Source organism: Lonchura striata, chromosome 10 (genome assembly GCF_050655825.1).
Source record: "Lonchura striata isolate lonStrDom1 chromosome 10, ASM5065582v1, whole genome shotgun sequence".
Classification (NCBI taxonomy): domain Eukaryota; kingdom Metazoa; phylum Chordata; class Aves; order Passeriformes; family Estrildidae; genus Lonchura; species Lonchura striata.
In genome coordinates, this window is record NC_140712.1 from 24,503,055 (window position 1) to 24,627,595 (window position 124,541).

General features: G+C 56.6%; 3 protein-coding genes and 1 non-coding gene across 10 annotated transcripts; 1 reads left to right on the plus strand and 3 right to left on the minus strand.

The window, feature by feature from the left end:
• Positions 1-24,758: 24,758 nt before the first annotated feature.
• On the minus strand, positions 24,759-53,669 carry UACA (uveal autoantigen with coiled-coil domains and ankyrin repeats). 2 transcript variants are annotated; one of them, XM_021543432.4, is made up of 19 exons: positions 53,538-53,669; positions 41,639-41,772; positions 40,676-40,764; positions 39,820-39,884; positions 39,075-39,132; positions 38,104-38,174; positions 37,862-37,968; positions 36,853-37,034; positions 36,382-36,419; positions 36,169-36,252; positions 35,522-35,629; positions 34,555-34,587; positions 33,958-34,056; positions 33,722-33,758; positions 32,827-32,879; positions 28,531-31,191; positions 27,809-27,961; positions 26,534-26,599; positions 24,759-26,456 (listed from the first exon to the last, which is right to left on the minus strand). In XM_021543432.4, the coding sequence occupies exons 1-19, from the start codon at positions 53,592-53,594 to the stop codon at positions 26,385-26,387; spliced, it is 4,167 nt and encodes a 1,388-aa protein (XP_021399107.2). In that variant the 5' UTR covers positions 53,595-53,669; the 3' UTR covers positions 24,759-26,384. The 2 variants fall into 2 exon arrangements, with proteins under 2 accessions (XP_021399107.2, XP_021399108.2); XM_021543433.4 differs by lacking the exon at positions 34,555-34,587.
• A 14,543-nt stretch (positions 53,670-68,212) lies between these two features.
• MORF4L1 (mortality factor 4 like 1) lies at positions 68,213-84,161 on the minus strand. Of its 3 annotated transcripts, none has more exons than XM_021543434.4 (13): positions 84,080-84,161; positions 81,681-81,727; positions 79,639-79,706; positions 77,479-77,565; positions 77,246-77,326; positions 75,503-75,565; positions 72,803-72,828; positions 72,179-72,267; positions 71,973-72,074; positions 71,647-71,735; positions 70,396-70,568; positions 70,025-70,109; positions 68,213-68,874 (listed from the first exon to the last, which is right to left on the minus strand). In XM_021543434.4, the coding sequence occupies exons 1-13, from the start codon at positions 84,117-84,119 to the stop codon at positions 68,790-68,792; spliced, it is 1,035 nt and encodes a 344-aa protein (XP_021399109.1). In that variant the 5' UTR covers positions 84,120-84,161; the 3' UTR covers positions 68,213-68,789. The 3 variants fall into 3 exon arrangements, with proteins under 3 accessions (XP_021399109.1, XP_085445193.1, XP_031361581.2); XM_085589067.1 differs by having other exon boundaries at positions 83,945-84,161; XM_031505721.3 differs by having other exon boundaries at positions 83,780-84,161.
• Positions 84,162-84,369: 208 nt separating this feature from the next.
• Positions 84,370-84,442, minus strand: TRNAK-CUU (transfer RNA lysine (anticodon CUU)). The gene has a single exon. It is a non-coding gene; the product is annotated as a tRNA-Lys (tRNA).
• Positions 84,443-85,205: 763 nt separating this feature from the next.
• Positions 85,206-121,624, plus strand: ADAMTS7 (ADAM metallopeptidase with thrombospondin type 1 motif 7). Of its 4 annotated transcripts, XM_085589069.1 has the most exons (25): positions 85,206-85,940; positions 87,397-87,740; positions 88,549-88,720; positions 90,665-90,864; positions 92,481-92,564; positions 93,276-93,400; positions 94,381-94,530; positions 95,105-95,248; positions 98,458-98,602; positions 99,273-99,365; positions 99,883-100,028; positions 101,336-101,505; positions 101,694-101,827; positions 102,233-102,353; positions 102,633-102,877; positions 104,055-104,196; positions 105,867-105,993; positions 106,394-106,607; positions 108,540-108,698; positions 108,952-111,315; positions 112,647-112,799; positions 113,959-114,132; positions 114,881-115,027; positions 115,104-115,263; positions 121,326-121,624. In XM_085589069.1, exons 1-25 carry the CDS (start codon positions 85,847-85,849, stop codon positions 121,496-121,498), a joined length of 6,180 nt encoding a protein of 2,059 aa, XP_085445195.1. In that variant the 5' UTR covers positions 85,206-85,846; the 3' UTR covers positions 121,499-121,624. The 4 variants fall into 4 exon arrangements, with proteins under 4 accessions (XP_085445195.1, XP_085445196.1, XP_085445197.1 ...); XM_085589070.1 differs by lacking the exon at positions 121,326-121,624 and having other exon boundaries at positions 115,104-119,825; XM_085589071.1 differs by lacking the exon at positions 108,540-108,698 and having other exon boundaries at positions 85,207-85,940.
• The last annotated feature ends 2,917 nt before the right edge of the window (positions 121,625-124,541 follow it).

The window sequence follows — 124,541 nt, forward strand, 5'->3', positions numbered from 1 at the left end:
ACGTGACCCAGAGCCCCCCGTGGGGCACAGACAAACCCTGGCTCGTCCTCCCTGCCAGGACTGTGGGAATCCAGGGAATCCCTCTGGCAGGTCTGGGACCCTGGCAGGAGTCAGGAACCAATGGACAGAGCCCCCAGAGACACTGGCTGTGATCTCTGTCCATGGAAAAGAGTTTTCAATCTTACAGGGTGAATTACCAGCTCTGAGGGTTTGATATCAGTAATAATTAAGTGTGGCACGGGTGCAAAAGTAAAATTTTAGGATTCTAGATGAGGGGTCCAAAGGGGACAAGCTGGAGGAAATTGGGTGTGCCTTGTCCTTTTTCTCCTTCTTCATGCCCTCCATGTCTCACTGTGGTGTTGGCATTTTTCTGTTGGTTCAGGCTGGGGACACACTGTCCAACGTAGGTGACAGATATTGGCACGTTCTTGTAAATGCAGCCCAGGGAGTTTCTGGTATTGAATGTTTGTCACATCCCACTGAGGGCAGAGCCCCACACGCTGCCCTGCAGGACAGAGCTGGGCAGGGCAGCAGAACATGTGAGAGATAAACAGAATAAACAACCTCAAAACCAGCACAGGGGAATTATGATTTCTTCTTTGGCAGCGGGGCTGGCAGACAGAGACTTTTACAATCTCAGGATCATCAACACCTCAGATTCTGACACGGGAGTGCTGAGGGCGATGCCACACCTGGCTGGGGATGCCCAGCTCGGATCCGTCCTGCCCCAGGAGCAGCAAACACGGGCTGGAGGGTTGGAGCTCTGGGATGCCAGCCCCAGCCGTGCTGCCCGGCGTGCCAGGGGGCTCTTGCGTGCCTTTTATTTGGCTTTTCCAGCATGTCAAAGCAGACTGCTTCCCTCCCAGCGCTCTCAGATGTGGTCGGATTGTTTGCGCCAAAACTTCCCAAATACAAAGTTCCAACCTAAAGCAGACGCTGCCCACAGAAAGCTTTTCCCCCCCGAGCTAACTGTAAAGTTATAAGCAAATAAAACTGGATTTAATAATGGGAAATATTCCTCATTCTTGTGCGTACGCCTCTGAAGTCAAACCACCCTCGTCGAAGACGTCCTTCTCCAGCAAAGGGGGCCTGTGCTGGATGCTCGCTGCTCTTTGGACCAAAGCACATGGAAAACTGGGTTTGTTTCCCTTCATGTGGGCACAGCCTCCTGGCAGTATTTAAATCCTTCCCTCAGAGTCTCAAAATTACCGAGGAGCTGCTTTGTTGCAGCCTTTTTCCATGAGCTGCCCGAGCCAGTCTCTCCCAGCAGCTTCCTAGCACAGCCCAGCCCTGGGCTCTGCCAGCATCCCCCACCCCACCGGGCAGCCCGTGGGCACAGCAGGATCCTACCCCGGTTTTCAGTCAAAAACCAGCACTGAGGGGCCTGGGGGCACCTGGCAGCCGTGGCAGGAGGGGGTGGCAGGAAGGCAAATGCCCAGCAGAGCAGGCAAAGAGCACCCGGGCACGTCCCACCCCGCCACCGCTGCCGCAGCCAGCAGGGCTTGGGTCTGCCACAGCCCTCGGCACCTCCAAGCTCTTTGTTCTGCTAATCTAGAACCCAATGAAACCCGGCCGAGGCTGGGCTCCACATCCTCTGCCTCGTTCTTCACGCTGTAAAGCAGGAGAGAAAGGGCCCCGAGTGCAGCAGCGGGAGGCAGAGCCCCAGCAGCCACGCGAGCATCCACGGGCAGCTCCTCACGCCCGCCAGCGGAAGGGCTGGCATGGCAGAGCTGGGGCGTGCCAGGCTCCCAGGAGCGGGCAGGAGCCGGGTTTGGATGTGTTTGGGGCGGGAGGCTCGGGAGCTGCTGCGCTTTGGGACGGGGCTCTGTCCGGAGGGGCACCCGCACCCCCCGTGTGGGGCTGGGGAAAGGGAGGCCCGAGGTGCCCCGGGCACCCACGGAGGGGCTGCCAGGCTGCTGCTGTTATAAATGAAAATTTGTCCAGCCAAATTAAAATGAAAAAATAAAATATTTATTTTGCAATCCAATTCTATCCGGCCAGCCACAAGGAAAGAACAGAGCCGAGCCCAGGATCAGCCCTGGGTGTGCAACAAGGAGTCAGCCTCAGCAGAGGTTTCCTCTGTGCCCACACACTTCCATCCTGGCACAAGCAGATTTTATAGGGAAAATTCTGCCTGAGGCCAAGATTTCAGCAATCAGTCTTTTTTTCTATTCAAAGTCCATAGGTTAATAAGATTTTCTTTTTTGGTGATGAGGAAGAACAATTCAGTGTCAGGAGTTGTTGAATCCCATGATGAAATTTATGGGAACGCTGCATTCACATGGATCTGCCCGAGGATTTCCATGATATCCATCTCAGATCCATGATATCCATCCCAGGTCCATGAGATCCATCCCAGGTCCATGATATCCATCCCGGGTCCATGAGATCCATCTCAGGATCTGCCCGAGGATTTCCATGAGATCCATCTCAGGATCTGCCTGAGGATTTCCATGATATCCATCTCAGATCCATGATATCCATCCCGGGTCCATGAGATCCATCTCAGGTCCATGAGATCCATCTCAGGTCCATGATATCCATCCCGGGTCCATGAGATCCATCTCAGATCCATGATATCCATCCCGGGTCCATGAGATCCATCTCAGGTCCATGATATACATGTCACATCCATGATATCCATCTCAGATCCATGATATCCATCCTGGGTCCATGATACCCATCTCAGGTCCATGATATCCATCTGAGGTCCATGATATCCATCTCAGATCCATGATACCCATCTCAGGTCCATGATACCCATCTCGGGTCCATGATATCCATCCCAGGTCCATGATATCCATCTCGGATCATTGACACAACAATCAGCGCTTGGGGTCCCCCCCATCTCTTGGCCGAGCCACATCCTTTTACTTGTAAATCAGATTTTAACATACAACACACACCAGGGTTCGCCTGCGAGGGTGGGGGAGTCCTAATACAAACGTGTATACGCCAACAGATATTCAATATCACATCTATCATCCTAGAAATGGCACGAGTTATATCTCCTACACATAACCCTGCCAACCCCAGGCATCCCTGTGCCCCTCCAGTGCCACCCAGGCGCCGGGGCAGGGCTCCCTTTGGGGCTTCACAGCTCGAGGTTTTCACCGGAGCGTGAGGTTTACCGAGGGGCTGGAGACAGGAAAATAAGCAGGAAGATAAAAGTGCGCTTCAATCAAGCGCGGTGTGCAGACAAATCTCCCCCAGGATGTGAGAAGGGAGGAAAACCAGCAGCGCTCTGGGTGTTTTTCTCTCCCAGCAGCAGGAGCAGTGGAGAGGACCAGGCCAGCCGGAGCAGCGCCGCACTCACCGGGTGCCTCAGGAATTTGGGATGGGAACAGCACAACCAATAAAGCCTCCAGCTCCTCACCTGCACCCCTGGGCTGGAGGGACCGAGCTGAGCCCGACCTGCTGGAGGTGGCACCGGTGCAGGTCCCCGTGCCCCCAGACCCAGGTGAGAGGCTCGGTGCGGTGGCACATCCCGGCTGATTGTCCCAAACAGAGCCCTTAGAGACAGCCAGGTGACAGCCCCGGGCTCCTTTCAGCCCACAGGTAACACCAGAGGCGAGAAAACCTCTCCTGACACGGGGCAAGGTCACACCTTGATCCGGGAGGCCACACGTGCCTGGAGCATGTCCAGCAGCACACACATCCCAGCCCTGGTGAGGAGGAGGAGGAGGACGAGGGTGGGTGAGGAAGGACATGGAACACTCAGCAGCACACACATCCCAGCCCTGGTGAGGAGGAGGAGGAGGGTGGCTGAGGAAGGACACGGAACACTGCCAGCAGCACACACATCCCAGCCCTGGTGAGGAGGAGGAGGAGGAGGAGGAGGAGGGGGGTGGCTGAGGAAGGACACGGAACACTCAGCAGCACACACATCCCAGCCCTGGTGAGGAGGAGGAGGAGGGTGGATGAAGAAGGACACAGAACACTGCCAGCAGCACACACATCCCAGCCCTGGTGAGGAGGAGGAGGAGGGTGGCTGAGGAAGGACACGGAACACTCAGCAGCACACACATCCCAGCCCTGGCGAGGAGGAGGAGGAGGGTGGCTGAGGAAGGACACGGAACACTCAGCAGCACACACATCCCAGCTCTGGTGAGGAGGAGGAGGAGGAGGGTGGCTGAGGAAGGACACGGAACACTCAGCAGCACACACATCCCAGCTCTGGTGAGGAGGAGGAGGAGGAGGAGGATGGTGGCTGAGGAAGGACACTGCCAGCTCCTCCTCTCTGACACTCTTTGTCTCGCTCCTTCCCGATCCCACCCAGCTCTGCCAGGGCCCGGGGGAAGGTCGTGCTCCGTGACCCCGCATCAAGGCACCTCCACGCCCGCAGTCTGCGGCTCTCCCTGCTCAGCTGTGAGCACTGAAGACGTTCCCTGTATCCTTCCATCCCCACAGCCCTTCCCTGCCAGCCCGGGAGGTGTTGGAGCCGCTGCCTCTGGTTTCGGTGGAGGATCAGAGGCGCGGGAGGAGAGGCAGAGGGGGATCTCACAAAGCTCTGGATTCCCCAGGAGCACCCGCACAGCACCGGCTCCCAGCAAAGCTCCTCTTCCCTGAAAGGGAAGGAAAAGAGCAACGCTTCAACAATCAGAGCTTCCTCCCCAGGCATTTAAAAGGGAAAAGATGCAAAGCACGCCGTGAATTCACTCCCCTCTGTGCAGGCAGCGCTGTGGAGGTGAGAGCACAGCCACCTGACAAGGCAGCACAGCACAGTCCCTGCTCGGAACAGCTCCATCGGCCTGGAGAGCCAAACATTCCCAGTGCAGTCCCTGCTCTGAACAGCTCCCTCAGCCTGGAGATCCATCAATTCCCAGCACAGTCCCTGCTCGGAACAGCTCCATCGGCCTGGAGAGCCAAACATTCCCAGCACAGCACAGTCCCTGCTCGGAACAGCTCCGTCGGCCTGGAGAGCCAAACATTCCCAGCACAGCACAGTCCCTGCTCTGGAACATCTCCCTGGAGCCTGGAGAGCCAAACATTCCCAGCACAGCACAGTCCCTGCTCAGAACAGCTCCATCAGCCTGGAGATCCATCAATTCCCAGCACAGTCCCTGCTCGGAACAGCTCCATCGGCCTGGAGATCCCAACATTCCCATACTGGAGACAGGGATCAGGGGTTCTTGGAGAGCCTTAGGAGGGACTACACCAGCCTCATCCCAAATTCCCAGATCACTCTGGAGGTGCCAAGGGTGCTCACCACGTCCACCCCGCAGCCCTGCCCGGGCACCGAGGGCATGAGGAGCCCCTCGGGATCAGGGGACCAGGCTGGGATGAGCTCTGCTCCTGTCCCAGCCGAGGGTGACACCCACGGGCAGCCCAGGGATGTGGGACATGGGGAAGGGTCCCCAGGACACCTCAGAAGCCCCCCTGGTGCTGGGGGTCGGAAGGGACCCCTCTGCCCTCACTGATTTTGCATCCTCCAAAACAAACCGTGGTCCCAGCAGGAGTGAGCTGCCCGTATCGCCCTCACGGCCCCGCAGGGAGGAAGGGATTTACAGAAATCAAGAATTCAAGCCTGGGAATAATGTATCAATCAACAAGCTCTTCTTTTGGGCTCGCCGAGTGCCATTCAAAGCAGTCAGGAAAATGCAGCGACTCATCTGTGGCGTTATTGTTAAAATCCACACCGAGGTGCTTCTGACAAATACCAAGCGCTCTGAGGAAGAGCATCAGGAATAAAGACCTTTAAAAAAATTAGTACTTCTTTCAAAGGAGAGCTGATTTCTTGCATTTTAATCCTCACAGTCCATAGGCAGAGCGTCCAGAGGAGGCCGTGGGCAGCCAGCTGGGGCTGCCCTGCATCCCTGGCAGTGCCAGGGCCAGGATGGACAAGGTTGGGAGCACCTGGGACATGGGAAGTGTCCCTGGCATGGCCCTGGGTGGGATTTAAGGATCCCATCCCATTCCAGGATTGGCAGCCAGCAGCGTGGGGGCTCCTGGGAGTGATGCCCGGCTGGCGGGGCGGGATGCAGGGATTGTTCCTGCACCTCTGGAGCTCCCCACGTGCTGCTGAGCCCTTGGCACAACCAGGAACACCCGGGATTTGGGATCAGGCCCAGAAGCAGGGCTGCACAAGCCCTCATCACCCTGTCTGGGCTCCTGGAGGGTTCTCCCAGAGCTGAGACTCCAGAGGGCCCCAGGATCCCTCCCCAGCACGGGCAGCCCCAAATGCTAATGCAGATGCCAAACCCTTGTAAAATGCCTGCTGAATTCTGGGGAATTAGGAAATTTCCATTTCAATTCAAATACAAATTAAACTCCAAGTTGTCATCAAAGAAAAGAAGAAGATGAGGATCAAAGTGATGCAACACTCTGGGAAAGGAAAAGATTAAAGAAAGTAAATTGAACAAGATTTTAAAGAGATATTAAAAGGTGTTAATGCAAGCTAATGCGGCTAATGAAGAGAAAGGGAGGCTATTCAATTAACATTTGCAGCGAGGAGAGGAGAGCTTTCTACACCTCCGCTACAACATCAAAGGCTGGATGCTACCTCTTATTAAAAGGGAACATAGAATATTTAAAAGGCAGAATAGATTAAAATAGATTTCAGATAATTACGTCTACCTCCATAATGGCAACAGTTTATCATTATATTCCAAAAACAAATCTAATAATACGTGCCACATTCTGCGGTCGGGAGCGCTCTTTGAAGCGCTGCAGAAGAGCAGCAATTAACGCCGGGCGCAGACGGGTCTGCGGTTCCCGGGGCACTGGGAACCCCGGCGTGCCCGGCTGGAGCACTAGGAACCCCGGCGTGCCCAGCTGGGGCACTGGGAACCCCGGCATTCCCAGCTGGGGCACTGGGAACCCCGGCGTGCCCGGCTGGGGCACTGGGAACCCCGGCATTCCCAGCTGGAGCAGTGGGAGCCCCGGCATTCCCAGCTGGGGCACTGGGAACCCCGGCGTGCCCAGCTGGAGCACTGGGAACCCCGGCGTGCCCGGCTGGGGCACTGGGAGCCCCGGCGTGCCCGGCTGGGGCACTGGGAGCCCCGGCGTGTCCGGCTGGGGCACTGGGAACCCCGGCGTGCCCGGCAGGGGCACTGGGAGCCCCGGCGTGCCCGGCTGGGGCACTGGGAACCCCGGCGTGCCCAGCTGGGGCACTGGGAGCCCCGGTGTGCCCGGCTGGAGCACTGGGAGCCCCGGCGTGCCCGGCTGGGGCACTGGGAACCCCGGCGTGCCCGGCTGGAGCACTGGGAGCCCCGGCGTGCCCGGCTGGGGCACTGGGAACCCCGGCGTGCCCAGCTGGAGCAGTGGGAACCCCGGCGTGCCCGGCTGGAGCACTGGGAACCCCGGCGTGCCCGGCTGGAGCTGGGAACGGGGAACGGGCAGGGCAGGGTGCTCCGGGGGAGAGCCAAGGGTCGCGCTGGCACTGCCCGGCCCGGGCACGCCGCTGGCATCAGGGCTGCCTGCTCCCAAAATCCTGCTGCGCCCCCTGACCCGCACACCCCACTCCCACCCGCTCCGGCACGGGAAAACCCCGGACAACTGATGGGGTCACCTGTCAGGACCCCAGCAGAGTGAAAGTCCATTTTTCCCCAGCCCAGCCACTGAAGGAAAGGTCCGGAATGCGTGAAGCCAAGTTTGCAAGGTTGTTTATTTTTTCTTATCTACAATATTTTCTCTCTGACCTGCCGAGCTCCAGCTAGCACAGAAGACATGGCAGTGTCCTTCCAGCCCCGGGTGTCTCCCACATTATATACCCAAAATTCCGTGTACCATGTTTACAGTTCCCATACCAATACCTAAAATCCGCGTTGGACAGTGTGACCCTATCCTAGACCAGCAGAAAAGTGTCACCATCACACCGAGATACGGAGGGCAAGGAGGACAAGAAGCAGGTTAGGACACGCCCAAATCCCTCCATCTTGTCCCCTGAATTACATCCCACCCCATCCCATGGATCCCATCCCATGGATCCCATCCCACCCCATCCCATGGATCCCATCCCATGGATCCCATCCCACCCCATCCCATAGATCCCACCCCATCCTATCCCATGGATCCCATCCCATAGATTGCATCCCACCCCATCCCATGGATCCCATCCCATAGATCCCACCCCATCCTATCCCATGGATTCCATTCCATGGATCCCATCCCATGGATCCCAACCCATGGATCCCATCCCACCCCACCCCACCTCATCCCATGGATCCCATTATCCCATGGATCCCAGCCCATCCCATTGCATGGATCCCATTATCCAATGGATCCCATTATCCCATGGATCCCATCCCATAGATCGCATCCCATCCCATGGATCCCAACCCATGGATCCCATCCCATAGATCCCACCCCATCCTATCCCATGGATCCCAACCCATGGATCCTATTATCCCATGGATCCCATTATCCCACGGATCCCATTATCCCACGGATCCCATTATCCCACGGATCCCATTATCCCATGGATCCCAGCCCAGGCCTGCAGGACAGGCAGGAGCTCCCATCCCAGCCAGGCCGTGTGAAACACCCGGAATCAGCAGAGCTCCAGTTTCCCACGCCCGATTTGGGGATGCAGCAGCTCAGTGGCTCAGCAGCACCCTGGGACCGGCTCAGCTCCACCGGGAGCCTCATCCCGGGGCAGCTGGAGGGGGCTGGCCATGACACCCCAGGGGTGTCCCCAAACACCCCCGGGGCAGCTGGAGGGGGCTGGCCATGACACCCCAGGGATGTCCCAAAACACCCCTGGGGCAGCTGGAGGGGGCTGGCCATGACACCCCAGGGGTGTCCCCAAACACCCCCCAGCACCTGCAGGGCCTGTCCACACCCACCCTGGAAACCCTCCTCACTCCTGCTTGGAGAAACCCCCAGTTTTGGGAATCTTTGACAGGAAATGTCAGCTCTGCTGAAACATTTAAATTTTCCCATGGGAGACGTCTAAACAAAACATTAACATTTTGACTTAAAATGTCATTTCGTTCTGGTTCTTCAATTAAAAACAAAATGACATTTCAAGTCAAAACGTTGATTTGAAACGGATTTTTCCTTGTTGTTTTACTTCAGAAACCAACATTCTGTTTCAAGTACGAGAGACAAGAAAGGCTTGTTCAGAGCTGGTTCCTCCCAGGTTTGCTGAACAAGTGCCCCAGGAAACCCAAATTCTGGGAAGAACCTGTTTTAAGGGTTTTTTTTTTTTTCATTTAAAGAAGACCTGACAGGAAGGTGTCGTTCCTGGGAGGATTCATCCCATGAGGAAAGCTCAGGAGGGGGGCTGGGATTGTCCCCTTGTCCCCAGGGCTCTGCAGGGATTGAGGCATCACCTGAGCCCTGCCTGGAGAGTCCCTCCCCTCCCCTCCGTGCCACTTGTCACCCCGGGAGCACCACGGGCAGCCTTGGCTCCTTTCCTTAGGACTCAACGTCACCACCACAGCAGGATTTTCCCTCTGGTAAAATCCGAGTCCAGCAAAAACTCCCTGAGCAATTTAACATCATTGCCCTGCCTGTTTTCTTCTCTCTGCACATGAAATGTTCTTTTCTGCGCTACAAAACCGCTCGGAAACCGCTTTAACCTGAAGTGCTGCAGGGAGGAGCAGGCTGGGCTGTGCCCCCGGCGCCGTGGCCTCGCTCCGTGCCACCCCCTGGCACCTCTGGAAAGCCAAGGGAAGGATGTGGAGCCCGTGGCAGCGTGCCAGGGAGCACCAGCGCTGCAAGTTAAACGTGTTCCAGCCTGGTGGGATGCTCCAAGCCTCCCAAAGCCCCTCCAAAAGGTTTTGGGTGCAGCTGCCAGCTCAGGCTGGGTCTGAGAGTTCAGCCAGGGAAGGTTTCACTGCTGGGGAGAGGGGAGGAATTGTGCTGTGCAGTTTTCAGCTGGAATTCACCTCTGGTGGGGCTCTGGGGCTGTGGGAAGGGGCAGAGCCAGAGTTGTCACCCCAGTGCCACCTGTCCCCAGCTCAGCGAGCCCTGGCAGGGACACGGGGGTGCCTGTGGGAAGGGACGGGGTGGAGGATGGGCTTTGGGAACGCCTCTGCCTCCTGCTGGGCCAGATTTTGGTTTGTGTGGAGCTCCACGGTGAGAAACCCGTGGGGTGGCACCCCACAGCGTGACCGTGCTGTGTGGGGTCACCGCAAAGGGAAACTGAGGCACCTCCGGCTGGCCCGGCGAGCCCTGGGGGTCCGTCCCAGCTCAGGATGGCACATCCAGGCTCCAGCTGCTCCAGGGCTGCGTTCCAGCCCCTGTTTGGTCAGAAGGGACCTTCAGCTGCCCTGGGAGCTGCTCCAGAGGCGGCTCTGGCCCCCATGGGTGCGGGGCTGGCACCGAGGGACCCGCAGCGCCGCAGGCACCCCGAGGTGCAGGCAGGGTCCAGCGGCTGGGCACGTGGAGGGTGAGACCCAGTGCTGAGGACTGGCATTTCCCATGCGGGCGCCCACAGGACAGCAGGGCCGGATTCAGGCGCCCCAGCGGTTTTGGGCTGCAGCCCACGCGGCTCCCAGCGGGACCCAGGCCTGCCACGGACACACAGCCGTGGCCCCGCTCCCAGGAGGTCACTTACAAGGCAAGGCTGGCAGAGAAGAGGAAAAGCAGCCCAGGGTTGAGGAGAAATTTGCTCGAGGCCGCCCCAAAGCAGTGCCAGAGCGGGGAGCAGCATCCAGGGCTGAGCTCCCAGCCCGGCCCTGACACGCAAACCACATCCAAGGCTCCCGGAGAGGAGCCAAACCCAGCCGGGCAGCACTCGGCTCCCTTTGTGTGCCACAAACAAAGGCACGGGGAAAGTAAAACCCCTCCTCTGCCTCTGAGCCGCCCAAACCTCTCTCCCAACAAGACACTCCAGCAGAGCCAAGCCCAGAGGAAAGGGAGGATGAGGTTTTGTGGATTCACCACCCCTGCAAGTGCCCAAGGCCAGGCTGGATGGAGCTTGGAGCAGCCTGGGACAGCGGCAGTGTCCCTGCCCATGGCAGGGGTGGTGCTGGGTGGGATTTGAGGTCCCTTCCCACCTGAACCACTCCACGACTCCCTGGGCTCCATCCCTGGGCTCCATCCCTGGGCTGTGCTGCAGGCGCTGCCCCCAGGAGCCTTTGGAGGCTGTTGGCACCGATCTCCTGCTGCCCACGAGGCTTCCAGCACGGACCCAGCCTTCGGCCCGTGCCCACTGCCTGTGCCCACTGCCCGTGCCCACTGCCCGTGCTGGCAGGCAGCCCCTGCAGAGGCTGAGGAGGGGCAGAGCTGGCCCTGCCACCCCCTGTGCCCGGCACCCGGAGCTCTGCAGTCACACCGTGTTCCTTCTCCGTGCAGGGGAGAAACTGTCACTTGGCTCTAATTAGCCAATTAGGTCCCTAATTAGCTGATGTAATTACTGCGAGGAAGTGATTTCATTGAAGAAAACCTTATTCCCAAAAGCAGAGAGAGAGAGACAGCCCAGCACCAGCAGGAACGGCCGGTGGTGGCTGTCACTGGGGTGGGGACAGGACGGGCATGGGGACAAGATGGGGATGGGGATAAGATGGGGATGGGGACAGGACAGGATGGGTTTGGGGATGGGGATAGGACAGGGATGGGGATGGGGGTCAGAGAGACAGGACAAGGATGGGGATAGGATGGGGATGGGGGTGGGAGTGGGACCAGGATGGGGATGTTGGACAAAGGGACAGGACAGTGAGGACGGTCGGAGGAAAGGAAAGGCATGGGGACAGGATGGGGATGGCAACAGGGATGGGGACGGCAACAGGGATGGGGACAGGATGGGGATGGGGATAGGATGGGGATAGGGACGGGCACAGGACCGGGATGGGACGGTGACAAAGGGACAGGACAGTGGGAACAGGGGAAAGGAAAGGGATGGGGATGGGGACAGGATGGGGACGGGGACAGGGATGGGGATGGGGATAGGATGGGGATAGGGACAGGGATGGGGACGGGGACAGGGATGGGGACAGGGACAGGGATGGGGATGGGATGGTGGCCAGGGGGACAGGACGAGGATGCGGACAGGACGGGGATGGGGATAGGATGGGGATAAGGACGGGCACAGGAGCGGGATGGGATGGTGGACAAAGGCACAGGACAGTGGGAACAGGGGAAAGGAAAGGGATGGGGATGGGGACAGGATGCGGACAGGACGGGGATGGGGATAGGATGGGGATAGGGACGGGCACAGGACTGGGATGGGACGGTGACAAAGGGACAGCACACGGGGACACGGCCAGGCTGCCCGCGGGCCCGGAGGAAGCGGCTCAGCGTGCGGGAACAAACCCGGCGTCATCCCCCAGCCCGAGCGGAGTCGGAACCCACAAAGCGCTTCCCACCAACAATTTGTTCTCTCACCAGAGATCAGATAAGCTAATCAGCGCGGCTCCATCTGTCGAAAGGATGGGGGTGGGGGGGGAAATAATACTGCTTATTTACATTTTTTCCCTTTTCTTGATGTTACTTCTAGATCTAATCAGCACCAAGCTGTGCTTTAATTGGAATTATGGAGCAGACGTGCATTTCTCTACAGCTCCTCAGCGCAAAAAATCCTCAGCCCGGTGCCCGAGGCGGCTCTCGGCATCCTCCTGCCCGGCCTGGGACAGCTGCGATGGGGCTGAGGACGGGTGGGAGATGCCGGGGGGGACTCGGTCAGCTGGACAAGCCCTCCCCGAACGGGAAGAGCTATTTCGGTGTGAGTCCGCCGACAGCTCGGCTCTGCTCTCCCAACGAGACCCGACAGGCGAGGGACCCCCCGGCCCCGCGGCGCCCGAGCTGCGCCACCCGCCGCGGATGCTGCGACCTTTGCAGAGGCAGAGAAGGCGCAGGTTGGCACTCCCGGGCACCAGCTCCGGCCTTTCCAGCTCAGCGGAGCCGGGGCAGCTCCGCGATGCCCCCGCGGATGCCCGGGCACGCCGTGCTGCGGGAGCCAGCCCCGGGCACGGCCCCGGCACGGATTTGGCACCGCCCGGGTTCGCCGCCGGTTTCGAGCTGCAGATCAGCGCTCTGAGAGCGCTGAGTGCTTCAGCTGAAGCGGGTTCATCGGACAGGGATGGGGACGGGGATGAGACGCCCGTCTGCTCCCCAGAGCGCCCCGTTAAGGCAGAATTGCTGCTGTGTGCCAGGCGGGTCAGCGGAGGACAGCGATGTTTGCACTCCTCCTTTCCCACAGCCCGGCTGGTGGCTAAGCCGGAAAAATCCCCGAGATGGGCACATGCCAGCGCGCTAAACTGCGGTTTATGTCACCTAGAGCACTCTGCAAAGTCTCAGTGATCCGCAAATAATTAAAGGAGAAAGCAATCCATCTTGCTGCTGGAAACAGCGATCAGGCGGGAGGAGCCGGCGCTGTAACTCCACCGGCGGCCGGGGGAAGATGCCGCGGGCACAACGCGGGCCCAGGAGCTCGGGGAGCGCTGCTCAGTGCCCAGGGCATGGGCATCCAGCCCTGCCCTGGCAGCCTGCTCCGCTGTTCCTTCCTCCTTTCACTCAGGGAATTCCCGGCAGCTTTTCCGAGCCCCGTGTGCCCCCAGGAGCAGCACTGGGTGCAAAACGTGGAATTGCCGCGGGCCTGGAGCAGACCTGGGCTCCCACGGCCCCGTGGGGACTTTCCTCACAGAACTGCAGCTCTGGGCCGTCCCTGCCAGGGCAGGAAATGGAGGCACAGAGTGCTGAGCCTGGGAAAACCCCTCGGATCACCCAGTCAGCCACAAAGACAGACCCAGCCCAGGCAGGGCTGCCTGTGGCACGGGGGTCTCCCCACAAAGGGCTCCTTCCTTCTGCCGCACGAGGAGCACGGAGCCGAGAGAGATCCAGGCCCAGAATTCATCCTGAACATCCAGACCCAGACCAAATAAAGGTTTGGACAGGCTGACGCTCAGCTCCACCCCTCTGGAAACACCTGCAGGTTGTTTCCAGCCAGCTCTGGAGGTGACACAAGCGGGAGATGGGAAAAGCTCCCCGGGCAACAAAGCCAGAGCACGAATTTGGGCTGGAGCTCGGTGGCTGAGGGCCCTGAGCCCATCGTGTGCCCGGGGCTGCTCACACGGAGCCAGGGCCAGCACCCAGCACGGGACACAGCCCCGAGGCAGCAGAGGTCCCACCCGGGGCAGATCTGAGCCAGCTCCAGCCCCACCACGAGCTGAGGGCAACCCCAGAGCTCTGAACAACCCCAGAGCTCTGAACAATCCCAGAGCTCTGAACAACCCCAGAGCTCTGAACAACCCCAGAGATCTCAGCAACCCCAGAGATCTCAGCAGCCCCAGAGATCTCAGCAGCCCCAGAGATCTCAGCAAGCCCAAACCCTGACCCTGACCCCGACCCTGCTCTGGGCAGGGTGGGCCCGGCCCCGCAGGAGAACCAGGAGGGATTTTTGGGAGAACCGGGAGGGATTTTTGGGAGAACCGGGAGGGATGTGAGGGGAACCAGGAGGGACTTGAGGAGGAACCAGGAGGGATTTGGTGGAAGAAGCAGGAGGGATTTGGGGAAGAACCGGGAGGGATTTGAGGGAGAACCGGGAGGGATGTGAGGGAGAACCAGGAGAGATTTGGGGAAGAACCGGGAGGGATTTGAAGCAGAACCGGGAGGGATTTTGGGAAGAACCGGGAGGGATTTGCATCTGCGGCTGCAAGCTGTGGGAGCGGCGCTGGAATTTCGCGGCAGGCGATGAGAGGGGCCGTCCCAGCGAGAGAGGCTCGGCTGCAATTAGGAAGCCAATTTGGGCAATGTTTTGATTGGGAGGGGTTTACATGCCGGTGGTCTCCGGAGGCAGAGCTCCTGCCCGGGGGGGTTTTCCTCTCCGCCCATCCCACGCCGCAGCTGAAAGAATCGGCCTCGCTTATTATCAAAGCCACAAAACATCTGCTTCCACTTTGCCGGGGAAAGGAAACGAGTGGAAATCTGGTTTCACTTGGGTTTTCCTTGCCTGGGTTATGGTTTGCTCCATGTTTTATGTTGTTACTGCAATTCGATCGTTGGGCAGTGGGTGGCCCGGTTCCCCCATTTGAAACTAATTTACAGCTTTGTCTGGCAAAATTGTTGCTTCCAATCAATTAGCACTGACACCGAAATTAAACCATCCTGGGGTCTCGACACATAAGGAAGCAGGTCCTCATCTTTTGGAAGAAATTTGCTCTTCAGAGGGGAATCTGGTGGCTCACCCTTCTCCCGTGCCAAGTGGGATTTTTATTTCCAAAGATCCAGCCAGTGTTTCTTTTCAGGAGGTTTAACAGGGAAGGCCGAGATCCCTCGTGGATGCTATTTTTGTTTTACAGCCGTGACCTTGTTAAGGAGATGGACAAACAAGCCAGAAATGGAACATGAATAAATAAAGCCCGAATCCATCAAAGCATCCCCGGCGCCTCCATCGGCCCCGCAGAAGCACTCGGTGTTCCCCAGCACCTTCCCCTGAAATGCCAGCCCGCAGTCCCCCAGCTCTCCCCAGAGCCCCCCGGGGTTTTTGTCAGCCAAAGCTCGGCCGGAGCCCGCCAGGCTCGCCCAGCTCCCTGCCCAGGCAGCGATCCCAGCCGGGGAGCTCGGCCGGGATTTCAGAGCCCCTGCAGGACGAGCAGTGCCCAGACAGGCAGGGCACCGGGGCTGGCAGCTGGGAAGGAGCAGGACTCGCTCCACCCTCAGCCCTCCCCTCCCTGCCCCCGGGAGCCCGGAGCTCCCCTCGGAGGGGCTCCCCTCGGCCGAGAGCCGGAGCAGGAGCCACCCGGGGCTCAGGGGCTCCGGGGGCCAGACAGGAGCAGGAGCAGCAGCCCTGCAGGGCTGGGACAGCCCTGGGTGTGCCCGTGCCCAGGGCCACGGCGTGGCAGGGACAGGAGAGGTGGCAGGGACAGGAGGGGTGGCAGGGACAGGTGAGGTCGCAGGGACAGGTGGGGTGGCAGGGACAGGAGAGGTGGCAGGGACAGGTGGGGTGGCAGGGACAGGTGGGGTGGCAGGCCGTGGTGGGACAGGTGAGGTGGCAGGAACAGCTGAGGTGGCAGTGACAGGAGAGATGGCAGGGACAGGAGAGGTGGCAGGGACAGGTGAGGTGGCAGGGACAGGTGAGGTGGCAGGCCGTGGTGGGACAGGTGAGGTGGTAGGCCGTGGTGGGACAGGTGAGGTGGCAGGCCGTGGTGGGACAGGTGAGGTGGCAGGAACAGCTGAGGTGGCAGGCCGTGGTGGGACAGGTGAGGTGGCAGGCCGTGGTGGGACAGGTGAGGTGGCAGAAACAGCTGAGGTGGCAGGCCGTGCTGGGACAGGTGAGGTGGTAGGCTGTGCTGGGACAGGTGAGGTGGTAGGCTGTGGTGGGATAGGTGTCCTGGCAGGCTGTGGTGGCCCAGGGTCACAGTGCAGCAGGGACAGGTGACCCTGGGCAGAGCCCCTCTCTCCTCACCTGTGCCAGGGCTGGCAGCTCCCCGCTGTGCCTCCCTTGTGCCAGTGTGAGCCCAGGGCAGCACAGGCTCCTCTGTGCCGCTGGGATGCAGCTCAGGGACAGCATTTTGCTTTGCTGAGCCCCAGCCTTGCCCCGAGCCCTTTGCTCCTCACCCTTGCCCGTGGCACGGGAGCGCCGTGGCTCTGGGACGTGGCACAGCCCCCTCCTGCCAGAGCCCAGCCCAAACCTGCCCTCCCCAGACCTTCCCCTGCGGATGGACCCTCAGCAGAGCCGGGCTCTTTAGAACGAGCAAACACGACAGAAAAATGGAACCTCTCTCCCAACAGGAAGAAAAATATTTTTGAAAGCCTTGAAGTTTTTACAGCTGCTGAGAGGCAGCACCGGGAGGGCTGGAGGGCAGCCCTGGCCAGCGAATTCCAGCCAAAGCAGGAGCATGGGAGAATACCAAAGCAGACAGGAAGAAAGAGATGGCGAAGAAGAAAGGAGATGAAGCAGCTGAGATAAAACGAGATCGCTGACAGGCCGGTGCCCACGGAGCAGGGCACCCGAGCCTCGCGTCTGAAGATGCACCGGCTAGAGCTGGGAAAATTCCCTGGCTTTGAAGAGCAGGTCTTCCTGGAGACAAACAGCTCTAATCCACACTCCTGAGTAATTCTCTCTTTGGCAGCACATCATACCAGCATCGATTTAAACCTCGGGGCAGCTGCACTGGCTTTAATCTGGGTTTTATTTTTGTAAACTCCAGTTTCGAGGAGCTGAGCGGGGCTGGGTGGCAGGAGCCGAGCCAGAATCACTCAGGGCTGCAGTGGAAACGCTCGAGCTTCTTCAGGAACAGCGACCAAATGTGCAAAGCTTTGATCCTAAAAGGTACCAGCCCTGTCGGGGGAAAAGGGGTCAAGCTGCTCCGCTGCTGCTGGGCCAGCTCCCTCTGCTGCCTCTGCTCCCCGGCGGCTCCGAGGAGCCGGGCAGGCCCAGGTGGGCTCCCAGCAGTGGCTCAGCCACATCTGCTCATTGCTCTCCTCTGTAAAGTTCTCACCTCCCAAAACAGAGCCCGAGCTTGGCAAGGGGAGTGCCACCCCTGCCAGCCGCCCGTTTGGGAGGCAGCCCCGGAGGTAAATCCCATCCAGAGCTGCTGCAGGGCACAGCCAGCCCCCCTCCAGCCCCCCACGCCTGGCAGCACCCGGTCCGGGCTCGGGGGGCTCCCCTGGCACCAGGGGGCTCCCCTGGCACTCGGGGCTCGGGGAAGGACAGGACAGCCCCGGGGAAGGACAGCCCCGGTGGCCGTGGCCCGGGGGGCTCCAGGCCGTGCGGAGCCCGGAGACACGAAAGGGAGGATGCGAGGATGCTCCAGGCAGGGGAGACGCTGCCGAGCAGCCGAGCACAGCAGCGCCGCACGGCTCGGCTGGGAACGGGCGGCCCGCGGGGTCCCGGTCCAAGGCACAGAGACGGAACCGGGATGTGGGGCGGACCCCTGGAACACGCTCGGGACACGTTTCCTCCCCTTTTCCCCCCATTTCCAGGCGTTCCCCCGAGCAGCAGCTCCGCAGCTTTGTCCCGTCTCTGGCACCATCTGCAGGCGCGGCGCGGCTCCCTCCGGAGCACGGGAGGCAGCGGGAGCATCCCCGGCCGGCCCGGCCAGCCCGGAATTCCCGCTGGAATTCCTCCCAGGGACCGTTCCCAGCCCAGCCTGCCCCGGGAATGTCCCTGAACGCAGTGCGGACCCCCAGGGCTCCTCCAGGGAAAAGCGCAGCCAAGCCTGGTCCCTGGAAGGGGCAGTGGGGGCTCGGCACCGAGCCGGCCCTCAGCCCGAGCCAGCCCAAATCCCCATCCCGGTCCACATTCCACAATTCCCCATTTCTCCTCCTGCAGAGCCCCAATCCCCACCCCATCCCACGTTCCACAATTCCCCATTTTTCCTCCTGCAGAGCCCCAATCCCCACCCCATCCCACGTTCCACAATTCCCCATTTCTCGTCCTGCAGAGCCCCAGTCCCCATCCCACATTCCACAATTCCCCATTTCTCCTCCTGCAGAGCCCCAATCCCCATCCCATCCCACATTCCACAATTCCCTGTTTGTTGCTCCTCCTGCAGGGCCCAGCTGGGCTCACAGGCACACACCCCGAGCCCAGAGAGCCCTGGGGACCAACCCAAACCTTGCTTTTGGGGACCAGCCCAAACCTTGCTTTTGGGGCCCAACCCAAACCTTGTTTTTGGGGACGAGTCCAAACCTTGCTTTTGGGGACCAACCCAAACCTTGTTTTTGGGGACCAGCCCAAAGCCCAGCTGAAATCTCCCTCGCAGCTGCCGCAAAGAGACCCTTTGTGAGAGAGAAGCAAGAGAGCCCCTGCAGCTCTTTCAGCACGGGGCTGCAGGGCTGGGGAGATGGGAGCAATGCAGGGTTGGGAGGTGGGAGTGATGCAGGGCTGGGAGCCATGCAGGGCTGGGAGGTGGCAGCGATGCAGGGTTGGGAGGTGGGAGTGATGCAGGGTTGGGAGGTGGGAGCCATGCAGGGCTGGGAGGTGGGAGCCATGCAGGGCTGGGAGCAGGGAGCCATGCAGGGTTGGGAGGTAGGAGCCATGCAGGGTTGGGAGCAGGGAGCCATGCAGGGTTGGGAGGTGGGAGTGATGCAGGGCTGGGAGCCATGCAGGGTTGGGAGCAGGGAGCGATGCAGGGTTGGGAGGTGGGAGCCATGCAGGGTTGGGAGGTGGGAGCCATGCAGGGTTGGGAGGTAGGAGCCATGCAGGGTTGGGAGCAGGGAGCCATGCAGGGTTGGGAGGTAGGAGCCATGCAGGGTTGGGAGGTGGGAGCCATGCAGGGCTGGGAGGTGGGAGTGATGCAGGGCTGGGAGCCATGCAGGGTTGGGAGGTAGGAGCCATGCAGGGCTGCAGGGCCGGGCTTTCGGGAGGAGGTGCTGGGCTGAGCAGGGCACACAGCTCCCAGCCCACCTGCAGGAGCAGGAGCAGCCCAAGGACTCCCAGCTGCAGGCACTGAGCCAAGCCCTCCTTGTGGGATCCTTGGGGTTGTTCACAGCCAGGAGCCGGGCCCAGCTCCCGTTCCACGCTCCGGGTGGGAGCAGGGAATTCTTGCCCCGGCTCCCTGGCACCGGGGCTGGCGCTCGCCCAGCCCTGTCAGCCAGCCAGCACCTCCCACGGGGGAAAACAAACAAGCAGGGAGCTGCTGAGGAGCTTTTGGCTCCGGATTTGTTGTGGAATGTGCTGGGGATTGGCTGATCCTCGTTGTGCTGCTCCGAACACCTGGAAGTGGTTCCTCAGGTATCTCTGAGCAGAGCTCAGCTCTGAGGAAATCCCGGGGCTCAGACTGACCCTGAGCCACCCCTCTCACCCAGAGTCTGCACCTCACACCCCTGCAGGCAGCAATTATCTGTAGTACCTCGGGTACCTCGGACAGAACAGGCAGAACCCAAGCGAGGAAATGGAAAAAGCCTTCATTCCACAGACTTTGTCACCAGGAGATTCCAAACACAGCATTCCCAGCGCGATGAGAGATGCCTCAGCATTGGCATGTTTCCTTCCTGAAGAATTTGCAAAATATCCTTTTTCTTTCTTTTTTTTTTTTTTTTTTCCTCTGCAGCAAAATCAAAGCCAGACTCAGCCTCAAATGATTAAAGGTTAACTAAGACTTCAAACAAGCTCACGCGATGGGTCGTCCTCCCAAGAATGACGGGACATAAACGGGGCTTGGCTTTAGTATCTGCCTTTGATTAGGGCCGTGTCAGAGGGCGATGAGCAGGAAAAGAGCCTCTGGCACAGATGGGAGATGTGCTCTGGAAATTCTTCCAGAAGAAAAATATTGCTGCACCTGTTTGGGGCGAAATCCTGCCCCGGGGGAAAGCATCCCGAGTTCGGGGTGCAGCGGAGTTGGAGCTGGTTTAGAAGGAGACTCTGCTGAAATGTGGTTCTGTTCAGCAGGGTGAGCTGAGGGATGTGAGGAGGCAAACACAGCCCAGGCTGGAGCAGCTCCGGGACCCGGGCACGTCCCGAGGCTGCCAGAGCTCCAGAGCGCTTGGACAATGCCCGGGGGCATGGCGTGGGATTTTGGGGTGTCTGGATCAACCATCCCCATGGGTCCCTTCCAGCTCAGGGTGTTCCACGAGTCTCTGGGGCTGATTCTCCTCGAGGAATTGGCCTCTGGAAAGCAGGAGCAGCCAAGGGAGCAGCACAAACCCTGCACGGGGAAGCAGCAGCTGCTCCAGGCACCACCTCCTCTCACTGCTCAGTCCCAGCAGCATTTTAATTAAAAGAGGTGGCTCCGTGCACCTTTTTCCTATTGATCTGCAGTCAACAAGAGCCCATAAACCAAGAAATTAAAGCCATAATTTACAGCCCTTGGCCGGGCTCTGGTTGCCACATTGCACACGACGGTTTCCTGCCTCTGCCAGGACATAAACTCGATACAACAGCTCCAAAAAGGATAAAAAAAAAGCCCACCCCTAACCCCCCCAGCCTGACGAGGCTTCCTGCAGCAGCCAGCGCCGAGGATGGCTTCCAGCTCGCAGCGTCTGATGTGCGGCCAAGCCGTGGTTCCAATCAGCAGAGCCGAGATGAAAGCGCAGCCCTGGTCCTGCCCAGGTGCGCCCTGGCACCCCGGGCTGGGGGCACGGCTCCAGCGCCGGCGTGTTCGAGCAATAAAAGCCAAATGAGGAACATGTGCCTAAAAACAGCGGCGCGTTTCACCGCCTGCTCTAAACGAGATTTCCCAGGGCAAGGTTTGGGGTTTCTTTAACACGAGCGGGACGGGGATTCCAGCACTTCCATCCCTGCGAGAGGCTGGGAAAAAAAGCGGAGCAGCTCTGCCCCGAAGAACCTCTTATTTACAGCTGTGAGGGCTCAAAGAGCTGACTTAAAGCTCCAGATGACAACAACTCCTCCGAGGCGAGGTGCCAGCGTTGAGCAAACCTTTGGTCGGGGGCGTTAAGTGCAGGGAAGCCGCGGAGCCCGGTGGTATTTCCAAGCGGGGCACGGCAGAGCTGCCCAGGGATCCCACAAAGCACACGGGGGAGGCAGGCCTGGGGGAAAAGATCCTTTTCTGTGGCTTGTCGAGCAGCCTGCCCTGGCTGCTGCCTGGCGGGGCTGGCAGGGAGCGCAGAACCAGCTGCTGCTCCCGCGTTCCAGGGCACATTCCAGAGCCCCGGTGTTCCGAGGGCTATTTTTCAAACACATATAAATAAATAATAGATGTTCCTCCGCTGGGTTAAGTAAAGGTGGCCCATCCACCTCGGACAACTGGTAATTTGGTCCAATTTGGTTTTAAATTGATGCGTTATGAAATAATAGGAATCTGTCCCTGCTATCAGCTAGCTAACTGGCTTGTGGCTACCCTACGTCCCTAGCTATCATCTACTTTATCTGATAGTAAAAAAGAACATTATATAACAATACAAAAGTAACATAGCAAACAAAAAAACAACAAAAAAAACAAACCAGAACAAAACCATAAAAGCAATAAAAAAGAAAGAAAAAAAAACTAACTTGTCCTGAGCTACATAATTTTCTGGCCCCACTGGCAAACATATGTACAATGTCCACAGATGACGGGAGCGCTGTCGTGGAAAGAGTCTCTGCAATTTTAACTTGCCTCGAAATGAAATCCCTTCTTTGAGGCATTACCTGTGCACAAGGTGCAGGCCAGGGGGTGGCCTCAGGCTGGAGGAGAGGAGCTTTAGATGGGACAGAGCAGATGAGAGAGATGAGGCTGCTCCAAGCCCCATCCAGCCCAGCCTCGGGCACTCCCGAGGGGATCCAGAGCAGCCACAGCTGGGCTGGGAATTCCATCCCAGCCCCTGCCCACCCTCCCAGGGAGCAATTCCCAGTATCCCAGCCCTGCCCTCTGGCACTGGGAAGCCATCCCGGTGTCCTGGCACTCGCTTTGCCCTCGGAGGCATCCAGCTGACACAGACAAGGTGACACCTTGGTGCAGCCTAAGGAAAATCCCAGAGCAGGTTTCTAACCTGTCCCGGGCAGCTCGATTTCATCAGGAGCACGAGGCTCCTGCCCGAGCTGGGAAGGCAGCAGATAAGCACATTCCTGGGGAGTGTTTTGGGGCAGAGCTGAGCCCTGCCCTGCCCTGCTGCGGTTCCTGACTCGCTGCAGGGCAGCTCTGGCACTCGGGGCAGGCAGCTGGAGAGCCACAGGGCACAGAGCAGCTCTGGCAGAGCCTGTGGGCAGCAGTGGGGCAGTTCCTGGCAGTGCGGTGCCCCTGGAAGCAGCACTCTGGGAACGTGCAGCTTCCAGAGCTGCCCTGAGCCAGATCCTCCTCCCCACAGCCCAGAGGCACGGCTGGAACAGCAGCTTTGCCAGGCCAGGTCTAGCCCCCTCAAGTTTGGATCTTTCCTTGGGTACCACCGAGCCCTCCTGCCCCCTGGGCCCTTCCTGGCCCCAGAAATGTTCTGGAGACAAGGGACACCTGAATACCCCAAACCCACAGAAACGCCACCTCAAAGGGCTGAGAGCAGAAATCAAAGCAGTTTGTGACACGAGAGCCAGGGAGGGATGAGCCTGGAGCCCCCATTTCAGTGCTTCATCACCTTCCTGCTCTGAGGTGTCTGGGGGTACTGAAGTGGAGCCCAGAAGTGCTGATCAAACTCCCTGAGCCAGCTCCAACACATCCCTGAGGGCTGGCACATCCACTCTGCCCTGGCAGGCCCCGTGCCAGGACAGTGACCTCTGTCCTCAGCCTGCTCCAGCCAAGCAGGGACCTCCTCTGCCCCACGGGCTCTGCCCCTTCCAGCTGCTCCCAAAGGCACCAAGGGGATCCCGCTGGAGGCAGAGGGATTGGGACCCAGGGGATCCCATGGCACAGGGCAACGGTGGCAGCGATCCCAAACCAGAGCCAGAAATACCTGGCACGTGGCCCCAAACACCCTCCCGCAAGGCTCTGCTGCTTGCCAAGGAGCTCCCACTCGTTTCTCTCCTTTTCCACCTTCAGCAGGAGTGGGATGTGAGAGACATCACAGCCTGGGCTTGGAGCAGACACGGGGGCACGGGATTTCTGCCATTTCTTGTCAGGACCACACAGAACAGCAAAGGGCCCAGCACCCTCCCACCCGGTGTCAGCGTGGGGGACCAGCACAGCACCCCCACCCCCTCCAGCAGCTCCAGGGTGGCAGCCTGATGAGCTGAGATCCACAGAGCTGCCTCTCGGCTGTATTTTTGGGAATCTGACAGCTCCATGGAGCTGCAGCTCAGGAGAGGAGATGGGGTCACTCCCCTCCAGGCAAGGAAAACATGGATATCGCCCCTGGGAACTCCACAGTCCACGCTGGCCTCCTGGCTCCTGTGAAATCAGCTCTTGGAGGCCCTGCCAGGACCTGCTGCACTTCACCTCTGCAGCCAAACCCTCCCCTGCAATCCCCTGCCAGGGCCTGCAGTCCCCCACTGCTCCCCCCAGCACCCAGAGGTGCTGCCTGGGCTGGGCTGCAGCCCTTCCCCACAGCAGCAGGAGAAACCACCCCTGAATCTCCAACTTCTGTCCCTCCTCCTGCAGCACTTCTCACTTGTTTGTCTGCTGGGACAGAAGTCAAAAACCTTCCAAACCCCAAACCCCAGCAAGCTGTACAGTGAGGCCAGGGCTCACACTAATTCTTATCCCAGTCCTGATCCTCCTTAGACAGATCCCATCTCCCTCTGAAATTGCTCGTTACGTTATAAAACTGTAACTTGATGCCCTGCTGAGAATTTTTAAATCTTCTCCACTGTATTCTTAAAGTATCTAAGCAAAACCCCCATCACTTAATGAAGTGTAAAACTAATTATTATGAAATAAAACTAGCTGTTCACCAAGTGGAAAACCAGCCCATTTTCGTGTCCTATTTTCCTTTGCAACGCATTCCCTGCCCTGCTCTGCAAATGTGGAAATAAATATCCCTCCCAGCGTCGTGCTGCAGCCCACCAATGAAAACCTGCACAATTTAATGGCCCTTAAATGCTCAACATCTTTTTCTCTTCCTGTAAAATCCATCTGACCTAATGGCTGTGACAATTACGTCCACGGCCTTCCTATTAAAAGGCAATTTTCTGAGCTGGCAGAGCAACACAGGCCCGGGATGACAAAAGCAGTAAACTCCAAGCTCCCAGCATTCCCAGGCAGCTCCTGGAGACAAAAAGGCCAATTTCCCTTTGCAGAGAGCTGCTGCACAAGAGAGCCCCGTGCCAGCAGCAGCTCCAGGCTCCATTACCTCGTTAATGTGGCGCTGCTGCTCCAGGGGACCCTGGGGCCTCTCTGGTGGCATCTGACACTCTGCTGACCTCCCATTTCTCCTCTGGCTCCTGCCCATGGATGTGGAACCTTCCCCAGCGAGGGGAGAGCGTTGTGGCTGGACTGGTTCGTTCCACGAGCCCTGGAGATACCCCTGCTCTCCCAGGATTTACACAATCCACACCTGTTAAAGCCCAAATCTCCACTGGTATTTCTGTACCTTAAAAAGAATTGACCACTACAATACAAAAAAAAAAAAAAGAAGAAACCATTTTATTGATGTTGTAATATGGGAGAGATTTAGAAAAACATACCTAGAACTCCCTGGGATAAGGAAACACAGTTATCAAAACAGGCCAGTTAGTACAACAAAACAAATCCTCTCCAATAAGTTTCAAGTAATGCAATCATAAAAGAATTTGGCTAAAAAGTAACTCTTTACTCTGAGATGTTTTCTGTAATAGTCCTCTAAGAAACTAAAGGAAAGCAGCAGCAGATCTGTTTTACTACAGACACGTATTTAGTAAATATATTAAAGGGATTTCTATATAAAAACTGCCCTGCACATCCAACACTGTCTGGAGCCTCCACGTGGCCTCTTCAATCCTACAAGACTCTGCCCAAAAAGGGAGGGAAAAAAAGGAGATAAACACAACTCTACTGTAAAAAAAGGAGCCCAAGGCCTGGAGGGACAGCTGGGGGAGCCCAAACAACACAAAGCAGGGAACTCTGACTTCAGCCCTCATTTTTCAGGAATGTGGAGAGGAAGTTTGGCTTTTCTGCATCAGGATGCCACATTCCCCCTTGGTGGTTATCAGCAAAGGCTTTTAAAAAGCAGACTGAGGTCAGCACTCACTGGTGTTCAATTTAAACAGCTCCATTCCTTAACAGGCTCGTTTTTCAAAGACTTCCCTTGAACAGTAACAAATTTCATGGTGTTTTTTTTTTTTTTTTCATAAAACTTCCTTATGGAAACCATCCTTCAGCTAAAAATGAAGCCTTGTTTCATGGGGAGATTCCAGCAATTAAAAATTCTCCTCCCATTAATCCTCACTACTGACATCTTCCCCCATAAATAAGATTAAAGCACATCATTTACAGCTCAGAGCTGGTGCTTGAAAATCCACTGCCTCACCGACTGCTCAGTCCCACCCTGACGAGGAGTGAAACTGTGCAGGACCACGGCACTGGGATCCAGCTGCTGCTCCCCAAACCAGCCCCTCCAGCCCCACTCTCCAGCCTGCAGGAGTCAGGATTGAAGCATTCAGGAACACTCTGAGGGGAGGGAGGGCAGGGACTGTTAGTGTTTTAATGGAAAACCTGATTTTTTTTAAGTCTTGTAGAAGCAAAGGCACTAAATCTTAAGGTTATATATTAAATAAAGGCTGTAACTTGGCCAGCCAAGTTACAAGAGACAGCAAAACACCTTCCTGCGTGTCACAGCCCATCCTGCTCAGGCAGTGTGACAAATGAGCCACTTTCTCTTCATCATTAAGGGACATCCCCAGCTACAACACTCAGCCACACTGCTCTGCACAGTTTATTTTTAACCATCCCGTGAGAGTTCAAGTTCGAGGATCAACTGGAGCTTCTGGGTATAGGTCCTGCTTTAATAAGTGGTCAATCAGACATTAATTTAACCTCCATGTCATCATTTTGACAGTTTTAATAGATGCTCTATACTTTTTATCCACCTCATGGAAACAGTGCCAGGCCTGAAACGCCACAGGCCCGGTTTAGTGTTCGATGAGGAGAAAAGGCTTCAGCTTTGGGAGCTGTTTGGTGCTGGGGGGCTGTGGGTGCAGCCCTGCCACCAGCAGTGTGTGACAGCAGCACGGAGGAGGCTCTCGGTGCCACGAGCACAGCAGCAGAGCCGCCTCAGCACACCAGGCCCTGCCGCATGCGGATGATCTGCAGCAGGGCAGCCTGCACGTCTTCATCCATGTGTCCCTGCAGGAGCAAACAGTCACAACCACAGGGAATCCCTCTGGGCACCCCCACCACCCCCAGGGGCTCTGCAGCCTCACCTGCACGGCGCTGAGCAGGTGTGTCCTGTACACTGCCACCACCTCCTGGTGCTGCCGCGCCGCGTCCTGCGAGACACCGGGACACCAGGTGAGCTCCCCACGCCTCCAACCCTGCCCCTCCAGCCCTGGGCACTGCCACAGCAAGCAAAGCTGCATTTCCAGCTCTAACTGCTATCCCTTCCACTAATCAGGGCAAAAGAGTGACTGCTTTTCTGCTGGGAGGCTGCCGGAGCCAGCCAGAGCTGAGACCACAGAACCTCCTGAGCTGGTGAGAACCATCAGAGCCCAGCTCCTGGTCCCTTGTGGTGGTTGGGAGTCTGGTCAGAAAAAGTCAGATAAACTTGAGAAAACTCAGAAGAATTAAAACATTCCTACAGCTAGTATTTTGAACTTGTTATTACTTGTAAGGTGTTTACAAGGAAAGCGTTGTTCCTAATGAACCAATATTGTAAGGAGTATTGGCTGAAGATCAATCAGGTCCAGCCTTCTCAGAACTAGCTAGAAAAAGAATGTGAGGCTAATGAACTCAGCTTTCACCTTCCAAAAATGTAGGAGTCATGTCGCTTCCTTCACCTGTCCTCAATACAACAGTGACAGCCCTGCACACTGCTTCATCACCAGCATCAGCTATTTGGTTAAAAACACCCATTTTAGAACACTTCGCCTGGTAAGAATCAGCCCTGCAGATACTCTGATAGATGTGTTGGCGAATCTGAGCAGGAGCAGAACTCACTTTGCTCAGACACAGCTCTAATAATGAGCTTCACTGAAGCCACAGAAGCGTGCAGCACAAAATCCCAGCACTCAGGACGTGCCCTCTGCTCTGCCAGTGCTTCGTGGCAAACAACAACACCCCAGGCTTGCAGGCAGAGGAACACAACTGAAAGCCATTAAGAAATTACCACCTCACCCTTCCAAGGTGAGAAAAAATACACGGTTGTAAGAAATAACTACAGCTGAGCCTTCAGGGATGGTCTTGGCAGGATTACAGCAGAGCATCCCATAAGCACAGATTCTTCCACTTTGCTTATATCCTTTTTATCTGGAAAACCTGTCAAGTGTTGCAACTCAAATCGAACAGGAAAGCAGAAAAAAAAACCTTACAGAGAAGCAGAACGGAGGGGGAAAAGCCCAAGCAAACAAGGGGCAGTGCACTTGTGAAGAGTGAGGCTGCATGCCACCCCTGCTCCAGCGGGCACATCCTCATTTCCCTGTTTGCACGGGGAATCAGGCAATGCTACTGCACATCAGACAGCACCTTGTGCGAGCACTTACAGCCAGCTGCTGCTGGAGTGTTTTCACTTGGCTCTGGAGCAGTTCCACCTGCTGGTTGTGCCTCTTGGAGGGGATCCCAGTGGTGTATGTCAGCTGGGACAAGCCGTTGAGAGCCTGCTTCAGCCGCTCCACGTCGTTCAGCAGCTCTGTTATCTTTTTTAAAAAAAAAAAAACACGGAAAACACCATTTAAGGATGTCTCACTGCAAACTGCTCTTTAACACTGAGTCTGGTGAAGCCCAGCAAGCACTGAAGGGTCTTTGTCCCAGCTTGCTACGAGAGGACTTTGCTTTCTTGACATGCTGGTTCCCACTGTGCTCCCTGGCACCCGGGGGTGTCAGGTACAGACCCTGCAGCTCAGCAGTGATGTAAGAAACTGAAAAAAGGGAGGCTCTGAGGATATTCCAGGTCTAACTTCTAGGAGGAACAGTGAACCTTTAGAAGGCAAGTCAGAGATGCCCAACAAACACATCTCCAGAGGAAGCGGGAACCGACATCCCCAGAAGTCTCAAGCTTTTACAAGATTTAAACACTACACAATGTCCACGACATATAAGGGACTGGAAAAACTTTGCATAATGCAAAATCAGGACTTCAGCTGCTGTGGGCCAGCCCTGGGTTCCTAATGCTCAGCACAAAGTGGTGCTGGAGCACCTCAGGAGCTGCAGCCCAGCCCCCGAATGCTGAGCTGAGAGCACCAGGAGCATGAAGCCCAGATCTCACCTTGTTGTCCTTGGCTTCCACCTGCTTTGCAGACTCCTGGATCCTCTTCTGCAGGTCAATAATGGTCGTCAGGGATTTGTCACACCTCTCCTTCTGGTCTTTGATCTCCTGCTCGATGCTGCAGCTCCTCATCTGGAGCAGCTCCTTCTCGTCCTTGAGGGACAGCTCGCTCCTCCTGGCCTGCAGGGCCTCCTCGCAGGCCTGCTCGTACTTGTGGCTGATGCTGGCCAGGTGGCCAGCCATGCTGCTCACCTGGGCCTCCAGGGCCCCCTTCATGGAGCTGTACTCCGCCATGGCCACCACCTCCTGGCTCCGCAGCTCGGCCAAGGCCCGCTGGCTCAGCTGCAGCTCCGCCTGCAGCCGCAGCACCTCCTGGCTCCTGCCTTGGCTTTCCGCCTCCTTCTCCCGCAGGCTGCGCCTGAGGGCCGCGACCTCGCCCTGCAGCCCTTCCTGCAGCCGGGTGAATTCCGCCCGCGGCACCGAGCACTCCTGCAGCCGGGCCAGCTCCCGCTGCAGCTCCGCGACCCTGAGGGACTCCTCACGGTAGCGCTGCTCCTTCCTGCTCAGGGCCTCCTGCAGCTCCTCCACGGTGCGGCCCAGAGCCTCGCTCAGCGCCTCCAGCTGCCCCGCCGGCGGCTGCGGAGCCGCGGCCGCGTCCTGCCGGCCCTCCTGCCCCGTCAGCTTCCCCAGCAGAGCCCTCAGCTGCCGGCTCAGCCCCTCCATGCTGCTGGCGCACAGCCTCTCCAGCCGGCGGGACTGCTCTGCCAGCAGCTGGCTCTGCTGCAGGTCCTTCTGGATGGACAGCACGCCGCTCCGGAGCTTCTCGTTCTCCTCCCGGCACCTCTGCGCGTCCTCCTCGCTCGCCCTGCGCCGCTGCTCCTGCTCCTGCAGCCGTGCCCTCAGCTCCCTCGCCGCGCCGCCCGAGCTCTGCTCTCCGTCCTCCAAGGGGCCCACCGGCGTGTACTTGGACTTGATGCACTCCTGAATGGTGTCCAGCTCCTTCTTCTGGGCTTCCATTTCTGCGTGCAGCTGTGAGATTTCATCTTGCCCCCTCTGGTGCTCAGCCCTCAGGGCGGCGTTGCTCTCCTGCAGCTCTTGCACGCTTTTATTTAAAGCGTTCACCGTGGCTTCGTGATCTTTTAAACTGATATACTCCGTCTTTAATTGGTTCTGTAAGAGTTTCACCTTGTTTTTTAAAGCTCCATTTTCTTCGTTTACCCTCAGGAACTCTTGCTTTATCTCTCCAATTTTGCCCTTCAGATCTGACAGCTCCCCGTTGGTTTTTTCCAGGGTGCTGTTCAGGACAGTTTTAACCTCCTCATGTGTGGTTGCCAGCACGTACTGATCCCTCAGGGTCTCCCTCAGGCCAGTGACCTCGGTCACCAGTTTGCCCGCTTTTGCTTGCTCCTCATCGTATTTCTTCCGAAGCTCAGCAAGCTGCTTTTCAAGCTCAATCCCATTCGATTTTAAAGCTTCCACCTCTTTCTTGTGCTGCTCTGGAGACAGGTACACAGCTTGCAAGTGGCTGATATTCTCATTTAAGTCGTTCTTCTCTGCCAGCAACTTTTCAGCTTCTGCTTTGCTTTCATTGTACTTCTTTGTTATGTCAAAAAGCTTTTTTGTCAGGTCACCCACAGCCAGATCATTTGCTTTCTTCAACTCCTCATGAATTTTTAAAGGCACATTCTGGCTTTTAATTTCAGTTTTTAGCATTTGGACTTGCTGCTTCAGCACCTTGTTATCAGCCTGCAATCTTTCAAGCTCCTTCTGCAGAGTCTCATTCTTGTGTGATAGCTCAGAAATTGCCTTCCCCAGCTCCTCCTCCCTCTGCTCAAACCCACTCCTCATTTGCTCGTGCTCCTCTGCCTTCACATGCCGTGCCAGCTGAGCTCTCTGACTCTCAGCCTCCCTCTGTAACAGCACAACCTCTGCCTGCAGCTTCTCCAGCTCCCCTTCCACCTCTGCCAGCCTCCCTGCTTTCTCATTCACCTCGCCTGACAGCAAACCCTTCATGTTCTCAAACTGCTCTGCGCTCACAGACTGCGCCAGTTTGGCTGCCGTCTCCCTGAGCTGCCCTTCCAACTCCGTGACGTTCCTGCCCCTTTCATCTCGCTCCATCTCCACCTTCACGAGCTCCTTCTGCAACCTTTTGTTTTCCTCCACCAGCCTGCCCTCGTCCCTCTGGAACTCTGCCACCAGCAGTTCGTTCTGCTTGATCTGGTTCCTCAGTTTCCCCACCTCGGCCGAGGCTCCCTCGTACTTGGCTTTCATCTCCCGGAGCTGCTCCTTGAGCTCCTCCGTCACCTTGGCGCTCCCCGAGGCCACCTCGCTGGCCAGGTGCTCCTTGAGAGCCAGGAAGTGGCTCTGCATCTGCTTCACTTTGCCCTCAGAGTCGAACATCCTCTTCTGCACGTCCTTCAGGGCGTCCTCCAGCTGCCTGACCTGGCTGTCCGACTCCGCCTTGCTCCTCTCGCACTCCGAGGCCAGAGCCCTGCACTCCGAGCCCTTCAGGGCCAGCTCCCTCTGCAGCTTGCTGATCTCCTCCTTGGCTGCCCCCAGGCAGCTCCTCAGGCTCTCCAGCTCCTTCTTCAGAGCCTCCTTCTCGCAGCTGGGCGCCTGGGCAGGCAGGGAGAGCTCCAGGGGCCTCAGCAGAGACCTGGACTGCAGGGAAATTGGCACAAAAAATAAAAGTTCACAACTCGGACAGGTCATGTACACATGCTTATTGCTTATTATTTAACATGGGGACTGCCACTATTTCACATGGGCACTTATTATAAATGCAGGTGAACCCACTGGGAAGAAACAATGGTGACTGACTCCAGTTCAGAAGGCTGAACGATTTCTTTATTATAACTATGCTAAAATACATTAATACACTATTTAAAGGAGATACTAAAACTACAAATCTGCTTTTTCTAACTCCCATATCTAACTCACAACTCCTGACCCTCTCTGAGAGCCCAGCCCCAGGTGGGTTGGATTGGCCACCAGGCTCAAACCATCCTCACCAGAATCCAACCAAGCAATCACCCCAGGTAAACAATTCTCCCAACACATCCCACAGGGGAAAAACAAGGAGCAGAAATAGAAATCGTTTTCTTTTTCTTCTCTCTGTGCTCCTCTATGAAAAAATCTGAGAGAGAAGAATGTGCCTGCCACAGGAACTGCTATTATTTAATATGGGAACTGTCTAAAATCCAGTTGATCTGAGCATCACTAGTACAAGAGTTTGTTTTGTTTTGTTTTTTGTTTTTTTTTTTTTTAACAGCAAGTGATTCTTGCCCCTATTAGAGAACAAGTATTTCAGCTTTTAACAGCAAAAAACTCAGTTACAGCTCTGCATTATTGCTTCCCAATCACGGAATGGTTTGGGTTGGAAGGACCTTAAAGCCCTTCCAGTGCCACCCCTGCCATGGCAGGGACACCTCCCACTGTGCCAGGCTGCTCCAAACCCCATCCAGCCTGGCCTGGGACACTGCCAGGGGCAGCCACAGCTTCTCTGGGAATTCCATTGCAGCTCCTCCCCACTCTCCCAAGGAACCATCCCTTCCCAATATCCCATCTAAACCTACAGGGGCAGGTATAATGCATTCATTCCACTTCCCTTGTTCTGCATTCATATTTAATCACTCATCTGCTAGAACAAATTTAATTTATTAAGACATTGCTCCCATCCCTCATGTGTGTGAAAATGATTTTATAAGGAATCAGAGCAGAGAATGCCATGGCTAACAGACCCTTCTTGCTAAAAAGACTGAGGAATGCAGCCACGTGGAACTTTAGAAGGGTCTGTGTTGGAAGGGACCTTCAACACCATCTCACTCCACCCCCCCAAGGGGTCTGCTGGACCTTGTTTATACCCAAATTGTTGTTTTAAAAGATTGATAGCTACCAAACAGAATTGTCAGGGAATTCTTATCATAGCAGGCAAGAAAATTAAAGAATCAGTATATTATATTATTTTATTTTAATATTATAATTGTATTCTAATTATACTACTATATATTATTAAATTAGAAAAATATGATGGAGATGAATCCCCAGTTTCCAGAGTGACTGTGTAAAACACGCTGAGGAGAGCTCAGGACAGACCCAGCAGCTCCCAGCATTTACAGCCCTGTCACAGACAGGACTCTAGAGGGCAGCCACAGTAAAAAATAAACACAGAAAAGCAAGAATTGCCCAAAACTGTGTGCTCAGAAGCAATGCTCAATAAACACACTTTTATAAGCACATTTAGCTTCCCCAGCACGACTATCTCAGAGTTCCTTCCAGTGGTAAAATATTTATTACCTGGGATTCCACTGCAAACGCTTGGCCTTGTTTAAGTAATAAATCTTCTTTTCCTGGATTTTCAAAGCAAACAGTGTTTAGGCTCTGGTTAAAAACAGGAACACAATCACAAGAACACTGATTTTCCTGCCCAGCTTTATTCTGGTCGCTGGGGTCACACTAGGCTGAAGGCTGGTGTTTAAGTACTTGTTATTAAAACAAGTTCTACTTAATTAATCCCCACAGGAAGCCTGGCCAAAGTCCTCCAAGGAGGAGGAGAGGAGTGGTTTGCCAGGCTGGGCTCTGGTCCTGCAGAAGGGTCAGAGCTGGCAGCTTGCCCAGCTCATGTCTGCACGAGACCTCAGCAGGGAAAGCATCCCCTGCACTCCACATCCATGACTCCTCCTGCCAGGCAGCCAGCCACTCAAAATACCATTTAATCTGTCAAGAGCCCTTGTGCTACACAAGTGCAAGGCAGGTCTGCAGCTGGGCTGGGTGCAGGAGGCTCCAGCTCCTGGGAATGGCTTCACTCCTCTCCCAAGTGGGAGCTCAGGTGCCGAGCTGAAGTCAAAGCTGCTCCACCCCAGCTCTGACCTGACCCAGTGCAGCCCCTGAGCCAGGCAGGGCACTGCTCAGCCCGCAAGGATGGAGAGGGCTGCTCCCCTGGGAGCAGGGATGCTGCCCAGCTCGCAGAGCACACAGCAGAGCCCCCAGCCCGTGTGCCACGGCCAGGCACTCCTGGGAGATGGATCAGTGGCACCCTGGCAGCTCCTCCAAACACAGCTCAGCTCCCAGGGCTGGACACGAGGCCTGGCTGCACTTCAGCAACAGGAAGAGATGACCAAAACCCCCTTTTATCCCTGCATTCCAACCCCCCCCCCATGCACAGCAAGCCTTAACAACTGACTGTACTCACTGTTTCCAAAGTTACCTCCAGACCCCGCAGAGTCGCCCTAAAATCAAAGGGCAAGAAACAAAAGTGAAGCTGCAAATTTATTTCAAATTTCTGCTCTACGTTAAACTAGGGGTGAAGGGGCAGGGAAAGATTTTGCAATGAGATAACCATTCAGCAGTTTCAGCAATTTAAAATGCTGAAGTGCTTCCTACTGTAAGTATCAATTGCTATATCCCATTTCGAATCATTCAACGTACTTCATAATACTTGAGTTTAGCTTTGAGAGCTTCAATAGTCCTTAAACTTTCTTCCTGCTGCTTTTCCTTGGTAGTCAGGATTTTCTTCAGCTCATCTTTCTGAAAGGGAAGGAGTGCCACATAGCCAAAGCCACAAGAATGGACAGGTTAGTAAGACCTCAAGGAACTTCTTGAAGAGTTTAGACAGAACTTCAACCAAGATCAGCACCAAAAGAATCCCTCATTTTGCTTCTGGAATTGCTCTTCAAGACTGCTCCTCTACAGGAGGAGTCTTGAAGAATGAGTCAAGAATATGCACCAACATAACCTGCTACTGTTTAAGTAATTCATATTGGTTAGTCTTGCATTACTGAGAGTCACTACAGAGATGCTTAATATTATCAGTGTGCTTAATTGCTTTAAAGGAGCCATGGGAATGGTCATTATTTGCAGGAACAGAAATGCTGTGCAGCTGCATAAACTGAACCAGAGCAATAGATGCTTCATTTGGCATTTTTAGTAGCTTTTAAGCAACGTACTTAAAACTGCAGAGGAAATAAAAGAGAGCTGCTCCCCCTACTCCCCAGTGCTGTTACACCTGCAGGTGACACATCCTACCTCATTCTCAAGATCATCTGCAAACATTTGCTCCTGCAAAAATGACAAGAAAATCCCCCCCAATTCATTTTCTCAATGATGTTTAAGGGATTCACACACAGTTCATCAGCTGACAAATCCAGCCCAGATTCCAATCTCCCCTTCCATTTTCCACCCAGCTTTATTGCTCTGTTTCCTATTTCTCTAGCCAGGATGGCTGACAGACCAATGGCTCTGGGAACTGGAATATCTCCTGTTTTCCAGCTCAGACTTTCCAGAAGAAGTTTGCTGATTTGGGAAAGTTTCTATTAAGAAGTTTATTTTATAAAGGCAATGCTTAAAACAGGAGTTCAGACAAGCCAGGGACTGCACTAAGAAATATTCTTTCTATCCATGGGCCACATTTAGGAGAAGCTGCATATTTTTGTACCTCTACAAAAATACAGCAAAGAGACAGCCTCCACAAAGCAAAAAAGCAACAAAAAATCCCCTTTGTTTTCTTTCTACAAGCTACACTCAGAGTTCCAAAAAGAGAGAATTTTTTTAAAAATCAACATTTCAAATTTGGTGAGAAACTTCTGTTGAAAACCTTTGGCTTTGCTTTCTTGCCTATTGAAGATTTATTTTTTTCTATGTGCTTCCATGTCCAGTAACAGCTGGGAAAGCAGCTGATGACAAAGCCCTGCCACACACCAGCACATTTAATGGAGAGAAGAAGCTCAGTCTCCAAAGCCCAGCCCTCCAGAGCAGCCCAGGGCTCAGCTGCACTGGGGGGCAGAGCCAGCAATGCTGTTCCCCAAATTTCTGGGTGCCAGGGAAGGACACAGCATCAGCCTCCTCACAGCTCCAGTGGAACTACAAGCCCCCAGGCGTTTCCAGCAGGCAGTGAGTGACACACACTGCATAACTCCCAGGAAAGCCGTGGGCACCACATCCTGACCCCACGGGGGTTCCAGGCTCCAGGCAGGCACCCCAAGCCTTGGGTTACCTCACTGAGCTGCAGCTGCAGCCCACTGATCCTGTCCAGCAGCATCCTCTGCTCCTCCTGCACTTCTCTCATCCGCTCCTTCAAATCTTGGTTTTCCAGCTCCAAGTCCTTACAAGTGAAATATGACACTTAAAAACGAAAATTAAGGCCTCCCCACACTACACACACATTGGGAAAGGTGAAGACTCTGAGCTAACAGATTTAAATCTTCAGATTTACTGAGGACTCCAAGCCCTGCCTAGCCTTTTGAAAACTGCAATGACATGGGAATGAGATGGGAAAATTAATGCTGCTTAGTAGAACAACTATGACACAGATTATTTTTAGTATGACACAAACATACATCTCTTGAGAATGTTAAAAAAATAAATCTTCCTCACTTGTGACTGACTTTGCTGCAGAGGCAGAAGGTTAAGAGGTAGGAAAGGTTAAGACAGGGACACTTCCAACTATTTATTAGCTGAAAAAGTGCAGTTTTTTTCCTGAAAAAAAAAAGTTTACAGCTCATCAGCATCATTGCCACAGCGCACATCATGCAATTAGGGGTTAAGCAAAGAGCAGTGCATGATCAGGGCTCACTTCAGCAGCCCAGCCTGCCTTTAGTGGCTCCTGATCCCTGGGGGCACCACAGGGTGCTCCCCACCCACCTGAGTGCTGGGCTCCTTCTGGAACACTCTGGGCTCCTCCTGTGCTCCACAGCCCCGGCCCCACTTCTGGGACACGCTGGTGACCTGGCAGTGCAGCAGGAGAACATCCCTCAGATCCCTGTACCACCCCAGCTCCCACTGGGACCGGGGTCACCAAACCCACACAAATGATCCCCTCTCAACACCTCGGTGACAAACAGCCCCAGCAAGTACCTTCTGCTCAGCCTGCCCTCTCTTCATGCTGTCTCTCCCTAAAAAAGCACCACAAAAATAGGGAGTTACAAAAAGCATTTCCTTCAGATCCATGAAACAACAACACATTCAGCTAATTCCATCCCCCTTCCACCCTGGGAGGGCATTTAAAAAAATAGTTCACCACACCCCCAGCTAATCAAACGTGGAAACATCCAGAAGGTTTCCTACAAAACAAAGGCTAATTTCTATAAATAAGGGTAAATAACTCCCATGATCAATACCGTTAAGCCCTTGAGGCATCAGAACCTGCAACGCTCTTAAAAGCTTTGCTAAAGCCACACAACCCCAAGAACTGCCCTTCCCCTCCAAACCAGGCAGCTCATGACCTCTGTGGTCAAAGGAGCACAGCTGCCCTCCCAAACAGCTCCCGGAGCCACAGGAGCAGGGCCACAATTCCACCCAAGGGAAGGTGTTGTAGGTCACTCCTACCTCTGCTGGAGTCCTCAAGGGCAGCTTTGATTAAAGCCAAAATGTCAATATTGTCCCCAATCCTGGCATAGTAAGCACAGTCATGCCCAAGGCCATCGGTCAAGGCAACGTCAGCACCATTCCTGAGCAACACCTCCACGGCATCCTTGCAGCCATACTCACAGCCCAGCATGAGGGCAGTCCTGGGAGGGGAGAGAGACGGGGCTGAGAGGTGAGGGGACCCCCAGAGCATCACCCGCAGAGCTGACCCCGCTGTCCGACACAGAAACCTCAGCCAAGGCACCTCCCCTCTGTCCACAGGGGAAACAGCTTTCCAGAGTCACTGGGGCAATGTTTAAATATTTGTGAAAGAGCAAACAAACCCACCACAACAACAATATTTCCACAAAACCAGACCCGCTGCCTTTGAAAGTCACCCGGTGTTTGGAGAGCTCCCATGACTTTGGTTTCCTCTACCAGGTACAAGTCTCAACAAACACCAGGCAAAGAATTTAGGCAAGGTTTGGACAGGGGGTCCTGGGAGCCCTGGCAGATTCCCCAAACACTCCCCAGCTGCAGGACGTGCAATGTGAGTAGCCAGCCTTTATCTCATGGCAGCCCCAGGACTTGTCCAAGAAATAACTGGCAAAAGCAGCAGCCACAGACAGAACCCCTCCCCTGGCCCCAGGAATAAACAGCTCAGTGTCCCTTGGGAGCTCCAGTGCACTCAGGAATTCTTGCCAGAGCACCACTTTTGCCACAGCCCATCGTGCACGTTGATCCCAAAGGCTGCTTGGGGCAGAAAGACCCTTTGAACAACCAAGTGCAGGTTCCCTGCTGGCAAGAACACACCTGGGAATATTCTGGATGCCAGCAGGAGAACAGGCCAGGTTTCTCTGCCAGGCAGAGGCCAGGTTTCCCTGAACAGATCCAGTGCTGAACTAATCCCAGGCTGAGCGCACGCACTGTGCCGAGGGGCAGCGCTCCCTCCCGTGCCAGCGGGACCCCCGGAGTGCCCCCCGGGCCTCACCTGCTCTGCTTGTCCCTGGCGTTGACATCGGCCCCCCTGTCGAGGAGCAGCTGGCAGAGCGCGGGGCGGCACATCTGGGTGGCCAGCACCAGCGGTGTCCTCCCGTCCTGGGGGCACAGACACGGGCTGAGGGCAGGGAGGGGGCACAGGGGGCCAGCAGGACAGGCTGAGGGCAGGGAGGGGGCACAGGGAGCCCCCCGTGAGCAGCAGGACCTGCAGCAGGAGGGGAGGCAGCCCCTTACCCCGTCCTTGCAGTTGACGGCGGCGCCGTGGTCGCAGAGCAGCTGGATGCTGGCAGAGCAGTCGGACATGGCTGGGGACAGAGCAGGGAGTGACACAGGGCAGGGAGGTGGCACAGGGCAGGGAGGGGACCTTGTGCTGTGACAGCAGCCTGGGGATGCCCCAGGCACAGCCCTGGGTGTGCGTGTGCTTCACCAAAATCCCCAGAGCTGAGCTGAAGCCTTGTCACAGGCGCATTTCTCCCTCAGGATTTTTCATTGAGGTGCACAGAGAGAGGAAAGAGAAAACAATTTCTCTTTCTGCTCCTTGTTTTCCCCTGTGGAATGTGTTTGGAGAATTGTTTCCCTGCGGTGATTGCTTGGTTGGATTCTGGTGAGGATTGTTTGAGCCTGGTGGCCAATCCAACCCACCTGGGGCTGGACTGTCAGAGAGGGTCACAAGTTGTGAGTTAGATTTGGGAGTTAGACCAAGTAGCTATGTAGCTTCATTATCTTCCTTTAAATAGTATATTAATGTATTTTAGCATAGTTACAATAAAGAAATCATTCAGCCTTCTGAACTGAGTCAGACAGCACCATTTCTCCCCACTGGCTTCGTCTGCATTTCCAATAAGCCTGACAAGGCTGCAGGGCTCTGCTCTCACAGCACCCAAAAGCCATCAGCCACTGCTGGGCCAGACACCCTGCAGCACCAGGAGGCTGCAGAAAACCCAGAGGAAAGGGTCTTCACTGCTCTCAGCACTGCCCCAAAACTCTGCTCCTGATCCTCAGAGATTTTACTCAACTTCACCCCAGACCTCCAAGCTCCACACGACTGTTAATTCATTATTGAGGACAAATGTCATGACAATATAAAATGCTCCCTCCTACTACAGCCACCAAAATTAAAGGAGAGGAATTGAGTCCATCTGGAAGTCAGCCCATTAATTAAATCTTCATTTCCATACAGTTACCAGCAAAGCAAACCCCTTCACCTGCATCATGAAGAGCAGTTCTTCCCTGGAGATCCACATTCTCTGTCGGACAATTGTACTGTTAAAATAAATAATCCCAGTTATCAACCAGAATCCAGACTGCATGTACAACATCAGGAGTTTGAGCTTTAAATTAAAGCAAAAAAATGTGATTTAAGTAAAAAATATGCACAGGAATTGCACAATTCATTAGACTTTTCACAGATCATGAGCCTTTATATCTGCATGGAGACATGCATCAATTAAAAGTTTAAAAGAACCCATTCAAATAACAAAAATCAAATGAGCATACACTGACCAGGAATAAATGAAGAAAAAATAAACATCACACAAACCTAAGACAACTCTCCAATACTGTTTCATTAATGAGAATTTGTGGCTGTAAGTGGCCAGCTTTTGAAGCAAACACCACTCTGGAGCAGCCAGTGTTGCTGCTCCTAAACTGCATTCAGACAGGGAACAGCAGACTTTCAAAGACACTCAGCCCCATCTTCTTCAAGAACCACAAACTACAACTTGATTTGATAGTCTACGAAAATATTTTTTAAAAAAGTTTATTTTCTTCATTTTAGCCCTTTTTCAGTCCCAACCTGGTATTTAACATGAAAAGGTCTCTTCCCTGTGACTCAAAAATAATCTGATTGATTAAGAAAGAAATCACACATCCCACTTTTGACCCATGTATGTAAAGCCACCTTTTCCCCCTCAGTGTGAGAGCTTAAGAGACAAGCTGCATTTTCAGTACCTGCAAGAGCTTCTGCAAGCACAAAGCGTGGCCATACTTTGCAGCCAGGTGCAGGGCGTTTCTGCCTAAAAACAGAAAACAGCAGCTCAGTGAACTTCTGAATATTCCCAGCATTTCAGATACAACATTGCTGTGTGCCAGTCCCTGCAGATCTGTGCTGAGACATCTCCTCTCTACTCCTCACCTTGTCACAGCCTTTTCCTACTCCAGTGAATCTTCACTCAAGGATGAGAGCTCACTTGTGAAATTAATCTCAAAATACTGCATCTGACTCCACACAAGGATTTAATGCATCCACTCTCCCATAAGAGGAGGAGGACAAGTTATCTCTGTACATTTTCTTGTTCTCAGCTTTGTATTAAACCTACAAAATTCAGAGGTAACAACCTGAAAATTAGCACCTGTTGTTAACTGTCTCTTCCATAAGGCTTTCCACAAACTCTGCTACCACACAAGGAAATCTGGAAGGTTCAGGTAAACTCCGAGCTCCTGAGGCATACAAACACCTCCCACAACATTCCTGAAATTCATTTAAAACTGCCCTCAATCCTCACCTCAAGTTCATTTAAAACTGCTCTTATCCTGCTCTCACTCAGAAATGCTGACCTCACCAGGGAGTCTGGAGCACATTATAAACACAATTACAGCAGCACAAACCCACATTCCTTAAGTGCTGCTGCATTCATGAATTCCACAACAGGCCAGTTTCCTCAGGACCAGCAACAAGCCACACAAATAATTTGGTTTTTTGCCAGAAAGAAGGAAGAGCTATCCTGTGGTCCAGCTTAACTTTATTGCAGAACAAAACCCAGCTGAGAGCATTTTCAGGCTGCCCTCTCAGGGTGAGGAAACCCACCTGCAGCATCAGTGGCTGTGATATCAACTCCATGCACCAGGATGGTGTTCAAGCAATCCAGGTTTCCCTTCGATGCTACAACATGGAATCTAAAATAACACAAAGCAAAACAGAAAAGCCCTTGCTTAGGCACAGCTGGTATGTACACAAAAATGGCAATATTGGCCAGGAAAGACCAAGCCAGCAGCTGTGTAAGGGAAGTGTTACAGGGGCCAGCCCTGGACAGCATCCAGAGTTAAGGGTTCTGCAAATATTACTTCAAGGAACAAGGCAAATTTCCTGAGAAACAATCACTGTTTACCTGGATGAGTGAACTAGGTGAAATACCAGTAGGGTTTCAGTTTCTCTTTAATACTCAAACCTGGCAACAGCAAGTCTTTAAACACTGATTACTTGGAAGTGAAGATTTTTGGATTGGCAGGCACATTTTTTTCTCTCTCAGGATTTTTTCATAGAGGAGCACAGAGAGAAGAAACACAAAACAATTTCTATTTCTGCTCCTTGTTTTCCCATGTGGAATGTGTTGGGAGAATTGTTTCCCTGGGGTGATGCTTGGTTGGATTCTGGTGAGGATTGTTTGAGCCTGGTGGCCAATCCAACCCACCTGGGACTGGGCTCTCAGAGAGGGCCAGGAGATGCGAGTTAGATACGATAGAAAAAGTAGGTTCGTAGTTTTAGTATCTCCTTTAAATAGTATATTAATGTTTTATAGTATAGTTATAATAAAGAAATCATTCAGCCTTCTGAACTGAGTCAGACATTGTCATTTCTTCCCACCGGGTTCACCTGCATTTCTTACAATATTTGGGAGTTTCCCTTTCCAGCCGGCTGGGCTCCAGCTTAGTGAAGCTAGATTTAGATGAGGAATCGCCCAGATTTCTGCACTCAAAAGGCTTTAGAGCAGCAGGAGCATGAACTCCAGCAGCCTCCCAGCAGCACTCCCGAGCTCGGGCCGTCACTCACGCGGATCTCCCCTCCACGTCCAGCTTGGTGGGGCTGACCCCCTTCTTGGCCAGGATGGATGAAACCTTGTCCACATCGCCCCTCTCCGCTGCCTTCATCAGCCTGTCATCGTACTTGCTCCAGTCTGGGTTCAGCTGCAGACAGAAGCAGATGTGAGCTCAGGGAGCACCGAGGCTGAGCCTCTGTCGCTGCCGAGGCAGGACGGGCACGAAGAGCCTCTGACCCACCAGGCTGTAGTACTAAAAACTCTGATTTATTCAAAATACACTGCTCTTTTATACAGAGCTTCACAAGGATCAAATCCATCGGTTCTGAATGAAAACAACCCACAGCATTGGTGCAGAGTGCTTGATGCACAGTGATAGAACTTAACTATAACAATGTGAAAAACAAGAGAGATAAAGGATTATTTACATTCTTTCCCAGCTCTTTCCCAGGCTTTTTGCCTGGCTAGAAACTCTCATTTCTCTCTTTGACTGAATCTGAGACTCACAAGCCACGCCAAAACCCACCTGGCTCTACAAACTGCACCCACCAGGGTGTTTGGAGTCACCTGTGCCACATCCCTGTCACGCTGCTGCTGGCATGGAACGTGCAGAGCTTTGGGACAGCCTGGTCCAGCCTCTCTGGTCCTAAAGGAGACCTTTAGGATCGAATTGCTTTGTTTTCCTCATTCTGTTTCAGTTTGCCTTTGTTCAATTCCATATTCCCACAACAAATGGACGCACTAAAAATACACTGCAGGACATGGCTTTTCCTGGCTGTGCCAGACTGTTCAGTGGGTCATAAATCAGCTAAGTGTGATATTCGAGGGAAGAACAGCTACTGAGCTGCAGAAGAAAGAAATTCAAAGCTGATAGTCTGGAACTGCCTGCAGTTCCCAAAGCGCTGCGGAGGGCAGAGAAAGGCCCAGTCAGTTATAAATAGACCACCAGCATCCAGCCCAGACAGCCCTCACCCCCCACTCCTCTCTTGTTTACTTCAAACTTAGACGTTCAGGCCCCAGGCCAAGCCTCCCATCCCAAAATGCAGAGCTTGTTCTCTTCCCTGCCAAACCACCCCTCTGAAGGGCTCGGGGCTTTTCAGGGAACTGCTCTGTGACAGAACCTCACACCCAAGCTGCACACGGATGGCTGGACACCCAAGGAACTTTTAAGGCAAGAAAAATGCTTCCAAGGGAGGATTTTAATTAAAACAGGAGCATGATATTCCAATCTAACTCTGCACAGCAGAAGAATTTACTGGTAAAGGTGAGACAAAAGCAGCCTGTGGGTGCATGAAGTTACTTTTCACTGTGGGTCAGAAATTCCTCACAATGTGAAGAACATTAAACCAGGTAACCCCAGTCCTGGGTTTGTTGAAGTAAAAGAGGCTACACAAAAAAGAACAACCCCAAAAATCCACTGCCACCACCTGCACCTGCAGTGAACTGGAAAAGGGAGCTGCCCTCATGATCAGAGGAGGCAGAGGGGATCCCATAAATCCATATAAATATCTCTGAGGGGTGTCAGGATGATTCCGCACTGTTCAGTGGTACCCAGGACAGGAAGGAATGGCCAGAAACTAAAATACAAGCTTTTCCACCTCAACATGAGGAAGAACTTGCACCTCAGCATGAGAAAGAAGTTCTTTCCAGGGAAGGGGCAGAGCCCTGGAGCAGCTGGATTCTCCCTCTCTGGAGACATCCCCAGCCCACCTGGACAGTCCCACCTGCCCCAGGTGAGCCTGCCTGTGCAGGGCTGGCCTGGAGGATCTCCAGAGGGCCCCTCCAGCCCTAAGGACCCCGGGTGATAATCTTGACTCCACTTTCCCACAATAAACAAGATTACAGTAATCACGAAGGCTTAGCAGCAGCTAACCCAGCCCAGCCCTGCCAGAAGTGACAGGAGGAATAAAAATAGAGCACTAATGCAATTAGCACCGGTGCTGCCCCTGAGGTGCAGCACTGGCTCATCAATCAATTAACACATCCATTAGCCCGAAAGCCTGAGAAGTCATCACCAGTGCCATGGCCCTCCCCAGCCCGGACAGGCTGCCCTGCAAAGCCACCTCCTGGTGCAAGGCTTAGCTTTTCATGTCAAACACCTGAGACTGTGCACACACAGCATCAAGCTCTGCGCTCCCTAAATTCTCCCGGTGCCTTCCCACCCCTACAGGACAGGGATCTGACCGTGGGTGTTCACACTGGGGTGGGATTGCTGGGTTGTACCTCTGCAGCTGATAACCTGCCAGCACAGCTCGCCCAAATAGACAGAAAATCCTCCCAAACCCTCCCCAGCCAGAGCCAGTCCCTGCTCCCATTTCATAAAAGTTCTGATTAACAGAAGCATTACTTTAAAAAAAACAACACTTCAGTCATTCGTATCCACAGCCTGTGGTGTACTAAATTTAAAAGGGGATGGAGGGACAGGACACAGGGAATGATTCCCACTGCCAGAGGGCAGGGATGGATGGGATATTGGGAAGGAATTCTGTCTGTGAGGGTGGGCAGGCCCTGGCACAGGTGCCCAGAGCAGCTCTTGGTGTTCCTGGATCCCTGGCAGTGCCCAAGGCCAGGCTGGATGGGGCTGGGAGCAGCCTGGGACAGTGGCAGGTGTCCCTCCCCACTGCAGGTTGTGGAATGGGATGAGCTTTAAGATCCCTTCCAACCAAAACCATTCCATGCTTAATTCATTATATATTTAACAAACACATTTCACATTTAAGGAAGATTCCTCGCAGGAGGAGCTGCTAAGGAGATACGACATTCATCAATTAAACAGAAGTACTACACCCCACTTGCACAATCTGAGCTTTCACCTTTTTGCAGCTGTAAATTCCTGCCCGGATACGAGAGCCCAGCCAGAGCTCCGAGATACCTACTGCGTCCTTGGCTGCACAAGAGAACCAAAAAATGATGCTGAGCTGGCTGCCAGGATCCGAGAGCCCAGCCAGAGCTCCGAGATACCTACTGCATCCCTGGCTGCACAAGAGAACCAAAAAATGATGCTGAGCTGGCTGCCAGGATTGGAGAGCCCAGCCAGAGCTCCGAGATACCTACTGCATCCCTGGCTGCACAAGAGAACCAAAAAATGATGCTGAGCTGGCTGCCAGGATCCGAGAGCCCAACCAGAGCTCCGAGATACCTACTGCGTCCTTGGCTGCACAAGAGAACCAGCAGATCATGCTGAGCTGGCTGCCAGGAGCCACCAGCTCCGTCACGGCGAGGAACTGCTGCTCTGCACCGCCCGTGGCTCCTCCTGCTCCATCCTCACTTAGCTGGGCTCCCCGAGGGTGCTCTCCCCATCCTCAGCATCATCTTCAGCCTTCATAACTCTGGGAACGCCGGAGGAAGGAGGCCGGAGCCCGGCCAGAGGCAGGCTCGGACAGCCGGACAGAGCTGCCAGGACAGCTCTGCTACACAACCCCTCATCAGCCCCATCTATTTTCTGATAAGGCACTACTTGATAGGCAGATAGAAAGCAATAGGCATTAATACATTCCCGGCGTGCCCGCGCCCTGAGTCACGGCGCGCGAGTGAACTCAGGGGACAGGCACGTCCCCGGCCCCGCTGCAGACGGGCAAAGGCTCTTTTAAAATAACAAACCCGCTCCTGACAGCCACCTCACCCCCACGGAGGGCTCGGCACAATTAATAACACACCAGGACTGAAATACTCCAGCAGCAATTCCTTCCCCGCTCCGCCGCGCCAGCCTCGGGCTCAGGCTTCAGACAGCTACGACTGCCGAGCAGATGGAATGCACGCTCCTATTTTGACAGAAATGTAACCCATTTTAAATTAGAAAACACACATGCCTCTGCTTTAAAAAAATTCTCCTTTCACAGCACTGAAACTCTTCCTGAATAAAACCTGGTTTCAGCTTACTGCTGCTGCCAGTCTGTCTCCCAACATGTGAAACGAGAGGAGTCACAGAGGCTGTGAAAACACTAAACAGACAGCACAATGATTAACAGGAAGGAGATGGAGAATCCCCTTTCACAAGTTTTAAATTTAAGTAGAGATCTCCCAAGTGCCATATTTAGAGGAGTAGGTCAACAGGACAAGCAATGCTCTGTTTTGTCTGCAGGAGAGAAAGCTGGTCCGGGGCCAGGAAAACCACTTAGGCTCACCCTGGAGGACACACAGCAGAGGCTGCAGAAAACCTAATACATGCATCTCCTCAGCAGAGAATTTCAAAATCAATCGCTCAGATTTGGGCAAATTCTCCCTTTCCCAGTAAATTCCGAACTATCACCTCATCCCCTGTGTGAGCACCAGCCTTTGCCCCACAGCAACAACATTCCCCAAAGAATGTTCCAAGACCTCTCTGCAATTAGCATCCATGTGACAAAGCCACTCCAAAAAAGTGCAGTGACTGTGCTGTCTTCTGACCACAACCAAGTCTGTCTCCTCAAGCTAAAAATGGATATTTTTTTTGTGGGGGAAGGATAAATACAACCCCAAGCGGCAGTGACAGAAAAGCCCCACTTGACCAAAATCAGTTTGGTGAGAAATGTAGGTAAGACTGTGGCTTCCAGGTGCTTTCCAGAGTATCCATCCCAAAGGTTTTCCTTGTCTCCACCTCATGTGCCTGCAGACATTCCTCATGTCTCCTGAGCTGCACTCATCCTGCAGCCCCTCTGTGCTGCAGATCCTCCTGACCACAAGATTTAGGATTGCTAAACCACATTCCCCAGCCCTGCCCAGCTCCAGCCAGGCACAGAGCAGCTCCCATGGCTCCATCAGCACCGAGGGACTTCAGGAAACACGGCCCAGCCACAAACCCCACGGATTAAACCTTCTCCCAGGCAGCTGAAAGGCACCGACTCAAAGGTGCTTTTTAGAGTACCCCAAGTGTACAGCCTAATTCAGACTGTTTTTCCCCAAAATTAGGAGCAGGAACATCATCAGACCCCAGCAGTGCAGATCTCTGGAGGTGCTACATCACCCTCCACACCACAGGCACCTGGCCAAGGCTGACACTGCCCATGCTGTGTTAACACAGAGCACCAGTTTAACTCAGCCTGCCAGGACTCCTGCCCAGCTCCGTGCCTCCAGGGACAGGAGCAGCCCACCTCCGTGCTGGGCTAGCCTCAGAAGCAGCCTGGTTGCCATCAGAGACAGAACACAGCCCCCCTGGCCCTCAGTGACAAACCTCCTGTGCTGAAAGAATTGATTTCCCCAGGTGCCTCTCGAGTCCAGGTGAGCTTTGAGCATCCTCCACATCCTCTGCTAAGAAATTTCAACTTCAGAGCGTGGAGGGATAAGGGGCAATGGCTTCTCACAGGAAGAGAGGAGCTTTGGGTTGGTTTGGAGGAAATCCCTCCCTGGGAGGGTTTGAGGCCCTGGCACAGGTGCCCAGAGCAGCTGTGGCTGCCCCTGGATCCCTGGAATGTCCCAGGCCAGGCAGCACCTGGGACAGTGGGAGGTGTCCCTGCCACGGCAGGGGTGGCACTGGATGGGCTCTAAGGCCACCTGACCCAGCTCAGAAATCCCAGCTGTAACTCAAAGCAGCTCCTAAGCCCTTCACAGCGAGCTGGGATAAAGCTGTGAAAGTGAGCCCAGCTCCTGCCACCACGGGGCCAGGCTGATCCTGTCCCCAGCAAAGCCCAGCAGGGACACAGCCCCTGTAATGCCATTAGCAGGTGACATAAGGAGAGCTCTGGCGACACTGCCAGCACAGCTCACACCCTCTCAGAGGTCCTTCACAGAACCCCAGGAGCACTTGGAAGGGATTTAAATCCCATCCTGTCCCACCCCTGCCATGGCAGGGACACCACCCACCGTCCCAGGTGCTCCCACCTGGTCCAGCCTGGCCTGGGACATCCCAGGGCCAGCCCAGCTGCTCTGGGCACCTGTGCCAGGGCCTCACCCCTGCCAGGGAGGGATTTCCTCCCACAGTCAACCCAAAGCTCCTCTCAGAGCCAGGGCCAGGCTCACACAGCCACCAGGCCCCACACCTGGAGTCCCTGCTCTTTCTCCGGAGGGCAGAGTACATTTGTCACCAGAAAAGACACACCCTGCCCTCAATGGCACAAAGTGACAAACGCTTTTGGAGTGCTTTGGTGCGTTTTAAAACCACACAGACCAAATGAAAGGGCAAGTTAGAGCAGAAAACTGGTTTTTAAAAATGTTCCCCAAGCGCAGCTTCCCCTGCAGTGCAAGGGCACTGCACTAAACCCATCTCTCCTGAAGAATTTGGCTTAGCTGTCTGAAAAAACACTGCACATACTGGGTTAAACCCCACTGGGGTGATCAGAAATGGCAATTTTGTATTTTACAAGCGGATCTGAATTCCCAGGACACGTCTGTCTCCACGTGTAAATGCTCTGGAGTGCCATGTGGGGTTTAGTCTGTGCAAGGGAAAAGCAGACACAGCCTGAACACAGGGCTCTTGTTTCACCCAGCACCTTCCCACAGGCAGCACTTTGTGTTACCACCTCCTTCACCAAAATCCTCCAGAATAAAAAAGCCATTGAATGCCACCAAGTGGGCAAGGCTTAGCCCAAAATGGGATAAAAACCAGCAGCTCCCTTAGGCCTGCTCTGGTTTGGTATCGTGCTGAAAACACTCCTGTCAAAACCTCACCTGAGCAGCTGTGCTGTGCCTGGTGGGTTTAAATAAATGTAACTGCAGCCTGTCATTAATGAGCTAACAGCGTGCTAACAAACAGCTTAAAGCAGGCAGCCACATCTCCTCATAAACATTCCTGATTTCACCCTGCTCTGAAGGTAGTTTCCTCCCAAGTCAGCAGACCCCATCAAGCTCAATTTATTAAGAATCAAGAAAATTCAAACTGACTTCTAGCTCTGTTACGTGTCAAAAAATCCTCTCAAAAATCAACATTTCCCACTGCAAGGAGTGAGAGGTCCCTCACAGCAGTGCCAGTTTCTCTCTTCTAGGCTGTGCCAGGGGAAAATCCACCAGCACCAGCCACAAGAGCTCAGAGGCTACACTGGAAGTGCCAAAGGATTCTGCCTACAACCCTGCAGGAGGCACAGAACTCAAAGAACTAAAAACAACAGTCCCACTTTTGTTCTGAAACAACTTTCTCCTATCTCATGGCCAACACAAAACTCCAGAGCACTATATTGATAAAGCAGCCTGCCAGCCTTGAGGCACAGCCTGACTTGACACCAGAAGAAGTGATCAGAGCTGCTGGGGCTCTGCAGCTGCATCTCCAAAATCTGCTGAGGATGTTCCGTGGTACCCGGGGCCAGAGTCACACACACCAAGGACATCACAGCCCCCAGCAGCACCTGGATAAAGGGGAGCCCTGCAAGCCCAGCCCCTGCTGCAGCCTGCCTTCACTCACAGAGAAATCTTTCCCCTTTAAACAGGGAGAAACAGGAGCAGGGTCAGAGTCCAGCTGCCAGAGGGAGCAGCACAGCTCCTGCCTCCCCAGGGCTCCAGGCACAGCATTAGCTGGAATTTCTGAGCTCTTAGGCAAGGCCCCATTGATTTGTGTGCTTCCATTCAGGAAAGCATCAGGAAATGTCGGGGTGATGAAGCCTGACGTGGCTGCTGCATCCGGCACACAGGAGCAGCCCCGAGCACACGGGGAGGGGAGCAGCAAACCCCAGCCACGGTCAGCCACCAGTAAGAGATGCAAACAGGACCAGCCTCGGATGTTCAAGCATGTGCTTGCAAATATTAATATTGAAATACTGACAAAGTACTCCAGAAGTTGCTTCTACACCAAAGGTCATGTGAACTCCAAAGAGATAAGCACAGAGCTTATCTGTGGAATTATGTCTGCACATCAGCTCAGGGTACTGAGCTCCCAGGTCTGCACTGAACCTCCACTCTTTTAAATGTTTTTAATTGCTGCATTCCAAAGTGATAAAGCATTAACTCTCCTTTCTACGGAGCCTGAAAATTACAATGCACCTGTAAACAGGCTGCACCACAAATTGCCCGTTGTGTTTCTTCAGCTTCACCCCAAACATCGCACAAACAAGCTCTAATTCCAGTTAACTAAATGCAAATGAATCACACAGAGGTTTTTTTCCAAGAACAAACACATTAGCACGAGCCTGAATAAAGCTTCCTGGAACCAAACTCGCTCCAAGGAACAACCCCAGGCAGGTCAGGAATGACATTGGAATATTACAGTGCTGTGGGTGCTTGGCTGCAGTGCCTGAGGATGCCAGGGCAAAGTCACCTCAGGGAGTGGGGACAGGACAGAACTGCTCCAGCCAGCAGCAGCAACACTGGAAAAACTCTGCTGATGGGTCAGAGCGCTGGGATCAGCCTGGCTGACAGCCTGGTCTGTGCCCTTGCACAGGGCAGAGCCAGGACACAGTGCCACAAAAATCCTGTCCGTGTACACACTCTCCTGTGCCCCCAGCAGCACCAGGTTCTTCTCCTGTAAATAACCTTGAACCTTCAGAGGGTTAAAAGTAGGTTATCAAACCCCTGGTTTTCACTTCACCCCTCCAGTGACTAATGTGCATTTGACAGCACGCTGGGGCTACAAATCACTGCTGCCATCGATGCTGCTGCACACCCAGCAAGAAGGTGCTGCTGATGAATTAGCAAATTCAAGCAGCAGCCTTCATGCCCATGGCAAAAGGGGTCAGCCCAGAGCAGGAGGTGGTACCTGCTCTCAGGTGAATGGTGCATTGGGTCACCCCTCGAAGCTCCACTCCTCCTTTCCCAGAGGAAAACTCATCCACTTCACAGAGCTGGGCAGCATCCACAGGGAAAGAAGTGTTGACACAACCTGGAACAAGCTCAGCTGTCACTAACTCCAGAGCTTGTTCAGATAGTCATTTAATAATCACAGCTTATTATGCCAGGGCAAGTGCTCAGGTGGCCCTTTGTTCCTTGCACAATGGTTTCCGCTAATTATATGACAGGTTGGGTTTCTCTTAATTAAACAAAACCCAGCACCACTTTTCCCAGAGGAGAAAGGATTGGCAGGAGTTTTCACATGTTTTTGTATCTGCCCTTTCCCATCTCCTGCAAGGTGCCTCCTGAACTGTGAGGATCTCGCTCCTCAGGCTGCAGCTCCAGCTCTGCTCAAAGCACCACCAGGAGCCCCAGGTGCCCCTTCCCTACATTCCAGGCCTCATCACAAGGGACAGCAAGGTTTTAGCCCAGCTGAGGGGAGAACACAGCTGGGACTGAGCAGAGCTGCTGCCCCAGAGTTACAGCAGTCAGTGGTGCCTTTTCCCCTGCAGAGGCCACAGTCAGAACTCACCGCTGCAAGTCCATCTGCAAAGGTCTGAGCAGAGAGAAGAGGCTTGTTTGCAGAACAACAAACCAACCCTTCCCCAGCTGGCTTCTCAAGAGAGACCAAGCAGTGAGCATCTCACGGGTACAGACACAACTTCCAGCTCTGCTGGAAGAACACACTCCCTTACCACAGTCCAGGTCCCAACACACATTTAGAGTGCCAGGATGTGTTCTGGAATCTCAGAGGCATGGGCAGTGGGAGCTGCTGCAGTCCCAGTGGGATTGAGAACATTAATTAAGATTTTCCCTCTAAATGCGGGTGGATGAGGCACCTCCTGTGACCTTTGTGCCCCACAGAAGCTGACATCCAACTTTCCAGCCTGCCCTCCTGCTAATGACAGGCATTTGTCTCACTGTGCACAGCACTGCGCAGGCTGCTCAGCTGATTTTCCAAGTACCATCAGCCAGCTGGAGTTGGCAAAACCAGGTGATCCCACTTTCAGGTTCTGGATAACCGTGGAATTGGCAATAACTAACATGGCTTTTGCTTTCTGCTGCTTTTTGTGGCTTCCCTCCATCACAAATCAGAAATAAAGCCATTCCCAACAGAAAGCACGTAACTACTACCTTCACCTGGAGGAAAACTTCCAGAGGCAGGCTGGATTAGGTTTCTCTCCACCCCCCAGGAAACAGCACAGGGTGGGGAGGGGAGAGAGGGATGAGGTTTCCCGAACAGGCAGCTCTTGTGCACTCCTTTCACACAGGATCTCCAAAGCTGCCGCTGGCAGGGCTCCCACCCACCTCCCCTCCTTGCCAGCAGAACAGAGACCAGCTTCATCCCAACAGCCCCCCTGCAGCACCCACCCACGGGGTGGGCTCGTCCCCCACAGAGAAGATTAAAAGTTGCTGTTTGATGAGGTGCTGGAGTGATCACATAACCAAACTATGTAATAAACAGGGGAAATAAGTTTACTATGGACAAAAATCCTGTTTTCACAGGATCGTGCTGAAAGCAAATTCCCTTCACGTATTTTAGAGTAACTTCAGCTCTCAAAGGTATTAAGACTGCTGAAACCTCCTCCAAAGAGAAGGTTTATTGGAAGTGAAAAATCTCCATGTCTATTCAAAACCAAACACAGGTGCTGCCAGTCTTTGTTTGAATGTAATTACTGGGCTAATTTGAGAATAACAAACAGCTCTAAAGTACAGGACAGCTAATGAACACAGAGCAGTGCCAGCCCACGCATGACAAATCCTCATAGCAGCCTCATGAATCACTGCTGAGCTCCGTGGATCCTGGGGCACGGGGATGGGAGCTGTCGCTGTCATCTGTCAGCACTTCAGAGGAGCTGCGGCGGTCAGGTAACATCTCCGGAGCCAGGGCAAACAGCAGGATTTAGGGAGAGCCGGGGTCTCACAGGAGGGCTGATAAAACCCAGCGCTCACATTCACCTCCCTGTCCCGCTGCTCCTCGCAGAGGGGCACAGGGATCCGCTCAGGACGGATTCCCGGGGAAGCAATTCCCGGACAGGCACAATTAAAGATGATTTACCGCGCGAACAAGTTCCAAACACAGCTTCCTCCAGTTGCACAGACCTCCTCCCTCAACAAGTCATCCGCAGGGATGAATGAGGTGAAAATAAAGCCCAAGAAAGCCAGTTAAAGCCAGCTAAAACCAGCCTACATTTTTGGAAGCCGGACAAGAAGGCACACACAGAGCTGCCCCGTGAGGAAGGTGCGCTCGCAGAGGTGCTGCATTCGAGGGGATGCTCAGGATCGCAGCGTGGCCGGCAGCTCTGCCGCTTCCCAGCCAACCTCCCCTCCATCGGGAGCGCTCCCATCCCGCCCCATGCGATCCCCCCGCGGGGCTCCGACCGAGCGAGCCCGAGGGCGGCTCCGCGGCTCTCGGGGAAATAAAAGAGCTTCTTTTGTGCTTTTCAACGTGTCCTGTCCGGAGCCGGGCACGGGGAACCGCCGGGGGGCAGCCGGAGCGAGAGGCCAGGGGCGGCTCGGGGACCGCTCCAGCCCAGCCCGGCCTCCGAGCACGGATCCACCCGGGGACCCTCCCGGGGATCGTCCCGGGGACCCTCCCGGGGACCGTCCCGGGGATCGTCCCGGGGATCGTCCCGGGGACCCTCCCGGGGACCGTCCCGGGGACCGTCCCGGGGATCGTCCCGGGGACCCTCCCGCGGCTCCCGGGCTCTCCTCGCCCTCTGCTCCCAGCCATGTCCCCGCTCCCCGGGGAGCCGGAATCCTCCGCGCTCTGCCCCTCCGTGCCCCGGGACCCCCCAGGAGCGGCACCCTCCGTTCTCCGCCCCGCCAAAGGCCGGGACCCCCGTGCTCTGCCCCACGCCAGGAAACGGGACCCCCGTGCTCTGCCCCTCCGTGCTCCGGGATCCCCCAGCTCTGCACCCCCAGGAGCCGGACTCTCCGTTCTCCGCCCCGCCAGGAGCCGGGACCCCCGCGCTCAGCCCGGCCAGGAGCCGCACCCTCCGTTCTCCGCCCCTGCAAACGCCGGGACCGCCGTGCTCTCCCCCGCGAAAGGCCGGGACCCCCGTGCTCTGCCCCACGCCAGGAGTCGGGACCCCTCCCGTGCTCTGCTCCTCCGTGCTCCGCGATCCCCTCGTGCTCCGCCCCACGCCCTGGGCCGGGATCCCCGCGCTCTGCCCCGCCCGGAGCCGGGACCCCCGCGCCCCGCCGCACCCCCCAGCCCGGCGGGGGCCGTGGCCCGGCACCCACCGCGCTGCCCCCGATGACGGCCTCGTGCTTCTTCAGCCGGGACTTGAGGCTCTTCATGGCGCGGCCGCGGGCGGGGGGCGCGCTCCGGCCCCGCCGCGCTCCCGCCGCCGCCACGGCCGGGACGCGCCGGGGCTGCCCCGCCCACCCGCGCCGCGGCCAATGGGCGCCCGCCCGCGCGGGCGCTGCGGCCAATCGGCGAGCGGCGCGGGGGGGCGGGACTTCCCCGCGGCGGAGGGGCGGCGCGCGGAGCCGCCCGGCCGGCAGGGGGCGCGCTGCGGGCGGGGCAGGCGCTCCGGCCCCTCAGGGAACCACAGAGAAGGAGCGGGCTAAAAACCGGGAAAAACACCGGGAAAAGCACCGGGGAAAACACCGGCACAGGCGTACGTGCTGCCGGGGGGACACCGCCTCCCTCCGTCCCAGTACAGAGCTCCCGGTAGCTGAGAAGGCCGCTCGGAGCCCTCCCGCTCAGCTGCAGAACCGATGGCCGCCGTGCAAAAGGCGCTGTAATAAACACGACGTGTTTTAAAGCATCGAGGAGGTCACGCAGCAGAGCCCCGAGCTGGGCACGGCAGCGGTTTAAACAACGCGATTAACCCAGCCTCGGCGTGAGCATGTCCGAGCTGGAGTTCGGTTCTGCTCGTCCCAAGTCTTACTCCATGTCCCCTTCTCACCCCACTTTCCTCACAGCCCCATTACACTGCGCTGATGACACAAGGTTTTAAAGTTTATTTGAGATTTATTTAATTATAGCCCATGGGTTGGGTTTAAGAGCTTGCTTATTAGAGCTGGAACGGGGCTGTTTGATCAATGGATCTCTAATATAAGCAAGGCTGGAGGTAAATGTCACTGCCTTTTAATCAATCTGGCCAAGCCCTGTTCAAACACTTGGGTTACTCAATGGGTGGCCCGTTCAGAAGCAAAGAACGGTGCGGTTAAAAATGAACTCATTCTGTGCTCGGCAGGGTGGCTGGGGAGTCCAGCGAGCTCCGGAATGGAAACCTTCCCCTGGGCGCTGCCCCTGTGTCCAGCACGGATTAATCCCACATTTGGGTCTCTGGAGACGCCCTGTGTGTGCCCCAAACGCCGTTTAAAGTTCGTGCTGTTTTTCTCCCTGAAGAGCCATGCTTCAGGCAGCATCTCTCCTTTCCCCAACAGAACTCAGCATGTCCTGGAGCAGAAGCCACAGCTCTGGACACCTCTCACCAAAAGTTTACCAAAAGTTTCAGCTTTACAAAAATACTGTCACATTCTCAGGGCCAGACTAACACCAGCAGCTTTCCCTTTTCCCACCAAATCTGTGCTGCTTAAAGGAAGTTCCTCCTGAGTCATTCCAGCACGAGGGAAAGCAGAATCTTAAAAATAACTCCTTGCTCCCGAGTCAGTGCCGAGAAGCTGCCCGGAGCGGTTCCAAGTGCTCGGCCGACTCCGGCGCCACTCCTGTCCCCTGATAACCACACACATCCACGCCGTGCCCCAGCCAGCGGAGCTGAGGGCTCTGCTGAGGCTCAGCGCTGAGGGCATGGCTCTGAGGGGATGGCATGAGGAGATGGCACTGAGGGGATGGAGGATGGCACTGAGGGGATGGCACTGAGAGTTTGGCACTGAGAGGATGGCACTGAGAGTTTGGCACTGAGGGGATGGCACTGAGGGGATGGACGATGGCACTGAGGGGATGGAGGATGGCACTGAGAGAATGGCACTGAGAGTTTGGCACTGAGGGGATGGTACTGAGGGGATGGACGATGGCACTGAGGGGATGGCACTGAGGGGATGGAGGATGGCACTGAGGGGATGGCACTGAGGGCATGGCACTGAGGGGATGGATGGCACTGAGAGGATGGCACTGAGAGTTTGGTACTGACAGGATGGCACTGACAGGATGGCAGCCAGCCCTGGGATCCAGCTGTGCCCCATGTTCCCATGCCAGGGAAGCGTGTCCCGCGGTTCTCGCTGCCCAGCTCGGTGCAGGGCAGAGCCCTCAGGCAGAGCAGCTGGCGCAGAAGCTGCCCGGTGTTGCCCGGCTGTCCAAGCAGGAATTCCCTCCCTGAGCAGTCTCCCAGCCCGATGTGTCAGGCCAGAACAAGACGAGTCTCGCTGCATTTCTGGAGCCTGACTTGTCGGTGTGAGCAGCGGCCCAGTCACCAGCCTCACCTCGCAGTGCCCAGGCCGGGCTGTCCCAGTGCAGTCTGGGCAGATTCCACGTCTGGCCCTTCCCTGACCACGCTCCAGGACTATTCCCTCATTCTGGACACTTCTGTGGGCTTTTTCTCCAGACTTCTCACTTTGCTCCTCAAATGAATTCAGGCTGCTGCTGCTAAGATTCTTGGCACGTAGTCCCCACTACATCACCCCTCTGCACGTCCCATCCCCTCTAGATGAGAAGCTAGATGATTTATCATGGAATCATAAAATTCTGGAGTGCTTTGGGTTGGAAGGGACCTTGAAGGCCATCCAGTTCCAGCCCCTCCCATGGGCAGGGACAGCTTCCACAGACCAGGTTGCTCCAAGCCTCTTTTTCGTTTCTGGTCCCTGATTTTGTCTCGCTCCTGCCATCACTCCATTCCAGGTTCTTGGCTCCTGTCCCTCATTGTCTGGCCAGACGTTCTGCCAGCTCTCTTGGAAGTGAGACGAGCCAGGCCAAGCCAGCCTGCCGTGGTTTGTGTTCCCAGCACGCGGGCACCAAGAGCAGAGCACCACCTGAGGCTGGTGAGATAAGGTCACCTCATGCTTTCCAAACAGAAACCTGGAGCTCCTGCTGGAGATGCGTTCCCTACTCTCCCCAGCTCCTGAGCTCTCTGTCTGTGATTTTACCCTGCACACCTCCATGCACTGACTCCGTGGAGGGCTGCTGGATGCCGTGCCTCAGGGCAGCCGTGTCCCCAGGGCTGCTGGAGCACGCTGCCTGCGCTGGCACACGCTTTGTGCCATCCCAGTGACCCGGGCTGGCATCTGAGCTCGGCGAGCAGCTTATGCAGCTCCCACACCATCACCCTGCGTCTGCTCGAACCGCTCATCTTTGTGACAGCCTCCGCTTACAGCAGCACAACAAAGGGGAGATTTATCCCGACAATGTTTGCCTGATAAGTGCCGAGTTAATGGCACACGAAATGTGCTGGCTGGCCCTCTGCAGGCCTGGGATCTAATTAATCTCTGGCAAGGCCCCCTGAAAGAGAAGTGGTGCTGGCCTGCACATGTAGCAGTCGAGACCAACTAATTGGAGCCAAACTGTACAGCGAGGCAGGAGGAAGGAATTGCTGCAGCACGGGGGGATTCCACACTTGCAGTGCCAGAGCCTGTGTTTCTGCTCCAGTGGAAGAGCATTTGTGCCATTCTCTTACCCCGGCCAGAACCCAGAGAGCTTTGGAATGGGTCACAAAAGCACAGAGCTAGGTGGTCACACACTGCAAAATGAGTTGGTGCCGACTGTCTGAGTGGGTGAGGCCCATATCTGTGAGGATGTGACTCCAGGATTCCACCTGTGCTCACTGACACCTTCCTGCAGCCACACAGGAGCTGGGGAGCCCCCTCTGCACAAGCCACGTCCACATCTGTCCCCAAAAACAGGCTCAGCGAGCTCTGGCTCTCAGCAGTTTCGTACAACAGAGAAGCAGATCAGTGTGAATATATTCCACTTCTCCAGGGGGTTCATTTATCAATCCATTTGTAACAGGACATAAAAATCAAACCCCAGCACGACTGAAAGGGAAACATGCTCCTGGCTTTCTATTTCCACCTGGGTTATTAAATTACTCAGCCACCTCCTGCATCACTTGCTGCCTTAATCATGTGGATAAATGATCCCCATGCCAGGCACACACAGAGAGGAGAATATAATTTTATCTCCCTTTGCTCTTGAGCCCGGGAGGAGACCCAGTCTCCACTGCAAGGATAGAGCGGGGCCTTGTTGCCCTGGGGTGTCTGCAGCCCTCTGGGTTTAGTGTCCCCAGCAGGACACACATCTGTCTGGTGTCCTGTCACACTACAACGCAAAATAACTCACACACGGATGCTAGATGTGAAAGGGGAAAGAAGAGACCCTAAAGAGATTTTATTTTCTGACTCCACTATATATAGAATATCAAAAGTGACAGTGGATTGGAGGGTGAAACTGCCAGCTCTCCAACCACACTGGTCAAACCAACAGCCCATCAGTTCTCTCCACCCACAAAGAAGAATGCAAAACAATCATTATTTACGTGAACGGCATGAGAAAATTCAGTAGAAATATGTAAACATCAGAAGGCATAGAAAACTTTTAGAAGAACTTTAAAACTCTCAAAAGAACAGGGTGACAGTGTCCCTCAGACCCTGTCTGGCCTGGCTGACTCCCACTTCCCCAGGGCAGGTCCTGCCCGTCCCAGGAGTGCCAGCCAGGAGTGCACAAAGCTGGATGGGGAGGGCACACAGCCCCAGGGATGCACAGAAAGCACTGGGAGGTTTAACAACACACAGCCAAAGCCAAGCAGTGTCCGAGCTCTAGAGAATCACGGAATTGTGGAATGGTTAAGGCTGGAAAAGATCTCCAAGTTCATCAAGTCTAGTTGTCAACCGTGGAACTCCACCATGCTCAGCACTAAACCTCGTCCTTGAGGGTCATATCCAAGTGGTTTTTTGAACACTTCCAGGGATGATGGCTTCACCACTTCCCTAGGCAGCCTCTTCCAAAGCTTGATAACCCTTTCAGTGAAGAAATTTTTCTTATTATCCAACCTAAACCTCTGGTGGCACAACCTGAGGCTGTTTGCTCTTACCCTGTGGGTTGTTCCCTGGGAGAAGAGCCCGACGCCACATCACCACCACCTCCTTTCTTCCTACTCCTGTCACCCCCATCTTGTGCTGGCTTCCCAGAAAGGGAGGAGGAAGGGAACATGTTTAGACACATGTTTAGATGGCAACCTGCGCTCAGCAGTGTTTGCACACCGAGCTCTGAGCCCGCCTGGCCCGAGGCCGAGCTCGGGAAAAACAAAGCGTGTGCCAGCCTCGGGAGCCGAGTGAGGAGTGAGTGCCCGGTGCCAACTTGGCTGCTGTCCCTGGCTGCTCACAGCTGCTCCGGAGCAGTGCCCGACGGGCACAGGGAACGCTCACCCTGCACAGAGCAGTGCCCAGCAGGCACAGGGAACGCTCACCCTGCACGGAGCAGTGCCCAAAAGGCACAGGGAACGCTCACCCTGCACAGAGCAGTGCCCGACGGGCACAGGGAACGCTCACCCTGCACGGAGCAGTGCCCGACGGGCACAGGGAATGCTCACCCTGCACAGAGCAGTGCCCGACGGGCACAGGGAACGCTCACCCTGCACGGAGCAGTGCCCAGCAGGCACAGGGAACGCTCACCCTGCACAGAGCAGTGCCCGACGGGCACAGGGAACGCTCACCCTGCAGAGAGCAGTGCCCGACGGGCACAGGGAACGCTCACCCTGCACAGAGCAGTGCCCGACGGGCACAGGGAACGCTCACCCTGCACGGAGCAGTGCCCAGCAGGCACAGGGAACCCTCACCCTGCACGGAGCAGTGCCCAAAAGGCACAGGGAACCCTCACCCTGCACGGAGCAGTGCCCAGCAGGCACAGGGAACGCTCACCCTGCACGGAGCAGTGCCCGACGGGCACAGGGAACCCTCACCCTGCACGGAGCAGTGCCCAGCAGGCACAGGGAACGCTCACCCTGCACGGAGCAGTGCCCGACGGGCACAGGGAACGCTCACCCTGCACGGAGCAGTGCCCAGCAGGCACAGGGAACGCTCACCCTGCACAGAGCAGTGCCCGACGGGCACAGGGAACACTCACCCTGCACGGAGCAGTGCCCGACGGGCACAGGGAACACTCACCCTGCAGAGAGCCGTGCCCAGAGCCAGCATGTGCCCAGGCCGTGCCTGGCAGGAGCTCCCGCAGACACGGTGTGCAGCCAGCCGGGCAGTGCCAGGTGGGAAGTGGCTTTCCAAAGCTGTCCCTCAGGCCACAAGTGGGTGCAGACAGCAGGGCTGCTGCCTGCTGCCCAGAGAGCCAGCAGGACTCACTGTGCTGCAGGTTCTCTGTGGATTAGAACACATCCCCACAGAGGAAAACGCCCCAAAGGACGGGAATCTGTTTTGGCAGCAGCAGAGGGTAAAGTTCAGGTTGTGGATGAAGACCGAAAACAGCTCCTCGGTTTTTTCCCCACTCACACGTGCTTTCAGGGGAGTGGTGAATTTAATTTTCTGGACTGCAGTAAACTGTTGTTCCAGGAGAAAGTTGTGGAATGTCACTGGGGAAGGTGTACAGTGAAGGCATCTTTTCTTGGGGCTCCAAGCCTTGCTGAGAGAAAGCAAATTCACTCTCAGAGAAGTGGAATGGTTGTGCTGAGGCACGGAGAGACAGCCGAGCCCGTGTTCAGTGCAGTGGCAGTGTCTGTGTGGCAAATGGTGTTAATGAAGCAGCACATTCCCAGTGTGAGGGAGCCCAAAGGCAGCGTGTCCCACGCAGACTGGACTGAACCGTGCCACGGTGCTCTGCTCACACTGAGGGTGCAAGTAGAATTAGAAACAGAAGTGGGTGCAAGGGACGTAGCAAAAACTTCTCACATTCCCATCAGGACGTTGTTGCCAGTAGGTTCTGGTTCCCCCCACCTCGAACAGAAGTGGGGTTTGCTGCTGCCTTGGTTTATCAGCTCAGGCTTTCCATGGGATTATGCAACTCCTGGAACACGGGAGCAGAGGCAAAAGGGACCTCGGAGCAGGGCTCCTGGGGCTGCATCGGGGGACAGAGCAATGTCAGGAGAAAGCCAGATCTCCCCTGGACTGGCTTGATCCTGGAGATAAAGCCTTAGCATGGACACGGTAAATGGGAGGACAAACAGCAGGGATAAGGAGAAGTGATAAGGAGCCAAAGGAATGTAAAGATCAAAAGGAATTTAACTAGAGCCGAATGCTTTCCTGCACAGAGCAGTCTGGCCAGGGAGTGACCATGCTGTAGTTTAACTGTTTCATTTGCAGCAAAAGAGAGAGAAAAATGGGACTCTGTGGCAGCAGAGTGTGCAAATCCATCAGAGCCCTGGCAGAGCTGCAGACAGGTCTTCAGGAGCCAATGCTCAATCTGTGGGGAGCCAGCCCAGCTCAGGGGGAAACATCTCAAATAGCTGCTGTCATCAGCACGTCTTCCTCCATCCTCATGGGCCGGCCGGCCGCGCTCCCAGGCAACCACGGCACACTTTCCAAAGCTTTGGGGTCAGTAGCAAAGGCAAAGCTCTTCCTAAGCTTCTTATCCTTGTGTGTGTGTGATGCCTGGGCTTGGACCATCAGCAGCTCGGAGCCTTGCTTAAGCTCAAATGGATCAACATGAAACCGGAGCCTCGTGACCTTCAGCAGCTCCCTCAGCCTCTGTCTCTTCTTGGGAGCTCCTGTCAGCACCGGAGAGATCCTGGATTCATTTTTAGGGTGATGAGGAGCAAAGCAAGCAGCGTCCCAGGTTAGCAACCACCCAGGCACGCAGGACTTGCAGTGCAATAATAGCAACCCCAGCGTCTCCCCCAGTGATCCCAACCAGCAGCGTCTCCTGAAGCCAGGGAAGCCCCACAAGCTCCCCGAGCCTCACAAATTAGCTCCATTATCTGGGCCGTGCCTTCCCTGCTCTCCATCTGCTCTGAGCAGTGGGAAACCAGGCTTTGAACTGCCTGCTCGAGGGAGCAGCTGAACCTGCAGCAGCCAAAGCAGCCTGGGCTCACGGAACAGAGAGAGGCTGGGGCATGAACAGCGCCCGGCGTGGCACAGAGAGCTGGGTGACCTGAGGCTGGCACACGACTGGCACTCACAGCAGTTACTGCAACCCGAGTTCATGGCACCCAAAATAAATCCTGTGTCTGCTGGTACTGCTCTCTCTTGGATGCTGGCCGATGCCAACGGGGGCTGAATTTCCTGTGAACAGGATTCATTCCGGAAAGGAGCTTCGGCTCCTGCTAGGCAGCAATCTGTGCAAATCCGGGAGCTGATCTGGTGGTGGAGCAGAGGCCTCAGTCCTTGGAGCAGTCCTGGGAGAAGGGGCAGGCTCGCCGTGTCCTAATTCCAGCGGCACCCCACAGCTTGCTGGACAAAGGCTGCCCGAAATACCTGCAGCAAGGGCTCGGCAGCTGGGAAACCTGAGCCGCCTCTCTGCCGAGCTATTCAAGGATGGCTTTTCTCAAAGTCTTGTCATTTCAAGAGAAGGGAAAAAATACCAGAGCACCCAAAGAGCCTGGGAACCTCCGGAGTGCTGTGCCGGGCCCTTTTGGTGTGCTGAGTGCCAGAGCAGGCAGCAGACACTGTCCCGACATCGGCCCCTCCGGGATGGCGCCTGCCGTGGGATCCCACCTGGGAATGCTTCCCTGGCTGCGGGGGCAGCTCCTGCCCCTCGGCCCAGGGCTGCTTTTAGCTGGTGAGACTCAGCCCTGCTCAGCAGTGCCAGTGCCCATCGCTCTTGGATGCTGTTTGGATGTTGTTTGAACGCACTTGTCTGCTCAGTCTCTCAAGTGCAGCGAGCAATCTGCAAGCTCCATGGAGAAAAGAACTTCTGTCCTGCTACAGGGCAGCTTCCACACTCAAATTCCACCTCACATGCAGGCTGGGATGCATTGCAGAGTGGCCTTTGTCACGAGAGCCTCTGGAACAGTCAGCTGTGTGCAGAGATCACCGCCTGTGTGACTGCACAGCTTCACTCCCCCTCCATCCCCTGCGGGCCGCAGCCTCCGGGAGCCTGCAAGTGGGGGAAGAGGCACAGCTAAATCCAAACCCTTTCCAGTTCTGCTGGGCTGGGGTGAGCTCTGCCCTAGGGCTTTGCCCTCTGTCAGACTCCACAGCTCCACGTCCTCCTGCGTTTCCAGCTCGAATGAGAACACAGGATCACAGAATCCCAGACTGGGTTGGGTTGGAAGGGACCTTAAAGCTGTGTGAAGTCATTCCCCCTTGTCCTGTACCTCCAGGCCCTTGTTCAAGGTCCCTTTCCAGGTCTCTTGGAGCCCCTTTAGGCACTGGAAGGGGCTCTGAGATCTTCCTGGAGCCTTCTTTTCTCCAGGCTGAACCCCACAGCTCTCCCAGCCTGGCTCCTTATGGGAAGAACAGGAGGAACCTGAGTTACTTCAGAAATATTAACTCTGAAAACTTGGTGAAAAAGGGCCAGGACAAAGCGAGCAGGGAAAAGTACTGAAACCAGGGAGTGAACAGTCAAGCACAAGCTAACATGAAGTGTTAAAACCCCAGAATCTCAGGAGATCATGTCCAGGCATGACAAACCAAAACCCCAAAACTCCTTTCAGAGTGCCCTCAGCTGCCCAGGCTGGCCATGTCCCCTGCAGCCTCCTCGGTCACTGCCTCTCCATGACACCAGTCCCTGGCAGGGCAGTGCCAGGGAAGCCTGGGCAGGGACATTTGTGCTCACACTGAGGAGCTGCTGCTTTGCTGTGTCCTCAGCAGAGGACTGAGCACTGACCAGGTTGCTGCACGCTCCATGTGCCAGTTCCAGCTGATCTACACTTGGACATTCTGGTGTTTGCAGCGAGGTGGAAAAGAAGATGACTGTATTTTAAATAACAGCTTAAATCCTGGAGCACGAGGCCCAAACTTTGGAGAGGACAGCCTGTTGCCAAACCACCCTAATCCTAATCTTTTCCTTCTCTTTGTTTAGCATTCCTCTAATGGAATTTGGGCTACAGTTAATGCTGATTAACATTTCCATGTTAGTTATTTGACATAATCTCCTCTCCAGCTGTGGCAGAGCCTAGAAATTCACTATTTCTCCTTGTTTAGTCTCTGCTGCCCAAACTCTTCCCAGCCAAACCACTGGGACTGAAAGGCTTGGTTGCCCCTAACATGATCCTAAGCATTCAGGATCAATTCCTAAGTGCAGGAATGATGTCCTTTCCCTCTCAGGCTCCGGGTGGATAACAGGATTGTGACTGCAGGCCGATCCTGAGGTGGGAGCAGGGCTGCTGGGGAGGCAGCAGCACACACGGCTGAGCCGGACATGTTTCCATGGTGGAGCTGGTAACCGCCAGCCCAGAATAATCCGGCTAATTTTACACCTGCACTCATTCTTCCCTGCGGGATTCAGCGCCACAGCCCGATGCCTAAAATTAGGGCAGGTTACAGACAGGACCCTAAAGAGGTTAAAAGTAGAAACGCGGCGGTGGACGCAGGGCTCTCATCCCAGCGCTCCCGCTCGGGCTGCGGGCACGCAGCAGACAGGGCCACCCCCAGCTTCGGCTACGGGCCCTGCTGGGGACGGCTCCGGCTGGCACGCGTGAGGAGCTGCTGGCTGGCACACAAGGTGCCACACTCCGCAGGTCACCCACCGGAACGTCAGTCACCGCTGTCAGCGCCGGCCGTGCCGGGCACACCCGCCCCAGCTCCGGCTGCCGGCACTCCTGCAGCCTCCGGCGCTGCCCCGGGCTCGGGGTGCAGGAGCAGAGGGCACAGGTGACAAGCCACCACTGACAGCTCCGTCCTGCTGCACCTTCTCCTTCCAGCACCAGCCCGCTCCACCAAGCCTCACCTCCGTCTGCCTCGGTTTTCCCTGCTCCTGCAGGACTGATCCCCTCTGCTCAGAGGACTGGCTGAGGCGCCAGTTCGGGAGTATTCTGGCACAACTGTTTTTCCCTATACTAAAAATAAAAAAAATTCCCTTTTGGTGACACACCAGTTGTTAATCAAAATTAATTTTTCACTATCATTAATTTTCCATGGGTGAAAAAAATAATACCATGGATATGTGTGACTGCATCTGTCTGCGAGATATAATCAGAGCCTATTGTGATGTCGACTTGATGGAGGGACCAGCGTTCTCTTTGCCCAGACCTGCGGGCAGGTGAGGCAGCAGCTGCCGCACAGGTTCAGCTGGGGCAGCGACACTTCAGAGCAAATCACGGCGAACAGCTTCTGCTGGGAAACTCCGAGAGACAAAGGATCACGAGGAGCTCCTCCCCGGCCGCTCCCTAGCGCTAATTGCTGAGCCGCTGGACCACGAAGCACGCAAGGATGGCCCGCGCCAGTAATTATCCCTCCTCGGAGCATCACCTCCACCTGCGGCCGGGTTCAAGCGTGGGGGTGTCGGGGTCAGGGCTCCCCGCACAGGTCTGGGTGTGGTGGCGATACCTGCCCTGGGCTGGGCTGGCAGCAGGACCGGGGTGTCGGGGCTGCCAGAGACAGGAGGAGCTCGGCCAGCCCTGCATTCCTCGCTCCCGGCGTCACTCACGCACTGAGCAAGCCGGGGAGGAGCAGGGAACATCCGCACAGCCCGGTCGCTGCCGTGCAGCTCTCCTGTTCTGTCCCGCTGTCCCTCGGATGGCAGTGGGCACTGGAACCTGCTCTGCTGCTGTACGGAACCCGCAGGTCTGGGAAGGGAAAGAACAACCCGTCCCTAAAGCACGGAGCATCCTCTCGGTCCGGGGAGGGCACGGGGATCGGGGCATCCTCTGGGGCCGGGGAGGGCACGGGGATCGGGGCATCCTCTCGGTCCGGGGAGGGCACGGGGATCGGGGCATCCTCTGGGGCCGGGGAGGGCACGGGGATCGGGGCATCCTGTGGGGCCGGGGAGGGCACGGGGATCGGGGCATCCTCTCGGTCCGGGGAGGGCACGGGGATCGGGGCATCCTCTGGGGCCGGGGAGGGCACGGGGATCGGGGCATCCTCTGGGGCCGGGGAGGGCACGGGGATAGGGGCATCCTCTCGGGCCGGGAAGGGCACGGGGATCGGGGCATCCTCTCGGTCCGGGGAGGGCACAGCTGTTCTGGTGCCAGCTCGGAGCCCCAGCCCTGATAACGCCAGCGTGGCTGTGGGACTCGCGGGGACGATGCCGATCCCGTTTCCATGGAGAGCTCCACAGAGAGCAGAAGGGATGGAGAGGGGTGGGGCTCCATCGGTGCCATGCCGGGCGCTGGGGCCCTGGATAACGAATCCCTGTGGTTTCATACGGGAAGGGTTTGCGCTCCCCACCCAGTTCAGAAACAAAAGCAGCGATTGTGGCAGCGGGAGCGTGCACAGGTTGGTGTTTCCCAGCTCCATTAGCCGGCCTAACGAGGTAATGACACCCCTGTCCAGCCCTGGCCTTCCCCAGATCACCGAGCTGCTCCTGAAAGGCAGTTTTAGAGAATAAACTAATTAGCCAGCAGCCTCCACTGCTGCATTTAGCAACCTCTCGGTGCCAATTACAGGTGAGAGCAGCGGCTGAGCCAGAGCTGCTCCCTGGCTGCTCCTGCCAAGGACAGAGACTGGATCCTGCAGGACTCCCACCACTCATACTGCCAGGGGGTGCTGCCCAGCCAGGGCCTTCCAGAACCTCCAGCAGCTGCTGAAGCCATGGGAATGGAAACCTAATAGTGCCCCTCAGCAGCAGGGTCCTCAAGGGGACACACACGGCTCCTGGCAGCCCCTGCTCATGGCCCAGGGCAGCTGCAGAAAGCTGCTTTTCTCCAGAGAAGCCGATTACAGCTCCCTGACACCCAGGAAGGCCACACAGGCAGCAGAACCCACGCTGGGGCTGGGGGTTCTGGTGTTGCCCTTGCTCTTGGGGCACCAGCAGGTCCTTGGGGTGATGAGGCAGAGGAACACCCTCTGCAGTGCTCCCTGCATCTCTCCACCCTTCATGTCATGAATTCCAGTTAATAATTAACAGGGAGGGAGTAGGGCAAAGCCTTGGCATAATCCCGGTGTGGCATTAGAGTGCCTGGAAAGCCCGGTGAGCATGTGCAGGTAACAGGGAGCCCCGTGGAGCCGTAATGGGCTTTGGGACCCGTGAGCTCCTTATCACCTCCAATAAGCTCCTTGTCCCTCACAGAGAGCTCCAGAACCCCCAGCAGCTCCTGGCTCCTTCCCTCGGCCGTGCCAGGGCTAAACCCCCTCACCCTGAGCCAGCCCCACCGTGTGATGTGTCCCCCCAGCACAGACCCCAGGCGGGGCACAGCTGCCAGCACACGCAGGACACGGGCACACCGTGGTTGTGGGGGCACTCACCTGTGAGGATGCCATGGCTGAGCTGGGGCAGCGCCACAGGGATCGCTCTGCTCCCTCTCCTCTCCTCTCCGTGCCGAGGCAGCAGGGCAGGGAGCAGCCCGGGATGGAGCAGCCCGGGATCTGGCACAGGCCAGGCTCGAAAGGGCAGCAGGAAAACAGCGAGGAGGGACCAGCCCTCCGCACCCACGGCACAGGAAACCACCCTCACACCGGGGCAAAGGGAGGGAACAGGCAGCACAGCACGCGGGGCAGGATGTGCAGCTGGAACATCGGGAATGGCACAGCTGGAACACTGGGACTGGTACAGCTGGAACATCGGGAATGGCACAACTGGAACATCAGTAACAGCACAACACTGCCCTCCCACCAGGGTCACCCTGACAGGGACAGTTCATCACTGCTCCCCACAACTTCATCAATCATTTCCCATGTGTAAAAGCACCTTTTCCAGGAGGGAGCTCGGCCACCTGGACTCCCCCAGGCTCTGTCACAGGGACTACACTTCCTAGAGCCTCCCTTCCCGAGCATGGGGATTGGCCTCCAGCAGTCCATCCTTGCAAATGTTTCAATTCCTGCTCTACAAACTCCTCAAATTCTCCAGGGGTACAGCCCTGCCTGAGGAACACAGACTCCATGGGGGCCAAGGGCACCAAGGAAGCCAACAATCCTGCCTCAGGCCAGCCTGAGGAAGTGCTCACCCTTTCCAGGAAGAGCTGGAAGAAGCAAAGCTCCCAGCTTGGAGGGGCAACAAAGCACCAGTTGTCCTCTCCCTGGGAACCTTGGTTGGCCAGCAGGAGCCCAGGGACCTTCCTACATAAAACAGAATGACCAGAAGATCCCAACAGGCCTTGGTACAAACCCAGCTCTGTGAGCACGAGCACTGACAGCAAAAGGCCAGTTTCACTCTTGGAGTGGTTGGCAAAGGATAAATCCATTGTTCAGATTGGAACATGATCCTGGCTCCGGGTAATGGCCAGGATAAATAATGAGAAGTGGCTAATTAACAACGCTGAGGCGAGCAGGCAGTGACTGGAACAGCACCAGGAGCCAGAGGAGCACCCACCTTCCCACACGGCTCCAACCCAGCCTGGCGCTGGGCAGGGAAGCCACAGAGCCCCTTCCCTGCTCCCTGCCTGCCCTGAACAGAATTCCGAGTGGGAACCCCCCTTGGAAGTGCCACAGCTGCTCCCAGCCCTGCCTCAGTTTCCATGACAACTTCCCCTCACCCCATTGCTCAATATCCTTATTTTTCCATGTGACAGCAGATCCTGCTGCTTTTTCACACAGCTCCCTATCCAAGCAGACCACCCCAGCCCCAGCAGCACTGGGGGCTGGCTCAGCACAGGAGGGCAGGGTGGGACACCACCCTGCTGGATTTCTGTCTGGAAAATGTGCTCACACCTTCCCTCAGCCCCGGGCAGCCCAGCCCAGCCTCAGCCCCAGCAGGTGCTGGGAGGGCACACGTGTGGGACCCTCAGCCCCTCAGGAAAGGCTCAGCCCCACCCCAGAGCAGCCCTGGGACAGGATGGGTCCCAGATCCCTGGCCACCGTGGCTTCCTGCAGTAACATCTGTGATTAAAACCTGGTATTTTGCATGCAAAGAGCAGCTACTCAGAGCCAAGTCATGCAATGCCTTGAAGAGATCCAAACCCCTCATTCCCTCGCTCAGCCTGGCCAGGACACTCACACGGCAGCGACTGATGCAAACACAAACATCAGAAACCACATTTGAAATTAAAAAAGTTTATTTGCAGATCTGTAAAACAGCTCTGCGAGAGACCAACATTTCCAAACACTACGAGATGAGAATGCATTTTCCTATCATTAGAATATAAAAAAAAGTCACAGTCCTTCAACTACCCCATGAAAAGCAGACATTTATGAACCAAACATTGAACTTTCAACACCAAAAAGTCACTGGGGTGAGTGAGAGAGTCAATAGCACCAGGACAGGTGACACAGCCCTCGTGGTCTGTCATTACTATGGAATAAAGCGGGTGAGTGAGGCTGAGCAGCCCTACGAGCACTGAGGTCAGACAATGACACGCCAGAACACATTCCTCTACATCCCAGCGATGCACACACCGAGCCAGAAACACCACGGAGCTCCCGGCAGCTCCGAGCTTCCACTCTGGGACAAGAAATTCCATTGCAGAATGAGGAATCTTCCGGACTTACGTGGCGGTTGCACTTCACACACACAATTTGAATCACTCTACGTTTGCAGGAGCTGTGTGACGGGGAGGTGAAGGACAGGATGCAGAAGTGGACAGTGGTGCAGGACCCAGGCCCTGCTCCAGGGGATTACACCGCTTTCCGGTGGTACTCCGGAGGGGCCACCTCGTAGTCACTGGCACTGAACAATGCGGAGGAGTTCTTTGCTAAATATCTGCAAAAACAACGAAAAAATTACATTGCTTCTTGCCCGAATCCTGCTGTTCAGGGAGCCTGGGAATCTGGAGGTGTTTGCCCAGACACACAGCAGGGTCTGAGAAGCACCAGTCAGTCCCACAGTAGCTGCTCCCATCAGCTCTGCCAAGTGCTTACACATCTGCCAGCTCAGCCAAAAATCCATTCCAAAGGGCTGCCGAGCACCTCTGGCTCCAGGTGAGCTCCAGCAGCTCAGGATTAAGAGGATGAAGCTGTTGGCATTGGAGGTTCAGGCAGCTGCTGCACCAAGGATCCATCTGGAAGTGCTGTACCAAGGGAGCAGGGACAGAACACCAGGAAGTTCTGTCTGCACAAACAGGGACCCTCGAGGGCTGAGTGAAGGATGGCAAAACAAGGAATGGCCAAAGGTAAAGGCTGTGTGCCATAAATTCTCATGGAATGGGTTCAGGATTTCTGCTCACTGGGTTCACAGTTCTACCTCACAGCCTCTACCTCTTCAGCATTTACCTCAGACTGCCCCAAAGGACCAGGGCTATCCCAGGGCAGGTTTTCCTGGCTACCAGGCTGACTCCTGTCAAGCCCTGCTGCTGTAGAGCTGTCCTGGATTTACTGAGGGCTTTCTTTCAGCTTCCAATAGCTCTTAATCATAGGATCACTGAATTATTTGGGTTGGAAGAAACCTTAACGCTCACCTCATTTCACATTGAAGTGTTTTATTATTATCAGGTTGTTTTCCTCCTGAACATCCCACAGCTACAGGATACCATAGCACACTAAAGCCCTAGTGACAGTCTGTCCCAAAAATAACATTCTTAAAGTTCATCACTTTTTAAACATTTGCTCAATTGTTGTTGAGTAACTGTTGTGTAATTTAATAGCTTGCTGGAATTATCATTTGCTTTTTTTTTTTTGCAGTTATAAATAAATGTTGAAGCATTTATTTTGCAACAAGGAGCAGATGGGACAGGGTAGGAGTGCAGATTAACAGAAGCAGAGAAGTGGAGTCTGGGAGGCTTCACTGCAGCCGTGGGGAAGATCCCACACACAGGCCCCAGTTACACAACAATTCACTGCAAAGGGGCAGCCTCACAGCAGCCTGAGCTCCCTGACCTCTGTCTTTCTTGCTGGAAGACCTCACAAGTACTCACTTTAAGAAGTCATGCAAGTAGTTCAAGAGCAAAGCCAGACTCTTCTCATCCAGGGGCGTGTAGGCCAGCATGGCTCCGATCCGCACTGCCCAAAGGAAGGACACTTGTGACAAGCACTGCTTCTCGTCGTGCTGTGAGTTCACAACCTTACAGCAGCACAGGAAAGCAGCCCAGCCATCTACTCCAATATATACAATTTCACCCAGACCAGCCACAGTTTAAAAATCCATTTCCATCCCAAACCCTGCAATGGCCCTGAGCCTTTTGGGTACTTGGATAGGGAATGAAGCCACCCTTCAGAGCTGCCTGCCACAGGCTGGAGAGGGGGAAACAAGCACTGGGCTCCTCACCCCCTGCCCAGTGGCACTCACCAAAGAGCCTCAGGAGGTGCGGGGCCCCGTAGACCTGGGACATGGGAGCGTCGGGGTGATCCGCCAGGATCTCGGCGTACTGTGGCCTCTCGAACTTGTACAGCAGCTGCGTGCCCAGCATCACATTGAAGTACTCCTTGATCCCTGCCACCACCTCGTTCACAGCGTATTCCCTGGGGACACAGAGCTCTGCAAGGCCTGCCCCGAGCACCAGGGACTGCTCCAGGGCAAGGCTTGGCTCGGGGAGACCACCCGAATTGGGAGGGTCCTTCACAGGCATTCACAAGGAAATTTGTCTGCAGACCTTAAAATCTACAGCCACAGGGAGAGATGCAATTCCAGACCTCTCTGGAAAATGGGCTGTTCTGAACGGAGCCAGGGTTTAGGCAAACCAAGAGCAGCAGTTTTCAGCCATGCTCTCCAAGAGATGGACTTGGAGCAGCCCTTTTGAGGGCACAGGCAGCACTGGGGACACTCAGCAGCTTTCTCTGTCACCCAAAGCTCATCCCAGCTCCCACCATGTTCAAAGGACAACACTGAATTAATTACACTGAGCAGGGGGACAGAGCCCTATAGTATTTCAGGCACCTGCTCCCTTCCTCCCAGGCCTCTCCTGCCAGATCCCTGCAGGCCTCCAACCTCACCCTGCCTGTACAGGACCTGGCAGCGACAGAGGAGCACAATCCTCACCCCACCCTGCCTACAAATTTAGAACAGGCATCAGGACAATTACATCAGAGCAGGTTAAAACACCCTGACAAGTCAATAACCTGCTTCCTCTCGAATGGAAGAAAATGACTTCCTTTTTCTGTTCTCCCTTTCAAACAGGAAAGTCTCCTGCAGAGTAAACACACCTTGTTTTGCTCAGGGCTGATTGCTGGGGTAATTACAAACAGTAATTGGCTTTGCCCATCTGAGGATTTACAAGTCCTCGTGCACCTCCCTGGCCCCTGGCTCTGAGGGACCCAGGGGCACTGAGCTCACCTCACGCAGCTTCTCTGGGAAGTTTCTATCAGCTTCCTGCAGGAAAAGGCTTAGGCCAAGTGGGGAAGCAGAAATTATATCCACAAAGCAGACGTGGATTTGGAATCCCTCCCTTAGGATTTCTGAACACCACTATCACCTTGGGCTTGGAACAGGGCACTGGACATGGGGCTGGGTCAGGTTTCACAGCCTTATTCCATTTTTCATGGAATCCAAGTCCAACAAGAGCCAAGGAGGTGTTTAAGGCTGGCAGTGAGCACTACTCACTTGTTATCAGTATTTCCTCGGGATTTTTTGTAGTTTGCATAATCCTCTAAAATGGAGTCCACGTTCTTCTTGGCAGGGAGATAGAAGAGCTACAAATGCAAAACAGAACAAATACAAGTTTGTCTCATTCTTGCAGACATTTATACGTGGCAGCTGAACTGAAACCCTTTCCTTTCTCACCAGGACTAGGATGAAATCAGCTGGTTAAGATGATAGAGGTTAGGAAGGGACTACCCCAAGAGTTTAGCTGGGCATTAAAAAAACCCAACCAAGCTGGGCAGCCTGGGACGGTGGAAGGTGTTCCCAGAGCTGGGCAGGATTTTCACCTGTTTCTGCCTGGTGATCAAGTCCCAGTCATCCACCAGCCATGGCTTCAGCTCCTCAGGGATCTTCACCTTCACTTCAACTCTGTTCATAAACGTCTCCTCCTGAAAATAGCCAAGCCAGACTAATTACTCTCAGGTACAAATTGGGAGCACAGCACCCTCTGTTTTCCACCCAAAATCCCTGGGAGGGAATGGAAAATACTCACACTTTCAACTGTTGGATCCACCCGAGCCCTCTTCTTCCTGGGAGGCTGGGGAGTCTCACTGGTGCTGCTCCCCTCCCCAATGCCTGGAGCTGTGCACAGCACACACAGCAGCAGGAAAGAACAGCAGGGAACATTTAGGGGAAGGATTTCAAAGCAAGGCTCAGATTTTCTCAGGTCACCTTTGCACCTGTTGGTTTTTTTGTTGTTGTTGTTTTAAATATTACTTCTGTTCTGGGAGTCCCCCTGTTTGTGCCAGTTTAAACTGCTGCACTGGCACTTTTCTGAGGGAGGTTTCTCCACTAGAACCACACCAGTCTGTCATATTTTTGGGGGAGAATTTCTGCAGAGCTCAGCTCTGCAGCTCTGTCATGTCTCCATCTCAGCAAGAAAATTTCCTAAGTCAAATTTAGGTTATTTCAACAGATCAGCTTCACTTTTCAATTGCAAGAGCTCAAAATCCTGGCAGGCTGGAACAAGCAGATTTTGTACCAAGCAGAAAAGTGTGAACCTTCCCCTTCCTGAGCAGGGAGAGCCCCAGGAGGGACAGCACAAGGTAAGGTCTTATTTCAGCTACACAACCTTCACTAGAGAGACCCACTCAGACACAAAATAAAACACACTTACTTTTCTGCTTGTTCTTTTTTGTTTTCCTGCAAGAAGAACACAAATTAGTGCACATGTCAAGAGAGTGGTACTAAAGGAAGCTACAGCAGAAAGCCAGAAAATGGTTCAAGCACAGGGAGCAGATCCTCAGAGGCCTGGGCAGTGTTTAGCTAAGGACACACAGAGGGAACAGAAGCTACAACTTTGCTTCAGAGCTATGGCACCACGAGATTCTTCATGGAACAGGTCAGAATTCACCATTTTTGGGAAGTTTTGTCATTCCCAAGTGCTCTTGGAGAGCTACATGAAGTTTGTGGCTGTTTTATTTCAGGCAGAATATGGCACAAGGAAACAGAAGTGCTGGGAATTCCCAGAAAAATCTCAACTCAACTGAATTAACTTCCAGTAGAAGACTGAAAAAAACCCTCCAGCTTTACCAGTGCAGCAGCAGAGGGAAGATGCAGGAGCACTTTGACTATTTACTACCCATTTTCAGGAAGTTTCAGCTGGAGAACCATGACTCCTCAGTTTGCTCCCTGCCAACAGCAGCCTGGATCCACTGCTCAAAAACTGGGCACTGGGTGGATAAAAATCCACCAGGCCAACACTGACGCCTCAGAAATTCAGCACCCCTCAAGTGACTCTTGTTTTCAGGCTCTGGACTGGGATTATCAGGGCCAGGAAACAGGCAGAGTTCTGAGGAAGGGCTGGAGATAGGAGAGGAAAGGGTTTGTTTAAAGGCAAAGCAGCTGAAGTGAGGCTGAAACTGTGGGCAAGATAAAGCTCATCCCTCAGAGGGAGCCCTTCCCAGGATTAATTCACAAGATAAAAATCAGGGTAACAGTTAGAACAGAAGCAGAGTTTTTAAAACTGCACTTAGATTACTTACAACCAGATGTTATTCCCTAATTTGTTACTCAGTGTCTTATCTTCCCTCCAGAACACTTGGTTACCTTTCCTATTTTTTAAGCACTCATTAACTCTGACTGTTCCCTGATTTTTAGGCCCATGAAATGTAGAATAAATTCTGGGAAGCTGGAATTCAGCAGAGCTACATTTAACAGATCAGAAGGTGTTGCATAGGCAGCTATAAAGCCTGCTTTAACTACACATTTTTTTTCTGCTACAGCTTCCAGTTATCAGAGAATGAGTAATTATTTTAAACCCAAACCTGCATTTCATACATATTTCTATTTGATCACAGACTGCTTCACAGCTTTTGGAACCAGCTGCTGCATTTTGCAGAGCAGTCACCCTGAACAGACTCAAACAAAAGCACAGCACAAGGAGCAGGTTCTGAGCTCTCCCTCCCGACACCAGCACTGCTCCCAGGGTTAAAAACTCCTCGGTGCTGCTTCCCAGGAGCTCCAGGCTGCAGGAAGCACCTCCAGAAGGATCCAGGGCTGAAAGTTTGGAGTCAGCTGCACACTGCAGGGAGAGTCCTGCCACTGCAGCCAGCCCCACCACAAAGGTGCCGGGCAGAGGAGCTGCAAAGGGGCTTTCAGCAACCCCAAACAAGGGAACAAAGCACCCCAGAACAGCCAAGGGCCCCCAGGGCCTGCCCAGAACCCAGGGGAGAACCCAGGGGAGAGGAAAGGTGGGCCCCAGGACAGCTGAGGGCTGCCAGGGTTTGCCAGAACCCAGAGGAGAACCCAGGACCTGCCCAGAACCCAGCAGAGAACTCATTAGAGAGGAAAAGTGGGCCCCAGGACAGGTGAGGGCTGCCAGGGTTTGCAGAACCCAGGAGAGAGGAAAGGTGGACCCCAGGAGAGCTGAGGGATCAGGGCCTGCCAGAACCCAGGACAGGATCCAGGGGAGCTGCAGGCTCCCAGAACCCAGGAAGGCTGAGAGCTCTCATCACTTGCTCAGAACCCAGGACAGAACCCAGGACAGCTGAGGGCTCTCATGGCCTGCCCAGAACCCAGGGCAGAACCCAGGGAAGAACCAAGGGTGGGGCCCCAGGACAGCTGAGGGCTGCCAGGGTTTGCCAGAACCCAGGAGAGAGGAAAGGTGGACCCCAGGAGAGCTGAGGGCTCAGGGCCTGCCAGAGCTGAGGGCTCCCAGAGCCCAGGAAGGCTGAGGGCTCTCATAGCCTGCCCAGAGCCCAGGACAGAACCCAGGACGGAGCCCAGGACAGAGCCCAGGACAGAGCCCAGGACAGAGCCCAGGACAGAGCCCAGGACAGAGCCCAGGACAGAGCCCAGGACAGAGCCCAGGACAGAGCCCAGGAAGGCTGAGGGCTCTCATGGCCTGCCCAGAGCCCAGGACAGAGCCCAGGAAGGCTGAGGGCTCTCATCGCTTGCCCAGAGCCCAGGACAGAGCCCAGGACAGAGCCCAGGAAGGCTGAGGGCTCTCATCGCTTGCCCAGAGCCCAGGACAGAGCCCAGGACAGAGCCCAGGACAGAGCCCAGGAAGGCTGAGGGCTCTCATGGCCTGCCCAGAGCCCAGGACGGAGCCCAGGACGGAGCCCAGGAAGGCTGAGGGCTCTCATGGCCTGCCCGGAGCCCAGGACAGAGCCCAGGACGGAGCCCAGGACGGAGCCCAGGAAGGCTGAGGGCTCTCATGGCCTGCCCAGAGCCCAGGACAGAGCCCAGGACAGAGCCCAGGACAGAGCCCAGGACAGAGCCCAGGAAGGCTGAGGGCTCTCATCGCTTGCCCAGAGCCCAGGACAGAACCCGGTCGCCCCGGGGTGGCAGCCCCGTGTGGCCAGGCCCCACTCACCGTGTGGAGATGGCCGGGGTCTCCAGGCAGCAAACGGTGTGGGCTCCATCGCGGCGGAAGAACCTGGGGACAGGGCACAGGCAGCTGCTGGCAGCCCTCACAGCACCCAGCAGCTGCCAGCCCACCTCCATGGACACCCCCGACGACAGGCTGTGCTCGCACTACTGCCACTAACGCTTGCTTAGCCAAGGAAAAACTCATTTTAGAATGAGTTTTTAGAATAAGTTTTAGAATGTCGACCACCTTTCCCTCAGATGCCCCAGGAGTGCCACAAAGGTGCATTCTGAGGCCCACAGAGGCGCACAGTGTTACCCTGTTAGAACAGCTGTGTGCACAGTTTATCCTCCCCTCACCACCAGCACTTTGTGCCTGCAGTGAGCTCGGATGCACAAGGCTGGATTTTGGAAGTGTATTTTGGGAAGAGTTACTCTGTAGTGCAAACAACACACACTCACAGCTGAGTCAAACCCACAGCCACCATCAGCTCCCTCCCACCACTCACACAGTCAGCTGGAACAGCCCTTTAATCAGCCAAATCAGTGCTGGTGATCATTCAGACCCGTTTTAATTAGATTTTAACGACACTCATCAGCTGCCCACACAGAGTTGGGCTGGGCTTTGTCTGAGCCCACATGAGGACACGGTGAGTGCCTGCTTCCCATGGAGGGCTCAGCTGGGGCTCTGCCTGCAGCACCTGAGCACAGGGGAGCACCCAGCCAGCAGTCCGGGGGATTCAGGGGGACCCAGCAGATCCAGGGGGATCCCCTGGCTCCCCTTTCCCCACACCAGGAGCCAGCTGCAGCCCTGGCCAGGCTTGGGCCACTCCCCAAGTGAAACTGCCCCAGGGTCCAGAGCAATCCCCAATTCCCTGTCCCCACCTGGGCTGCACTGCTCAAAGCCACGACTCGCATTCCACACACAGCAAACCTGCCCCTGAGCGAGCCCTGCAGCCCGAGGCTGCTGCCAAATCCACTCCTGAAGAACTGCTGGCATTGAAGCAACCTCCTGGTGACAGCCAGCATCACAAATGAAATTAGAGATTCAAAACAGCCCAGTAAGTAAGGGCCACGTTCGTCAATAAGTGAAACCCTGCCCAAACAGAAGATGAGAAATGAGCAGAGCTGGACTGATTGTCTGAAAATCTACCATAAAACTCTCCCTAAGCACCAAAAGGATGGAGTGAAGGAAATCTGACAGTCACAGCTCAAATAAAGTTTTTCTAGTAGATGCCTGAGCTTGCTTCTGGTCTCTTAGGATGCAAATCCATTTTTAATTGTGTACTTATGGGTTTAGTTTTGTCAAATCCAGCCAAAGAAAGGCTCTTTAAATGCAGTTTTGACAGCTGCACCATGGCAGAAGGCAAGGCATTGTGAGGATTTATTCCAAAGTGCTGGAAGAGCTGGGAAATTCTACAGAGAAACTGATTTTACTGAGATATACAAGACTTATGAGGAATCACCACTTTTTGAGTGGCAGGTCACCGACAACAGACTGCAAAAAATTGCAGAGCGTGCATTCAACATTAACTGTGCACCATCTAAAAGGTATTTTAAATTAAATACTTCAACAAAGGCCTTTTTGGTGCCATTAAAATGCTTTTGCACAGGCTGTGCCACAAGAAATGGAGCTGAGCTGCAGAGACATTAAAACTGACAAACCAAAGTCTGGGAGGGGGTTTGGGCAGGGTTTGGGGGTGGGCTGTCTTGTTTGGGTTTTTTATTTTTAAATAAAAAAGAATCTTACACTTCAACATTCTTCTGCTGCAGACCAGAAGTCTTCTTGCCTGGAGCAGCTCCTCTCATCTTCCCCTCTGCATATTGTTCCCTTTAAACAGAGCGCATTCAGAATTAAGATTTTGGTGGGAAAAGAAGCTTCTTTGACTTTGGTTTGAAACTCAGTACCTTCCCCTGATAACTGTGGATTGAAGCTCTGTTAAACAAACATTCCCTGAGAATCCCTTCCTCCCCACTACTCACTGGTTGGCCTTCTGGAGTTCCTTTTGTTTCTGCAGGTTGGTATCCACGTATTTGAGCACTCTGCTTTCTGGAACCCATTCATCCCAGCTGCAAAAAACCCAGAGACAAATCAGCACTCAAAACCTTCCCATGATTGCCTTGCCCACAACAGTCAATTAAAAGCTTCACAGAACTTGGAACTAAACTCTGCTTTGGGTCAAGTCATGGAGTGGCACAACTCAAGGCCAAAGCCACCACACGTTCCCCACTGCCTGGAGCTGGAATGATTTAGCCAGGGAAGTGTAACCCCCTGGCATTTCCAGCTTCCCAAACTTGAAAGGCAATTTAGGAGGGAGAGAACAGTCTTGAACTCAAAAGAAGCATCACAGGAAAGAAAAAATACTCTGTTCTTACAAAATTATGGGATATCTGTAGCCATAATCTATTACTGAGAAAGCTTCCTTTATCTATTCCGACATTTTATAGGTCAACAAATTCAGCAACAGGGTCTTACTGTAACTTACTGATTTCTGTCTGTGAAGGAAACCAAGATGGCATGAATATTTGCAGAGTCTGAAGTGAACGATTTAAGAGAACAGGTGTTGGGGAAATTGCCATTACAGCAGGAATTCCACTTCAACACAGAGTGCCTCAGCTGAGCAATCTGACAACTTATCTCAAATAAAACACATTAAAAGTGGCCATTCTAAAGCACATCAGTTAAAGCTCTTGGTGAAGAGCTCTGTGCCACTCTTCAGCAGCTGCCAGTCTTGGAGCAGACCAATACTGCTGCAGGAGCAGCAGGAGTGCAGAGGTGGAGAGAAGGCAAGGGCAGCACCTGCAGACTGCAGGGACACCTCCAGCTGTGCCCAGAGGCTCTGGGGTTTGGGCAGGCTCTGCCTAAGCCACTTCTCCCACTCCTGCCTGCCCAGCTGCAATGGACCTCCCAAAAGTGCTGTGTGCCCAGGTGGCACCTCTGTGCCCCACGGTGACAAAGCTTGCTGGTATCCTGACTGTGATAAGGGCAAAATAATTCCAAGCCAGGCCCTGACAGCTGCAGGTGAGGGCTGTGCTGCCCTGGCCCTCACAGCAATGCCACTTTTAATGTCCTTAATTGGAGCTTGAAGGCAAAAATGAAAACTCAAACAGCACGAGCAAGAAAAGCGGGATGAGGACACCACCTCTGCCCCCTCCGTGGCACAAACAAGGGAAGGAAGGGCCACACTGATGCTGCCTCATGAAGAGGAGCCACCACACACAGGGACCGTGCCCCTGTAAGTGTTGTGTTTACACTGAGCCATCCCTGGCCCTCTGGCAGCAGGGAGGGCAGATGCAATTAAAAGTCACATCTAAAACAAGGTTCAGCTTTTAGTCACATCACAGAGATCAAGACTGCTGTGACTAAGAGTCCTCAGCATGGAAATGAAACCAAACCAAACAGGAAACTGCCCTCTGAGACTTCTGGGTTTGAAGAGCTGAGGTTTTTAATCACCTAGGAAAAAACCTCCATTGCCTACATTCAATCCGAGGGGTAGAAAACAACTCAAAAAAAGGGAGAAAAGTACATCAATATAACAACCTCATGGAAGCTTTCACCTTTAACGTGCTCCACATTTAAAATCCCACAGAGGTGCCTGTAACCCTCAGCCATCTCCCACCTGGAACCCTGCCAGTTTTGCAGGAGGGAAAAGCATCTGTAAGTTTATTTAATCTGAGAGGCTGGAGCTGAAACACAGGCTGCACCTGCTGCTGAGCCAGCCCTCAGCGAGCTGTGCTCCAAAATCCCCCCAGCACCTGGGCTGAGGCAAGGCCAGGGGATCCGAGTGCTTCTGCCCCACCTCAGGAGGAGCTGCCCTTCCTCCCAAGGCATAACAAGGAAGTTTTCATAGCAGAAGTTTCTGCCAGGGAGGAACTCCAGTGTTTCCCACCCTGAGCAACCAGAATGTCCCAGAGCATTCCCAGCAGCCTCTGCCAGTTCTGCAGGAAATGGCCAGTTTGGCAATGTTCTCTGTGTTACATAAATCAGGCATTGAATCAGCAGCTCAGGTATTAAATCATCCTGGTCATCCCAGAGGATCCCAGCAGGGACATGGCAGTGCTGCTGCCCCCAGCCCACACTCAGACAAAGCATCTCCCTGGAAAGGAAAGAGAAATCCTGCTTTTATCCCATGCACTACTTACTTTTTATTCCAACCGCTGTAATGGATAAAGTATTTCACTTGCTTGTCCTTTATGGCAACCTTTACACACTGGAACAGAGACGAAAGGTCAGTCAGTCCCAGGGAAAACAGGCAGAGCTCAGGGCATTTTGCTGCTTTAGCTTGCAGAACTTTCCCTGCCTCTGAACTTCTTGGCTGTACAATTCAAATCCACCAACTCAACACTTCCTCCAGGAAGTTCAAGTTCTGTTCTGGAGGTGCTGAGATTCAGCTGCCACTGCCCCCCCCGAGCAGTGACAGAATGAGGCCGCTGAAAAACCTGCAAGGCTCCAGATTTGACTCTCTTTAAAAGGTGTTTTTCTTCCACTGAAGTAAAAACTGCTCCCAAAACCATGACTGGTATTTTCCTGGCACACAGAGCCACCCCCAAGCATTGGAGAGGGCAGAACCTTTGGCTAATACAACATTTTCTCAAGACCACACTGTGCTGTACCCATTCAGCTACAAAACAGTGCCAGAGAGGAGGAAACACCTGCAGAATGCCACATATGGAACTTAAACCCAGGCTCACGTGAGCCTGCAGCCAGGACTAAGGTTCTCCTGCTGCTGCAGCAGTGCTTGTTCTGACAGCCTGCAGCTAAACCCAGCCACACACAGCCTGAGCCTGCCTCTGCTTGTCTTGGAGAAGAAAGGGGCTCAGCACCAAGCAAAAGATGACTCAAATACAGTTCTGTAGCAAAATATTTTCCCTGCTGGGGGTTAGAAGGGCCTGAAGTGGCTCTCAAAGCTTTAACTCTGCATGGCAGAGATGCACAGACAGCTCCCGTTTGCCACGAGCCCTCACAAAGAGCTGCTCTGACCACCTTGATGTGGGACACCAAGGATGTGGTCAGGAGCAAAACAACTGCTGGACTGAGAACCAACCACAGGAGAAAAACAGATCAAAGGAGCAGGAAGAAAGCCAAGGTTGTTATTCATTACTACTGACAAAGCAGCTTTTAAAATGAAACCCTTTAAAATAAACAAGTCAAACCTTTTTAAAATTAAACTTCAAGATCATTCTGCCAGCGCAGGAACGCTGAAGGACCCACTGGGTACAAACAGCCAGCCAAAAGCCACCTGTGAGCTGGGAAATCCCTTGCAGCACCCAGCTGGCACAGCCTGCTCCTGCAGCACTCATTCCACCCTGGCAAGAGCAGGGCAAGCACAGCTGCTCCAGCTCGGGGCTGGCTGGGTGGCACAAGGTCATTGCCTCAAAGCCAGAAGCCTCCATCACCCTCCTCTCTGCAGGCACAACAACCCTGAGCACACATTCCCAACAAATCCCACAACCTCATCCTTCTGATCCAGAGGCAGGAAAGAGCAGAGTAGGAGCCCTAAGGTGGGAATGGTTTGGAGCAGCCCAAACCCTCTCAGTGCTCTGGGAGAGATTTTAGCATTACAACAACTCTTTCTCCTGAAGAGAGAAGCTGAGTGCTTCTCCTGCCTCCCTGTGTTAACATCCAAAGGATTTAAATCCCTGTCTGAGGTGCCCCAGGAATTTCTGCACACCTTCCAACCCACACAGCCCCAAGAGCCCTTTCCTTCCCTTCCAGGGGGAGTGGGGCACTCAGACACTGAGGCAGCAGGGGCACAAATCTGCACTGCAGGCTCCTGTGGTGAAAGAGCCAGAGCTGGGAAGCAGAACTGGGACTGCCACGTCCTTTGTCACTGCAGTGCAGCTCCTCCTGGGCACTGGTGCTGTGGAAGGCCACGGGCTGTACTCAGCCCCCTCCCCCTGAGCAGCTCAGGCACCAAATCCTGCAGGCACAAAGTGTTCTGGGATATTTCCAGTGTTCTGGGATGTTCTAACAGCCTCTGGGAGCTTCCCAGAATAGCTGCACGGTGCCACTGGGCTTCCTGAAATGGTTCTGGAATAGAGCCCCAGGGTCTGAAATTGATTTCAGACAGCTTTCTGTTAAATTTAGTTCCAGTCCTTGGTCCCATCTAGAGACACAGCAGACAGAAACATGTCCTTGTTTTCCTGGGCAGCAGCAGGAGCCACCTGCAGCCTCCCACACCCACCTTGGCTTCATAAAGGAGAGGTCCATGGAAACACAGCACTCGCTCACCTGCAAGGGAAACACAGAGAAACAGCTCAGGGGCCATGCCCACAGCCTGTGCCCCAGGAACAGCACAGGGAAACAGCTCAGGGGCCGTGCCCACAGCCTGTGCCCCAGGAACAGCACAGGGAAACAGCTCAGGGGCCATGCCCACAGCCTGTGCCCCAGGAACAGCACAGGGAAACAGCTCAGGGGCCGTGCCCACAGCCTGTGCCCCAGGAACAGCACAGGGAAACAGCTCAGGGGCCGTGCCCACAGCCTGTGCCCCAGGAACAGCACAGGGAAACAGCTCAGGGGCTGTGCCCACAGCCTGTGCCCCAGGAACAGCACAGGGAAAGAGCTCAGGGGCCGTGCCCACAGCCTGTGCCCCAGGAACAGCACAGAGAAACAGCTCAGGGGCCGTGCCCACAGCCTGTGCCCCAGGAACAGCACAGAGAAACAGCTCAGGGGCCGTGCCCACAGCCTGTGCCCCCAGGAACAGCACAGAGAAACAGCTCAGGGGCCATGCCCACAGCCTGTGCCCCAGGAACAGCACAGGGAAACAGCTCAGGGGCCATGCCCACAGCCTGTGCCCCCAGGAACAGCACAGAGAAACAGCTCAGGGGCCATGCCCACAGCCTGTGCCCCAGGAACAGCACAGGGAAACAGCTCAGGGGCCATGCCCACAGCCTGTGCCCCCAGGAACAGCACAGAGCAGCCTGGGGGCAGCTCCCAGGCAGGACTGACCCCAGAAACAAATGCTCTGTCCCGGCAGAGGGATCAGAGCAGAGATCCCCGAGATGCCAGAGCAGCTGCACACACACAGCACACAGTGCTGGTGACTCTGGCAGCAAAGCCCACATCCCTGCTCCTCCCTGACATCCCCAGAGCTCCTCCCCAGCCTCGGGGAGCTGCAGCCCCCACAGCAGGCTGGGCTCAGCCACAGGCAGGCAGAGCTGCCCCTCTGAGGGGTCACTGACCCAGGACACTGTCTAACACCCACCTCTGCACCTGAAGCTCCTGCCACTGTCACCCGTGTCCTCTCCTTGCAGGAAGGGCAGCACGTGGCATTGCCAGCCCAGGGGAGTCAGGAAGAGAGACCCCCATGCTGCTTCCCCACGCAGCCTGTGGGGCAGGGCAGGGCTGGGCAGCAGCAGAACCCCCTCGCTCTGGGCTTTGGAGCAGGATGAGATTGTCCCTCAGCCCGGTTTTATCTCCTCGTGGCCAAGCCTCACTGTGTGGCTCCACTGAGGGAACTGCAGGGTGCTGAACCCAGGAGATCTGAGGGCACATCTCCTCCTGGAAGCTGCAGTGCTTCCTGCTTTTGGGAAGATGAGCTGTGGAACTGTGAAATGCCTCTGTGTCTCACAAAGAAAAAGGCGCTGGTTGTCCCCAGAGTGCCCACACTGATGCATCACACAGTTGGTCCTTTTATTTATTTAAAAATGTCCCTAGAGACGGGGCTGACAATCAGAGGTGGCATTGCCACCCTCATTTGTCACGGTGCTCACAGTGCTGGTGGCAGACACACCTCAGCCTCAGAGCTGGGCAGTGTCTTGCAGGAGAGATGCCCACAGTTACCGAGGAACATTCATTTTTAACAACACACGGATGATCTGCAGAAAGGGTTCTTTGTCTCCATGATAACCCGGCAGGCTCCTGCTCCCTCACACACGGGCTGATCCCTGGATCCACACGCTGTTCCTTACACCAAAGCTGATCCCATCCCATCCTGCCATGGCAGGGACACCTTCACTGTCCCAGGCTGCTCCCAGCCCCGTCCAGCCTGGCCTGGGACATTCCAGGGATGGGGCATCCATCTTACACTGCACTGCTATTTCCGTTTCTCTTACTTTATTAATCTCAACCTCAACCATCACCTAAAAATCCAAATATACGTCGAAAAATCCTCCTAAACAGCCCGAGTCATCCTTACCCACCTAAACCCCAGTGCTCTGCGGCAGATGTGGATTCCAGCTGTGCTGGCATCCACCGCTGCCTCCATGAATCCTCCTGCACTGGGCTCCCTTCCGGGCGACAACAAACAAATAAAAAAAAATAACAACCATTTTCCAAACGCACCGAAACAAAACCCCCGACACACCGGAGGGCTCGCAGCCGTTTTAACACCGAGGAACATCCGCGCAGGAAAATGAAGGATAGAACGGGGTGGGGAGGGCCCGCGTGCTGCCGGGAGCGGAGAGGAAGGCCGGGAAGGGACAAAGCTGCGGGAATTCGCTTTCCCACCTATTCCCAGCGGGTCGGGGCTGAGCGGGGAGCGCTGGGGCCAAACCCCCCCGAGCCGCGGGGCCAGAGCGGGGCCAGAGCGGGGCCAGAGCGGGGCCCCGCACCGGGCACGGCGCCGGGCCCTGCCGCACTCACCCTCCTGGAACTTGGGCTTGGGGTCCTGCTTGGGCGCCATTTATAAGGGCCGGTCCCTCCTCCGGCCGCTCCCGCGGGCCCCGGCGCCGCCCGGCCCGGCCCCGCCGCCGGCCCGGCCCCGCCGCGCAGCCGCGGCCCGGGCATGCCGGGACATGCAGTCCCGCCCGCCCGCTCCGCCCCGCCAGCCGGACCGCTGCCCAGAGCGCGGCTGCCCGCGCCGTGAGCAGCCGGATCGGGCCGGGGGGCGAAAAAATTAATGAAAACCGAGAAAAAACGGGAAAAACGCAATGCGCCCAACGTGGGGCTCGAACCCACGACCCTGGGATTAAGAGTCCCATGCTCTACCGACTGAGCTAGCCGGGCGCCACGCACACCCAGCGGCGGCAGCGGGTGTCGGCACCCGCAGTAAGGGCGTTCCCTGCTCCGGCCGCCAGAGGGCGCGCCCCCGGCTGATTGGCGGAGTTAGCACTATCGCCTAATTGGCGTAGTTAACATTATCGCCTAATTAAACTTTGTCCCAAACGTTATCCATCAGCGGAGGTGCGGCCGTCCCGGGGAAGCTGTGGGATGCCAGAGCCGCGAGCAGCCCCCGAGGGGGTAATTAACAGAGAGGAGTAATCCCACGTGTTTGCTCCCGGTGTGCTTCAACACGAGAGAAAATAAAAGGAGGCAGCGACAGGCAGCCCCGGCAGAGGAAAGGGGGTACATGGCGGCATCAGCCAAAGACAGTTTTTTATTTCTGACCGAAAATTCGCTGAATTTTTGTGATTTTTTAATCGCGGTCCTCACGGCCAGGCAAAAGATGCAAAGCGGCAAGGGAGCGCCAGGGGGCGCCATGGGCCACGCTGGCAACGCGCAAACAAACCCCGCCCCTAATGTGCATAACCACGCCCCTTAATTGACAAAACCCAACCCCTAATGTACATAACACAGCCCCTAATTTGCATAACCGCGCCCCTTAATTGGCTAAGCACCACTTATGTGCATAACCCCGCCCCTTAATGTGCATAACCCCGCCCCTAATGCGAATAACCCGCCCCTAATGTGAATAACCCCGCCCCTAATACACAGAAACCCGCCCCTAATGTACATAACCCCGCCCCTAATGCGCATAAAGCCGCCCCTTAATGTGCATAACCACGCCTCTTAATTGGCAAAACCAGTCCCTAATGTGCATAACCCCGCCTTTTAATTGGTATAACCCCGCCCCGAATGTACATAGCCCCGCCCGTCCGGCGTGCATTGATGCCTTGAGAGGCTGCCTGGAACAAAACCGGGCAGAGTTAAAGGAATAAAGCAGGGATTTATTAAATCCCTTCACAGGGTACACCTTGGGCAGTACAAGAGCCTGAGCGTGGCTACACCCAAGTTGGATTCCAGGTCATGATTTTTCACACTTTTATAAGTTTTGGTCCATTTCCATATTGGGTTAATTGTCCAATTGCAGCTCCAGGTTGTGCGGTCCCATCCTGCCGGGTTGCTCTCCTCAATTTATTGTTTGCACTTTTTGGTGCTGAAGCTGCAGCGGTGTCCTTGGCTCCGGGCTGGAAAAGGATTGCTCTGTGTGACTGAGCTGTGAGGGAGCTGCTGACACTCTGTAGGAAGCTCCGATCTACAGACTAAAGCAGTGGAGAATGCGGAAAACGGGAAAGCTGAAACTTAAGGCATCAATAGAACCCCGCCTTCTGATGTACATAACCCCGCCCAATATGAATAACACCAAACACGAATATCCCCGCCCCGCGGAGCCCCCAGCCCGCCGCAGCCATGGCGGCCCCGGCCGCGCTGCGCCCGCTCCTGCCCCTCGTCCCCGTGGCCGCCGCGCTGGCGCTGGCCGCGGGCGGGGGCACCGCGGGGACAGGTCCGGGGCACGGCTCGGCGGGACCGCGGGAGGGGCGCGGGGGTCCGCGGGGACGGGGGCGGGATGGCCGCGGAGCGCCGGGGGTCCGCGGGATTGTCCGCGGGAACGAGCGCCGGGGGTCCGCGGAGATGAGCGGGGGGAGCCGCGGGATTGTCCGCGGGGATGAGCGGGGGGAGCCGCGGGATTGTCCGCGGGAACGAGCGGCGGGGGTCCGCGGGGATGAGCGGGGGGAGCCGCGGGATTGTCCGCGGGAACGAGCGCCGGGGGTCCGCGGGGATGAGCGGGGGGAGTCGCGGGATTGTCCGCGGGGATGAGCGGGGGGAGCCGCGGGATTGTCCGCGGGGATGAGCGCTGGGTGTCCGCGGGATTGTCCGCGGGGACGAGCGGGTGGAGCCCCCGGTGTCCGCGGGGATGAGCGCTGGGTGTCCGCGGGATTGTCCGCGGGGATGAGCGGGTGGAGCCGCGGGATTGTCCGCGGGGATGAGCGGGTGGAGCCGCGAGTGTCCGTGGGATTGTCCGCGGGATTGTCCGCGGCAATGAGCGCCGGGTGTCTGCGGGATGCTCGCGGGGCGCTCGGCGGCGTCGAGCCGGACAGCCCGGTGCCCGGAGCCGGCAGCCGCGGTGCCCGGAGCCGGACAGCCCGGTGCCCTCCCGGGAGCCCCGGTGCCCGGAGCCGGCAGCCGCGGTGCCCGGAGCCGGACAGCCCGGTGCCCTCCCGGGAGCCCCGGAACCCGGAGCCGGACAGCCCGGTGCCCGGAGCCGGACAGCCCGGTGCCCTCCCGGCGGCCCCGGTGCCCGGAGCCGGACAGCCCGGTGCCCTCCCGGGAGCCCCGGAGCCCTCCCGGCTGCCCCGGTGCCCTCCCGGGAGCCCCGGAGCCCTCCCGGCTGCCCGCGCTGAGCCCGCCCGGGGCGGCTCCGGAGCACTCAGTCCCCGCGGGCGCTTTGCTCCTAGAGACGGCGTGTCCCAACACCGCCTCAAAGCGTGGATTCCATTTTTCGGGAGATTTTCGTTGTTTGTTCGGTGCTTTTTTCTCCTTGCAGCTGGAGTTTAACAGCGGGAGTTAATAGGGGCAAGCCGGGGCCGGGCTCCGGAGCTGCCTGACTCCCCCTCGCCCAGCCGGCCCTAACCCGGACCTTAATGCTGTCCCCGGCAAAGCCCAGCGCTGGCCCCGGGGGCAGCAGGGGCAGGCGAAGTGCCTGCTGTCCCTGCAGTCCCTGATGTCCCTGCTCTCCCTAATGTCCCTGCTGTGATGTCCCTGCTCTCCTTGATGTCCCTGCTGTGATGTCCCTGCTCTCCCTGCTGTCCCTGCTGTGATGTCCCTGCTGTCCCTGCTCCGTGCCGTCCCAGCGGGCACATCCAGCTGGTGTCCCGGTCCCTGCCGCCGCCAGCGGGGGAAGGGGTGTGGGAGGAAAGGTGAAGAACCCTGCGGGTAACCCCGGCACCCCCTCTCCCCAGAGCCGCGCTCCGGCAGCGACATCGTCCATCCCATCAAGGTGGACGAGCGCGGATCCTTCCTGTCCTACGACTTGTCGCACCGGGCCCTTCAGCGGAGGTCTCCGGCCTCCAGGAGCAAGCTTCCCGCCTTCTACGAGCTGCAGTACAGAGGGCAGCCCCTGAAATTCAACCTGAGCCTCAACAGGCACCTCCTGGCCCCGGGCTTTGTCAGCGAGCGGCGTTTCGGGGGCATTGCCGGTGCCAAGATCCAGCCGCGCTCCTCCGACTCGTGCCACATGATCGGCGAGGTGCGGGGCCGGGCGCTGCAGGGCGGGCTGGCTGCCCTCAGCACCTGCGATGGCCTGGTGAGTACAGCCCCTCCCCACGGAGCCCTAGCCCCTCGGGGAACCCTTTGTCCCGCCAGGAGTGACACCAAAATTCCCCGCAGCAGAGTCAGCATCTCCTCGTGCAGGTCCGGTGCGGCCATGGACGAGCTGACTGTAAATTTCCCATGGATTGCAGTGGTTTGGGAGCTCTCCAGGGCTGGGTTTACTTGTTTGTGTCCGAATTCCTAAAAAGAGCAATTCTCTGCCTGCTGCTACGTGATGGGATTGTGAGCGAGGGGCTGGGAGCTGGAGGTGCTGTGACAGCACAGCTCGTGGGCAGCAGTGAAGCTGCTTGCTGTTTCCTCGGCTCCACCATCGGTATTTCCTGAGGCAGCAGTGACCTGGAGAGTGGCATTTTGGGGGAAAGGGCTTAGAACCTCCTGTGGGTTTGCAGAAATGGCCCCACGTACCTGGTGGTGCAGTGCTCATGCTCGTGTCCCGCACTTTGGAGGGAGTACAACTCCATGGGATCCTCCCTGGCTTCCCACTGCCAGAGGGCAGGAGGAAATGGGATATTCTGGACAATCCTTCCCTGTGAGGGTGGGGAGGGCCTGGGCTGGAATTCCCAGAGCAGCTGGGACTGCCCCTGGATCCCTGGCAGTTCCCAAGGCCAGGTTGGAACCGAGGACAGTGGGAGGTGTCCCTGCCATGGCAGGGGTGGCACTGGCTGGGCTTTAAGGCCCCTCTCCACCCCAACCATTGCACTGTGATCGCTCCCGGTGCCGGGTTCCTGGGGCTGAGCTGGGCTGCAGGTGGCCTCACGGGGCCCTTTGTGTCTCCCTGGCAGAAGGGCGTGTTCCAGCTCATGAACGAGGACTATTTCATCGAGCCCGTGTCCAGCAGCCCCCGCGAGGAGGGAGCAGCGCAGCCCCACAGGATCTACAAGCGCCAGGTGCCCAAGGCCAGGGCTGAGCAGGGCAGGAGAGCCCCGGCCCCACGGGCGTCCTGCGGCGTCCCAGGTACCGTCCCTTGCTCTGTGTCACCCACGGGTGCTGCCCTCGGGCCTCTGGGCTCAGCTCCTGCTCCCAGCCCTGCTGCAGGCAGGGGGCTGATGTGGAGACTGAGCTTTTGCTTTCATTTCCACAAAAACTTTGGTTTTGAGCTGCCAGGGTTGGACTTTGGGAGTGGAACTCGGTGGCTGGCCCGGGAGTTCCCAGTGTGGGCAGAGTGCGTGTGGGTCCTTCCCTGTGCAGAGCAGATGGGTTGGATAAACTCCCAAACCCAGCATTTCCAGTGCTGAGGAATTCAGTGCATTCCCAGAAGCTGATGGGCACTTTGCTCCCTGATGAAGCTGCAGTGCATTATGTGCTGCATGTTTTCTGGAGCTCTCTGCTTTCACAGACTGGGGTTTGCTTCTGTAACAGGGTTATCTTCAGGCATTCTTCTGATAATCTAAATTAATTATTTAATCTGTGGTAATAATCTTAATGACTTCTTCTAGTCTTTGAAGTCTTGTTCTTGACTCGAGTCCGTTCTGGACTTTGAAGTCTATTCTTGAAAATTAATTTCTCTGGGTATACCATGGCCTGTGTGTAATTCATGTGGATCTCCTCTGTAATCAGGGCTACAATGCTGTGCAAGCCCTGGAGGGGAATCCCAAAGGAGTCCCCAAGTCTGCAGGATTTCAGTGACTGCCTGCTCTCGCTGAGCTCTGCTGTTTGCTGTGCCCACGACAGGCAGGTGCTGCTGGTGTTGTTTAGCTCCTGTCCATGCCCAGGGCTGCCCGTGTGCACAGCTGGGTGGTGTTGGGCAGGGATCATCCGAGGGGAGACGTTCCAGGAGCCCCCCAGCTCTGCAGCAGCCTCACGTCCCGGCTGGGAGCTCAGCCAAGGCACAACGAGCTCCAGGGATGGAACTGCCTCAGTGGTATTAGCAATTCATCGGGAGGAGCTGGGATCCCTCGGGCTGGGGGTGAAACGCCCTTTCACAGCACAGCGCAGGAAATGTAGGAGCTCATTGTTAGGGAAGCGAGGCTGAGCCCCCCGAAGCCATGAAAGCGATTCCCACTGTGTGGGATGAGGTTTGTAAAGCCTTCACCCAGCTCGGGGCTGACCCTGACCTTGGCAGGAGCCCTGTGGCAGGAAAAGTCCCCGCTGCAGAATTCCCAGTGGCTGCTGTGCGTGAGGAGCGCTGAGCTCTCCCCCGCCTCCGCACTCCCAGCCAGCACTGCCGTTGTTTCCCTTGGGAAGGAGCAGAGTCCTCTCCTCTCCTCTCCTCTCCTCTCCTCTCCTCTCCTCTCCTCTCCTCTCCTCTCCTCTCCTCTCCTCTCCTCTCCTCTCCTCTCCTCTCCTCTCCTCTCCTCTCCTCTCCTCTCCTCTCCTCTCCTCTCCTCTCCTCTCCTCTCCTCTCCTCTCCTCTCCTCTCCTCTCCTCTCCTCTCCTCTCCTCTCCTCTCCTCTCCTCTCCTCTCCTCTCCTCTCCTCTCCTCTCCTCTCCTCTCCAGCTTTGGGGACACAGAGTTCGTGGTGATGGGAATGGTCCCTTCCTGAAAAACACGGATTTGGGATGACCCCAAATCTTGAGCCACCGGGGTTGTTTCTCAAGCATCTCTGCAGTGTTGTCTACGAATTCCTGTGTCAGTACAAACACGAAGACTCGGCTTTGGGAGGCTCCCTGTTCCTTGAGGAATATTGCAAACCTTGTTCTGGTCAAAGAAATTCCTTCAAATGCTCTGTTTATTTATTTATTTATTTATTGTGCCCTGCTCACGTGAAGCAGGCTGAGCTCAGAGTCCTTTGGAACAGAGCACAGCAAAACAGAGCACATGGAGTTATTGAGTTGTGGCTCTAAGCAGGAGCCTTCTCCACATCAAAGGTGATTCCTTTGAATTAAAAAAGAAGATATTCAACTTGCAGGCATTTGATCAAGGAAAAAAACTCCTTTTTTCCCCCTGAAACCCCTCAGAGTCTCAGGAAAGCCTGGAGCGGTCTGAGAGGCGCAGGGAGCGGTGGGAGCAGAAGCAGGGCAGGAGGAGGAGGAGGATCAGGCAGCGCTCCATCAGCAGGGAGAAGTGGGTGGAGACGCTGGTGGTGGCAGACACCAAGATGGTGGAGTTCCACGGCAGTGCCAACATCGAGAAGTACGTGCTGACCGTCATGAACATGGTGAGTGCTGGGCCCTGCAGGGCTGGCCACGGGGCCCTGGGGTGCTGCGGCTGGGGGGCACCCAGAGCTCATCCAGGTGTCCCCTAACATGGGCAGGGCACCCAGAGCTCATCCAGGTGTCCCTGACACAGGCAGGGCACCCAGAGCTCATCCAGGTGTCCCCTGACACAGGCAGGGCACCCAGAGCTCATCCAGGTGTCCCCTGACACAGGCAGGGCACCCGGAGCTCATCCAGGTGTCCCCTAACATGGGCAGGGCACCCAGAGCTCATCCAGGTGTCCCCTAACATGGGCAGAGCACCCAGAGCTCATCCAGGTGTCCCCTGACACAGGCAAGGCACCCGGAGCTCATCCAGGTGTCCCTGACACAGGCAGGGCACCCGGAGCTCATCCAGGTGTCCCCTGGCATGGGAAGGGCACCCAGAGCTCATCCAGGTGTCCCTGACACAGGCAGGGCACCCGGAGCTCATCCAGGTGTCTCCTAACATGGGCAGGGCACCCAGAGCTCATCCAGGTGTCCCTGACACAGGCAGGGCACCCAGAGCTCATCCAGGTGTCCCCTGACACAGGCAGGGCACCCAGAGCTCATCCAGGTGTCCCTGGCACGGGCAGGGCACCCGGAGCTCATCCAGGTGTCCCTGACACAGGCAGGGCACCCAGAGCTCATCCAGGTGTCCCCTGACACAGGCAGGGCACCCGGAGCTCATCCAGGTGTCCCCTAACATGGGCAGGGCACCCAGAGCTCATCCAGGTGTCCCTGGCACGGGCAGGGCACCCGGAGCTCATCCAGGTGTCCCTGACACAGGCAGGGCACCCGGAGCTCATCCAGGTGTCCCCTGACACAGGCAGGGCACCCAGAGCTCATCCAGGTGTCCCTGGCACGGGCAGGGCACCCGGAGCTCATCCAGGTGTCTCCTAACATGGGCAGGGCACCCAGAGCTCATCCAGGTGTCCCCTGACACAGGCAGGGCACCCAGAGCTCATCCAGGTGTCCCTGGCACGGGCAGGGCACCCAGAGCTCATCCAGGTGTCCCCTGGCACGGGCAGGGCACCCAGAGTTCATCCAGGGCCAGCTGCCATGGAGCCATGGGGACTGGGGCCATGGCCTCCCCTGGAGATGCTGGGCAGGACAGCTGAGGGAAGGACAGCCAGGCTCTGGGGGCGTCCCTGGCAATCTGGGGGCTGTGCTGGTGCCACGACACAAGCAGATAAAGAATAAAGAAGTGGCTCAGTCTGTCCCTCTGCTGCTGCGGGGGTGGCACCTCTCGACATTCCAGAGGAAAGCTTTGGTTGATGCCAGGAAAGGCTGGGATGGGGCAGAGCAGCCCAGGTAGCAGCCCTGGATTTCTGGGGGTGCTGGAGGCACCCGAGAGCTCCGAGCTCCTCGGAGGTGTTGGGCACAGGCAGTGAGAGCAGAGGGTTCCCCGGGCGCTCGTGGCCGAGTTGCAGCGCCTGCACAGATCACACCGAGCGTAAACGGATTCCAGGGCAGGCCTCGCTCCCGTGTCTGCTCCCGTCTGCCGTGTGGGAATTCCTGAGGTGCTGTCCCGGCCCCAGCAGCGTCCCCGCTGTCCTGGCCGCCCGTGTCCCCAGCCTGTCCCCCGTGTCCCACTGCAGGTGGCGGGGCTGTTCCACCACGCCAGCATCGGGAACCCCATCAACATCGCCATAGTGCGCCTGGTCCTGCTGGAGCGCGAGGAGGTGGGGCCGGGCTGGGCTGAACTGGGCTGGGATGGGCTGAACTGGGCTGAACTGGGGTGGGCTGGGCTGAACTGGGCTGAACTGGGCTGAACTGGGCTGGGCTGAACTGGGCTGAACTGGGCTGGGCCGGGCTGGGCTGAACTGGGCTGAACTGGGCTGGGCCGGGCTGGGTTGAACTGGGCCAGGCTGGGCTGAACTGGGCTGGGCTGGGCTGAACTGGGCCAGGCCAGGCTGGGCTCCCTCCTGGGCTGGCCCCATGGCCTGGCTGAGCGGGTGTGGGAGAAATCCAGGTGCCCAATTCTGCAGAGCCTGGGTTTGGGGTGGTTTAGGGTGACACAGTGCCAGGGTGGGGGCACAGGGCTCTGGGTCACTGGGTGGTCGTGTCCAGGCTGCCCTGGTGGCTCTGGGGGGGCCTGAGGCCACTCGGGGTCTCCACAGCCACGTCCTTCTCTGTCAGCCAGCACACGGGGTTTTCCTGCAGCGGTCCTTAACCCCTGTTGCTGCATGATTTAATGTTTTGGTTGAACCACAGATGAAAAGAAAGCAGGAAAAGGGCTGTCTTCCCACCCAGCCTACAAGCTATAAACATGGAGCGATTCCATCTGGGTGGCAGTCACTCCCAATCCCATCCTGATGTGTCTGGGGTCAGGCCTCTCCCCTTCCCATCCCAAAATCCAAGCAGCTCCAGCAGATCTCCCTTTATGTTGGCAGGAGGACCTGAAGATCTCCCACCACGCAGACAACACCTTGAAGAGCTTCTGCAAGTGGCAGAAGAGCATCAACGTGAAGGGAGACTCGCACCCGCTGCACCACGACGTCGCCGTGCTGCTCACCAGGTGTGGAGCCCACCCACAGCTCTGGGCTAAAACCTCACCTGGCTGCAGGTGGGGCAGCCCGGGGAGCATCTCCTGGGAGCTGTTGAAGTCTCACTCTCCCTGCCTGGGGACCTGCATGTAAGATCTGTAACGTGAGGTCTGGGGATGTCTCCCGGTGGCTGGAACTGCTGTGGAAGGTGTCCCTGCCCATGGCAGGGGATGGAATTAGATGATCTTTAGGATCCCTTCCAACCCAAAGCATTCCAGGAGTCTGTGATTCCATGGACTGGTCTCAGAGCTCAGGTTTAAACCTGGACACGGCTCCCAGCTGAGGTTTCCAAGCCAGGTTTTCACCGTGGCCCTGTTGCCAAGCCCCAGAAGGGCTGGATCCAGGAGCTGTACACAGGATTAACTCTCCTTTTTCCCTCAGAGGCTGGGCTTGGCAGAGGAGCCTCTGGGAAGCCCCTGACCTCCCACCGAGCTGGCAGGAATTCCTGCCTCTGGCCAAGTTTGTGTACCTTGCAGTCAAAGCCTGGTTTGAGCTGGATGTTGTGGTGGTTTGGGTGATGATTCACAACCCACAGCAGCTTTATCTTCCCCGGGAGGTTGCTTTGTAGCAGAAATGAGGCACTTCAGGCCTGGTGCTTCGGTGGAGCTGTTCTTCCTGGGTGGCTGGAGCTGGAAAACCACGGCACCTCTGGGATGCGCTTCCCCAAAACATTGCTTGATTATCCCCAGCATCAGCCTTATTTACACAAGGGAATAAACGCAGCCAGCCTGGCCAGCAGCTCCATTAATCAGGCTTAATAGTGAGCTGGGGATACCGGGAGAGGAGAGGGGAAAGGGAAGGTCAGAAATGTTTCCCCTGTGGAAGGATGTTGGATGTCTCTGCTCTCACTCCTGTTTGGCTGCTGTCCGTGTGCCGGGTCCTGCCGCCTTCCAACGCCCTCTCTGCTCTGTGTCTGTCTGTCTGTCCGTGTGTCCTCGTGCCCTCGGCCAAGGAAGGACATCTGTGCTGCCATGAACAGGCCCTGTGAGACCCTGGGGCTGTCCCACGTGGCCGGGATGTGCCAACCCCACCGCAGCTGCAACATCAACGAGGACACAGGGCTGCCCCTCGCCTTCACCGTGGCCCACGAGCTGGGACACAGGTACCACCCTCTTCCTCCTCCTCCCCTGTTCTCTGCGTGCACCCTGGGGCTGGAGAAGGCACGGGGGGGAAGTTGGGAGATGTTTCCCAGGCGGTTTCTCACGGGTACAAACACTCCCTTGCTCCCTGAGGGTTTCATTCCAGAGTTAAGTTTTGGGTTGTCCCAGGTTTAATGAGAACCCATAATCCGAGGCAGTCTGGAGAAATTGCACTTGTGTATTGTCCTGGGGTGGTTTTGGAGCAGGGGCTGCCCATTGAGAAGTTTTAAAGGAGGATCTGCCTGTAATACCAGCGACAGAATTTTGCTTGCCCCAGTTTCAGTTAAACTTCCACCAGATCACTCGAACAATGCAGCTCCCAATAGACACCCACGTGTGGGAAAACACCCACCAGCGTGATCTTGTGGAATATTCCTGAGTTTTCAGTGGGAAAGCTGCAGTGACAGCACGGGACAGGCTCAGGGCTGTCAGTAGCACGTCCCAGGGCAGGTCCCTGCTCCTGGGGCGGGGGCGGCGGCGGCGGTGGCTGTGGTGGTCGTGCCTCACCTCCCCTCCATGGGATGTGCTCTTACACAGTTTTGGGATTCAGCATGATGGAAGCAGCAATGACTGCGAGCCAGTTGGGAAAAGACCTTTCATCATGTCTCCACAGCTCCTGTATGACACGTCCCCTCTCACCTGGTCCCGCTGCAGCCGCGAGTACATCACACGCTTCCTCGAGTGAGTGCTTCCTCCTCTTCCTCCTCACTGCTGGGGCTGGGGGGTCAGGCCATGGGGGGCTCTTACCTCTGAGATATCTCTCTAAGAGCGTTGGGGGTCTTTACCCAGAGCAGCTGTGGCTGCCCCATCCCTGGGAGTAGTGGGAGATGTCCCTGTCCATGGCATGGGGTGGATGAGATGGGCTTTGGGGTCCCTTCCCTTCCCATTCCACGATTCCATGGATCCTCCCTGTGCTGTGAAAGGGGGATGAGGAACTTCTGAGGGGGCACAGGGGCTGTGGTTGCACAGATAAAACCGGAGTGTTTTCCCTCAGTGCTCCCTGCAGGTTCTGCAGAATCTCTTCAATTCTCTCTGCCTGTCACGGGCAAACCCGACCCAGCCAAATTCTTCCCTGCCTTTGTTTATTTTTAGCACCCGTGGCTGGTTTTTCAGCCTGTTGTTAGGAAGTTCCAAGGAAGCCAGCCCTGAGTTTGGTTTGTCAGCCAGTGGCTTGCACTGGAGGAACCTTTTCCCCCTTGCTGCAGGAAGGTTTGAAGGCAGTGAGGAGCAGCGAGGGGAGAGCTGGCCCAGGGGAAGCTGCCGGGGCCAGGCTCCGCTCCCAAATCCAGCCTGGGACATGTGGATTGGCCCCGTGCAGGGGAATTACTGCTGATTTATGGCTTTCAGAGGAACGGAGCTTTCCCGCATCCGCAGCGCTCTTGGCCCTCCGCTTTTAACCTTCACTTGGGGATGAAGAATTTCCTGCTTGTGATGAGCGCGGGCTGCTGCGAGCTGTGGTGGGGAGACAGAGCAGCTGGGAGCTCCTCTGCTGGGCTTGGCTCTCCTTGCTCCCCCAGAAGGAGCAGCTCTTCCTCGGGAGCGGCGCAGGGCCAGGCTGGCATCACCGGCTGTGACACCCCGGGGCCGGGGCCAGCACGGGGCCAGCTCAGACAGGAGGGGTTGTAACGGGGTGCTGGCAGCAGGACAGGAGGGAGGGAGCCAGGGAACGGGGCCCTGCTGACCTGGGCTTGCTGGGCGTGCTTGGAACGGAGCTCACGTTCGGAAAAGCCGCGCTCTCGGAGGGTGATCGTTATTTTTTACACGAGGTAATGATTATTTCACAAGCACTGCTGAATGGTGGAGCGTCTGAAAGTGATTCCCGGCGGCAGCACGGCCCCAGCTCTGCAGTCAGTGCCTTCAGTCAGGGTCTGCCTGGACACGAGGGGACACTAGGAGAGCTCCTGTCCCACTGGCAGCCTGTCCCCCAGGAAGGTGTCCCCTGGTCAGGCCAGTGTAGGGTGCTGGCACGGGGTGCCTGCAGATGCTCTGGTGCTGGAGGGACCCTTCAGTCTTTGCTCTGCATCAGACAACCAGATTTTCAGCCTCTTTCCACCGTGCTGGAGCTCTTCTTCCATCATCCTCCACTTGCCAGGGCCTGCTGACCGTGCCCTGCCCGTGCCACCCCTCTGCCAGCCCCACCAGCTCCGTGGCAGTACAGCTGGTCCTCCCCAAGCTCCAAGCTCTGCCTTTGTTTTTGTTGAATTCTGTCCTGGCTTCTTTGGACCTTTCCTCCAGTTCTCTGGGAGCCTTTGGAATTTTAATCCCGCTCTCAAATGTATCTGGAGATCCTCTCAGGCTGCTCACAGATGGGGATTTAATCACTGTTCCATCCACTCCATCCTCCAGCTTGTTAAGGAACGGGCTGGAACAGGCAGAGAAGCGCAGGCCCCTGCATCCCCTGTGGACTGGAATTTACTGCAGATCCCTGGAAGCCAGAGGGAAACTCAGGCCAATTTTTCCCTGCTTGGAGATGTGTTTCGGCCAATTGAACAGACCAGGAGAATGATTGTAAAATATTTAACAAAGAAATAGGTTCTGGAAAAGCTGGAAAGCTGAGGCAGATCCCAGTCATCCCCAGACTGGACAGAGACCCCTCTGTGGGCTGGGGCAGGGCAGCTCAGAGGAACAGGAGGCTGGGGACAGCGTGGGGGGACCTGTGCTGGACCCAAACAGGCAGAGGGTGAAGAGTCCAGAGCAGCACGAGTGTCACACCTGGGGCTCATCCAGGATGAAGTGCTTGAGCCTGGACTTTTCCCAGCAAGGACACCTTCTGTTTTTAGAGAAAACACTCCAGAATGGGATGAGCTGTAAGGCTCCTTCCAACCCAAACCATTCCAGGGCTCTGTGGAAACGTGTGGAGAGGTTCCATGCAGTGTGCATGTGTGCCTGACACAGGCTGCAGCAGGACCCTGTGTCCAGCTGCCCAACCCGTGCCCCATCCATCCCAGCTCAGCCCCACATCACCCACAGGGCTCCTGCCCTTCCCACTGGGCTGGGAGCAGCAGGATGCTCCTGCTGGTGGGAGTTTGGAAATCGAGATTTTTGAGCCCCTGGGCTGCTGAAAGCAACCCAATTCCTGGTTTTCCAATAGGGAAATAAAAGTACATGTCAGTGAGGATCTGCATGGGAGTTTAGGGAGTGTCTCCAGCCAAGGGAGCTGTCTGCAGGTGTCCCGTGTGGAGCTCAGTGGTGGCATGGGAAAGGCGGGAGGGGGTGCTGGCCCTGCTGGCATCACCCCTGGCACTGCCAGCACCCCAGAGCAGCAGCAGCTCTCCTGCTTCCAGCCCTTTGGCTTAAAAAGGAATCTCACTGCACGTGAATTCCGAGCCCTTCCCAATCACAACAAACCCGAGTAATCCGAGCCGCCCCCAGAGCCTTGCCAGAGGCTCGGCCTTGCTGGAAAGGAGTTTGTTGGAATAACACCCGGGCTGAGCTGGGGACAATCCCGGGAGCGTTTGGGAAGTGCCGCAGCAAGAGCGGCTGGAGCAGAGCAGGCACCGCCCGTCCCTGCTGCCAGCCCTGCCCCAGAGCCATCCTGTCCAGCCCGCTCTGAGCATGGCAGTGTCCGGCTGCTGGTCATCTCTGTTCCTCCAAAATTCCCTTATTCCTCTGGGCAGGTCTGCGGGGATGGCTCTGGAGCTCCACCGGGACATCCGTGGCTGTTGTCCCTTCTTTGTCCCTTCACCTTCCCCGTGTCCTGCCACGCCGGGGGGACGTGGGGGATCACTCTGGGGGGCTCCCACCCCAGAAGGGCACCCAGAGGTGCCACTGGAGCAGCTGCAGGGAGTGGGAAGTGCTGGTGGCTCATCCCGGGCGTGCACCAGCTGCTGCCCCTGGCACCTGCGGAGGTGTGGGACACCACGGTGACACCGCTGTGACCTCTCTTGCAGCCGGGGCTGGGGGCTGTGCCTGGATGACCCCCCGGCCCGGGAGCTGCTGGACTTTCCCCTGGTGCCCCCGGGCGTCCTGTACGACGTGGGCCACCAGTGCCGGCTGCAGTACGGCCCCCGCTCCACCTTCTGCGACGACATGGACGTAAGGACAGACACTGCCCACAGCGAGGGGCTCTGGGGGGTGTGCTGGGGCTGTGCCCACCCTGCCCGAGGGAGGGATCCCATCTGTGCCCCAGGGATGGGTCTGTGCCTCAGGGATGGATCTGATCTGTGCCCCAGGGATGGTTCTGATCTGTGCCCCAGGGATGGGTCTGTGCCCCAGGGATGGGTCTGTGACCAAAGGATAGATCTGATCTGTGCCCCAGGGATGGGTCTGTGCCCCAGGGATGGATCTGTGACCAAAGGATAGATCTGATCTGTGCCCCAGGGATGGGTCTGTGCCCCAGGGATGGATCTGTGACCAAAGGATAGATCTGATCTGTGCCCCAGGGATGGGTCTGTGCCCCAGGGATGGATCTGTGACCAAACGATAGATCTGATCTGTGCCTAAGGGATGGATCTGTGCCCCAGGGATGGGTCTGTGACCAAAGGATAGATCTGATCTGTGCCCCAGGGATGGATCTGTGCCCCACAGAGGGATCTGTGACCAAAGGATAGATCTGGTCTGTGCCTGAGGGACAGATCTGATGTATGCCCCAGGAAGAGCTCTTTGCCCAAGGGATGGATCTCATCCATGCCCAAAGGATGGATCTGATCCGTGCCCCAGGAAGGGCTCTGTGCCAGGCAGGAACTGTGTCCCTCTCTTCCCACAGAGTGTCTGCAGCACGCTGTGGTGCACGGTGGGGAACACGTGTCACTCCAAGCTGGACGCGGCTGTGGACGGCACGGCCTGCGGGGAGAGCAAGGTAACGGGGGCACCCCCCATGGCCTCGGGAACCCTGCTCCTGCACACACAGGGGCTCTGCAGGGGTGGGATGGGCAGAGGTGCCCATCCCACTGCCCTTGCTGTGCCCAAACACCCAGCAGGGAGTGCCCTCAGGGAAGGTGACTCACCTGGGATCACTTGAATCACCTGGGAAGGTGAAACCCGCAGTTAATGGCAGGAGAGCACAAGGCTGGTTCTGCTGCCATGGTGGCTGCTCCTCCCTGGGATCTTTCCCACTGCTGGGGAGGCACCTCTGAGCCCCTCTGGGCTGACACTGGGCTGTGGATCCCCTTGCTGAGGGGTCTCCAAGGAGTTTTGGGCTTATTGCCTTCCTCAAGTCCTCAAACACCTCTGAGATTCCCGTGGCTTGAGGAGCTCCAGGCGGTGGCAGAGCCCAGCTGACCCCTCCATGCAAGCACAGCAGGGATGTCCACGGGACAGTCCGTGTGCTCAGTGCTCCCCACCCTTAGCCTGTTGTTCTCCTCCTGTCCCTGCAGTGGTGCTTCAACGGCGAGTGCGTTCCCGTGGGCTTCCGGCCCGAGCCCATCGACGGCGGCTGGAGCGCCTGGAGCTCCTGGGCCTCGTGCTCCCGCAGCTGTGGAGCAGGAGTGCAGAGTGCTGAGAGGCACTGCAGCCACCCCACGTAAGCCAGGCTGAGCCCGGGCTGCCCAGACCCCAGGAGGGACAGAACGCTGGGCTGGTTTGGGCTGGGAGGGACTGGTTCCACCCCCTGCCCTGGAGTGACTCAAACAAAGGGCAGAGCCTCCACAGGGATGTTAAACATACCCAGCGTCCTTTGGTGACAGAGCAGCAAACCAGGCATTCCTGGAGCCTGATTCAGAGCTGTTTTGAAAAACCCTGCTGCAGTTTATCACCCTGCTGCATTCCATCAGCCAGTGCTGGCTGGAAGTGTCCGGGCACTGCTGGAGGAGCTGCCATCTCCATCCTGGGATTTCTGCTGACCCATCTGCTCCCCAGATGTCCTCTTGGTCACAAATCCCTGTTGCACTGGATTCAGCCAAAACCCCCGGCTTGCCCTGGTGTCAGAGCAGCCTGGGATGGGGAGGAAAAGGGCTTTGTAGTGGTGTTCCAGGGGAGTTGCTTTTCCATGGCTTGGGGCATCCTGGCAGCCCCAGGAGTGAGCTCCTGACCCTCCCAGACGTGTTCTGCCCGTCCTCTTCCTCGGGTGAGTTTGGTACACGCTGCTGGGCTCTTGAGGGAAGAGCTCTGTCTGATCAGGACCTGGATTTATGTTTGACATAAACTCTGTGGCAGAGGTGCTGTGGTGGTTTGTGGAGTGTTCCAAACACAGCTGTGGACAGGCAGGAGAGCAAACACTGGGAATTTCCCGGGCAGTTGTTTGCTTTGGCCACTGGAGGTAAATCTTCAGCTTTGCCCTTGGGATGAAGTGAGAAAATGTGTGCTGGGCATCCCCCCCTCACACGTCCATTCCTCAGGGCCAAGTGTGTAAACACAGCCCTAAAATAATCACTAGCTTCATTGCCTTCAGCAGAGTGTGCCCAGGAGAAGGAATTCTCGTGAGGTCATTGGGCCATGGGCCGTGGGCCACGGGCAGTGGGGTGACCAAAGGAAAAGGCAGCGTGGCAGCAGAGGGTGGCCGTGCTGTGAGGCTCTGCTGGCATCTGAGAAAAGCACTGTTGTGCTTCCCGAGTCTCTGTTGCTCTGAAAAGCCCAGTGTCAGCTTTGCCATTCCCTGGGGTGGTAGAGGAGCAGAGTCAGGAGCACTCCCTGGGTGGGCTGGAGAGCAGCTCCTCCAGGGCAGCTGCAGGACGGGGCTTGGGGCAGCCTGGCCTGCGGAAGGTGTCCCTGCCCGTGGCTGGGGTGGAACAGGGATGGACTTGAAGGTCCCTTCCGACCCAAAGCAGTCGCAGCTCTGTGACTCGGGGGTCTGTGCCCTCGCAGCCCCTGTGACTGGTGTTTCCTCCCCAGGCCCAAGTACGGGGGCCGGTACTGCCTGGGCGAGCGGAAGCGGTTCCGCATCTGCAACGTGCGGCGCTGCCCCGCGGACAAGCCCTCCTTCCGCCAGGTCCAGTGCAGCCACTTCAACGCCATGCTCTACAAAGGGAAGCTCTACAAGTGGACGCCAGTGCCCAACAGCAGTGAGTGATGGGCAGAGACCCCAACCCTGGAGAGGCTCGGGCACGGCCGCCGGTGTCCCAGCCTCGCCTCGCAGCCCGCTCGTGCCGTGTTCTGTGTTTTACCCTGGGCTGGCGGGGTTGATTTTTGCTTTGGGGGTTGATTTGTGCTTTGGGGGGCGGCCCCAGGCTGAGTCTGTGCCTGTTCCCAGTGAACCCCTGCGAGCTGCACTGCCGGCCCGAGCACGAGTACTTTGCGGAGAAGCTGCGGGACGCGGTGGTGGACGGGACGCCCTGCTACGACAGCGACGCCAGCCGCGACGTCTGCATCAACGGCATCTGCAAGGTGGGGCCGCGGGCACCCAGGGACACCCCGCACCTGGGAAGCACCCAGGGGCAGCACCCACCCTTGGGTGCTCAGCGTCCCTGCCCTCTCATGCTGAGCTCGCTCCTTTTGCCATTCCCCACTCGGAGAGCGTTGCTGGCTCCCGTGGGGTGAGTGGGACGGGCTGCGTCAGCCTCTGTGCTGGCCTCAGGGACCAGAGCACAGCCCAGGATGGATGCAACCTGGAGCAACCTTGGAGCACCCTGATCTCAGGGAAGGTGTCCCTGCCCATGGCAGGGGCTGGAACTGGATTGTCTTTAACGTCCCTTCCAAGCCACGCCACCCCAGGGTGCTGTGAATCCCTCGGGGGCGGTGCTGGCAGGGACTGGGAGACGCTGGCGTGGGGCTGACGGGGCTCTCTTGCAGAACGTGGGCTGTGACTACGAGATCGACTCGCACGCCGTGGAGGATCGCTGCGGGGTCTGCCACGGGGACGGCTCCACCTGCCACACCGTGCACAAGACCTTCGAGGACAGCGAGGGGCTGGGTAAGGGCACCTCCTGCTGTCCCCAGAGCGCCCCGAGCCTGCTCCAGCACAGCTGGGCTGCTGCTGCTCCTTCTGAAGGGGAGTTTAATTCTAACTTGTCGATTTTTTGGGGAGAAGACAGCAGGGAGCTCAGGTGGGCTCAGGGCAGGGTAGGGCTTGGTGCCCACTGTTGCCTTACAGAGGTGCAAGGATTGGCACAGTGCTGGCACCCATCCAAGGACAAAAACCATCTCAGACACCTCTGACTCCACCAAGACCAATGCTTGGTTCCGCTCCCAGGCTATGTGGACATTGGGATTATCCCCGTGGGAGCCCGGGAGATCCGGATTGAAGAAGTGGCCGAAGCCGGGAATTTCCTGGCGCTGCGGAGCGAGGACCCGGAGAAATATTTCCTGAACGGTGGCTGGACCATCCAGTGGAACGGGGACTACAGGGTGGCAGGGACCACCTTCACCTACAAGAGGACAGGGAACTGGGAGAACCTCACCTCTCCGGGGCCGACCGTGGAGCCCGTGTGGATCCAGGTAGGATGGATCCTGCCCTCCTTGTGGGGCTGAGCTGCCGTGGTCCCTCACGGCCCTTCCTGCATCCAGGGGATGGGCTCTGCCCCTCCTCGGGGTGTGTTTCTCTGGGAGCCAACACTGGAGCAGCCAAGCACACCCTGCCAGCCCGGGGAGTGTTCCCAGCCCACACCACTCGCAGCTGAGCCTCATCCCCTTTGCAGCATTCCGCAGAATATTTACACAGGAGAGGGAGTGTGAGGAGAAAGAGCCGTTTCCTGAGGCCTTTCCCCTATCTTATCATGAGCAGGGAAAAAGCCCTGCTGCTTCTGCTGGGCTGGACAGTCAGGAGTGAGGGAGCTGCCAGCTCATGCAAAGCAGTTGGAGTCAATATCCTTGCGACCGTGAGGCCAAGCCTTCCTCTGCAGGAACCAGTGGGAACCGTCCCACACGTGATGGCACAGCTGGCACCAGGCTGAAATCCCCCGTGGTGCCAGCTGTGGTGGTGGCCACGGAGCTGCATCCCATGGAGCCCCAGGATGCTCCACCCTGGCAGCCGTGGCTCAGCCTCACGCACTCCCCATTTCATCCCTGCCTTTGCAGGAGCTGCCCCAGCAGCCACAGCCTCCTCCTGCCTGTCCTCCAGCAGCAGCTCGGGTGGGATGCGAGCAGCAGCCCGGGCCCGCTGCCACCAGGGCTGCTGGTAGTGGGAATGCTGGCGTGCTCGGCACCCACTAATCACTTTCTGGGATTCGTAACCTAATTAAAACCTGTGGACGGCAACGTTTCGATGTTCATGGAGAGGTTTTGGAAAGACGCCCTGGCTCCTGCCAAAGCTCCAAGAACAACAAAGCTTTGGCAATAATGGGGGTGCTTAGGCTAAGAAAAACAGGGATGAACTCCCAGCCCTCGTGAGCGCGGGCGGCGCTTCCAGCAGGGCTTGTGTCAACCACAGGAGCAGCAGGAGCCCCTCTGAAGTGGGAGGATTTAGGAAATTCCACCCGTGGGCAGGGTCACCTTCCACAAACCAGGTTACTCCAAATCCCATCCAGCTCTGTCGGGGAGCTGGGCATGGGGTCACGTCCTTCTGGCCCTGCTGGGCAGCTCCTTCACCCTGAGCAGCCCCTGGTGCAATGCCACCCCCTGTCCCCTGTGTCCCCCAGCTGCTGTTCACCCCCTCTGTGTGCCCTGTGTCCCCCAGCTGCTGTTCCAGGAGACCAACCCCGGGGTGAGGTACCAGTACACCATCCAGCGCCCGGCCGACAGCGAGAACGAGGTGGAGCAGCCCGAGTTCCTGTGGCGCTTCGGCTCCTGGACCACCTGCACGGCCACCTGCGGGACAGGTGAGTGCAGCCCACGGGACACCCGCCCCGGGCAGTGGAGCCTTTGAAATTCCTGGGCCTTGGGTTTCACGAGGTCTTGGGGGAAGAAGAAAGGGCCATCTGCTGAGGTCAGGGCCGTGGTGCTCAGCAGGAACCCCAGCGCTTTATCAGCACTGTGCTCCCGGCTCAGTGTCCTGTTACCCGGCACGGGATGGAGACAAAGGAGCTTCAGAGAAATCAGGGAGTGTGGAAGGTCTCCTGCCTGCCTGGGCCTCTCCACGGGGGGAGGATATCCAGCGTTTTATGGAGAGCACTGGGGTCCCACAGTGTCCGTGTGTGGACATTTGTTTCCCCCCTCCTGCCCCACTGCACCACTGGCTGGGTACCCCAGGGTCCCCAGGGCAGCTTTGGGGCAGCTGGTGCAGAGGGACATTTCTGGAACGCTGCCGGGGGAGGCTGGGAGCAGCACGCACTTCCTCGAGAGCAGCTGGCACTGGAAAAAAGGGGAATTCAAGGACACTTGTGCTTTCTAGGTAGCACAGAGTGCCAGCACATGGGCTTTGTTTAAAACCAGCTTTTCTTTGTGTGACTCGAGTGCTTGGCTTCCAGAACAGAAGGGAAACAGAGGAGTGAATCAGGCAGGAGTCGGGTGAGGGTGAGCAGCTGGAGGAGGGCTGAGCCCCTCTTCCTGATGTGAGATGAGATGTGGATTTGGGAGAGCTCGCAGTGAGCACTGCTGAGTCCCACGGCCCTGCAAGCTCCCAAGTGCTTGGCCAGAGCCCAGCCCAGCAGCTCCAGCAGGGCCGTGTCAGTGTGTGGTGGCAGCTGTCCATGCCACAGGTCGGGTACGTGCTGCAGGAGCGGCGACAGAAGCCGGAGCGAGGCAGTGTGCTGAGGTCACCCTGCAGCCCTGGGAGCACCCGGGGCCACGGGGCTTTGGGCAGTGATTTGTGCCTGAGCTGGGCTGGGGCAGGGCTGCCCAAAGAGCCGAGAGCTGCCCCTTGGGGCAGCCCTGGCAGTGCCCACGGTGGCTGGCGGTGCTCCGGGCAGTGCTGCCATCCTGCCCAGCTGCCCCGGTGCCAGGGGTTCTGCCAGGGCATCTCAACCTCAGCACAAGTGAACTTGCAGCTTCAAGTGGTGCTTTCATTTTCTCCCTGCTGGCCTGGTGGCTCAGGCTCACCAAGGGCCTCCTACTGTAAATGCAGGTGAACACAATGGGAAGAAATGCTGATGTCTGACTCAGTTCAGAAGGCTGAATGATTTCTTTATTATAACTATGGCTAAAATACATTAATATACTATATATAAAGGAAGATACTAAAACTACATACCACTTTCTCTAACACGACTCGTGACCCTCTCTGATAGCCCAGCCCCAGGTGGGTTGGATTGGCCATCAGCTCAAACAATCCTCACCAGAATCCAAGCAAGCAATCACCCCAGGGAAACAATTCTCCAAACACATCCCACATGGGAAAAACAAGGAGCAGGAATATAAATTGTTTTCTCTTTCGTTTCATCTCTGTGCACCTCTATGAAAAATCCCAAGAGGGAGAGAAATGTGCTTGCCACAGCCTCCTGTCAGCTGCTGGGTTGGGTTTCCAAAGCCGCGCCGGTGCCCGCGTGGTGCCGGTGCCCCCCGGGTGCCTGTGGGTGCCCCGGGGGTGCCCTCAGTGCCCACCCACCCGCAGGGGTGCAGCGGCAGGTCGTGCACTGCGTGGAGAGGCTGGCGGGCCTGGTGGAGGAGCGGTTCTGCGACGCGCTCACGCGCCCCGACGACCAGCAGCGCCCCTGCAGCGAGGAGCCCTGCCCCGCCAGGTGCCAGCCGCCCTGCTTCCTCCCCTCCCTCGCCCTGGGGACGCGCCCCACGCCCTGGCTGGGTCCATGGCAGCATCCCTGGGGCTGCCTGATGGCCACGGGGCACTGCCCGCCCACAGGCAGAGCTTCACGGGGGTCCCATCCTGGCAGGATGCTCCTCTCTGCCTCTGTGCACACAACCCCGGCACAGCTCGGGAACTGCCCCATCCCTGACCCTCTGTGAGCTCCCAGACCTTGGGCTGACACATTTGGGGTCCTCCTTTCCCCATGGCCTCACGTGATGGGCAGCGGGATGGATCCTGGGGCACGGCTGCTTGCTCTGGCTGAGACCTTTCCCTTTCCCTTCCTCTTCCTCTCCCCTTTCCCTTCCCTTTCCCTTCTCTCCCCTCTCCCCACACAGGTGGTGGGTGGGTGAGTGGCAGAAGTGCTCGGCCTCGTGTGGCCGGGCAGGGCTGATGAAGAGGACGGTGCTGTGCATCCAGAGCGTGGGGCTGGACGAGCAGAGGGCCCTGCAGCCAGCAGACTGCCAGCACCTCGCCAAGCCGGATGCCACCGCGCCCTGCCACCCTGAGGTGCCCTGCCCCTCCCCGTGGGCTGTGGGCAACTGGTCTGAGGTGAGAGGGCACACGGGGGATGTGCCAGCGCCTTGCAGAGGGGTGGGAGCTGGGGACAGGGGTCCCCGGACACCTCAGCCTGCCCCAGAGCAGTGGGTGTGCTCCTGCTCCAGAAATCCATGGCTGTGTCCCCGTGGGCTCAGCGGCTCCCAGGGATGGGAGTTCCACTGCTTGGAGAGGTCTCAGGGTGAGGAAGGGGCGCTGGGCAGTTTAACTCTGCCCCAGCTCCCAGGGATGGGAGTTCCATTGCTTGGAGAGGTCTCAGGGTGAGGAAGGGGTGTTGGGCAGTTTAACTCTGCCCCAGGTCCCAGGGATGGGAATTCCCTTGCTTGGAGAGGTCTCAGGGTGAGGAAGGAGGGTTGGGCAGTTTAACTCTGCCCCAGGTCCCAGGGATGGGAATCCCCTTGCTTGGAGAGGTCTCAGGGTGAGGAAGGGGTGTTGGGCAGTTTAACTCTGCCCCAGCTCCCAGGGATGGGAGTTCCATTGCTTGGAGAGGTCTGAGGGTGAGGAAGGGTTGGGCAGTTTAACTCTGCCCCAGCTCCCAGGGATGGGAGTTCCACTGCTTGGAGAGGTCTCAGGGTGAGGAAGGGGCGCTGGGCAGTTTAACTCTGCCCCAGCCCTGGGCTTTGCAGCTCCCTCACCCAGGGTGAGTGCCACGCTCCATGCTTGGCACAAGGAGGGCAGAAATGAGGTTTCCAGCTGGACGTGGCTTGGAACTGCCTGGTGGAGTGGAAGCTGTCCCTGCCCATGGCAGGGGGTGGAACTGGATGATCTTCAAGGTCCCTTCCAACCCAAATGATTCCATGGGGTGATTAATGGTGACACTCTCTGCAGGCTTGATTTATTTTTGTGTTTTTGTGAATCAGCTTAACCACAGGCTGAGGGTTTCAACCAGAAAATGATAACTCCTAATTTAAACAGCCATTCCAAAAGTGTTCAGAGTGAAGACAAATATCAGGAGAGAAAGGAGAGAGCCTGGGAACAGAGCTTGTTGCTAAGGAACAAATGGAATCAAATGTGAGCAGAGGATTTGAAGGCAAGATGAGAGCGAGTTGGAAATATTTTTCCAGGGGCCCACAAAAGCCACAATTAAGGGCTGAGAAAGATGGATGCAATGATTTAAAGGGAAAATTATGGCTTGTTGGTGGGTCAGTGCTGGACAGGGCAGCCCCAGCCCTCACAGCTGGCCTCGGTGGTGTTGGCACCAGTGGATGTGTGAGCCCTGGGGAAATGTGTTTGGGATTTTGAGGTTCTGCAATTTTTCTGTCCTTTAATTTAAAGGGAGAGCCCTCTTTCTTTTCCATTTCCACCACCACCATAATTAGGGGGATTGGAGGGGCTTGGAAGCTTCCCAGAGCTGTGGTCCTTCTGTCAGCAGCACCAGCAGGGTGGGGCAGCTGTCTGCAGGCAGGAGCAGTGTGCCCGTGTGGCACTGGAGCTCCTGGCCCTGCCAGAGGAGCTCCCTGGGCTTTGGGTGGCCCACAGCTGCTGCAGCACTGGGACCTCAGGAGAGCCCCAAAGCCCTGCACACCCAGCTCTGTGGAGTTTCCAGAGAAGCTGCTTTGTTTTCTGGTTTGTTGTTCTGCAGGGGAGCAGCTCCTCGCAGCCCTCTCACAGGTGCTGGTGTGTGCCAGGGTTTGATTCCAGCTCCAGAAATACCTGGTGGTGGCCACGTGGTGTTACCAGAGAATCCTGGAATGCTCTGGGGTGGAAGGGACCTTAAAGCTCATCTCGTTCTACCCCCTGCCTTGGGCAGGGACACCTTTCACAAGTCTGGGTTGCTCCAAGCCCCAGATGCAGCAGAAAATGCTGTTGTTCTCCTTTGCAGCTTCTCAGTTTCTTTTGTAGTGACCCAACTCAAAGAGCCCATTATGGGGGGATGGTGTGTCCCCAGCAAAGCTCCTTCCTGACCTTTGCTTTTTCCCTACTCAGACAACACCCATGTTGTTATTCCCTGCTTCAAAGAATGCTCTTCCAGAAGAAGAGATGCAATTCATGGCAATAGGTCACAGGAAAGGCCTATTAGCTCATCTCACCCCTGCCCTTCCCAGCCTCCATCTCCCAGGAAAACTCTTTCTGGCTGGAGAGCAGGTCAGGGATCACCCTGAGCAAAGTCCCCACAGCTCCAGCCCTGCTGTGGCACGGGGGGCAGCCCCAGAGGGGGTTTGGGCAGCAATGCTCTGCTTGCTGGGATGAGCAGTACCCCGGGTGGGACTGGCACGGGAGCTGCCCGGGGTGGTGGGAGCTGGCACAGTGACAGGGAGCCCTGTGCCCAAAGTCCTGCGGAGCCCTGGCATCACTCCAGCCGTGCCCACAGAGCTGTCCCTGTCTCTTGCCTCCCCAGTGCTCCGTGACCTGTGGGAACGGGACCCAGCAGCGCCCAGTGCACTGCAGCAGCAGCAGCAGCAGCAGCAGCAGCAGCAGCAGCAGCAGCGGGGCCCCGTGTGACCCTGCCCAGAGACCCAGCCCCGAGAGGCTCTGCTCCTTGCCACCGTGCCACCACAACTGGGACAGCAGCCCCGACTGGTCCGGCAGTGGCTCCTCCAGCACGGAGATATTTAATGAAATCCATTACATCCCCAGCAATCACATCCCTAAATTTAACCCCTCGATCCCAAACATCCCCGAGTCCAACGATGTCAATGTCATCACCGAGGAGGACTTCTCAGCCAGGAAAGGAAATGTCTTTGTTGATGATTTTTACTACGATTATAACTTTATCAACTTCCACGAGGATCTGTCTTACTATCCCTTCACGGAGAAGGAGAGCAAAGGCGAGGAGCCGAAGCCAGAGCTGAGCCCCGATGGCACCGAGGGGCCCTGGGAGCTGCCCACCGAGGCCCTGCTCACCACCGGGCTGGGAGGATGGAGCCAGCAGCAGCCAGGCACCGAGGAGGGACTCGCTCCTGCTCCTGTGGCTGGGCGAGACACTGAGCCCGGGGATTTAGCCACGAACGACCTCCTGAGCGTGGTCCCCGAGGATGTGGGATCAGCCACCCCAAGCTACACCACCCCTGCCTTTTTGGGTGAGGAGGAGGAGGGTGCAGTGCCTGTGCCCCACTCTGAGCACCTCCCGCCCACCCAGAGCTCCGAGACCCACGGCTCTGCACACTGGGGCACCATGCCCTGGGCTGAGCCCCACGGAGCTGTGCCCTCCAGGAGCAGCCTTGCGCAGGATGTCCCCACTCCCCGGGCTGAGCCCCATGGAGCTGTGCCCTCCAGGAGCAGCCTTGGGCAGGATGTCCCCATGCCCTGGGCTGAGCCCCACGGAGCTGTGCCCTCCAGGAGCAGCCTTGGGCAGGACGTCCCCACTCCCCGGGCTGAGCCCCACGGAGCTGTGCCCTCCAAGAGCAGCCTTGGGCAGGATGTCCCCACTCCCCGGGCTGAGCCCCACGGAGCTGTGCCCTCCAAGAGCAGCCTTGGGCAGGATGTCCCCACTCCCCGGGCTGAGCCCCACGGAGCTGTGCCCTCCAGTAGCAGCCTTGGGCAGGATGCCCCTGTGGCCTGGGCTGAGCCCCACGGAGCTGTGCCCTCCAGTAGCAGCCTTGGGCAGGATGTCCCTGTGCCCTGGGCTGAGCCCCACGGAGCTGTGCCCTCCAAGAGCAGCCTTGGGCAGGATGTCCCCACTGTCAGGGGTCCGCAGCCAGCCGGGCTGGGCCGGGGCAGTGCCAGGCTGGACGTGGCCCCTGGGCTGGCAGCACGGGCCAGCGGGGTTCCTGTGGGCACACAGGGACACGGCACAGCCCGGTCTGCAGGGAGAGGCCACGGGGACTCCGGGGAAATGGCTCTGGCCACCAGCAGTGACCCCAGGGGTGCAGCCCCACGGCCCAGCGAGCAGCACGGGTGGGCAGGGATGGAGATGCTGGGCACGCGGGCAGGAGGGCAATCCCACGGCATGGAGAGGGCAGATGCTGTGGGACAGGGAGGGCACCAGCCAGAGCTCCACAGCCCCACAGCCCCCACCTCAACCCCCTCGGTGGCCACAACAGCCCCTCCTGTGTCCCTGTCCCCTGCTGTGCCCGGGCCAGCCCAGCTCACCTCCAGTGGCCTCAGCCAGCAGGACGCCCTGGTCCCAGTGGTGCCCACAGCCCCAGCTCGTGGCCCACCTGCCCACACAGCAGGGTCCCCCCTGGAATGGGGGACAGAGGGGGAGTCCCAGCACCCGGCTCTGGCATCGCCCCGCACTGAGCTGACCTCCCATGGGACCCCACTCGGCGTCCCTGCACCGAGGGACCCCTCACCGTGGGCACCCCCAGGGACATCAACAGAGGAACCCTCACTGTGGGCACCCCCAGAGATACCAACAGAGGAACCCTCACTGTGGGCACCCCCAGGGACATCAACAGAGGAGCCCTCACTATGGGCACTCCCAGGGACACCAGCAGAGGAGCCCTCACTATGGGCACCCCCAGGGACACCAGCAGAGGAGCCCTCACCATGGGCACCCCCAGAGACATCAACAGAGGAGCCCTCACCATGGGCACCCCCAGGGACACCAGCAGAGGAGCCCTCACTGTGGGCACCCCCAGGGACACCTGATTCCAGTGACGGGGGGCAGGAATTGTCCCAGCCCACCCCTTTGTCCCCCCCACTCTGGGAGAAGAGGCTGGAGGAGGAGGAGGAGGAGGAGGAGGAGGCTCTGCTTCCACCATCGCCCACCGCAGCAGCCCCTGCCAAGCCCAGCTGGGAGGTTGGGAACTGGAGTGAGGTACGTGGTGAGTCCCATTAAAAGTGTGACATGGCCAGTAGGGATGTGAGACCTGTCCCTGTCCTGGCTGGCTCTGGGACGTTTCTCTTGGCAGCAGTCGGGGACTGGGGTCATTAGTGCTAATTAGCAAACAACTGGCACCCCCAGCCCCAGGGTGCTGCCCCGTTTCCCCTGTGCTGCGGGCAGCGTGGCCATGAGGCTCCTCCTGGGAGCAACCACTGAGCTGCTGGAGGAAGGGTTGGTCCCACCTGGAGCAGAAACAGCTGGATGGGCTCTGGAGGAGCGGGTTCTCCTCCTTCCCTCCCTGAGTGGGATTGCTTAGAGGGGAAAGCTCCTGTGCCCACATCATCCCCCAGCACCTCCCAGTGCCCGTGGGCGAGGCAGAGCCGAGTGCCCGGGGACCTTCCTGCTGTCAGGGTGTGGGCACGGGCACCAGCAGCTCCCTGTTACAGAGCTGGGGGCAGGTTTGGGGCAGGTTTGGGGCAGGTTTGGGGTTCACTTCAGCAGCTCCACGTTGCAGGGCTGGGGGCAGGTTTGGGGGCAGGTTTTGAGCAGGTTTGGGGCAGGTTTTGAGCAGGTTTGGGGTGCACTCCAGCAGCTCCCTGTGTTGCAGAGCTCAGGGCAGGTTTGGGGCAGGTTTTGGGCAGGTTTTGGGGCGGGTTTGGGGGCAGGTTTGGTGCAGGCTTTGGGGCAGGTTTTGAGCAGGTTTGGGGTTCACTGCAGCAGCTCCCTGTGTTGCGGGGCTGGGGGCAGGTTTTGGGGCAGGTTTGGGGGCAGGTTTTGGTGCAGGTTTTGGGGGCAGGTTTTGGGGCAGGTTTTGGGGGCAGGTTTGGGGGCAGGTTTTGGTGCAGGTTTTGGGGGCAGGTTTTGGGCAGGTTTTGGGGCGGGTTTGGGGCAGGCTTTGAGCAGGTTTGGGGTGCACTGCAGCAGCTCCCTGTGTTGCGGGGCTGGGGGCAGGTTTTGGGGGCAGGTTTTGGGGGCAGGTTTTGGGGGCAGGTTTTGGGGCAGGTTTTGGGGGCAGGTTTTGGGGCAGGTTTTGGGGCAGGTTTTGGGGGCAGGTTTTGGGGCAGGTTTTGGGGGCAGGTTTTGGGGGCAGGTTTTGGGGCAGGTTTTGGGGCAGGTTTGGGGGCAGGTTTGGTGCAGGTTTTGGGGCGGGTTTGGGGCAGGCTTTGAGCAGGTTTGGGGTGCACTGCAGCAGCTCCCTGTGTTGCGGGGCTGGGGGCAGGTTTTGGGGGCAGGTTTGGGGGCAGGTTTTGGGCAGGTTTTGGGGCGGGTTTGGGGCAGGCTTTGAGCAGGTTTGGGGTGCACTGCAGCAGCTCCCTGTGTTGCAGTGCTCGGCCACGTGCGGCCTGGGCGCGGTGTGGCGGCCGGTGCGCTGCAGCAGCGGCAGCGACGGCGGCTGTCCCGCGGCCGACAGACCCGTGCCCGCCCGGCGCTGCTCCCTCAGACCCTGCTCGGCCTGGCGTGTGGGCAACTGGAGCAAGGTACGGGCCACGGGCGAGGGAGGGTCCCCAAAACCCGCGGGGCAAGCTGTGGGGTCACGCCTGCTCTTGGGGAGGGCTCTTGCCCCACAGCTCGCGTGGGTTTGCGCTTGCCGCGGGGTTTAAACCGCTCATCCCACAGTATTTTCATGTTTCCTGCTCTTGGGCTGGTAGGAAAGTCAGGAATTTGCTAAAATCTTCTTTAGGTGGATTTGATGAAAGGCCAGGTTGGGTGGGGCTGGACAGCCTGGTCTAGTGGAGGTCATCCCATGGCAGGGGCTTGGAACAAGGTGGTCTTTAAGGTCCATTGCAAGCCATTTTCTGGTTCTGTGGTTTCTCATGTGTTCTGGCCACTCTGCCCCGTCAGGGGCTGCTTGCAGTTGGGTTGGGTGAATTTGGGTCGCTGGTGGGGAGCAGCTCTCCTTGCTCTGGGTGGTTGCTGTTCCTTGGGATCATCAGTTCTATAAGGCACAAAGACTGCTCTTGTTCCAGCTGGAAACCAGCAGGTTTCAGAGGGGTGCCAGTGACAGGTGAGCCACATAGACTGTGCTCTGGCTGGGCCTAGAGCAAGAGGGGAAAGGAGGTGTGGTGTCAACTGAACCCATCCCAGGGCAGAGCGTGTTCCTGGGGTCACCTCCCGTCCCCACAGGGATCCCCCTGTCTGGCTGTCTGTCCTCCCCCACTGTGTCTGTGTGTCCTCCTCCACTGTGGCTGTGTGTCCCTCCCCACTGTGGCTGTGTGTCCTCCCCCTCCATGGCTGTGTGTCCCTCCCCTCCGTGGCTGTGTGTCCTCCCCCTCCATGGCTGTCTGTCCCTCCCCACTGTGTCTGTGTGTCCTCCCCCTCCATGGCTGTGTGTCCCTCCCCTCTGTGGCTGTGTGTCCTTCCCCTCCATGGCTGTCTGTCCCTCCCCACTGTGTCTGTGTCCCTCCCCACCGTGGCTGTCTGTCCCTCCCCACCGTGGCTGTCTGTCCCTCCCCTCCGTGGCTGTGTGTCCCTCCCCACTGTGTCTGTGTGTCCTCCCCCTCCATGGCTGTGTGTCCTCCCCCTCCGTGGCTGTCTGTCCCTCCCCACTGTGGCTGTGTGTCCTCCCCCTCCATGGCTGTGTGTCCTCCCCCTCCGTGGCTGTCTGTCCCTCCCCACCGTGGCTCCGTGTCCCCGCAGTGCTCCAGGAGCTGTGGCGGGGGCACCAAGGTGCGGGACGTTCACTGCGTGGACACCAGGGACCAGCGGCTGCTGCGGCCGTTCCACTGCCAGGCGGGGCTGGCGCAGCCCCCGGCGCAGCTGCCGTGCCACAGCGCGCCCTGCCTGGCCTGGTACACGTCCTCCTGGAGAGAGGTACTGCTGCAAATGCAGGGGACCCGCTGGGCAGCAATGGTGTATGACTGCAGTCCAGAAGGCTGAATGGTTTCTTTATTATAACTATACTAAAATACATTAATACACTATTTAAAGGGGATACTAAAACTACAAACCTGCTTTTTCTAACTCCCAAATCTAACTCGCTCACAACTCGTGCCCCTCTCTGAGAGCCCAGCCCCAGGTGGGTTGGATTGGCCATCAGGCTCAAACAATCCTCACCAGAATCCAACCAAGCAACACCCCAGGTAAACAATTCTCCAAACACATTCCACATGGGAAAAACAAGGAGCAGAAATAGAAATTGTTTTCTCTTTCTTCTCTCTGTGCTCCTCTATGAAAAATCCTGAGAGATAAGAATGTGTATGGGCTGGCCTGGGCACAGCTCGCCCACCCCTGCCAGGGCAGGGACACCTGCTGCTGTCCCAGCTGCTCTAAGCCCCATTGTCCAGCCTGGCCTGGGACACTGCCAGGGATCCAGGGGCATCCACAGCTGCTCTGGGAATTCTATCCCAGCTCCTGCCCACCCTCCCAGGGAACGATTCCTAATTCCCAATCTCCCATCCATCGCTGCTCTCTGGCAGTGGGAGCCATTCCCTGTGAGCCGTCCCTCCATCCCTTGTCCCCAGCCCCTCTCCAGCTCTCCCGGAGCCCTCCGGGCCCTGGGGTGGCTCTGGGCTCTCCCTGGAGCTTCTCCTGGCCCAGCTGTCCCGGGTTTGTCCCGCAGTGCTCGGAGCCGTGCGGCGGCGGGGAGCAGGCTCGCCTGGTGACGTGCCCGGAGCCGGGGCGCTGCGAGGAGACGCTGAGGCCCAACAGCACCCGGCCCTGCAACAGCCAGCCCTGCACCGCCTGGCTGGTGGGCTCCTGGGGACAGGTGAGGGGGCTGCCGCCCCGCAGGGGCCGGGGCAGGGCGCTGGGGGTGCCCCCGCCTGAGCCCCCCGTCCCCGCAGTGCTCGGCGCCCTGCGGAGGGGGCATCCAGCGGCGCCAGGTGCGGTGCGTGGACACCCGCAGCGGCGTGCCCGAGGAGGACAGCAGCCTGTGCGGCCACCAGCCCTGGCCAGAGAGCACCCAGAAGTGCAACCCGCAGGAGTGCGACGGCTCCCAGCCAGGTGAGCGGCAGGTAAAGAGTGGCGTGGAGGCCGTGGGAGACGGAGGGAGCGTTTCCTGCGTGGGCTGGGGAAGGCTGACTCGGCTGCCTGATGATTAAGTGGGAATGTTGTCACTGTCTGCAAACGTCAGAGCATCCTCAAGGGCCAGGCAGGGTTCTGCTGGCACCGAGGTGAGCTGGGATGTGCTTGTTGGGGTCAGGGGTGTCACCCAGCGCAGGGACCACATCCAGAGGCAGCAGGGCATTCAGGAACAGGAGGGCACAGGGAATACCCAGTGATGGAGCTCTCAGGAAGCTGCTCAGTGGTGAAGTCCCAGAACACAAGACTTGTGAAACAAGCTGGGCCCAGCATCAGAAGATGGGATAAAGGAGCAGCTCTCCAGCATCTTCAGGTGTGTCTGAGCAGGTGCTCCAGGGAGCCAGCCCTGTGTCAACCTGTTTGTCATTTACCTGCCCCAGCTGCAGCCACAGGGCTTGGCCGCACCACGGGCACTCACCTGGCTTCTGCTCCCTCTTCCTCTCACAGGGACACATCCCAAGCACCAGGCAGTCACCTGGGAGACAGAAATCTGGGGACTGCAAGAGTTAGCAGCCCTTACACAAAAGCAGTATAGTGAGAGATTAGATGTCACTGATGTCTTTATCTCTTTAATGTGTCTGTGCAAAAGAAAAGCTCTTTGGCTGCCCAGAAAGTATTGCTGGACCTCCTGGAGGTTTACTGGACAAAGGGAGGGCTGAGAGATGGGGCAGGGGGGTAGCAGTAGCTGGTGCCTGGGGTGCAGGAGCTGCTCCACACATCCCTGAGGTCCCTGTGCAGCCTGGGACACCCATTCCTGCCTTCCAGCTCTTTTTGTTTATCCCGTGCCCAGCGTGTTCCTTCCAACACCAATTCCAGAGCAGGCAGGAGCGTTTTGGCTTTGGCTAACTGGGATTTGAGCACTGACGCTGTTTGCCATCAGGATGTTTTTAGCCATTAATCTGCTCCTTTTCTGGAGCATTTGCAGGGCCATGGGGCACTCCAGCACTTAGGAAATGATGAGTCAGCCCAGCTCAAGACACGAGGTGCGGTTCCGGCTGTTTTGGTCAGGGGAAAATTTCCGTGCCAGGCTTGGTGATGAGAGCTGTGGAGCCAAGGCTGGACCAGAATAACCACTGAGATGTGTAGGAAGCACACAAATAAATGGTAGAATCCTGGATCAAAAATGACATAAATGCTCTGGCTGCAGCCCAGGGCAGGAAACGCCTCTTGGAAATACAAACGTTTCCAGCCAAAGCATGAAGGGGAACAAAATTTTCACATGGCAGGAAATCCCAGATGTGTAAATGCACAGGCAAAGGCTCCCAGAAAGACATAAATGTAACTGCAGGCCTTTCCTGTGCTCCAGGGGATCTTTACTGCACAAGATGGGCTCGGGCTGGAGCGATCCATGTTTTTGTGAGGAGCACAGGAGCCTCTCTCCTGTGGCACGAGTGCTCCTGTACCAGCAGAACCAGGGCTGGCTCTGTGAGTGGCCGTGTCCTCACCGGACACAAAAGTGCCAATAACCCCAGCAGGGTTTAAATGTTCAAACCACTATCAGATGGATTTGGAGCAGAGATAGAACAGATGAAGCACTAACAAGCATCTCGCAGCAATCGGCTCCTCAATTAAAGGAGGTCGGGATTAATTAGAACCAGAATCTTGAGCTGTTGCCAGGTTATAAATTAATTGAAGATTCCACCAAGGTTATTTTTGAATGTGGCTGTTGCCTTACAGCTGCAGCCAGCTGTGAGGGTGTCCTTAGATGGCTCCTGGGAGCTTCAGAGCCGTGGGCACCCCAGTGCCTCCGTGCGATGCTCCAGAGGCTGGGGACATTTATCTGGGAGTTGGTTATGGTGTCTTGGAAAGGAGCTGAGCCCCAGGTCTGCATGAGGGCCTGGAGAAGCCTGCAGCAGCTTATCCAGCAGGTCAGACAGATTTAAAGCAGAAAAGTGGGAATGGCTGTGTGCTGGAGGAGGAATGGGGGGTGAATGGAGCTGGTCACTCAGCTGGTCACTCAGGGTGGTGGGCCCAAGGAGCGCCGGCTCTGCTCCCCCGGGCTCAGCCCCACGTGCCGTCCCTGTCCCACTGCTCCTGTTTGCTGGCTCCTCCCCAGGGCTGCCTGGTTCTCCGTTAATTGGCAATTAAGTAAGGAAATTAAATTGGTCATGGTTCTGCAAGTCACCGAGTTCGTCCACAAGGGATCCGTGTGGGAAATAATGGCAGCAAATCCCAATTTCCTCTGTCGTTTGAGCGTGTCGGTCCCTATCCAAGTGGTGAGGCCAGGAGGTGCTGCTGAGTGAGGCATGGAGAGCAATTAATTAACTGCTAATTAACAGCAGGAGTCAGTGGGAAAGGGATAGTCCAGAAAGGACTCCCTGGTTTGATAAAATGTAGGAGAGAGGTGTTGCCTGCAGCAGGGCTGACACCTGAAAACTGTGGGGTTTGTGGGTTTGTCCCGGGTTCAGTGCCAGCCTGTGCAGGCCAGGCTGGCAGTGGGGATGCATCCCATGCATCCCGTGCCCCCCGTGCATCCCATGCACCCCATCATGCTGACCAGACACCACAGGGAGGCACCTCAGCCCCCGAGCAGGACCCTGGGGTGATTCACTTGTTCAACTCAGCCCTGGCTCCGAGAACATCCCGAGGGCCAGAGGTCAGCAGCCTAATTCCCTGGATTTGCTAGCTCAGCTCCAAGCTCAACCTTTCCTTGTTTTTACAGAACGTGTTCCAGGAAGTTTGTTTTTCCCAGGAATAAAAGTAAAAGCTTAGGTCTGGCTGGCAGAAGCTTAAATGAAATTTAAAGCGACTTCCACACCGACCTAAAAAAACAGCCCCCAAAAAAGTGGGGGTTTTCAGTCTCTAATGTGCTGACTTAGCCTGGATTTTTAAAGCCCTGCTTTAAGCTATTTCTTTAGCCTAAAATTTGGCATGGACTTACGGAACATGTTTCCAAATGAAGTGCAAGGATTATATAAAAAATTGTTAATAGAAAGAAATGGCAGTAAAAGGATTCAATGAAAATTGGGTGGGTTCTGTAGGTCCCTCTCTGAAGAGCTGACAAATTAAGTGCTTATTACAGCTTCCCTTGCCCAAGACCGAATTCCAGGGAGGAATCACAAGCTCAGCCAAGATTTTCAGACCTGAGCCTGACCCCGCACGCATCCACCCTGGGCCTGCAGCAGGCTGGGAGAGCGATGGGAACTCGGCCCCTCCACGACTCCCAGTGACTTCCCGGAGTTCAGGGGCGTTGGGAACGCTCTCAGGCGTGGGGTGGGACTCTGGGGGTGTCTGTGCAGGGCCAGCACTTGGACTGGACGATGCCTGTGGGTCTCTTCCAAGCTGGATATGCTCTGATCCATGAGGTCATTTGGCTTTGGAGCCCTGGGGTGCTGCCGGGGTCTCCTGTGGGGTCAGCAGCGCTGCAGCCAAGGGTGGTGGCTCCTCTCCCCCATCCCAAGCCCACCCCTGCTGTTTCCCACAGTGATCCCATCCTGTGAGGCTGAGGAGGAGTTCAGAGAGCAGCAACCCCTGGCAGGGTGGGCTCAGCGCTGCCCGGGCATGGTGCAGGGGCAGGAATTTCCCGCTGGGAGCAGGGAAGAGCTGAGCCATCCCTGCAGGCCTGGAAAGCAGCGTCCCGGCGCGAGCCTTCCCAGCTCTTTCCAAGGAAGGCAGGAGGCAGCTTGGTTGTGATCCATGAATAACTTTCTAGGAAGCTGCGAGTGCTGGATGTCCTGAGGGGCAGAGCATCCCCCAGCAGTGCCCAGGACATTCCCACCCATCCGTGGGCATCCAGGCCGATTGCCACTCTCGTGGACACCCCTGAGGTGTTTTAGGAGCCCTGCTGAGCCATCCCTGTGCTGCAGCAAATGGCAATACCTGCATTGCTGTGCTCCAGTGTCCCCGTGCAGCAGGGCTGGGCGTTCAGGCCGTGCCTTGTGCAGCCACAGGGATGCTCCCAGGGAGGATTATCCTGGCAGCCCCGTGGGGCACAGCACCAACAAACAATTCCCTTTTTCCAGTGGCTCCCGCAGCTCTGGATGTGCTGCACTCCTGGCCTGGGCTCTGCAGGGATTTCTCATTTGCTGTGCTCACCCAGCAGGGCAAACCTTCTGCTGGTGTCCCACCCAGCCTGAGGGGTGCTGTGAAGCTGGGATCCCCCCAGCCCACTCTGTCAGCGCTGCTGCTCCAGCACTGCAGTGATAAATTGCTTTTTGGGGCACTCTGGCCGGGCACAAGGAGCTGCAGCTCGCGAGGCAGGGAGGAAAGACCTCAGCTGAAATAGAAAATGAGTTTTAGGGCAGTGTGGTGACCTCCTCGCTGCCGGGCTGGGGGAGGGGGCTGTGGCTGCAATCCCAAACCGGGGGAGAAGTCTCTGCTCTGCATCTGCCGCATCTCGCCCGGGCTGGGCTGGGCTGGGCTGGGCTGGGCTGCTCCCGTGGGAATGGGGGCAGCAGCCGTTCCCTCGGCACAGCCTTTGTTCCCAGAGGGGACAGGGGCACTGGTCAGCCACAGCTGCCCTGGCTCGGTCACGGCATCGCCCCTGCAGAGAAGTGTCCCGAGAAAGAGAAAATCCCATTCCCTGCCCCGTTTCTGCCCCTGCTCTCATGGTCCTGGTGGAGGGTGCCCAGGGAAAGCACTGGGGGGTTGGCCCAGAGTGCATCAGCTCTGCCCCTTTCCAGAGAAAAGCTGTCATCTATTTTAATTCCTTGTGCCAGAGGTAAAGTTGGAATCACAGAGTCACAGATTTTAAGCTCTGGCTCGACTCTGAGCTGATGTAATTTAAGGCAGTCTGACGCCACTGGGTGAGAAGCTGCAGGCTCAGCGAGTCATGCCTTGCTCTGAGATGAAGTAGAGAAGGAGGAAATCAAAAATGCAAACAAACCAGCTCTGTATTCCTATAAATCATATTTATTTGGGGATGGGTCTGTGCTGCTGGCCAGAGCCCAGGTGGGGCCTGGGCTGCCACTGGAGCAGCCGTTCCCAAAACAAAGCCCGTCCTCAGAGCAGCACCAGACTTGTTTTGAGGGCTGCAGGACACCTGCAGGAAGCAAACCAGATGATGCAGGTTCTCAAAATAACCAAAACAACTCAGAGAAAAAGGAATTCTGGCCTTTCCACCGCTCTGCTGGCGCTGGGGGGGCTGGCAGGAGGTGCCAGGACAGGGGACAGGGGGTTTGTCCCCTGCAGCTCAGCTCGGTGCCCTGGCAGCCTCTGTGCTCTGGGGCTGCTGGCAGCAGCACAGCTGTGCTTGCTGTGGGGATGGGCAATGCCAGGTGCCCTGGTGCAGGAGGGCTCCTGGGGTTCTGTGCTCAAGATGGCCCTAAAATCATAAAAAGCCTTTTCCTCCCAGTGCTGCAGCCAAAAAAGAAGTCGAGATGCATTGGTTTTGTTTCTCAAGGTTATTTATTTTCTCTTATCTATAACATTCTTTCTTTGTCCTGTTAAGCTCTGTCCAGCAGGTCGGCCATGGCATTCTGTCTGCTCTCTAGGGTGGTGTTTGCATTTTATACTATGAACTACGTGTGCTTTATTTACAATTAATTCCCAATACTAATCACCTCTGTTAGACAGTGTGGCTCTACTCCAAAGCAACAAAAAGTGTCACCGTCACAGTGAAAAATGGAGGATGAGAAGAATGACAAGACACACCCAAATCCCTCCATCTTGCCTCCTGAACCCTATTCTAAGAACCCCCAAAATTCTACTTTTTCACCCGGTGTTACATTAACTCAAACTCTTGCGACCTGTAAATCTTCACACAAAGCTGGCAGTGTTTCTCACAGGCTAAAATGGGAGCCACGGGTGTTTTTGCTCGGTGCCAAGGTCTCTGAGCCCCCTGCCAGGGCAGCCAGAGGGGTGTGCTGGGTCCCACAGCGGGCAGTGCCCTGGGGCAGCTGTGTCCGTGTCCCCCATCGCTCCCACAGAGCCCTGCAGGGGTTGGGGCTGGGGGGGACTTTACAATCATCCCATTTTGACATCGGGCACCCGTGCCCGTGGTGCCAGCAGCACTGACCCCCCCTGTGCTCCTGCCTCCCCTCCAGGTGCCCCCTGCGAGCGCGACCGCCTGAGCTTCGCCTTCTGCCGGACGCTGCGGCTGCTGGGCCGGTGCCCGCTGCCCACCGTGCGCGCCCAGTGCTGCCGCAGCTGCCGCCGGCCCGGGCTGCCAGCCCTGCCCGGCCGCGCCCGCGGGCACCGGCGCCCGGCCCGCAGCTGACAGCGCTGCCGCCGAGCCGCCGCGCCCGGGCAGGGCTGGCGGCCGTGCCCGCGGACTCGTGCCACCCTCTGACGGTGCTCCAACCACGGCTGGGGTCCCGCTGCTCCCCACCGCCCTGCCGGGAACGCTGCCAGGGCCGCCCAGCCCGGGCACGCCGGGGGGAAGCAAAGGGAAGGGGGAGCTGAAAGCAGCAACACTTGGGGAAGACCTCCCAGAAATGCTCATGGTGCTATCCTTCGATGTTTGCAGCCTCTCCAAGGTGTTGGCTGGCCAGCACAAACTTTGACTTTTATTATTATTTTTGTATCTCTGAGGTGAGCATCCAGCATTCCGCCGGCTCTGCCGACCCTTTGGGGTAGGGATTTTTTTGTTGTTTTTTTTTAAGGGACTTGAAGCTAGCAACCCATTCCTGTAATTTTCATTAAAATGTTTACGCGCTGAAGCTAAATAGATTTAATTTAAGAAGCGGAGGAAGAAAGTTTCAGCTTCAGTTGGGGCTGTGCAGGGCTCTGTTGCCCATTGCTGTGTCCCTCTGGAGCAGAGGGCATCACCAGGGAGGGTTGGAGTCCAGCAGGGCATTCCCGTTCCTTGGCGTGCCTTGGGGCAGGGGAGGGAAGCTGCCCCGGCAGTGAGTGCCACGTCCCTCCCTCGTGGGCAGCCAAGTGCTCAGTCCCTGGGTTTCTCTGTGTGTAGCAGTGTAATGCTTGGTTAAGGTGTTTTTCTGTGGCCTTACAGGCTAAATCTTTTTTTTTCCCTGCTTATCTAGATTCTCCTCTGTTAAGGTTAGCTGATTTTTAACTAGAATATCCCATTTACTCTGAGGCACAGCCCCTACCGCCTGCTCCCGGAGCGGTGTGGGAGCAAATCCCTCCCTGTCCCGGGGAGGGATTCCTGCCAGGTTGGTCTCTGGAGGAGGGCAGGAGCGTTTAGGTAGGAATTCCTTTCCCTATTACTCTTCAGGCTGTGGAAGATGCCCAAAAACTGGGGGACCTTGCAGGGCAGTCCTCCCTGCATGGGCAGAGTCAGGCTGGAGCCCTGGGCTGCGGGGAGAGCAGCACTCAGCCCAAACGGGGACATTCCTGTGTGTGATTTTATGTCAAATGAGCCACGACCTCGCCATTTGTGCTCTATTCCCTTCCAAGGTGGTGTAAAGTTGTTATGGTCCAAGAATCTGTGTCCAGTCCCGGTCTCCTCGTCCCCAGCACCATCTGCCCCACACCCTGTCACCCTCCCAGGACTGCAAAGGGACGACCCTTGTGTTGGGCTCTCATGGCCACAGCTCACAAAGTGTGCTAAATTAAACAATTACTGAAGGAAGCAGGTGGCTTTCACATTTTCTCCTCCCCGTGGGGAATTCCGAAGGTTCTCAGTTAATTGGAGACGGTTCAGGCACTGGCAGCAGGAAGGAATCAGTTTGCATCTGAAAATCATTCACAGCTGCCCTTTGCAACTGGGATTTGCTGATTAAAACATGAGCCGGGCTGATGGGATAAATCGGTTCTGCAAATCAATTTATTTGTGGCACAGGATCTGGCGAGCCCCTCCTGCAGTGCCTTTCCACGTGCAGGGTCCCAGCTGTGGCTGGCTGAGGGCACAGGATCATCCAGGATCATCCCTCCTGTGGCACACCAGGCCTTTTTTAGCCACGTAACAAGCCAGGCCTCCCACCAGCACAGAAACTGCATTATCAGTGACAATAAACCACATCTGGCTTAAATATCTGCAGTATTTTCTTTCAGTGAGACACCTCCAGTGGGTGTCTCTGGAAAGAGGCTCTTCACAAGGGCCTGGCGTGACAGGACGAGGGGGATGGCTTCCCACAGGCAGAAGGCAGGCTTGGATGGGATATAGAAATGCCTTTTTTCTTCTTCTAAGGACGCTTTTATTGTCTCAACACAAGCAGGATGTTATTCAGACACAGCTGCTGCAGTGGGGCGAAAGGAGGAAAGGGCTTGTGGATCAAAAGATGTTTGGGATGGGATCGTGGAATGGTTTGGGTGGGATGGGACCTTAAAGCCCATCCAGTGCCACCCCCGCCATGGGCAGGAGCTGGAGGGGCTTTAAGGTCCCTTCCCACCCAAAGCAGCCCAGGATTCTGAGAGAGCCCCTTGGCTTCAGGTCAGAAGTGAGACCTTTGTGCCTCCTCGGTCACCTCCAGCCATTTCCACGCTGGAGGCAGGAAGGAAGAGGAGCTCGTTGGTGGGGAAGCAGCAGCAGCAGCTGCTGGTGAGGAGTTTGTTTGTGTCTCAGGGGATGCTCCCAGCAGCTCTCCTGGCACAGCACCTGTGCTCACGGCTCCCAGACCTCAGCGGGGCCTCTGTCCAGCCCGGGTGACCTCAGCTGGACGGGCTGAGTTCCCAAGGAGCCGCAGGGGTCACCGGTCCTTCACCACGGACTGGGCAGGGACACGGTGCCAGCCCGGGCAGGCGAGGAGGCAGCGAGCCAGGGGGACCAGGAGCAGCTCAGCTGCCGCTGTCCTTTCCCGAGAATGAAAAGAAATGAGTTTATTTCCTCTTGTCCTTAAAGCCTCCTGCGCTGCACAGAAAGGCTTCGCGGGCACAGCACAGAGGGGCAGCAACGCCAGGACAGCAAGGGGAGGATTGAAAAATGTGACTGGTTTATCTTTTTGCTTGGATTTTAGTTGGCAGCTGATCCCTGCCAGCTGCTCCGGGAGGGAGCAGCCCTCACCCACCTCGGGGTGCTGCACCCCGGCCACCGCTCCAGCAGCTCCTCCCGGGGCTGCCCGGTGCAGAGGGACATTCCCGGTGGGATAAGGCACAGAAAAGGGCAGGGGGGAGGGAAAGGAGCTGCCCCGCTCCGCAGCTGGTCCCAAGCACGGCGTGTTTGCTCGCCCGGAGCAGCCGGTTTGGAAATTCAGTAAATCCCTTGCACGTGTGCGGTGGGAGGGCAGGGCTGCCGCAGCCCCCGGCCCCTGCCCCGCGCCGAGGGAAGGCTCAGCCGGCTCCAAACATTTAGAAATGGAATAAAAATAGCTCTGCCATCCGCGGTGAGTAATAGTTACACCCCGAGTAAAGTGTGTGCA

Coding starts and splice junctions, on each gene's coding strand:
- ADAMTS7 (XM_085589069.1), top strand. CDS start 85,847: ATGGCGGCCCCGGCCGCGCTGCGCCCGCTCCTGCCCCTCGTCCCCGTG. Junction 88,721..90,664: donor GGCGTCCTGCGGCGTCCCAG/GTACCGTCCCTT, acceptor GAAACCCCTCAG/AGTCTCAGGAAAGCCTGGAG. Junction 102,878..104,054: donor TGGAGCCCGTGTGGATCCAG/GTAGGATGGATC, acceptor TGTGTCCCCCAG/CTGCTGTTCCAGGAGACCAA.
- MORF4L1 (XM_031505721.3), bottom strand. CDS start 84,119: ATGGCGCCCAAGCAGGACCCCAAGCCCAAGTTCCAGGAGGGTGAGTGC. Junction 77,566..79,638: donor TACAGCGGTTGGAATAAAAA/GTAAGTAGTGCA, acceptor GGTTTTTTGCAG/CTGGGATGAATGGGTTCCAG. Junction 71,736..71,972: donor TGATCACCAGGCAGAAACAG/GTGAAAATCCTG, acceptor TTGCATTTGTAG/CTCTTCTATCTCCCTGCCAA.
- UACA (XM_021543432.4), bottom strand. CDS start 53,594: ATGAAGAGCCTCAAGTCCCGGCTGAAGAAGCACGAGGCCGTCATCGGG. Junction 31,192..32,826: donor CGTTTGCAGTGGAATCCCAG/GTAATAAATATT, acceptor ATTTCCCTGCAG/TCCAGGTCTCTGCTGAGGCC. Junction 26,600..27,808: donor CACTCCAGCAGCAGCTGGCT/GTAAGTGCTCGC, acceptor GGTGTCTCGCAG/GACGCGGCGCGGCAGCACCA.